Source organism: Neopelma chrysocephalum, unplaced genomic scaffold (assembly GCF_003984885.1).
Source record: "Neopelma chrysocephalum unplaced genomic scaffold, ASM398488v2 Primary Assembly neopelma1_25, whole genome shotgun sequence".
Lineage (NCBI taxonomy): Eukaryota > Metazoa > Chordata > Aves > Passeriformes > Pipridae > Neopelma > Neopelma chrysocephalum.
The window spans coordinates 39,126,915-39,271,093 of NW_020897694.1; the positions used below are offsets into that span (position 1 = coordinate 39,126,915).

Genomic DNA, 144,179 nt, shown 5'->3' on the forward strand with positions numbered 1-144,179 from the left:
AGCCTTGTTTCAGATGGTATGAAAACTATCAGATTTCTAAATAAAGTCACTGTACAAATTACCTACTTCAGATAGATTATGCTTACATGATGTACATCAGGCTTAGCATGAGATACCTATATAAAAATGTATTCCTATTGCAAGAAGTGAGCATACTCAGAACTACTTGAATTTTGCTATATTCCACTTAAAATAACACATTAACTTTTATATATGCTTTAGCATTTTATTTACTTTTTGTGCCTTATTCTGCTGGACCATACATAACAGTGTTCCATTAAACATATATAGTTTTATTTTTTATTTCATATTTTTATGCAGAAACTATATAGAAGGTATTTTCAAAAGATAACATACTTTGCCTTAATTATAAAGGATGTGAGAAGCATTTTATTTCAAATGTGAACATCTGAGTTTAAAATGTAGCTTCTAGACTTCATTAATTTTCAGAAAAATACTGAAAATGCATATTTCAATTAACTGGCAATATTACTTTTACACCTGTGAGTGTAAATATGCAAGGTTTGATCCTGCTAGGATCTACTTCTTTAGCCATCCTCATGGACTGAGCTTACAAATAATCAAAATTCCTTATAACATACATTTAATTGTTTTATACCGTTGACTTCTGTCCATGGAAATTTGTTTTATTTTTCCCTTCTTATAGAAAATACAGTTACTTAGGACTTCTTGATGGTACTACATTATGAAGTACACAAACTTTTTTTTTAAACTTTTTTTTATATTAATGATTTAAACAGATTTTATGTAATTACATAATAGGAAGTAAAATTTTCTTTCCTGTTTATGAAAAATAAACATCTGCTTTCCACTGTCATCAATAAAGGTCATGTTATTAAACCTTGTATCACCTCTCTGAAATCAGTGCTTGAGAAGGGTGCGAAAGCAGTAAGGCTCTCTTGGTTCCGTGTGCTTTTACCTGTGACTAAGTAAATACTTCCTTATTATCCTGTTTTAAAGGAGACATATCTTTCCTAAAGGCATATGTCTGTAGTTAGTTCTAAGGTTCATAAAAGAAACCACAGTTTGTTTCATAAAGAACAACTTGATTCTTCTAGATATTTTCTGAATAGGCACAGTCACTTGGTTTTCCTGAAGAAGGTATTTTGTCTGAGTTTAAAACATACACCTTCCTATTAACTTTTTCTCTTCTTTCACTGTAATGAACCTGTCACCCCAAACTTCTAGTTTAGTGCTAGGTAGGATATTTTTTGACTATTTTATCCTACATAATTATTGAATGCTATAACATTTATAAATGCAGTCCTGACTGTGTTGAAGACTACAAAAGCTTAAAATGTCCCCAGAAAGCGTTTACATAACTAGCATGGTAGCCCTGCTGGACTGTGCTATGGATTCAGCAGACCAAACTCAGCAGTGCTTCCCCTTGAAGTTGTAATTGACTTCTAGGTTTTTCACGTTACACTGGCTGCACATCTTTTCCTTCAGCCTATGTGTGCCCAGCCTTATTGCTCAGAGTCAGGAAGGGTCCCTAACCTTGAGGCTAAACGGCAAGACCTGGATCACATCCCTGTTGCTTGGGGTTACATCCATCTACAGCACAGTGGCCTTGGGTCTGCTCTCCACTCTGGCAGCCCTGGGCCTTGACACAGGGTGGGTTTTCCATTTCCAAGTTCCTGATGGCGAACGCTGTGCTACCGTTCACCAAGGCAGTGGTTTCTGTTTCAAGAACACAAGCAGGTGTTTCTCAGATCCCACGATGTAGTGCTGAGAGTATCTGGGGTACTCAAAAGTTGAAAGCCTGATGAAGCATGGAAGAATATTCGTTGGAAGGGACCACTAGAGATCAGCTAGCCCAGGCATCTGCTCAGAGTTGGATCAGTACAGAAGCCAAGCCTGTGAGTGTTGCCACAGAAGGAGATTTCTCAGGCCTTTGTGGATAGTATGTTTTAGTGCTTCATCACCCTCATAGCGAAAATGTTTTTGTTATTATTGGGGTCCTATCTCAAGTGGAGAATTCCCTAAATCCATACAGCTCTCCTGAGAGCTGTCTGTGGTGTGAACTGTCATTAGAATAATACCCCTGGACATTATCATGAAGAGGATTAATTAAAAGAAGTTGCAAAGCAGAGCCAGAGAGCAAGGTAGCAATTAGACAGCCTGAACAATTACACGTCTGGTGTTGAAACTCATTTCCTGTCCTGGCCCATCGGTATTATAAATATTTGGCATAGCTATGCATAATTTCCTGAAAGAGGCAAGGTCTATTACTGTTTTTTTTACCCATGCCCCTACAAAGTCTCTCAAAGACACTGTGAGCCTGGGATTTGGGAATGGTTGCCTCAGAAGCTTTCCCCCTTTCTGCTGCATCAATCAATCATGTGTGGGCAAGAGAGATTCCTTTAGAAGCCCCTGCTTAGGCTAACAGTAGGGAGCACTCCAGAAAGCCCAATGGATGTTGCTGTAGGGGGAAGAAGATGAGCCTAAGCCATTCTGCTTCTTGCAGTGGCAAGCCTTGTGCTCTGTTCCCATGGATAGGTAGTGACCTGAGCTGACAGTCTGGTTGCATGGATAGCACTAGACTAGATTCAATGCTGTCCTGCCCGATGTTGTGACCACCAGGGACAGCATGGGGGGTGCCACTTCCACAGGGATGGGCAAAACAGTGACCAGTGTTGAAGTACTGGACCTGTTCTGTATGAAGGCAATTGCCCATGCCTCCCCATCAGCTGAAGAGCAGTAATGTTCTCCAGTGAGACAACTGAGTAAACTAAGTGCACCAGCACGAAGACTTTTATTACTTAGCCTGGCAGGTGCAGATAATAAACTGGTTAGTAACCCCAGCTGTAGACACATCATTAAAAAGTACAGAGAAAAAAAAATCCTTTTTTAGGAATTAAATCCAATGGCTAAATCACCATTAATAGAAGAAATAATAAATAGAGACTCAATTTGTTCAGTCAAGGTGTTACATGGATGCTAGTGGTCTCCTTACGAGAACAAGTTGGCTATGTTTCCTTATTTTTCCTGCAAAGAGGGTAAGAGCTGTAGGGCCATCAGTATTTTTTAGATGTAGCAGGAATCATATGGCTGTCAATGGGTTGTCTGAGATTGAGAACTGGAGGAATTTTTAATGATACTTCTTCAGAAACAGAGCCCAGTGGTCTCATTTTGACCAAAGTGTCTGAATTGGCAGGAGATATGGCTAATTCCAGTGAGTAGAATCTGAGGCTGCCTGCTGGGAATTTCACCACGGGACCACTATCCCCAAGCCACCAAACTTGCAAATCTGTCCTGCCTTGAGGGTTGCTGATCTTGTCATCTTTTGGTCCATGGTCCCAGATGTACTTTAGAGCTTATTTGTTTAATTGTAGTATTCACAGTGCCTGGAAAATAAAAGTTTCTCACCACAGCTGCTACAATATTTGGAGACTCATTTTCTAGAGCATGGAGTCTCAGTGACAAGGCTCTCATGCTTATGGATTAAATTTATAGCTGCTGTGAATGACCCAATATAGAATTATAGAATGTTAAGGGTTGGAAGGGAACTTAAAGATCATCTAGTCCCAACCCCCATTGCCATGTGCGGGGAAACCTCCCATGAGACCAGGTTGCTCAAGGCCTTATCCAACCTGGTCTTGAACACCGCCAGGGTTGGGGCATCCACAACTTCCCTGGGCAACCTGTTCCAGTGTCTTACCACCCTCACAGTAAAGAATTTCTTCCTAATATCTGACCTAAAATTCCCTTCTTTCAGTTTGAACCTGATACTCCTTGTCCTATCACTACAGTACCTGACGAAGAGTCCCTCTCAGGCTTCCCTGCGGCCTCCCTTCAGACACTGGAAGGTTGCTATGAGGTCTCCAAACATCCTTCTCTTCTCCAGGCAGAACAGCCCCAACTTCCTCGCCCTGTCTTCGTAGGGGAGGTGCTCCAGTCCTCTTGTCAACTTCTTGGCCCTCCTCTGGACTTGCTCCAACAGTTCTGTGTCCTCCTTATGTCGGGGGCACCAGAACTGTTACATAGTTTTAGGTGAGAGTTTATTTTATATATATATATATATATATAGAGAGAGAGAGTATATTTCTGCTGTGCCTTTTGCAACCGGTCTTGTCTATCTCGTATTGGCCTTTTTAGCCACCAGCGCGCTTGTAGAAAATGTGGGTAGAGCCCTTCTCAAATCTTCGTTCGTGAAGCCTACCCGTGAATGAATGAATTATTCAGCTGATAAATATATTATCACCTAATACATTATGATATATTATTTGGATGAGAGTTACATAGTTTTAGGTGAGAGTTTATTATAGCTGTGGGTGAGAAAACGCTAAAGCTCGGGTTCACTCAGCTGATGATTCACTGTAGCAGATTGCTCGGCCCCGCCCCTCAGCAGCTGCGCGCTCCCTCCCCGCCCCCGTGCGCATGCGCCGCCCCGGCCGACTCCGCCCCCCCCCCGCGGCCGTTGATAGGGGCGGGGGCGGTCCCCACTCACCCGCCGGGGTTGCGCGCGCCGCACGGTGCGCGGGAACTTGCGTAACGAGCGGCGGCCGCGTCGCTGCTGCGCTTCCTCCGGCGCTTCCTGCCTTCCTCTCCCTGCGCTCCTGCTCCTGCCCCTCCGCGGGCGCCGGGCCGGGCCCACCGGCCGGCCGGAAACCCCGCTCCGCCGGGAGGCAGCCCGGGCGCGGCCTCCGCCGCCGCGGCGGCGCCATGATGAGGCGCACGAAGCCCGAGGTGGAGCGCTACGTCGCCTCCGTGCAGGCCGCGACTTCGTCCCCCAGAGAGGTGAGCGCGGCCTCGCCCTCCCTGCCCGCGCCGGTCCTGGGGGGCGCTGCGGCCGCTCCGTCGAGCCCATCTGGAGCCCGTCCCGCCCTCGCCTCGCGTGGGGCGGCAGCGGCGGCCCTGCCTCGCGTCCTGACGGGCGGCCACCCCCGCGCCGCCGGGAGGCCTCGCTGCCCGGCTGGGCCGGGGGGGCGGCTGGTCTCGCTGCCTCTGTCCTGCCGGGGTGCGGGGCGGCCGCGCTCTGGCGCCTCCCGCGCTGTACCCGGAGCCTCGGTGCTGGGGCTCGATCTGCTCGGCCCGTCCTCAGCCGTGGCGGTACGAGGAAAAAGGATTTCTCTCTGGAGGGATGTTTCTCTGGAGACACTCAGACCCCACCTAGACGCCTTCCCGTGTCACCTGCTCTAGATGACCTTGCTTTGGCAGCAGAGTTGGACTAGGTGATTTCCAGAGGTCCCTTCCAACCTGAAGTATTCTGAGATTCTGCGAGTTACGGTGTCTCTGGAAGTATCTGTGAGTCCTTATTTACTCAGGGTCCCTGTAAGTCGGAGAGCTAGGGGAAGCTGCTGAGAGCAAGGGTCGTGGGGTTTCCCTTGCTGGAGGTGCTTTCCCTAACTGGGAGCAGTGGTTTACCAGAGCTGTGCACCTGGTTTTTACACCTGGTAAGTCTTAAAGAGTCTACCAGCTCTCTGAGTACTGAGTTCTTAAGTTTTGTGAGAGTTTAGTTCCTGAGTTTCCGGAGTTTCTCTTTCTTGGAAGAAGAATTGAAACAAGGAACATGTAAGACACTTTCAGTTTCTTTTTACGTGCCACGTGATTAATATTCTTGCCTGTATAGCACTATTAAAAGAGGAAGAACTGGGGAAAAATAATCTTCCTATTGTATTTTAGTAACTAGACAGGAGGATGAGGAATTCTTCCAGACTTTTTACCATTTTTTCATTATATCTGGAAAATGGTATACAGGTCTGATGCAATTCATGGCAGTTATTCCTGAAAGATCCTGTTCTGCTGCTCTGAATTGATTTTATTGTGGAATTAGAATATTCAGCACTGTCGTATAGTGTGAATGCATCCATGTTCACCACTATGCAGAGGGGCCTTTAGCAGGGCCAGTGTACATCCTCATGATTTGTACTTCTTTTCCAACAGTAACAAAGTTGTTCTGTGGATCGTGTAATTGACTTAAGTGCTGTTTAGAGCAGACCATGTGAAGGATATCACTGTCAGAGTCATGGGTGCTTTTTAATGTTTTTGATATTCCTAATGAAGTCAGCAACAAAATAAATCCTCTTCTCCTCTTGTGCTTAAGACCTACTGGTGCATATTTAGTTTGTTGGGTTTTTTTTATAAGTAATGTTTACAACTAATTGTATAAGCACAGTCAGTGGTCGAAAATGTTACTGGTGTTCTTATTGTGTTGATTTTAGGAGGAGGGTGCTTATAAGACTGCAAAGCATTTATTTTGAGGTTTCTTTTCATCCATGTTTAAAAGGAGATGCCAAATGTGACTCCACTCTGACAAATTTCAGTGTTGTCTTTTTATAACAGACTTCAAAAATACAGGCTGAAAACTTGAAGTATCCTGGGAGGCCTGCTTTTATTTTTAACGACTTTTTAAAATTTTGCATGAATAGTGCTGGTGAGAGAGGGAGGGAGACTAGTAATTCAAATGTATTCAAAATGTACACACTTGTTTGGAATCATAGATGTAACTAGTTCCAGTATTTTTTGGTTTAAAAGCAAAATCTGCTTTTGAACTGATATTGGGAGTTGAAGCTGTAAATTTGTCTGTTTTAGCTCTACCTTGAGGTTTTTGCTTGTAACTTTATCAGTTCTTTAGCCCATTCCTTTCACTCCTTTCCTCCTATTTTTGCTTCTGACATCTTGCCCTCTGCCAGCTCTCTGTGTTTCTTTTTCTTTTGCCCTTGTTACTTCCTTGTTCTGCCTCCCAAAAATACCTTTGGAGGTGTTTCACCTTTTGCCTGTAGAATGTACATGTTCAAATTATTTTAGTCCAAAATAAACTACTGCATAAATACATTTCTTGCCCAAACTGAGAATGACTTCAAAATTCCTTTCTCCTTAAGTATATTTAAACAGCAGTGTCTGACGACAGTATATTACAGCAGGGCTAAATGACAGATATCTCTTGGTTTGTAGGATTTTTTTTCATTGCTACATTGCAATGAAATAAATGTAGCTGACCCTATTCTTCCACTCTCTTTAGTGCGTAATGTACAAAATACCACGTGTATAAAGGCTTGTTGCTTCTTCAGTTGTAATCTCTATTTTGCCTAGTAGCCTTTGCCAATTATAGCAAAACCTTTTACTCTTTTTATTCTTAAACCTCCATCTTTCAAAAACAAACCCATAAGTATGACGAGTGGATTTGAGCTGATAACTAGTTGTCAAATTCAGTCATCTGAGTATTAGGCGTTGCTGAAAAGAAAGGTCACACTATGGAATTACTTTTGAAGTACTATATGTCTAAAGTATGTTTGTCATGGTTTTTCTCCTTCAGAAATCGATGAAAGGATTCCTCTTTGCTAAGCTGTATTTTGAAATAAAAGAATATGAACTTGCTAAAAGGTAACATGCGTTGATGTATGTTTGTTTTTTTTGTTCTTTAAAACGTAAAAGAAAAGCTTCCTTAATATGAAGTAGACCAGAGAAACCAAGATCAATATCATGCTGCTTTAAGGTAGCAGTAAATGTGGATATTGAGTGCTATTTAAATATTTGTAAAACAATAACTTAGAAGAAGGTTAGTTATGTGGTACTGGAAAACCTACCAGGCTGAAGTGGCTTTTTTTTCCCCATCATTGTATTGAGTAGTTCTAACCATTTCTGCGAACTTCTGCTTTTGTTGGTTTTTTTTTGTTGTTGTTGTTTTTTGGTTTTGGTCTTTTTTTAATAAGAAAAAGAAATGGTGGTGAGTAAGTAGCATTAGTACATGTATAAGCTGTGTTGCTGCTAACTTAAAGGTCTGACCAAAGTATCTAGAACAAAACATGTCTATACTTCCTGTATGGTCTGGCCAAAGTATTAGAACAAAATATATCTGTACTTCCTGTGTGGCAGATTAAGTTGCCATTATAGCTCAAGGTGGGAGGGGAAGTATTAATGAAAAATACTGGTCAAGTAACTGACTTTTTTTTCCCCCTTCATAGATACATATCTACATACCTCAATGTACAAGAGAGAGATCCCAAAGCACACAGATTTCTTGGACAAATTTATGAAGCTGAGGATAACATAGAAAAAGCTTTTGGGTGTTACAAGGTATGTATTACACTGACCCCTAATATCCTGCTTTATTTCTTCTAAATGGACTTCTAAAATCCTTCTGTGCTGAACATTCTCAAACCTATAGAAGAAAGCTTACTCCTGGGAAAACTGTATTACCTTTGACAATGGAAGCATATGAAGCACTGCAGAGAAGGTTCTTGACTTGATATCACTTGCTTCAGTAGTATATTTTTAGGTTGCTTCTTTGTTTTTTGTTCTAGTCTTGATCTTTGTGCTGCCTGCTGTTAAATTTTCCCCTTGTCATATATTGCAAACTGTGATGACAGCTGGAGTCTAGTTGCTGCTGTAAGACTGTAGACTTAGTGTGTTTTTTGGTTGGTTGGTTTTGGAGGGGCAGAAGAGAAGGGCAAATCTGATTTTGATTAGGCAAGCAAATTCTCAGTCGAAATGCCTTTGTTCTGGTTTTGGAGAGAGAGATGGTGTGCTCAGAAGTCTGACCAATACAACTTTATGAAGTGGTATCACACTTCTTAAACTCTGTGTTTATTTTTTCTTTTTGAAGTTTCTACGCCTGGCTAGACTAGAGGTCCTTATAGTCCTAATGCCCATATATAGGAGTAGCTAGTGACAGATGCAATGGAGCTGGCTTTTGCATTATTTCTCTTAATGTTCTTCTGGATTCCAGCAGTTGCATCTGGGTGCTGTAAACTAGTGGTGGCATTTGGAAAGGCTTTTTTTATGTATTCTGTATTTATAGGTCTAATTCATTAGAATAGAATGTTTTTGGAGGTATAACTCTTACCTGTTCTGTATGGATCATAAGATCAAGTTGCCTTTTTTTTTTCCTCCTGTATGTGTATGGGGAAAACTAGCGATCCGTGGAGTTGAACCCCACACAGAAAGATCTTGTATTGAAGATTGCAGAGTTACTATGCAATAATGACATTACTGATGGAAGAGCAAAATACTGGGTTGATAGAGCTGCTAAGCTCTTCCCTGGGAGTCCTGCTATTTACAGGTTGAAGGTAAGTTCAAAATTACCTCTGACTTGAAGAAACGTTCTGCATTTGACCAGAGTGCTTTTTGCATGTCACCTCAAGCAAAACTCTTCCTGGCTAAATTGTTTTAGAATCTTTAATATTAAAATTATTAAATGTTACATTCCTTGTAGTCTGACATTTTTGTCTAGACATTTTGTCTTTCAAGAAAGCTGCAACTACAAGCTTTCATACCCTATTTAATGTTTCAAGGTTAATACTCTTCAAAAATGCTGAGAAATTTTGTTAGTTATCACAGTCAAGAAGTTAAGACTGGATAGGCACTACTTATTCTTTCTATTGTGTCACTTGCAGGAAGGTGCCAGGCCTGTGAACTTGAACTTTCTTGATTTACACTGCTTTTATGTTTTTAAATAAGTATTATGATCAGCTTTGTGGAATGTGAGAAATGCTGTAATTCTCAAATACCGTGTAAATGCTTTCAGCCATGCAATGTCTCTTTTGCACAAGTATATTAATTTTGTATAGCTAGTCAGCAGCCACATTGAAGTCTCAAGATGTTTGGTTTTTTAAGTGAGGTAGTCTATGGCAAGGTATGCTGTCATTGAACCAAGTGGTTTGAGAAGCATTTCTTGCTGTGGGTAAGAGGTAAATTCTTCTGAAGATTTTCTTCTGTGATAGATATCTACATTTTTAAATATATGAGTATTTAATCAAACTGTTATGTAAAACCTGAAAACTACTACGAGTAGTGTAGTTTAAGTAAGGTGGTCTTTTTAGTGAAGAAGACTGTTACTGTAGTTGCTCAAGAGACTCACGTGGTAAATTAAATATTAACACGTTGCCTTCATGTGTTAACAGGAGCAGTTACTGGATTGTAAAGGTGAAGATGGGTGGAACCAGCTTTTTGACTTGATTCAAGCAGAACTTTATGCAAGACCAGATGACGTCTACATAAACATCCGACTAGTTGCACTCTACCGTTCAAATAATAGATTAAAAGATGCTGTGCTCCATTGTCAGGAGGCAGAGAAGAAAATACCTTTGCAGTCAAGCCTGGAATGGTGTTCCTGTGTTGTAGAGACATTCGAGGTGTTTAATCATATTTTGATCCTGTGATAGTCTTCCATATCTTTTTATCTGATCTGTTTCTCTTAGTGTCATTACTCTGACAGCTATTTCTCAAGGGATTTAACTCCTTCAAATGCAAGTCTACTGAAACCAGTGGAATTACAAAATACTTCCCGTGGTGGTTTTTTTAAATTGGAATTTCCTCCCTAAAATTAAGCTTTATAGAGCTATTGAGTTTCTAACTACAAAAGCAGAGTTAGATACAGCAGTTCCATTAGGGATAAAATTGCTCAAGCAAATAGTTCCCTGGAACTTTGCTGCTGAAGAATATGTTAAGATCTCACCTGTGAAACTGGATTATGCAGTAAATGCTACTAGTGTGTTTTGGAGAAGTACTGCCCTTGCCTTCATGGAAGGATGACTGTTCCTTATCCTGTGATGAACTTTCTTCTTTAGGAATATCTGGAATCTTTACAAGACTTGGAATCTGATAAAAATAACTGGAGAACTATCAAGAAAGATCATCTGCTGGCCTATTCCAGCTTTGTCAAACTCACACTTTCTTCTAGAGATGTTCAGGAATGCAGAGAGGCACTTGAAAGGTACTGCTTAAACTTTCCTGTCATTAAAAAAAAAAAAACAACCTCTTGGAATTGTTTGGGGTTTTTTTGTTTCTGGGTTACAGAACATCTGCCAAGCTTCTATTTCACATATTTGTGGATGGGAGAGGTGATTCTCTGTACTGACCACTAAGAACGGTTCTTATATAGGGTGTGAACCCCAAGCTGTCTCTTGACTCAGATGCAAGCCTTGTTTGAATGGTCAGCACACAACCATGGAGAAGACTCATTGATATCCTGGGTCAATTAACTTTGTACCTTCTTTCCCTTCAATAAGAAAATATTGTTCTGTGCTTCAGCAATTGACTAATCCAGATTTTCTAGACAATTGGAATAAAACCACACACCTAAAAAACTCAGAACAATCCAAACAAATCCACAGTATAACCCTCAAAGTGGAAAACCGAACCCACCTCTTGTATATCAGCTTTGTCCTGGTTATTTTATTGTAAATTAACACAACACACTGGAATAATTAAGAACTTCGTGAAGGGAGGAAACCATCTGCAGTAAGAACACCCTCCTTCAGATAAAACTAGTGGTGTTACAGCTTACTTCAAGATTTACCATCTGTGGTGCACCTAGAATAGTAGAAAACAATGTAGTCAATATATTGTTTAAAGTCTGTGGTTTTTTTGCCATTATCTTCCCTTTCTTACTGTCTTTTACTGACTTATATTTGTTCCTAAGTTGTATAATGGCTATTATATTGCCTTTTGTAAAAATATTCTTCAGTCTGTTAATCTTGCATGAGTATTTGAAGCAATACAGACAATGGATGAGGAATATTTAATACCAAAGTATATTTTAATTTATTTTTCTCCTTTAACATTGACCTTCTGGGTTTTCTGCTGCTGATTTATTAGAGCTTTTTAAAGTGTTTACATGTGAAGCACTTCCAGGTCATGGCAATGCTAACAGCCAGTATAGTTTTGCCTGGTAATTGAAAGAGTTTATAATTGTTTTCTGGAAAGCCTCTCCTGAGTGGGGGTTGTATACTTGTCTACAGCTACTAGAATTTCTGCAGTGCCTTATGTTTTTGAAGAGCCTGTCCAGAGTATTTTGGACTTGTCTGATAAATGAAGGAAAAGAAAGAGCAGAGTGCCTCCTGCAAGTCTCTACATCTGCATTAGTGAACAAGTTTATCTACGTGGTTCAGGAGAATAGTTTTGAAAGTAGCTGTGAAAAAATCTGCTGAAAAAGATTATAAATGTGTAGATAATGTTTAGTGTGTTTACTTTCTAGTGACTTGGGTTTAAGCAATAGAAACATTACTGACCATTGACTCACAAAGTTAATCAATTCACAGTTAAATAACATGAACCAAAATCACCTGCTATAGCTTTTACCAGGACTCTGTTTCGAATGAGTCTTCTCTACGTTTTAGTTTTGACCGAGCACTTCAGTCAGTGAAACCATATGTGAACGGGGCTGATGAGTTGTCTCGTACCTATGTGGAAATGAAAGGACAGCTGTACATGCATGCTGGAACTTTGCTGCTGAAAATGGCCCAACACAATGAGGCACAGTGGAGAGCTGTGTGTGAACTAGCAGCATTGTGTTATCTCATAAGTTTCCAGGTAAGTGATTTTTCAGTTTATGCCTCTAGTTGATGAGGTTCCTGAAGTGTTCTTGCTGTGCACATGTTGAACTCCTGTATTCCTGAGATGAACTGAGTGCTTGTCTACCTAAAGGAGGACTCTGTCCTCACTCTTTCACATTTGTTTAAAAGTTTTCAAATGACATGAATAGGGTAAAAGTATACATTCAGCTGTTTCCCTTCTCAGAGTAACCTGATTCATAAAGGTTAGTGCAATTATTTTCTGCAGTATATTCCCTTTTCCGTAGTACAGCTGAATACACACGTTGAGTGTTATTGCTATAGGGAGGGAAGGAGAGGAATTCAGTAGTTCCCATATACCTTTTGTGTAGGCAGCAGAATTAAAAATATCAAGCTCCTTTTTATGCCATTGCTTGCATTCCAGGTATTAGTTGCTCTTATGTACACTTAATATTACTTTTAGTAGCTGTAATTGCACACCTCTGGGCTTCAGGTGGATTCTCTGCTCTCTTCACCCACCCCTGGCTATATGATGCAGTACCTTCAGAATGATTGATGTCTGTTTTCCTTTGGTGTCCTAATGCTAAAAAGACACTAGTTTATTAATTTCTAAGATTATATTTAGATGTTCTGCTCCTACTGTGAAAAAGCTGTAACAATTTTCTCCTTACTTCACCAGGTTCCTAAACCGAAGTCAAAACTAATAAAGGGGGATCAAACTGGACAAGATGTGCTAGAAATGTTGGCCTGTGATCGAAAAAGCCAGTCTGGTAATAAAAATAGCTGCATAGTTCCATTTTAATGTTAGAGTTACTGTAAAAGATAAGTGATTTGTTAAAGAACACATTGTAATCTTATAATGTTACCAATGCAATATGCAATAAAACTTTCTAGATTCTGAGTACATATGTAAATAAAAATACTAGTTTGGTTCTGACACCAAAAGTTGGTTTTTTTTTTCTCCTCTTAAGCATGCTGGTAGAGTGTGTTCTTTTTTGTTGTTTTTTTCCAAGAGTGGTGGGGAGTTTTTCCACCTTCTAGACTCTCCAGCACACTAAGGTAGAATTTAACTTTTATGGTCTCTTAATCTACTTGAAATATCTTTTGCCTATTGATACTATTTTACAAGTATTGTTAGCCCCAAGAGGAAAAGAAAATATTACTGTTTTTTTCCCCAATATTTTTATCTTGTTTTTCAGCTTTGTTCTTTTTGCTGCTAAGTACAGACAGTTTTTCAGTCTACAAAATTCTTACAGGACCTAAATGAAAACAAATGAACCCACTAAACATCAGGTTCAGTTATTTCAGAATGGATTTCATTAATGCAAGCTTCTGCTTCTATTATAGCTACTTATTTTAAGGTCAGTTGCAATGCCCCTAGAAGAGTAATGGTAAGATGGCTTTGTTTTCTGAAAGAGCTGGATTTGTAAATGCCTTGGCATTGTTGTCACTTAGAGCTTGGAAAGCCTATGTGCTGAAACACTGACCTAATTACAGGGAGAACATATCTTAGCAGTCTGTAGGTTTCATAAGGGGATATCCTGATTCTTGCCAAGCCTTCAGTAGCAAAGAACAGTCCAGTGTAGCAAATGCTACTTTCTTGATGTTCACTGCTTTGTTAATGTGAAGTGTATTTCTGTTTTCTAGGTCATATGCTGCTGAACTTAAGCCATGGCAAGCAAGACTTCTTTAAAGAGATTGTGGAATCATTTGCAAACAAGAGTGGTTCATTTACGTTGTTTGATAGCCTGTTTGAGAGTGGAGCTTCAAGGGAGAGATCTTTTATTGGCACAGATGATATTGGAAATGTCAGTACACAAGCACCAGTGCAAGTGGAACTCAATAAATATGATATTGGTAAGAGGTGTTACTTTCTGAAACTCAACACAACTTTGTGTGCTGGAAGTTCTTTTACAAATACTTCATATTGTAACAAAAGACAAATACCTGGAATAGCTGTCCAAAGTTGCTCTAATGTCCTAGGAAAAGCTTGTACTTTATTGCAAAGTAGAGAAGTGCTTCTTGAATAATTCCTTTAAGATTTCTGGAGAAGGAAATAGGTTGGCTAAAATTAGTTGCCTGTTGGACTGAATAAAGTGAGGATGGAAATGGAGGAAATCTGAGAGTCACTCCATCAGAAGCTCAAGGGATTGATATCTGTGAGCACTTAGATGAACATGATATGTTTGGCTAATCTGAAGGTTGTAATCCTTCATAAGTGAAAGCTGGAATCTTGATGTGCATTGATCTGTAACGTATCTTTGGCTGCTATGACAGAGAGAAATGTGAAACCCAGCTTTGATCAGATACAAGTCTTGATGACTTGTAGGAAGCTGACATTTGTGTCCAACCTTGGTTTTGCACAGGTGCTGTTCGAATGCACAGTGGCAGTCTCCAGCACCTCGTGTGGCTTGGCTTGCAGTGGAACTCCATGTCAGTCTTACCCCCGATGGGCAAGTGGTTAAAACAGATTTTCCACTTGCCTCAGGAAACATCAAGACTTGAGACAGATGCTCCTGAATCCATTTGCTTGTTAGACCTTGAAGTAAGTAAACTTTCCAAGTTTTTTAATGTACGATACAAATTAAGGGGTTTTTTTGTTTGTTTGTTCAATACTTTTTTTTTTTTTTTATAAAAACAGGTATTCCTACTTGGGGTGGTATTCACTAGCAACCTGCAATTGCAAGAGAAGTTTAATTCTCACTACAGTGCACATCAGCCTCAATTCTTACCATTGCCAGTGTGCAAACAACTCTATACTGAAGACCAAAGATCCTGGTGGGATGCTGTTCGTACCCTTCTTCAGAGAAAATCAATGTAAGGCTTTTTCAGTTTAGAGATATTTGATCTAGCTCCATAAAGGGAGCTCAAGCACCTCTGATTGGTCCCAATAGATTCTTGAAAAATTAAGTATTTTGGACATTGAAGCTTTGTTCTAGTAGGGACTTGATATGTTTGAAAGACTTGTAAAAATAGAATTTTAATTTCTAACAATGCATTTCTAAACGAGGCAGGTTAGAACTAAAACCGTGGGATGTATTCATCAAGTAAATGCTATGTGAACAGATGAGAAACATAAAATGCTAATGAAGAAATGTTTCTTCTGATATTCAGACCAGGAACAGCAGCAAAACTGAGGCTTACTGTACAGCATGGCTTAAGTACTCTGCGAACACTGGAGAAGCATGGCCTGCAACCTGCCTTAATCATACACTGGGCAAAAAGCTTGCAAAAAACAGTAAGCTGAGATTGTTTGGTTTTAAATATGTAGAAGTGTTTTTCTCTGTTTTCCAAACTATGAACAGACTCGGGTGACAAGGGATCAGATGAGTATGTAATATTGAGAACAGCTGTTTGTTTTATTAGGCAAATTTGTTGCTCTAGTCACTCTTCAATAGTCACTCTATAAAGTACTGGTTTGAACTGCAATGTTATTTTCTAAGTGTATGTTACTTTACATAGCTACTTTGTTTAGTGTCAGAGAAGGACTCTTGAAACTTTTAAAGAACATAGGAGAAGGATTTCTATGAATAGCATTTTGACTTGAACTTTTTGAAATAACATGTGCTTCTGTTCCATTTTTTTCACCAGGGAATTAACCGGAACTCCTTCTATGACCAGAAGGAATACATTGGACGAAGTGTCTATTACTGGAAGAAAGTTTTGCCTATGCTGGAAATTATCAAAAAGAAGAGGAGTATTTCTGAACCTACTGATCCTCTCTTCAAACACTTCCATAGTGTAGACATTCAGGTACAGATTGATTAAGCCAAGGCTGAAGTAAGAGAAGGTCTATGTCAGAAATGTACATAGTTGAGGGATTTTTGTCTACATTGTGCAACTCAGGTTATTACTAGGAAACTATTAATGATGAAATTTGGTAATATCAGCGTTTGATAAAGGGGGAAAATTCTCTCCTTACAACTTTAGTCTTACCTTTAAAATCATGTTTACGATTGGAAGGCACTGAACACCCTTAGTACAAACTTTCTTGAAAAAGAATTCTCCCTGTATTATAAGAAAAAATGTCATTCCATTGTTAGGTATGAGTTGTCCTTCACTTTATTTGTAGGTCTTTCAGGTTGCAGCATATGAAGAAGAGGCACATATAGCATTTGCTATGTTGGATGCAGTTGATGGCAAAACAGATGATGCTTTGTTAGCATTTGAAGCTATTGAGAATGTGGTTTCATACTGGAATCTTGCCATGGTAAGTTTGTAAGTTACATTACCCTGAAATGCTTTCCTTTATTCAGTTGCCTTCTGACTGATACTAATTAATCTGCATCCTGTTCTTTAGATTTTCCAAAGAAAGGCAGAAGAGATGGAAAATGATGCCATGCTGCCAGAAGAACACGAGGAGCACAAAACTTATCTTCTTAAAGCCAGGTATTATCTAATGAAGATCATTGCGGAAAGCTCCTCAGATATGTCAGTAACTGAGAAAGTAAGTAATTCTTGATTTAAGAACTTTTTTCAAGACATGCAGCAGCTTAGGTTACTGTTTCAAAATGAAACTGTTTGCATTTAGGTTAGATTTTTAGACCAGTCCTTGCATTAAAGCAGGTTAAACTCTGGGTAACTTATGTAACGTACCAGATCACGTATTATTCTGGTTACTCTGTGGATGAAAGCTTTAATGTAAACAAATAGCTTTTGCCATTGCCTTTTTATAGAAGCTGATAGTTTGAAAAAATATAATTGCTTGTGAATTGTTTTCTTATGTGAATCTTAGCAGATTTAGAGCTTTTCTGAAAAAGAAAGCAGTATTTGTATAATGAAAGCCTTGTGAATTGTTCAGCCAGAATTTTGAATGTAATCTGTCTTGCTCTGAGGGAGAATTGCAGTCATGACTCATGTTTCAAATAACTTTCTAGCTGCCAGTGTCTATTGAAACTGTGAGGGAAGTGCTAGATACAGTGATCCAGGAACTTGGTGAGAATGTTGAAGAGGGAAATCTTGCCTTCAGAAATGGTCTGTCACGAACTGTAGATTCAGCAATGAAACATTCCTCTCCGTTACCAACTAAGTTCTCTCTTTCTCCAACTAAGAGCTACAAGGTATGTTGGCCAGCTATTCTTTCAGGTAATTATTATGTTTGAAGAAAAACTCACGAGATTCAATAAAATTTTTTTTCCTAGTTTTCTCCTAAAACTCCTCCTCAGTGGGCAGAAGATCACAAATCTATACTTCAAATGATTTGTCAGCAAGTGGAAGCTTTGAAGGTAAAAATTTTGTCACCATATTCAGTGAAAAACAGTTGGCCTTTTAGTTACGGTAAGGATCTAGTGAAAATAGCATGGGCTAATTTACAGTTCCTAGAATTATTTTCTGTAAATATCTGCCTAAAATGAGTACAAGAGTACATCTATTGTTTAAAATTCCTCTTTGGGACTTAGGCAGGTTCACTGATGCAACCCATCTGGGACTGTATGCACGGAGTTCTGCTTTATCGGTTTGGTTCTCATCCATTTGGCCCTTTTTTTTTTTACTGGCTTGTTCTGGATTTGGAACACAGTGTTAGTACTTTGTAGTGCATGGGCAGATCCTGCATGATTCTGGCAGGTACTTCTTGGGGATTTCTTAAATTACTGCCACCACCGAGCTTGAAAATGTGTTTAAATAGCAAAAGGGTAGGGATCATGTTTTATTCTATAAATACCTGTGTGATACATACTTACACTCTTGCTTGGAACACTGTCTTGACAGAATGAAATGCAAGAAATGAAACTTAACAATTCCAATACAAATGCATCTTCTCGCTGGCCTCCTGAAAACTATGGAACAGATACAATGCCAGATGGTTATCAAAGAGCACAAAATCTTCATGAAGCACCATTAACAGGCAAGTTCCTGCAGAATTCATACCTAGATGCTTAGCTAAATTTTTGAAAATAATGCCAAAATATTTTGATTATTCACAATTAAAAACTGATTGCTATGGAGAGTCCGTTCAAAACAACAACAACAACAACAAAAAATGATCAAGTGTAAACTTTGTTTTCCTGGTGTTCCTTTTTAGTTGCTACCACTGGTCCATCTATGTTCTACAGCCAGTCTCCTGCCTATAACTCTCAGTATCTTCTCGGAACTGCTGCAACCAATGTAACGCCAACAAAGGTGAGAAAAATCTACTCACTTCAGCTGCTTCCAGTGATCTCTTGAAAAATTACTGCTTTTGATTCTATACGTAGTTGGATGTAATTCCAGTTCCTTATGCAGAATTTGGTGAACTTGGACGTCTAGTCCAAGACTAATTTGTCTTTCTGCCTAATTTTTGGGATATGGAGCCTGGGAGGAAAAGCCAGCAAAATATTTGCTATATGTCAGTACATTTCTCCTACAGAGTATGTATGAAAGCACTTAACTATCCCCCCCCTCCACGTAGTATGGCAAAAGAAAATGGGGGTTTCAAAGCTTTTTTTCCATAAAAAAGCAACCCACTCACATTGTGCCCCTTTTTCAATGCTTGTTTTCAAATGCCCTTCAAGGTTTAATCAGTTTAAACTAAGGTAAAATTAGTTTAGATTTAAACTTGTATGAAAGTATGCCCTCCTTTTAAGAGTACATGTTATGTGGGCTTCAGCACAAGTAGGATTTTGTCCTCTGTGTTATCATAGTAAGCAAAGCACTTGTTTTCTGCTTTTTCTTTAGCCTCCTGTTTATGGCATGAACCGACTTACACCTCAGCCACATATATATTCCTATCAACCACCAATGCATACACCACCTCTGCAAAACACTTCTGGTTGTATGTTTTCCCAAGAAATGTATGGCCCACCTCTACGTTTTGATTCTCCTGGTACTGCGCTCATTTCTCCTCGTGCGGGTGATGACTATTACAATTACAGTGTTCCACAGGCAAGCACAAATCCAACATTGCCTAAACCAGGTTATTTCACAAACCGTTCAGTCACGCCACCAACTTTAAAGCCTGCAGAATCAAAAGTGATGCCTAAATTTGGACAGCCAGGAACAACTGAAGGATCAAAAACACCTCTGCCAACACCAGCACAGCCAAGTCAGACACCAACTTTTAAATTTAAACCTAACTTCAAGTCTAACGATGGAGACTTCACCTTTTCTTCTCCCCCTCAAGTAGCACCACAGCCTCTTAATGCACCTTATAATAGCAGAGAAAGCCTCTTGGATCTTCTGACATCTGATAAAACTTTACAGGATGATAGATACGTTGAACAAAAGCCAGTTAATGATCACACAAATAGTTCAAGAAATATCTTCAATTTTAGCAATAAGCATATTCCAGGCATATCTCTTAGAGAGAACATGGGACAAAATGCACACAAAAACCTGGCTTTTGAGAAGAATGATACATTTAGTGTTCAAGAACCAAGCAAGCCTGTATTTATGACTTCAAATTCTGATTTGGCCAATAGAAGTCATGAAACAGAGGGAGGAAGCACCCATGGTGGAGATGAGGATGATGATGGTCCTCATTTTGATCCTGTGGTGCCGCTCCCTGATAAGATTGAAGTAAAGACAGGTGAGGAAGATGAAGAAGAATTCTTCTGCAACAGAGCCAAGCTCTTTCGTTTTGATGCAGAATCTAAAGAATGGAAGGAAAGGGGAATTGGAAATGTGAAAATACTGAAACATAAAGTATCTGGCAAATTTCGTCTCTTAATGAGACGGGACCAAGTGCTGAAAATCTGTGCAAATCACTACATAAATACTGATATGAAATTAACTCCAAATGCTACATCAGATAAGTCATTCGTATGGCACGCTTTGGATTATGCAGACGAGTTGCCAAAACCAGAACAGCTCGCAATTAGATTTAAAACGCCTGAGGAAGCAATGCTTTTCAAAAAAAAGTTTGAGGAGGCACAGAATATTTTAAAATCCTTGGGATCAAATGCTGATGCATCTGTGACTCAGAATAGTGGAACCGCAAAAGAAACAACAAATCAGGACATCAAGGAACCTAGCACAACCATTTCTGGAACCCTGAACTTCAGCTTTCAGTTCCCGAAAGATGGGGTGAGCAGTGAATCTGACAGCAAAAGCAGCCTTGCAGCTACATCAACTGCATCTGGCCCTAATATTTCATTTGGAAAGGATGCTCAGCAAGCCTGTTCTTCTGGTGGGTTTGGGCAGCATCTTGTGAAGAAGGATCAGTGGGAGTGTAAAGTATGTTTAGTTCCAAATGAAGCAACTGCAAAGAATTGTGTATCGTGTCAAAATCCAAATGAAGATATGTGGGAAACACGTGACACCCCATTAACTGGCTCTACCAGTGGTAACACAGTGCAGGACAAATTTGGATCTGCTTTTGCTAAAAAGGAAGGTCAATGGGACTGCAGTGTCTGTTCAGTAAGAAATGAACCCACTGCCTCCAAGTGTGTTGCCTGCCAGAATCCAAACAAAAGTAATACAGGAGTATCTGGTCAACAAACTTCTGCTAAATTTGGCCAAGCAATTGCTCCAAAAGCTATTCAAAATGACTTGAGTACTGCTTTTTCTAAAAAAGAAGGTCAGTGGGACTGCCCTGTATGCCTAGTCCGAAATGAAGCAAAAAATGTGAACTGCTGTTCTTGTCAGAGTCCTAACCCTCAAAATCATCCAAATATGCCTATACCTACTGTTCAGGCATCCCCTGCTCCTGGGTTTGGTTCCATTGCTGATACAAGTAAGCCACAGAAAAATGGGTTTGAAGGACTTTTTACTAAAAAAGAAGGGCAGTGGGATTGTAGTACTTGTCTTGTAAGGAATGAAGGTTCTTCACCAGCCTGTGTAGCCTGCCAGACACCAAATCCATCTGGTAAGCCTGCTGGTGATTCTATGTCAGCTCCTACTTTTGGCTTGAAAAGTAAATTGCCTGAACTTGATGGAGGACAGTTGGGAACAGGCTTTAAGTTTGGTCTTGAGCAAGGCAAGACGCCATCGTTTACATTTCAGATTTCTTCTGATACTGAATCTAAGTCTGCAAAGGAAGGATTTAACTTTTCAATGCAAGTGCCTGCAGGTGGATTTAAGTTCGGGATACAGGAATCTAGTAAAAATACCACTAAGAAAGATGAGCCATCCAAAGAGTGCACAACTGGCTTCTTAAAAAGCACTGATGAAAAAGACAAAAAGGAACTGCCTTCAGATAGTGGAATTGGATTCCAATTTCAAGAAACAGCAGACAAGGAGAAAGGTGACTTTGTTTTTGGGCAAAATAGCACTTCTACTTTTGCTGAGCTTGCAAAAAGTACTCCTAAGGAAGGCTTTCAATTTGGCAAAAAGGACCCTAACTTCAAAGGCTTTTCAGGTGCAGGTGAAAAGCTGTTTTCTACACAGAATTCTAAAATGGATCACAAAGCAAGCACATCTGCTGACCTTGGTGAGAAGGATGATGATGTGTATAAGACAGAGGACAGTGATGATATCCATTTTGAACCTATAGTTCAGATGCCTGAAAAAATAGAACCATTTACAGGAGAGGAAGATGAGAAAGTGTTATACTCCCAAAGAGTAAAGTTGTTTAGGTTTGATCCAGAAACAAGCCAGTGGAAAGAACGTGGAGTGGGCAACCTAAAGATTCTTAAAAATGAAGTTAACGGGAAAGTAAGAATATTGATGCGTCGTGAGCAGGTACTGAAGGTGTGTGCAAATCACTGGATAACAACAACAATGAACTTGAAACAGCTCTCTGGCTCAGACAAAGCATGGATGTGGATGGCCAATGACTTCTCTGATGGTGATGCAAAGTTGGAACATCTGGCAGCAAAATTCAAGACACCAGAGCAGGCTGAGGAGTTCAAACAGAAGTTTGAAGAGTGTCAGAGGCTACTGCTAGACATACCACTGCAGACACCCCATAAACTAGTTGATACAGGTAGGACAGCTCAGCTTATACAGAAAGCAGAAGAAATGAAGTGTGGCTTAAAAGATCTCAAAACTTTTTTGACAGATGACAAAACTAAACTGTCAGAAGAGGAAAATGTCAACTCTGTTAGTGCCAGCAGTACTTCTGATCTGGTTATAAAGCCACATGCTGAAAGTACTGGCCCTACTCTGGAATGGGATAACTATGACTTGCGTGGAGAAGCATTGGATGATAGTGTAAGTAGTTCTGTATATGCAACACCTCTTGCAAGTAGCCCTGTAAGGAAAAATCTGTTTAGATTTGGAGAGTCTACCACTGGTTTTAGTTTCAGCTTTAAATCTGCCTTGAGCCCATGCAAATCTCCTGCCAAACAGAATCAAAGTAGAACATCAGTAGGCACAGATGAAGATTCTGATGTTACTCAAGAAGAAGAGAGAGATGGACAGTACTTTGAACCTGTGGTGCCTCTGCCTGATCTTGTGGAAGTGACCAGTGGTGAGGAAAATGAGCAAGTTGTCTTCAGTCACAGAGCTAAGCTCTACAGATATGACAAAGATGCAAATCAGTGGAAAGAGAGAGGTATTGGGGATATCAAGATATTACAGAACTACGACAACAAACAAGTGCGTATAGTAATGAGAAGGGACCAGGTACTAAAACTCTGTGCCAATCATAGAATAACACCAGATATGAATTTACAGCAGATGAAAGGATCTGATAGAGCATGGGTGTGGACTGCATGTGACTTTGCAGACGGTGAAAGGAAAGTAGAACTTCTAGCTGTGCGATTCAAGCTGCAAGATGTTGCAGACTCATTTAAGCAAACTTTTGATGAAGCTAAGCTTGCCCAAGAGAGAGAGACACTGATAACACCTCTTTCTTCTCGTGCCAATACACCTAAGGAGTCTCCGTGTGGTAAAAACGCTGTAGCTGTGCTAGAAGAAACTACCAGGGAAAGAACTGACCTCAACCATGGTGACGGTACTTCTGATGTAACTGTAGAGGCTGCAGAGGTGTCAAACACTTCTGAAACACCAACAAAAACAGTCGTTTCTCCTCCAAAGTTTGTATTTGGATCTGAATCTGTCAAGAACATTTTCAGTAATGAAAAGTCAAAGACATTCACATTTGGAAATACTTCAGCCACTGGTTCGCTCTTTGGCTTCAGTTTTAATCCTCCAAAAAAAAGTGAAAGCCATATTTCAGCATCTCAGAACACAGCACAAAAAGAACCGGAAGTCTCTGAACCACCGAAAAACTCTAATGCTGCTCAGAAGCCTGTAGATAGCAAGGTAGATGACTTTCCTACTACAACACAAGATGGTGCCTCTAACTTCTCATTTAGAATTCTGGAAAAAGGTGAGTGTCAATTGAAGTAGTAATTTATTCAACTACACGATTTATTAAGCAGCCAGCTCTGTGCTATTCATTGCTCTTTATCTTTTTGAGAATATGTAGTTTCTTTCAGTTCTAATGCAAGTATCCATATGTTCTCCAGAGTTTCAACTAAATGAGAGACTTTTAAGTCATAAGTATTTTCATATAAAAATGAAAGTATGGGATGCAGGATGGAGTTTTGTTTACTGAGAACAGGGATTTCAGGTAGGGAGCTGTAACTCTGAAGTGCTGTATCTGAATCTTGGACTTAAACGCTCAAAGTATCTGTGGACTCACTTTGTGAGACTTGAATAGATGGTTGATTTGTAGGTACCTGAGCCTTTGCCCTGAGTCATAAAGTGTAAGAACAGCTAATGTATGCTTCAGTTAAAATTTTAATTATCCCCACGATGGAGCAGATGGCTATTCTAAAATACTCTGTACCTTTGTTTCAAGTCTTAAATATTGGTCTCAGCAATTTCAGTTGTGTAGCTTAAAACCAGATGTTAGTCTGCTTCCTTAACCTGAGAAGAGATCTTGTGATTGCATCCTCAGTTATACAGTTTGTCACAGTCTGAAAAAGATGTGCTTACAGAAGTTGTGGCTGTGACATGACCATTATCATGTGCTGAAGTGTCTTTGTGAGAAGGATGGGATGTCTCAGAATTATGAACACATACCGTCTGTTTATTAGCTACAGTGTAATAAAGTGGCATGGTGGAAGATGGTAGCTCTAAGTCTGTTCACATGAGTTGGATAAGATTGTGTAGAATTAACAGATGAAATTTCCTGCTGGGAAGTATGACTGTGGAATACTTACAGAATGTAGATAAGTCTGTTTTATCCTTTGAAAATTCCAGGTAAACGCTTATATACAAACAATTTATTTTTTTAGGATTTAATTTTAGCCTTTTTAAATCTAATCCAATGGCCTTTTGGACAAGCACATCCTCCTTGCAACCTGATAGTAAAGGTATTTACATACTGCACTGAATGTGTGATAAAAAACACTCTAGCAGGCATGGACAGTAACCCAGCTGTGTCACAGCAGTTGGCTCAGTAATCCTTATGATTAACATGCATGCTGAAGGAGAGTACTTAAAATTGTGTGTCTGGCTACTGTATTTGTCCTGTAAAAGAATGTCTTTAGCCCTTACTATGTTTACATGAGCCAGCACAATGGATGACCCTGTTCAAGCTTTTGGCTTCTGTTTGCCTTATTTTCTGAGGGTAGCTGCCTTGCACTTCTCCATCACACTTTTGCTAATCTGTTAAATTGCTCTTTTCTAGAGAAATGAAATTGTGTTATTGTCAGAGAATGTCTCATAGTGCTGAGGTCTTGTACTCCATGTCAGTGAAATATGCCTGAAGATCTTGAGATAGGTTTTCCAGTAAAACACTTGACTGTATTTAGCCTCTATGGAAATGTTCAGTTCAATTTCCTGATTATCAGTGTTAACTGCTGCAGTTAACACTAACAGCGTTAAGTGTCTTAAAAACAAGGAGTGCACAGAAATGAGAAAGCTAACTCCTTAGCTACTGCTTATGTGTTTATTAAATATATAATTTGAAGTCCACCTTAGCTGGTTAGAAAACTCTTACTGAGTAACTGATTTGTTTACATTCAGGACCTGTAAACAAAACCATTAAAGCTTATAGTTTGATTATAAGTCATTGTAAGACCTTGCTAGTGGTGCTTCTTGCAAGTGTGTAAGCATACTCAGCTTATGAAGTTCAACAGTATTTTAATTTTAAATAGCAAATTTTTAGTCTGCATAAGACACTCTTCTAATGGTAGTGTATTGCATTGTTTAAAAGTTTCAAAATGTCATTCCAAACACCATTTTCCCAAAGTCGTATTTCTGGAGAAACTGTTCTTACTTAAACACTGAAACTCCTGTTCTGTATACACTATCTAAAAATCACCTGTTCTATGTTTTTAGGCATCCCTGTGCTGTCTGTGCTGAATAGAATTAACAATTCAATTCTATTTTCATCATTTGATGTATGTAATGTGAAGTGATTAAGCATTCTATGCCAATGCATACATGCAAGAACTATTCCTACCTCAAATTGATCTTGGTTTTATATTGGAGGTGTATAGTGTGGGGGGGTGTGTTTAAAGAAACAAAAAAAGTATGTCTCTGGTGCTTCAGGCTGTTCTTTACTTTTACTCTTCTGGTAATTAGGTTATGATTATATATGTAGTGATTTATTTACAGTTGATAATTGTCTTCAGTATAAGTGCTTGGTAGTGTTGTTTTGATTTCTGACTTAGTAGTAAAGGATTTTGAGAAGTCCTTTCTAAATTAGGTTTTCAAGGCTACCCAATACAAATATAGTATGAGGCTTTCTCATGGTGCATGTCTTTTGGGGAGAGGCTTCTGAGTTGTGCTAGAGCAACACTCAAAAAAAATTTAACCTCAGAGTAGTTCTGCACCTCCATGCAAAAGTATTTGTTTTTCTCAGGTCAGCTCATGAGCTTTTTATAAGTGCTTGTCCTGGTTTCAGCTAGGATAGAATTAATTTCTTCTCAAGAGCTGGTGCAGTGCTGTGTTTTGGATTCACTATGAGAATAATGCTGATAACACTGTTTTGGCTGCTGCTATGTAGTGCTTACCCTAAGTCAAGGATTCTTTTTGTGTCATGCTGTGCCAGCGAGGAGGTGCACAAAAAAAGCTGGGAGGAGCATTGCTGACACAGGTGACTCAAACTGCCCAAAGGGATATTCCACACCATAGAACATCATGCCTAGTATATAAACTAGGGGAGTTACCTGCAATATCAGGGTGTGGGGATAGGCTCTGGCAGGAGTCAGCAGGTGGTGAGCAGAGGTATAGTGCATCACTTGTTTTTCCTTGGGTTTTATTTTGTCTTTTGTTATTATTATTTACTGTTATTGTATTTTACTTCTGTTTCAATTATTAAAGTGTTCTTAACCTGCAAGTTCTACTTTTGATTCTCCTCCCCATTCTACCACCGTGGGGAGTGTGGTGCTTAGTTGCCAGCTGGGGTTAAACCATAACAGTGCTTTACAAGTTTGAGTCATGTTAGTTGCATGTTACTGTAGCTGCTACATGCATTAGGGTTTAAACTCTAGTGCTTTTTTCTTATAGCCAGAAGATATTCACTGATAACTGCATGAGAAAAAATATCACTATTGTGACTAGCTAAAGATATTTAGGCCTACCTGGGCTTAATGTCAGTTAAAATAAAAGCCAGAATACGCAGTTGAAAATTTTTGTGCATGATATTGCCCTTAATTTTGTTTCTTTCACATGCTAATAATGTTTTGTGTGGATTTTTTTCCCCAAAGTAGAAAGTTCTATTATCCTAAAACCAGCAGTCTTTTCAGAATATGTTGTATGTATGCATGGCTCTTTGTTTTCACAGCTGCCTGTGAAGATGTATTTAAGCTGTTTGCAGCAGTAATCTTTGTTGAACTCTTTTGTCACTTTGAGTGGATGTTTGGAACACTAGAATCTTAGTCTAGTGTTTGATAGATCACTTTCATGGAGAACTTTACTTAACAATTAATCTGAAGTGACTTTTTAATGTATTTCTCTTATTCAGCTATTTGCACAAAGGCTACTGAAAGAGACTGCTTGATAACTCTTTGAGAATGCTGTTTGTCAAACGGGATGAGCAATGAGGGTGGTAAAACACTGGAACAGAATCATCTGTTGCTAGGGTCTTCTAGGTAGCTTTCTACTGCTCACGTTAAAGGAAACACACACTTCTACTGTCTACCTGGCTGACTTGGAAGAAGTTTTTTGTTGTCAAAAATAAATTTTTGAAAATTCTCTAATCCTAAGGAAAGCTGTTTTTTTGCTGTAGGACTAAATGCTCCACACTTAAACCTCTGGTGAAGTTGGTGCAAATTTACTCAGTCCAATTAAGACACTTGCTTAACTAATCTGAGAGAATAAAACACATGATAATATGCAGGATACCTGCATATCTTTATAACATGGTACTAGATGTGCTTCTAATTCTTAAATCAACTAGGGTGAGTTTTTTGTATAACATTCTGAGAAAATGTATGAAAATATCTATAGCCTGCTGTTGTGATATGAACATAAAAATTTGCTGTTCAAGAGTTTTATCATGTATCTGCTTTCTACAGGCTCAGAAAGGCCTGTAGATCTAAAAAAAAAAAAGTGAGTAAAAAGGATTACTTTACAAGGCTGTATCTCCTGGTAATGGGTTTGAGCTACAATCTGGTGTATTAAAATGCTTGAAATGATTAATTTGTAATCAAAGGGAGAGTCAGTTAGGGCAAAGACTGGGGGTGGAGGGAATACTTCGAAAAAAGACATAAGTATGAATCAGTACTTGGGATTTTGCTTTTACTTTACTATTTTTTATATTACTCCTTAATCGACTGGCAGATACTAGTGAGACAACTGCTTTTAAAAAGCAGATTTATTTGAGTGTGTCAGTTGCATCAGAGGATTAAGGGACATGTCTGTAAACATTACAAATCTCTTCTGTCCTTGTCTCCTCCTGCAATGATGATTGTTAAATTGTATGCTCAGGAAAATTAGTGTTCTTCAGGAACTGATTTCTAGCTTAAGATTTAGGTTTCCAATGATTACATTGTGCCACAAACTTATCAAAACAGTGAGCTTTTGAGATCACCCTTTTTTATTCTGCTGACTGGTTTAACTCAAATCTGGATAACATGAACAAATAGGCTGAGGTACTAAAGCAATCAGATTGTTCTTAGAAACAGATAATGTGTGGCTACTGATGTGCTTATGGGGTAATTCTTATAAACAAATTTTGTTTTTCACACCTTTATCCCCAAACCCACCATCTGGAAACAACGCTAGAACCTAAACAAACAGAAGCCCAACCAAACCATAGATAATGTTTAAATTGGTATATCCTCCCTCTTTGCTTCCATTCTCTCATAATAAACTCAAATATTTTTTTCCACAGCTGTCTGCTTGTCCTTATAGCCATATGTTTATCTGCAGTTTGCTCTAAGCTTTACTTTCAGCTTTAACCTTTGATCATGCACTGTTCTCAGTACCAGTGGGATGGGCACTTTATTGCAGAAGGAGAGAGGGTAAAAAGCTATAAAATAAAATTGATAGTGATATTTGTCCTTGCTAGAAAAGCTAGCTAAATAGGGTGAAAGCAATATTTTTTGTTGTTCAACAAGGTGAAACTAAACATTACTTTTTAACAATAAAAGTTTCAGCAACAGCTATTATGGTAAATTGAGATTAGCTAATAAAAAGCATAGATTTCCCACAGGTAACCTGAAATAAATTCTATTCAGTTGCTGTTTAATATTTTCTAGAACTTCACTTTTTCTTTTCTCAGGTCTGAAGTTTACATGTTTACCTCTATGTAACACCTCTGTCCCTTTTCTCCATTGCTGTATTTTATTTGATATGAGAACTTCATTAAATAATCTTTATAACAATATAAAGATGCAGAAATGTTTCTATTCCAATACTTGAATTCCAAAGGCAATAGAACAGGATATAGTTGGGCATGCATGTTAAGATTTCTTGAGTTTTAACAGGATGTTCTGTCATAGCATCCTGGAACTTTAATTTTGTTTCCTGTGGATCAACAGAAAATATGTAGGCACTTAGAATTAATTCAGTTCTGTAATAATGGGGGGGTTAATGTTATTTCCTGCTCTGAAATTATTCAGTTTTAATGGTTTGTTCAATTTCTGTAAAAGCTGCGAAGACAACAGTGTCAGAAGACAGTCTTTCATCTGATGATGTTATAATAGTTTATGAGTTAACACCTACCCCTGAACAGAGAGCTCTCGCTGACTTTCTCAAGCTCCCTTCAACATTCTTCTGTTACAAGAATAAGCCTGGATATGTGAGTGACGAGGATGATGGTAAGAAGTGCCAAAGTTTACTTTCGTATTACCTTTTTGTGAGGAAAGGGTATAATACACTGCACTATTGCAGCCCAACCTTGAGCTTTGCGTGCAGTTTTGGGTGCCGCAGTGTAAGAAAGACATCAAACTGTTGGAGGGGTGAGACCAAAATGGGGAAAGGCCTTTCACCCACACTCAGGAAAAGTGGCTGAGGTCACTTGGTTTGTTCATCTTGGAGAAGACAAGGCTTGAGGGGTGACCTCATCACAATCCACAACTTTGTCAGGGATGGCAGTAGAGGAGGAAGTGCTGATCTGTCTCTGGTGACCAGTGATGGGACACGAGGAAATGGAATAAAGCTGTCAGGGGAGTGCTGTCGGGCACTGGAACAGGCTCCTCAGGACAGATACAGGACCAAGCCTGTCATAGTTCAAGCAGCATCTGGACAATTTGCTTAGTCATATGACTAGGTTTTAGGCAGTCCTGCAAGGAGTGGAGAGCTGTAGCTGGTGATCCTTATGTGTCCCTTCCAACTTGAGATATTTTGTGAATGCTGTTGGAACCATTAGACACTCAAATACTTTTGTTTGGACCAATGGGAATTAATCCTGTCAACATCCTTATGGCCAAAGATGTACATTCAGGTCTTCAAGACAGAATAGTACAATGGAGGCCCAGGAGTGACTAAAGAGAATTTGTCTTGGTGTATTGTGGGTGTTGATGAGTGTCAACAAGGCAGTTGGTTAGGTAAGACTGAATAATCAGATACTTGGGACTTACTTCAGTAAGTATTTTGAGTCTTTATTAAAAACTAACAAGCTCAGGTTCCCTAAATGCTAGACTAATGGCTTTTCTTCTAAAGCATATTCCAAATACTAAAACTGAACTTCTTTTATGTCAAATCTTATCAAATGCAACTAAATTACTCTTGATTTATTCAGCAACAATTATGTTAAATGGAAGTTCTGAAGCATTGTATTCAACAGAAAATTGGAGAAGACAAGCCTACTTTCACAAATATCTGAGCTTGCAAGTTTTTATGTAAAAGATCTTCAGTCTTCTTTCCCAAATATGCATAGTGGTACTCTTAATAAAATCACTGTCAGAAATGTGTTTTCTGAAAACAAAACCTGTGCCATGTATCTGTAACAGTCTAGACTGAGAAGAAGTATTACAGCACACTCAAGCACATGCGTGGGAAACTAGAAGTGAAAGCTTACCTGTTGTTTTGTGGAACTCTTAAAACATAAGCAAAAATCACATGTGCTTGCTAGGCTTGTGAGTTGAAAGGGCTTAGGAGACTTCTCTGACCTAGAGGGTGCCTGAGAACTTATGCTTGTTTCCTGTGTTTCAGATGAAGACTATGAAACAGCTGTTAAGAAACTTAACGGAAGACTGTATCCCAGTGATCCAGGAGAGAAAAAGAAACAGCAAGATCCTGTAAAAGGTATGTCCTAAGAAATTTTAAGTGTTGTGCTTTATGTACTGAAACATAAACTGAATCTGAAGGACACGTGGGCAGAGATTAATTTTGTTTCCAGAGAAAGGAAACACTGATGCTGGGAGCAGAAAAGCTGCATATCAAAGTACAGCTTTTAAGCTCACTATGTGAAACAGTTAGTTAGCAGTAAACTGGTACCTGAATGAGAAATGTTCATTTCAGGTGATCTCTAAACAAGAACATCAAAGTCTTTTCCTACCTTGCGGTTCTTCTGAATATGAAAAATTCAGCTTGGCATGATACTGTTCAAGACAAAAATTCTCTACATCTTTGAATATTTGCTGCTTCTGCAGATAGTCAATTTAAGCTTATGAGTTAATGTTGCTCAAAAAAAATTAGACTTGATACTAAAAGTACAGGTGTAGAAGACTTGCTTATATTTATGTGAACTTTGACTGTGCCTCAGACTTCAGTGTTGCATAACTGAAAATCTGAGCAGATACTTCTAGAAGTGAAGTTTGGAGATTTTTTTTGAGGATATGTGCTACAAGGGTGTATATATTGAGCCATCTGAAATATGAGGAAATGTTGAAGGAAGCTGTTATTCATGGCAGCTGCAAGATTAAACTCTTCATCATTGCATGGAAATTCCCTGGTAGCAATAGAGAACTACTTATGTTTCCAGTTCTAGTCACCCCAAGTTAAGTTTGTTAGTCTTCACTTCCACTGTTTAAACAGTAATGCTGTTTGGAAAACTCTCAAGGTCTGTCTTCAAGTTACCCTGGCTATCATGAGGTTAATTTACAGTATAGGTGCCAGAAATTAAAATAAATAGCGGCTAAATACTGAAATATTTTCCACTAATTTTTCTCTTTGCAGTAGGCATTGCAGGAAAAAGTGAATTCAGCAGTGAAAGAAAATGTGCTGCTACTTGGGAAAAGAAACCAACTCCTGAGGAGAAAGCTGAAGCAGAAGCTCAGCAGGTTCCTTCTACATCTGTCTGTGGTGTCAGCAGTGATAACAGTCCAGAAGACTTAAAGTCAGAAGCTAAAATTCAAGAAACAAAAGTAAGAACTAAATCCTTACTAAATTTCTTGTTATTAAACTTGTACAATTACTTCATATATGCATGAGACATTACAGTTTTCCCCTTGTGAGAACTAAAATATCCAGTGGGGAAAAACTGTTTGAGTCTTTTGTGGCTGTGCCTGATGCCAACACTGAAACAGAAAGCTTAGAGCTTAAATCCTTTCAAAAGGGAAAGAATGTTCAGGTGTTCTCATAAACTGCTTTGGCTAGTAATATTGCTCCTACTGTATACAGAAGAACTAATTGATTTCAGGAAGTCACAGTATTCTTTTTAAAGTTTACTACTTCCCAGATACCTCGGTCTCCTGTCAAGTTAACCTCCTTGTATGTTAAGCGTAGTGACAAACTTCAGAAAGCTTACAACAACTTTTCTTGGTGTTCTTTTTTATTTTCTCAAACATCTGTGCTTAGTCTCTAGAGAGATGGTTTGTGCCCTAGGCTCTTCTAACTTACTTGCCTATTATGTTATTTTTTTATCAATTGCAGGAGAATGAGGTTGCAAGCTCAAGTGACTTGGTCTGTACCAGTAAGGAAGAAATGCCTCCTCCATCAACCAATGAGGTGACAGTATTTGTCCAGTCAACTACCAGCAGTGAAGAAACAGATTCCACCACAGAAACAGTGCAAGTATTGCAGACTTCATCCCAAGCTGATGACACACCTGTAGACCTGTCAACTAAAAAGAGTGATTCAGACTGTTCGGAGTTAACACAAGGTAAGGTCAGATGTATGTTCTGGGACTTTTTTGTAGTATGATTTTCTGTAGATAAATTAATCTAATTTAGTTGCTGTCTTGGGAACAAGTAGTACCAATGCTGAATTAGAGGCAAAAGTACCAATCTAGTAAAAACGTGTCTAGGGATAAAAATAATTTTATCAAATTTTTGTTGTGTTCAAATTCACTACTACAGAGCAGTGCTAGTGTCTGCTGTGTAATTTATGAGATGTACTTTCATTAGTTCAGTATTAGATACCACATGAATACTTATTAGAGCTCTGTGGATCTGCACAGAAGTACAATACTGAAAATCTGTCTTGAGCCCTTATTTTAAGCTATAATAAACTGTGATTACGACATACTTTACACAAATTGAAATTTATTGGATGATAAAAATACTGTAGACACTTCTCCAGTATATTCTTGTGTGACTACATAAATGCCTTTTCTTTAAGAAAGTAGAGAAGAACTTTTGACTTTCCCCTCTTATTTGATAGAAAACAGAGTCATCTCATTTGGTTTTGGCAATACTGCAGGCCTGTCATTTGCAGATCTGGCTTCCAAAAGCTCTGGAGATTTCGCTTTTGGCTCAAAAGGTGAGTTGAACTAGTCTCTGAGGCAGACCTCAGCTGGACCTCTGCTTCATAAAATAAAACTTTTATGTACCATATTTCTACTGATTTCTAGAAACAACAATTTTTTGCAAGTTTTTATCAGGAAGAAAAAAATGACACAGAGTTTAAAATGTAACTTTCTTAATTGTAGATAAAAACTTCAAATGGGCAAATACAGGAGCAGCTGTGTTTGGAGACACTGCCCGTAAAGCAGATGAAGATGAAGGTGGTAGTGATGATGAGGTGGTGCACAGTGATGATATCCACTTTGAGCCAATTGTGTCTTTACCAGAGGTAAGATGACTTCTGGAATATAAAACAACATTAAGATAAGCATGTCTGCTAACACAACAAGTTTTTTAAAAATGTTTTGCTTAACTTGCTTTCTGTGTGGTGTGCACCTTGTTCTGCATGTGTTACACTGGCTGTGTAGAAACACCTGCTGTTTTAAATCCTAGTACAGCGTAGCACTGGGGAACGGTCTGGTGCCTCAGTTAAAATCTTAAACATTGATTTCTCTATACCTCGACTGTGTCGATCAAGATGCAAATTTGTACACATAACTTAGAAAAACTAAAACATTATGTATAGCACAGCTGAAGAACAGGAAGGGGAACTGGATAATTGCAAGTGCCAATACAATTCAGCTGTGGCTTTGTATCAAGGCTTGTAGATTCAATTCTGTGAAAGCCAGAGCAACTTACAATTTTTACTCTAAGCTAGGCAAGATATTTCTTAGGATCCCTAAGCAAAAAGATACACAGTTAAGTTCACCTGAAGGCTAAGGGAAGTAACTTTGTTACTTGGAAAGTAAATTATTTTTCAAGAAGTAGAACCTTCAACTTTGAAGGTAAACTTACGACTTGTGGAGTGAGGCTTCACATAGTTATGTCTTGATTTGGTGTTTAGCCATAGTGTGCCTAATAACCATTTCTGACTCTTTTGATGCTAGTCATAATGTCTGGCCTTTCTATGAATAATATAATTCAACTATAGATTAGTAAAATTATTAAGTGAGGCAAATAGAGCATAAATAAACAGCATGCAGCATTCTTTAATTTGAACAGTTAATCTGATTTATTTTGTAACATGCTTTCAACCACCTTCTTCAAAATTCAGTATGCTTTTGCTCATCTGTGTGTCATAGTACGACTTCTGTAATGTTTTTCGTCACATATTTCTCCAGTTCTCTCAAGTGTTCCTTATCTTTGGAAGATGTGCTAACTAAAGGAGGTTAGAGGCCATAATAGGCATACATAAAGGGAGATATATGTCAGGCCTGTTTGTTGGACTTGGTGTTTATTCTGTTCAAATGCAAATATCAAGTTCTTAAACAATGTTTAAGAACTCCTGCAATTGTAATAGTAGCGTGTCTTCCTTTCTCAGTATGCACATCATGCAGCAAACCTGAAACTTTCCTGGGAAACTTGCCAAAACCATATGCAGCATGGTGAAGGAGTATTGCAGTGCTATAATTAATCTCAAACAGTGGAATTTGTTGGGCTTTTAAATTCTGAAAAGGCTAAATGTCACACTCACTTCAGTGTGATGAATGTTGTGTTGGAGAAGGGAACAAATTGAATAATTTTCCACTCTAATGTGTCAGAATCATCATAACTGTATGTAATAACTATTTAATATCTCTCTAGGAAATCACAGGTACTCATTCTACTGTGTTGGTTTTCTAGGTGGAGGTAAAATCTGGAGAAGAAGATGAAGAGATTCTCTTCAAAGAGAGGGCAAAACTCTACAGATGGGACAGGGATGCTACTCAGTGGAAGGAGCGTGGTGTTGGAGAGATCAAGATCCTCTTCCATACACAGAAGAAATACTATAGAGTCCTAATGAGAAGAGACCAAGTACTTAAGGTCTGTGCAAACCATGTCATCACCAAAGAAATGAACTTAGTGCCCTCTGATACATCAAACAATGCTTTAATTTGGACAGCCACAGATTATGCTGGTGAGTCTTTCAGGTGGTTTTCGGTTTTTTTTCCTAAGTGGTCTGTAGTTTCTGTGGCTTTGTTTTTTCCTGGAAATTATTATAAGATGAAACTAAAGAAACCTTCTTTCTGGATTTATTTTCAGATGGAGAAGTAAAAGTTGAGCAACTTGCAGTCCGATTTAAAAGCCAAGAAATGGCTAATTCTTTCAAGAGGAGGTTTGAAGAATGCCAGCTAAGCTTGTCAGAACTACAGAAGGGGCACCTATCTCTGGCAGCAGGACTGTCAAAGGACACCAACCCTGTTGTGTATTTTGAAGTTTCTGCTGATAATGAACCTTTAGGACACATAACCATGGAGCTATTTTCAAATATTGTCCCAAGAACTGCTGAAAATTTCAGAGCCCTGTGCACAGGAGAGAAAGGATTTGGATTCAAGAACTCCCACTTTCACAGAATAGTCACCGACTTCGTGTGTCAGGTAAGCATAACAGGAAGACTCTTCTTTGAGAGAATGAGAATGCATCTTGACTAAAGATGGCGCTTCAAAAAATCACTTTTACAGGACAGCACATACTTGTTGGCAGCATGGATCTACTGTGCAGGATACTCTTATCTGCCCTTTCCCTACAAGGAGATGAGAAATGGTACAAGCAGCACATGCTTCCCTAAGCCAGATGCTTACCTGTGTCTGCCAGCTCCTCATGATTCAGTGTTACCTAGCAGTGTCATATTAGTGTGGAAATAAAAAGTGGAGGTAAAGAAATCCTCTTAGAAAGGGCAAGGGGCCTGTTGCTGAACAGGAACACCAAGGAAAGTAGGTGTTCCCAAAAACTACCATTCATTTTTCTCTCTGTACAGAGAGGAGCTCCTGTATGCTCACCTGCTATGAACACTTACTTTCCAGGATTCTCTTACAGTTTAAGGTACACTTTGTATTTCAGGTAATGTGTACTTGAAAACTGATATTCCCAGTATTTAGATGTTCAGGTTTCCATCTAAAAGAAGTCTTCTAGATCTGATTGTCATGCAGTGGCCTGTTCCTTAAAATACTCAAATTTTGCACCAAGAGTATCAGCCTGCAGTGCATCTGAACCCCCATGTAGACAGTGTTGGTTTTAAACCTTGGTGTGCGTTCAGTAGCACTAGCAAGTTCTTCATAAATGCTGAAGGCTTAGGATATAGATCATAGTTCAGATAGACCTTTCCTTTCCTAGAATTCTCATCAAGAATTCATTGAGTTTTAGTGGCTTGTAATGTGCAGAATGAACCAACTTCCATATACACTATGCTAATGTTCTGGATGTCACTACATCACTGAAGCTGAGGTATGTAGACAGCCTTCTATAAACTCAAAATGAATGGCTTGTAACCAGAATAAAAATGTTACCCTGTCTCTTGATTAGGTATGACCTGTGCCTGAAGTATGCACTTTGGGTGCCAAGTTTTTGCTAAAGAGCCATTTCTGATAAGGAAAGCAGCATTAGGTCTTTTAGGGTTTAGGCTTGTTTCAAGGTATTCCACATCTGACTGGGAGCAGACTTTCTTTTAAAATGGTTATCTGCACCACATATGTGTGACAAAGTGAGCTTTTACCACATGAAATTAGTATATTCTAAGTTTGGTCTGTTTTGCCTAAACTTTCTTCAGGTACAGTGAGAAGTTTTTCAATTAGAACTAAGGCTTTCCTTCAAAGATAAGATAGCATACATTATCACTTCTGTGTGTGTAGTCAAATAATAGGGAGCCTGAAACTCACTGCCTTCCAGAAAAACAAAAAGGAAATAGAATTGTTGGTTTGTGTTTTGGGACTTGTCAGTTAATGCTATGCCCCCTTTTGTTTTGTTTGTTGTTTTTTTTTTTTAAGGGAGGAGATATAACTAACCATGATGGAACAGGTGGACAGTCAATTTATGGAACAGCATTTGAAGATGAGAATTTTGAAGTGAAACACACTGGTCCTGGATTGTTGTCAATGGCAAATAAGGGCAGGGATACAAATAATTCTCAGTTCTTCATAACACTTAAAAAAGCAGAACACTTGGACTTCAAGCATGTTGTATTTGGGTTTGTGAAAGATGGAATGGATGTCGTGAAAAAGATGGAATCCTTCGGTTCTCCTAAAGGGCTAGTAAATGCAAGAATTGTCATTACAGACTGTGGGCAAATATAGAATTATTTCTTTGAGTAAACAAATGTTTTAGCGGTATAAATCAGTATTTAGATGTTATTGACTAATTATTTCAACTTCTTAAAATGGACACTTCTGATGTATAAATGTAAAATTACAGGTTATAGTTGGATTTTTTTATGTGTTCTAATTGAGTTTTTTGCATGTTAAATAAAGTTCAGGCACTGGCATATTTCAGGTGTATTTGTGTTATCCTGACATATTTGTATTAAGTGTCAAATTTTAAAAATAAAATCCTAGTCTTGTTAAAATAAATGTCTTCACTTTGGTTTGTTAAAAAAAAAAAACTTGCATAATTTGGCTTCCTGCTCTCATGAAGGTCTTTTGAATGTGGAGATTGTAGATGCAAATTGCTGGACAGTGCACTGAAGTCCTTTGAAAGCTAATGGACATTCCAATGTGCAGAATGCAAGCTGAGGGAGGTAGATGCTTGTTCATGCTCTCTGGAGTCTCTCAATATCACCTCAGTAGGTGATAGATATCACCTCAGTAGATTTAAGAGAGCATAGTTATTAAATGTATTGATCAATGTTTTGCTAGAGAAGTACACCAACTCTTTTTTTTGTACTTGAATGTTTCTAAAAGACTTGGTTTAACAAAAAACATCTACTAAACATTGGGATTTTACCTGAAATGGTGTAGTATAACCCACTGCTACTGCTCTGATGCTGCTCTCCTGGCTCTGCTCAGTGTTTATTTGCTGTTTTAAACTTCTCAGACCTCACTGCAGGCTCTAAGTACCAGTATCTTGAAAAATTTTGCCTCTCAATAGTGAGTATGCATGGATAAATGCGGGGTTTATTTAAACTGATACTCTACAGTTCAGTGCTGGCATTATCAAGGTTTTTTTTTCCCAAGGTAACTAAGTTGTTATGATCTGTAAATTGGAAATACATGACTTGTATATTCAGCTTTAAGTTTATTTGGATTTGTATTTATTTATTTTTAAAGGATAGTAGTAGTACTACTTCTTGGATGACTCTATCACTGTCAACAACTACGTGAAGGGAGGTTGTAGCCAGGTGGGGGTTGGAGTCGGCCTCTTCTTTCAGGCAACAGGTGACAGTATGAGAGGACATCGTCTTAAGATGCACCAGGGGAGGCTTAGGTTGGACATTAATTCTACACAGAAAGGGTGATTAAACATTGGAATGGGCTGCCCAGGGAGGTGATGGAGTCATCCTTCCTTAAGCGTTTAAGGAAAGACTGGATGTGTCACTTAGTGCCATGGTCGAGTTGATGTGGTGGTGTTCGGTCAGATGTTCGACTCGACGATCAGAGGTCTTTTCCAGCCTCTAGTGACTGATTCCCTAAAGGTCCCACAAAACCAATAGACTGTAAGGAACCACCACTGGTGTGCCCGTCCCCCGCAGCCGCGTGAGGGACCGGACCTGCCCCGCCCCTCCCGCCCGCCCGGGGCCCGTTCTGCCCCTCGTCCCCAGCTCGGGCGGCGGGCGCGTCTGCGCGTGCGCGGGCGGCGGCGGTTCGTTCGAGCGCGGCGGTGCCGCCATGGCGGGAGGGGGAACCGTGCCCGGCCTCAGCCGCGGCCGCTCCGCCCGGCGCCTGCAGCCGCGGTACCCGCGGGGGCCCGCGGGGGTGAGACGGCGGGGCCGGGGGTGGGCGGCCTGGGGGGAGGGAGAGGAGGAAATCCGTTTCTCCTCGCCGCGTCCCCGAGGGGCTTGGAGGAGGGGACTGTAGCGGGGGTCTCTGTTCCCTCCCTAGGGTTCATTGTGAACACCGCGGTGTTGCATATCCCTGCACTGAGAGACAAAAGTGGGGTTTAAACAGACTTGGGGAGGTTATGTGTTCTTTCTAGTCCTACCCCCGTGCTCTAACTGCCTTACAGTGGAAGTGCGGAAGAGTCATCCTTACCTGATCTGGAAATTTCCCTGAAAATTGCAATTCCAAATTTTATGCATTACCAAGACGCTTATTTTTTGCCTAAAACCTTCTGGTGCCTTCCACTTGAGCGAGATCATATGTGAATGGTCTTAGAAGTAGTCTGCTAAGCATGTATGAAATATATGTAATAGGATAAGTAATTTCTCTCTTATCCTCTTTAGCCACAGCAATTGGCAGCCTTCCTTAGAATGCGTTAGGAGTGTTTGTGATCTTTTTTTTGTGAAGCCTAGTGATCAGCTCTGTTGTCAGAGAGCAGGAAAGTGTTCCATACCTAGTCAATCGGAGGAGAATCAAACCCGTAGCTCATAAGAGACTGCTGCGCTGACCAGGCAGCAAATTATGATGGGTATCGTTCCCTTGCCAAAGTACAGCAACGTTATTTTACACCAGAGAATGCGAGGTTCTTTGCACTGATACGAATGAGGGAACTGGACTGTGGTTCCTCTGTTTCCTTGTGCTCACATAAACATTTATGGCTTTGCACAGTGGATTGGGAAACTGATCTGCTTAAAAATCCGGCAGCAAAGACCCCTCCCCCCTGCTAGTGTTTCAAAAGCCTATGATAATTCCTAGAAGAAATACTTGCTAGCCAGGAACCTTTGTTTTGCCTGAATTCTGTTTGTCTTTCACTGAAACAAATTCAAACTCATGCTGCAAAGGAAGTCATATGTTGGGAAATATCCATGAGCAACCACAGATTGAGAGAGATTGGAAGCTGGGTTTGAGCTAGACACATAGTTGTGCTGGGATATCAGGTTGGTCCTGGGAATCGTCGAATGAATACAAAACCCAGCCTTTCTTTTCTGAGGAAGTGTGACTTGCCATTTTAGGATCAGGAACTGTCCCAAATGTGATGTGAAGATTTGAGTTCTTCCGCAGCTAAAATCAGGCTGTATGCCATTAGTTTCTGCAGAAGGATTTACAACATGACTAGCATTTGATGGTGCTCTAGATTCTGTGTTTTTCTTGGGGAATATTCTGCTTGAATTACAGAACTGTGCTTCAAGGGAAAATAATTTTGAAAACTTATGTTTAAAAGACTGTCACTGAGACTTTAAAGTGTAATGCTTGCAAGGAAGAAAATGTTGCATTTGTTTGTGTGTTATTTCATTAGAAAGTGGGCATTTAAGTACAAGAAATTACAGCAGTTGATCACTTGATTTAGAACACAGCAGAGAGATGCAGTGAAACAACTAAGATTATGAGAACTACCTTGAGTCTGATATTTTCAATATCTTCTAATGTACATTTAACTGATTTTGCTTGTAGCATAAAACTTCTGTCATTCACTTTCTTAGTAAGGAGTCTTTCTGCTGTGCCTTTTGCAACCGGTCATGCCTCTCTCGTATTGGCCTTTTTAGCCACCAACGCGCTTGCAAGAAACGTGGGTAGAGCCCTTCCCAAATCTTCCTTCGCGAAGCCTAGCCATGTAGTTACAAGATAGTAAGAAAAAGTAGAGCAGGAAACTTTGGCATAAAAAGCCTGGGTATGAAGGTAGATGGCACTGTTTCTGTGATTACCTAGTTCTACTTTCATGCCTTTATTTTATGTTACCAGCTTCATTGTGCTTCATATGCTCAAATTTTAGGCTCAAATATTCTAACATATAACACTATGAATATTTCATTATTAGACTGTAGGGAATATTTGTCTCTTTGCATTAGTATGAGGGCCACATTTATATATTGAAGTAAACCCCATTTTCTTTTCAAAGCTAATGGTTTGTAGTAAGAATTCTGTCACAAGGAGTTGTAACTGTTAAACAACTAAGTTGTAACATACATTTTCCCTGAAAATTCTTACTAGATTATAGTGGTTTTGTGTTTTCTTGTAGGATTGCCTCTTGGGAGCACTGCATGCCAAATGTAGAAGTGGAAGCTCCTTAATATACAAAGGTAATATCAAGCAATGGTACTTTGATCTTTTTCAGGGAAAATATATACTAGAGCTGTATGGTTCCTAAACTTATTAAAGTATTTCACATTTTAAATAGGTAGGTATTCTTGATCAGGGGGTTGTGATACTTGGGAGCCGGCCTGGGAATGTTAACATTGGAGTAAAGAACACAAAGGATACTTTAGAACAACCTGTTTGTGCTTAAGGCCTGCTTGACGTAGTTGGTAGTAGTCCACCTCATAATGCATATATTTAGCTTTAATTTAAAGATACATAAATGTTTAATATTTAGAATGTATTTGGGCTTCTTGAGCAACACATTGCTGGTGCATGTGGACAGCAGACTAAAACAATTTATTTTTCAGACTTTGGTTACAGAAAAACTAGTATATGCAGGCAAGCTCTAAAACTTCAGAAAGACAAATCTGGTGTGAATGCTAAATAATTCTTACTGTAGTTTAAGCTTTTATAATTCTTAATTTGTCAGGCTGCATCAGTAGTGGTTTTGGTTCTTAAACTTACATGATTACATGGCAAGCACTCCTAATAAGCTCTTGTTGATTTCTTAATGTCAACTTCTCAAATGCAAAATAAAATTATAAAAATTTTATGTATTGCAGGTGACATGGACAGCTCACTGGAAAACACAGCTATTTCTCTGTCAAGTTGTTCTTTAGAGTCAGAATTTACTGCAACTGGAAGAGAGAACAGCATCAGATCTAGTGATTTCCTAAAAAGTTTTAAAGACCGAGATTGGTAGTAGATATTTTCAGTTCCTCTCATCATCCAGATAAACCATGAGTAAACAATACATTTGGACTGTGCAAAAGTTGTTTTAAGGTTCTTGTATTTTTGCGTAAAGAATTGTTTGTGACCAACTTATGAGATAATGTGGATGTTGATTTTGATGAGCAGTACTGTCTCACTTTCTAGTCTGATTTGTGCGTGTTGAAATTGCTAATGGGATACAGGGATGATAAAAACGGAACCAAGTGATAAAAAATTAACTAGGAGGAAAGCAAATAGCCCAGACTGATAAGCAAATTTATGGTTTCTTTAGAGATAATTTGATTCCAGAAGCCAAAAAATTACTTCTCAGAGCTTTTTTACACCAAATATGAAAAATATAGTATAAAAAGGGGGCAAGTCTTTTTAATTTTCCAGAAATTTGGTTGTTTGTGATGAGGAAAGAATGTTGTTTTTACCTGTCGTACACATGTGCTTACGACATGAAAATCGTAGTTATTGCTACTACTTTTAAGTCAGCAACACTTCTAATTGCTGTGGTTAGAGTCTTGTGAGTAATGCCTTCCATCCAAGTGATTTAACTCTGCTATTTGTTATTAGTCAAATATCAAAGTCGTACACTGAGCAATGTTTGCCTTTTTATACAGCCTTCTCTCAGTGCTCAGTTATGTAGCACCTTAGAGAGGAACTGAGTAATTTAAAATTACTGCTTTTTTGTATTTTTAGTTTTGATGATGAGCAAGATTCTTTTTGTGATTCAAATGGTCTAGAAATAGAAGAAAAGTCCATTATTTGCTCTGAAACTGATGCAATTCAAAATACAGCTATATACATGGAAACAGGTAATAAATATTTCATTTTACATATTCTTGCAACTCTGTGTGAAGTATAACGTAATTTTAAAAACTTTCTAGTAAATGTATTTCTATTCAATTCAGAAATACAACAATCAACTAACATGTATTTCAGGTGGGGGGATTTAACCTTTCACGTAAATACGAGTAACTCCTTTAGACTTATTTTAGGAGGTCCAGATGCACTTGAAGCAATACTAACATAAATTTTTTAAAAAAGAGATCAACCTTTTATGAAACTGGTTGCCAACTGATGTTATAATATAAATGAAGAAACAAGTTGGGTTTTGGATTTTTGTTTGTGTGTTTGTTTTGCTTTATTTTGTTTTAAGTAGCTAACTACGTTAACAAATACTACAACTCTGTTAGTAAGATGTTTTTTGTCGGTCTAAGGATGGAAAAACTAGCAATGGGTAGTGTTGCCTTTTGTTCAGCTAACCCAGGAAATTCTAGCTACAATGTTGTAGCAGGGACCAAGTGGCATTCATTCACTGAAAATATTTGAAAATGCAAGTAGAGGAGTTTGTGAATCAGTGTAGCCCTCTCTTGTGGAGAGTTTTAGGTTTAGAAGAGCATTGATGTGTTCTTTTGAAAGCGTATGTGAAAGAGTGGAGACAGACAGACAACCAACTCCAAAGTGGCTAAAAGGAATCTCAGAAGCCAGGCAGAACAGATCATTGGAGCTGTCAATGGAGACACTTTAATAGGTAAAGCAAAAACCACGCAGTGCAATGAAGAACAAGGAATTCGTCCACCACTTCCCATGGGCAAGCAGGTGTTCAGCCACCTGCAGGAAAGCCAGGCTCCACCACATGTAATGGTGACTTGGGAAGACAAACACCGCCACACTGAATGTCCCTGCCTTCCTCCTTCTTTCCCTAGCTTTATGTGCTGAGCATGACACTGTATGGTGTTGGGGTCAGCTGTCCTTTCTTTGTCCCAACTCCTTGTGCACCCTTAGCCCCCTCGCTGGTGGGGTGTGATGGGGTGAGAGGCAGAAAAGGCCTTGATGCTGTGCAAGCCCTGCTCAGCAATAGCTAAAACATCCCTGAGTTATCAACACTGTTTCCAGCACAAATCCAAACCATAGCTCCACACTGACTGCTATGAAGAAAATTGCCTCTATCCCAGCCAAAAACCAGCAAAGTACCAAGTTAGTATTTCCGATACTGTTATCTAGGTAATCTTATCCTGATGTGGTACTTAAGTGCAGCTGACCTTGCAAGATGTCTCTCCCCAAAAAGATCCCAATGCTTCCCTTCAGTTATCTGTGAACTTTGTCCATTTGACTATTTGTGAAATCCAACCATTCCTCACTGTGCCCTCTGCATCTTTCATCAGCTCCTTACACTGTAATCTGTCACGTCGAACAGTTTCTCGTGTGGTGTCCAGTAGTTTCTTAAGTCTTCTGCTGTTAACTTAGGTGTCAGCCTAAGGTCTAGTGAGCAGGAAATCACTTGCCTGAAGCCCTTACAAAAATAATAGGAGATTTTGGTGACACAATGACTCGATCTGTGCATAGATTCTATACAGATATCTCTGGGATTTCTGCATTGCAGTGGAGGGCATAGTTTTACTTATAAAACTCCATTGATTCCTGATCAGTTCAGACAAATTGTGGAACACTGCTTTGAGCAATTCTCCATAATTCTTTAGATTACTTTCACATTTTGATACATCTTGCTTTATACTTGTTACTCTGAATTCCTAAAATACATTTTCGATGGTTTTATACAACAGTCATATAATTATTTAGCTAGGACTAAGTTTTTAATGTAAAATGTTTTTGTTCCTGTCCACAGGCCATACCTTACCATCTCATTTGGCTGCAAATACAGAAGAAAATAGTGACCAAAATATTGGCAGTAGCTTATTAAAGAAAATTGTGAGGGATACTGATGCTCAGGCATGCAATAGCCAAGGCTTAATACCACCTCACATCAGTCAAATTTATGATGAATTATTTGTCATACATCAGAAACTCCAGGTAGGAACTGGAATCGCCTTAAAATTTTTGTTGAATAATATTATGAAGATTCTTACTTTTGATAAAGAAATCAGAAATTATGTACATAGTAAAACTTGCCTATGTATTAAAGCTATTACTTAGTCCTATTACTTTATACTAATCACAATTAATTATATACTAAACCTCTGTCTTCCTATGCCTCTTTTCCTGAATTAATTCACTGATTTGGTAATGGTGCTTTGACTTGGATTGTGGGTAGGTCATGTAGGTGGGTACATTCAGCTTGAGGGAGTTTGAACACAGTGCTTCTACTGTCTTGTAGCACACTATGGACATGGAGGGAATCACCCACAACTGTTGCTTCTCTTGAGAGCATCTAAAACTGTTCTTCTGACTCTACGCATTCCAGAGCACTTGCCTTCATGGCCTCCTGCAAAACCCTTCAATTCATCCCACTAGTCCATCTCCAGCAGGCCTAGGCTACTGACAGAAGAACCTCCTATGTGGTTTTACTCTGTAAGAGTTCCTAAGCTTCTGGTAGATTCCCTGATGTGACTGTCTTTTGCACCATATGAGACAAAAATAATTTTGTATCTCTTTATGCCTCACCACTTTTTCAGGGATGCTTCCCACTACTTGAAGAAACAATAAATCTAGTGTTCAGCATAGACAGTCACATCAGACTCTCTTCTGTCTTACAGTTAATACTATTATCCAAACATTTTGGAAGCAAAAGCCAAAGTTTAATTGTCTAGATTTATACTTGAGCAACAATATAGAGCTGAATTTTGTATTTTGAGAGGCCGAGCCATCCTAGTGCACTTCAGTCATTTGGGTTAACGTGAGGAAACTGAACATAGATGGCCATCAGGATGCTTTGTATTAGTAAGCTCTTACGTAACACTATGATTTCACAAAAATCTAAGCATATCTCTGGGCCAAAAATTCAAATGCAGTATAATTTGTGACAAATTCTTGGGTTTTTAAAGTAGTTTCAACATTTTTTTTCTTGATACAGAGAGAAAGTTCAGCACAGCAGGAGTATGCTCTGCAACTCCAGAAACAAGAATGTTGTCTAACAGAACGAGAAGCATTGCTTTTCAAACATGAAGCAGCTTTGGCTAAAATAAGAGGTGTTGAAAAAGAAGTTTACACAAAATTTGGAGCTATAAAAGAGGTAAAAAAATATATTTGATGATAGATACTGCTCTACATACCATATAATTTGTTTGTAGTTGTTCTTAAGCCATCACATGTTTGCTGCTTATTTCTTAAAGTGCTTAAAGGAAAGATTTATATAGAAAGTACTGAACAATATTATTAGGATTTTTGGATGACTCCTGTTTCAAAATGGTGCATTTAGTTGTCTGAGGTATTAGTACATTTTACTGTTACAACTTAGAAAAAAGAGGTCACTTATTTCTAAAGTAGTGACAGCTATATGACCAGTATTAGAGAAAAAATTTTGGTCTATCTGTAATTGTATGTACATTAAATGAGTATTTTTGCATTAGCTGTAGTTGAAGTGGATTTCCTTGCGAAGGCTTTAAGACACATTGAGACCTTATGACATAACACCTATTGCAGAGGGCTCAAAAAGTTCAGAGGAAGATCAACCTAACTTTGGGGGTGTGGAAAGAAATGAAATGGTATGATTTTGCTGTAAGAAGAGGTACTTATTAATAACACTGTTCTTGAGAGTGTTTGCTATTGAATTTAAGTCTTGTGAAAAGTTTTAGTTATTATCCAGGAGGTCTCCAAGAGAAATCCTTAAACATGTACTTTGTGTCAAAACCAGAAGCTGAGAAATTAAATTTCTTTGAAGTGTGCAAGTAAACCTTTCCCACAAGCTGTTGAGGGAGGATAGACTGCATGTTAAAAAGGAGGAAAGGGTGCCAGAGGGTAGATCTGAAAAAAGTATACTGTTCACAAGACCTGAGTGTACAGTATTGCATTTGAATAGAAATATCAGCAACAGAAACAGAGGATGATAAGTGGGTGTGTGGGCTAAACACGCAGAATGAATTGAGGGTGAATGTGCCAGTCTTCAGCTACAAAAGAGGCTGAAAAACTAGATGTAACAAAAGCAGTTAAGCATATGAACAGGGAGATTGGCAAGACTGTGGTGTTCCTAGTATTGGATAACTTAAGAACAGGGGAGACAAGCATCTGGCAGGAGTGAAATGGTATAGCTGGTTAAAATACAGATGACACCACCTGATTTGATTATGGAAGTGGGTGGGTTAGGCATCCTGGCATCACCTGCAACCCTATGGCTTAACAACTGAATTGGTTATGAACTTCAAGTAAAGCTGTTAACTGTGTATGTAGAAAACAGAAGTGAAACATTCCGTAAGATTCCATAAGATAGGGTGCACTCAATTATGTGTTGGCAGCATCTGTATGTTTATTGGTATGGAAAGGGGATCTGTCATTTCATACAGATGAGAGGACAAAAGGAAACAACCTTAAATTGCACCAGGGAAGGTTTACATTGGATATTAGGAATAATTTCTTCACCTAGGGGATTTTCAAGCATTGGAACAGGCTGCCCAGAGAAGTGATGGAGTCACCATCTCTGGAGGTATGAAAAGACATGTAGATGTGGCACTTAGGGACATGGTTTAGTGGTGGACTTGGCAGTGTTAGGTTAATGGTTGGACTCACTCTTCCAACCTAAATGAATTCTATGATTCTGTGTCTTCTTAGGCAAATATGTGTAGGTGCTTTAGACAAGAATGTCTTGCCCAGAGCTGTTCTGACTGAAGAAGAGCAACATTTGAAGAAAAGAGGAACTGTAGATGGTTCTCTGTGCAGCTGGAATGGAAATTACTGAGTTTCCAAGCAGAAATGCAGAGGTGGATCTGTTCAGGACTTACATCCTTTAAATTTCTGCAGTCCTTTATTTTTGTCATTTGCACATGTAGGGAGAGAGGATATGACTGGAAATGGAAAAGTAGAGATCAAGTAGGTGAATGAAGAATAGTGAATTCATGGAAGGAGAGAAATGAAAGATAGTACATATATATAGCTGGAATATTTTCAGTAAAATAAAACCTTGCTGTTTTATCAAATCTGAGGTACTTAAAGAGATGCACTGGTGTCCAGAGAAGATTAAATCTAAAACAAGTTTCAGGGGAAAGAGAAAAATGGCAGTAGATATGGAGGTTGTAGTTAACAATTCATATGCTTATGTTGTAAACCCGAATGTTAGTCTGCAAGGCATACGATTAGTTTCTTGCTCTGCATGATTGAGAGTGAGCAAAGCCAAAAAAGTAGTTGAAACCTCAAAACACAATCACAATTTTTTGTAATTGAGTGAGCTGTAAATAAAAGCTTTTTCATTGATTTTAGTTCACAAACATTTCCCACATCTGAATTGTCTGAGAAATATACATATATATGTAGTCTGGTTTTGGTAGAATCTGGAAAGAATAGGAGCTATAGTCTGTGCATGTTGCTCTCTGTTTCTATGTAGATCCTTCATAACACTCAGTACAGTACTTGTTTTTCTCACTATTTGGCCATGCGAAATGACAAACTTGGTATTTGAAAGTCTGTCCTATTATTTTAACACTAAAATGGAGCTTAGTGTTTTTAGAATAGTCTCTTTTAAATCATGTTTTTTAAATTTGATACTTCTCTAGCGACATGAGGCAGAAGTTAAACAGCTGACAGAAGCCTTGAGAGAAATAACTAAAGAAAATAGGAGGCTGAAGTCATCATTTGACACCTTGAAGGAAATGAATGACTCTTTGAGGAAACAGGTAAAATTAATTATTTCCTGCTATAGAAAATTTTACAAGTTATAGTAAATAATTGTAAATCTTTGAGCAGCTTTAGTTTGCAAAATTGCTGATTTTTTTGTTTCTATAAGACAAGAATTGTACGAGTGACTGAAAGTACTTCCTGCATGTTTTTCTAGTACTTGAAATTTAGCCTTTCTGATCTTTTACAGTATAAAAATATTGGACTTATTCCTCTGACCCACTAGGAACAGCTAATTGTAAGAAAGGGCAAATCCATGTCTTCTGAAGCAGATTGAGGGTGGATGGAGAGAAAGTATTTTATGACTTAATAGAATCCACCCTGTGCTAATTGGCTGTGCTGATTCTATTAAAAAAAAAGAGAGTGTGTATTTCTAACTCCATGTTTGCTCAATATTTTTAGTTATTTTTGCAAATAAAGGCAGTATTTTCTCAGTTTTTATATTGAGATAGTGTTTCATAGTAATACACAGAGTAGGAATTTGTTTCACTTGACTGTCAAGTCTGACCTAAAATGCTGACATGCAAATTGCTATCTAAACTGTTTGATCATTGTTTATTCATTGAATTAATACCTGTTCTGATAGATTGAAGGACAGTAAAAATCTACAGCAGTGTCTTATTCTTTCCTTTAGAGAAGGTCAGACCTAACTCCTAGAACGTTGATGGTTCTGGTGCAACACATCTGTCTCGTTATTTCCTCTCACTGCTAAATCTTTGCATTTCTGTGCAAAGCGAGGGCTTCTGTGATAATTATGCTGTTCATTGTTGTATTCATAGGGCATGTTTCTTATATTTAAACGGTGTTTACACATTCCCTTGTCTTTTCTCACCGAGCAAACTGTTTTTGTAGTATGTTAGTAACTGGCTCATTCTGCAGAGAAAAAAAACTTTCACCATCCCCATTAACAAGACAATTGTACTGTTCTTGAAATGTGTGCTCCATTTTTATGTCACTTCTTCATGAAAAGATGTGAAGTACCTGTAAACCTAGGATGATATTGTAGTGCTTATTCTTCCCCTTCACACTGAAAGGTTGGGCTGCAGGTCAATAGAGAGCTACTGCTGCTGTCTTATCAGGTTGCCCAGAGAGGTGTTAGAATCTCAAACCTTGGAGCTGTTCAAAAGCTATCTGGACATAGTCCTGGCCAGCCAGTTCTTGGTGGCCCAGCTTGAGGTGTGGGATTGGACCAGATGTCCTCCAGAAGTGCTCTTGAACCTCAGTCAGTCTTTGATTCTGTGATTTGTTGAGGGAGGTGTATGATGATTTTGTTTCTATCACTTTACATGCTGAGAAGAAAAAAATTGAACTTAAATAATTTAGCTACTCAGCAGTATCTAATTATTTCATTGTGATAATTAAGTGAAGAATCCAGTTTTGAATTTACAGATACTTTAATATTTTCTGATTCTTTCAGTTAAGTGATGTAACTGAGCTGAACAAGAAGTTGGAAGGTCAAGCACGAAAAGTACAAGCACGTTTAGAAAACCTACAGGTAAAGTTTGTTCTTACATGTACCTGCTTCTTTTATAGGTGATCAGTGAAATGTAATTCATTGTTATATTTTGTTGTAGAGGAAGCATGAATTTTCAGTAGCACAGAAGTCTGACAATATACGTCAAGTGATGCAACAAAGCAAACCCGTGAAACAGGAAAAAGTGATGGTAACATCAAAAATCGCTAAGGTAAGAATTGAGCAAAAGTCTTGACTGTTTCCATTCAAAAGGCATTAGGCAGTGTAACATTCTCTGTGTATCTGCTGGAAATTAAAATTCCAATTTTGTTTTATGAGTAAATTAATTATAATAAGAGAAGAAACATATTGGGAGAAAACACAGTTAACAAAGAATGAAGTTTGTTGCTAAAAATGTGTCTTGGATTTCATATTGCGTATGTCAATAGTATATGTGTATATTTTTATTTATATGGCATGCTTTCCACTTCCTGTCGTGTCATCTTTCATCTGCCAATTAGAATTATAACCTGCTTCCACTTTAATGGATTTCTTTTGCTGTGTCAGAGAAAATCTCAAACTTCTTCTGCTTACTGCTGCCATACAGCACAGCACTGTCCTTATGAATAACACCAGGCAAAAAGTAGTCAGTCAGAAGTATCTGATGAAGAATCTTAATCTTCTAAAAAAAATGTTATTTTTTTGAGAAATAATCTTTAATGGGGGAAAGAGAATAAATGCAGTGTTCATACACAGTTCCAAAACAATCACCTTTGTTTCCTTAAAAAATCTTCTTTCATTACTTAGTGAAATGCTTTCTTTCTCCATGTAATTCCATTTAGTAGCAAGTGAACTGTGAAATGAAAAACAGATATTCACACCATCCTACTTAACTAATCTACATTGGAGGCCTTTAAAACTGTGCTGTATATATATAGCCAACAAATTCTCTTTACATAGGTTTTAACATACTTTGGTTGCAAGTGTAATACAAATAGTATCAGTAATTACAGTTCTGATAGAAGAGGAAAACAGTTATCTGAAGGTAGATAGAAGAAAACTTCTGAAGTCTTTAGAGGACTGTTTGTGCAGCCTGTCTTCAGGTATCTCTGGATGTCTTTCATAGAGTATTTCATTGCAGTGTAGTACAACCAGAATGACAATTCCAAAATGTCTTTGTTGTTTTTTTCAACAATGCTAGTTGCCCAGTTAAATTTTAACAACAGTAAATTGTGTGAAATAAAGCAAAGTAGGTCTAGTGCATTGACGTAAGAATTTCCCCATGCAAAGGACCTGCTTTCTCCTGTAGTTCATTTGTCTGGAATTATAAAATGGAGTGATTTTTTATGTGAATTTTTTTTCCAAGGTGTTTTACTACTGTTTGTCCAAATATAAAATAAATTATTTTTTTTACACCCAGAAACGATCACAAACAGTGCCTGTCCTGCACTGCGGAGCGGGGTGTGAGAGAGAGAGAAAAACATTGCAGGGTTCCTTCTGGGTCTCTGGAAGAAAGGCCTGACAACAAATGACTTAATTAAAAGGCTATTTTAATAAGACAGTGTAAGAGGAGGAATAAAGACAGCAAGTAAAATCTTATGTTCCTTCAGATGCTGGGAACCCTGTGTTTGAGCAGCATCAGGTGGAGCTTGGGTGGATTTTTCCCAGGGCATGCCGAACTGGTCCTGTCCATTGAAAGAAGCTCCTCCTCTTTGGCCATTCAAGATATTACATAATTTTCTTGCAAGAAAACAGCTGTATTCATAAAGGACGTTCACAGGAGAAGAACTTGTTGCCTTTTTAGACAAGGGCAAGGCCAGGCAGGAGGCATGTTCAGCAATTCCACTTGGGAGCTGCCTGATTTTATCCTGCAGCCAAGCACAGGATGAACTGTGCAGTTGATTGATCTGTGCAGCACAGCTCAGGCTGCACCTACTCAGGTTAACTGTGATGTTATCTCTGACTCCTTTATGTACAGTAGTCTCCCAGTCAGGATTGCCACATTCCAACCCTTGATCCACATACAGTTCACCTTTCCCAGTGATATTGTAAGTTACATATTAATAATATGCAGGCTTCTCAAACCCTAGGTACAAGGCCCAACAGAGCACACATGGCCTGTTCCAGATCACTATCTGCTTGAATATGTTTTCCATGGGCTCCGTATACAGTAACTTACCTCCCAGATTTTATCAGGCATAAAATTGTCATCCTTTGTATTATGCATAATATTTCATAACAAATGTATTCTCATGTGTTTCAGTCTGTTACTGTTTTGGCTTAGAAAAAAATTAACTTGGAAGCTGAAATATCTGATGTTATGGATGTATTACAGCTACCATTGAATTCACAAGTTTATGAGCTCTTAAGTTTTCTTATGGATTGGATCTCAGACCAGCATCTTAGCAAAATAAAAACACAAGAAGAAAGAGATGACAGTTATAAACTTACGGTTACCCAGAGCTCAGATAAACCCTCTACTCGGCAAAAGTGTATGAAGGTAAAGGGGTTTGGATTGCTTGTGTTAACATGTTTCAGATTTCTGGGGGGGGGGAGGTTTAAATGATTCTGAGAGTATAACAGGTCATCATGTAATTAGAACAAAATCACTGTTAATAAGTCAGTATTCATTCCAGCAGTGAGATACAATAGATACATTGTCATTTGTAAAGCATACAGATAATTTTTAATAAAAAGTGTGGTGTTCAGTCTCAAGATGAGAGTTTCAGCATTTTATCTCTAGTCACTTCTTTCAGTTGGTACTTTGTGTTTTATGCGTGATACTGTACATAATTCCTCTGTTTCAAGGAGGTTAACAGGTCAAATTTAAAATATTTTAATGCCTATTTAGATATTAATGTTTCAATTTATGACTGATAAAAGGTGATGCTGTGCTGTACTTTCAGCACTTTTATTGTTTTCTTTCTGGCGATACCAAGATTTGGAAATCAGTGAAATATTCATAAAATCCATTTCTGTTGTATTTCTTCATTACATAAAAGATTTATAGCCACTGGGGTTGGATTTCCTGAGATTGAACTCACATGTATCTCCACTTTTGCATGTAAACCTCTGTAAAATTTAAAATCTGTGTGTGCATATAATTCTGTTACCTCTACTGGATCTGCCCAGAGAATATTTGCATATGTAATCTGTTAGATTACAAGAGAAAACTCAAAAAAAAAAAGTTAGGAAGTCTATTTGTTTGGGTTTCACTTACAGTTAGCTTATAGAGTAGTTTTATATACTGCATGTAATTCTACTTTTGTGTATTTTTACAGCTTTTGCCTATAGCTACTGAGCAACTCCAGTGGATGCCATATGTGAATTCTAAACTGCACATGCCTGTAATTAAATTTATTTACTGGTCTATAAGACAGCTAGACACTGATATACAGGTAAAACAAGTAGTCCTCTTGCAGTATGTTTTTTTAATAACTAGATTCACAGAAGATATTAATGGATTTTGCATTTTAAATACATATGAAAAGTGGATGTTTTCAGGTCGTATATAGAAAAGAAACTGCTGTAAAGTCTAAATTCTTAGTGTTTAACATAGATAGATGCCAAATGAAAAAAAATCAAGTTAAATTTAAATTTGGCATTGTGTATCTAAATACTGTGTTCGTAAGTATGTGATCTCTGTTGTGATTTCTAAGCACATCAGAAATTACGTTTTTGCATATGTAGTTACAAAACTTGCACTAGAAAAGGCAGTACTTTCAGATGCACTTTATGCATGAGATTTGTTGAAATTGATGGAAGTGTGTGGCAAAGCAGTGAAGAAATTTTGCTTTTTTTCTGTTCTCTGCTTGGTGTCTAAACACAAGACGTTCCTTGCACTCTTTGACTAGAATGCTATAAGAAAATATGTAGCAGTATGATAAAGAAAAAGATAGTAGCCACACTGTAAAGACTCAGCATAGTGCTGTCAGTAGTGCTTTTGCTGAATCAAAAGATAGAAACTTTGTAAATATCCTGAGGTTAAATTCAATAGAATACTAAGCTGTTGTGTTTGGTGCTAATAAGTAACTATATTTTAAATGAGCATATTGTGAAGTTTGATTCTGAGGTAGTATTTCTTTATAGTTTATGACGAAAAGTCTAATAGATATTACCTGTACAGTGTTCTTAAAGTTCATATTTAGACCTTGATTCTGTGAATGGTTTTATAGGATGTAACTTCAGGCAGCCTTACAAAATAGAGTTGACTGAAACTGAACTTTTTCTGGAACCAGAGGCAACTTAAATAATGTCAGCATATCCAAGGCCCTCACTAATAAGTCTCTTGATGAACTATGTGTTGATACGGCACCGCGATAGTGTTGTTCAACTGCTTTTGGAACACAAAGCAGCGTTGTCTATACAAATTATATTCCAATATGTGGTCAAACAATTTGCTACTTAATATTTAATCACATGGGGAACATATATATCACTGTATAGTGCACAGGATTTCAATGTGTTTTTATGTTTACACTAATTATTATTATTATTATTATTATTTATTAACTCTATGCACTGTTTGAAACAGCATGCAACAATGAGATCAACAATGAGGAGACTGGGTGAAGATATTTTCAAAGGCATAGTGAGCAAGGGAAACCCACATGGTTCTTCTGAACAGTCTATAGAGAGTAAATCAAAATCAGCAGCTTTTTTTAAGAGTTCCTGTATGCCTTTGAGATTTCTGTCAACTTTAATTGTGCTTAAAACAGTGACACAAGGCAAGTTAAGATTTTTTTTATATTAATTTATTTATTTCAGTCATGTGCCTGGATAAAAAGCATTTCAATGATACTATAGAGTCTGTTATGCTTTATTAGTGAAAAGTGGTTTTACTTGAGTTTGACTACCTTGTGAAGCAAAATATGTATGAATCTTGCTATTATTCATTTCATGTTTGAGTTTATGTGTTCCTTTTAATATGATGACTTGTTAGATCAGTCAACATTTCTGAAGAAGGGGAAAAGAGAAATTGATAATTCTGTCAAACTGTTTTCCTTCCTTGTCCTTTTGACATAGAGAGTGGTGTTCACTTTTGTGAGAAGAAAAACCTTTGATCAGTCTGATTTATTGAGATATTTTAAAATTAACTTATAGATTAACTTTGGTTATTTAAATAAATTCTTCCCCATTTTTAATTTATATATATATATATATGGCTTCTTTGAACACTTCAATATAATCTGAATTATGCTTGAAGGTTCTTAATTCATGTATGTGCAGATGTGATGAGTAATCCAAAAGAATGTTTTATTTTGACTTCTATTATTAGGTTTCTCTTTGACTTAGTGTTTTAATTCGATAATGGCCTCAGTGATTGCTATGAACCTATGCAAAAGGAGTCCATCAGCATAAAATCAGCAGAGTTGATAGGTCCCCTCTGAATCCTAAATGCAATGTAATTGCTACTTATTATCAAGTTGAGTTTCTGACTTGATTTTTTTGTGTGTGTTTATTTCTTTGGGAAAAAAAAGATCACATATTCTCTTAAACAATATAGTCCATACAGCCTCCAATGCCTGTTAGGGGATTATTCTATCTGAAACAGCTACATCACTTTCAGCTCTTTCTTCTGCCTTTTGTTAACCAGAAAGGATCAGGAGGGTTGTGTAGGGGGGCATCACAGGGTGAGTGACTCTTACCTTTCAGTGTGAGATTTTTTCTGTTTCCTTTGTTCCCAGAACCCTTCCACCTTTTACACTGGCAGATATGTATAACAGTAAAGTAGAATTTTCTACTTAAAACCTATATAATTTGGTGTTGGCAAAGAAATAGAGGAAGCTGGGTCTTCCTTGCCTTATGGGAGAGGGAGAAGATAAAGGTTTCAAAGTAGACACTACAGGATTACACAAATCAGATTGTATCTGGACAGTGTGACAAAAAGTGTGGAAAATATAACTCAAAGACTAGAGTAACTGTTTTCCCAGCTGATTTGTTAACAGCTGCCTTTTAGTTATGAAGTCTTTTCTCCCTTCAAGGGAAATAGATAGCAAGAGGTGTTGCAGATCTTTTTATGGAAGTCAGGCAGAACAGTAATTATATACCATCAAGAGCAGGTGTAAGATGCGATTGCTGCTTACCTGCAACAACTTAGCAGTACTGTGGTGCTGCATAACTGGGATTTTTTGCAAGAATACATTTTACAAGGATAACATAAGAATGAATGTATTTATAACTCTTTTCCAACTCTTTGTGATATTAACCAATTATTTTTCCCTTTTCAAAGACATTTTAAAAGCACAGATCATTTTGATAGCAAGTAATTGTTCAGTGGGGCTACAATTGAACAACCTAACCTAATCTCAGAGATGGTTCTGCTTTAGGCAGGAAGGTTAGATTCCAACTAAATTGTTCCACGATTCTATGCTACCTTTGATTTTTGTGACCTTTTATTCTCTGAATGGTTTCTATTTTAAAATGTCATTACTGGTAACACATTTAGTCTGGTAATAACACAAAGAGATTGAGATAGGTGACAGAGATGTTAATTATCAAGGTACTCCTGAAAAACCATGCCAGAATGTCCAAATCAGACACCTGCTTTGTCATCTGATTTTTTTTTAGCCTCTTGCGTGAAATATATTGTGAATGTTAGGCCAGTTCCTTAGACAGCAGAGATCCACATCACAAAATTGCTGCAATCTTTGGCACCCTGATTGACACTAAATTGGGAGGCCAAGATTTTAAATGCATATATAATGAATAGTGTTCTTGTTCATGGAAGTCTTGCTTCTGGATTAGATAGTTAAGGAGGTTAGTTTGTCTTTATGCTTAACAACCTGTTCAGGATTTATGTTGAGAGTATTTACAGTAAATACAGGATTTAAACATGATGGAAGACCACCCTGACATCATTAATGAACTAACACAGTATTTCAGCTGTTGGAGGAAACTATTTCAGTCAAGACATTTTGGTGAAGCATGATAATTGTTCTTAAATTGCAACTCACATTTCTAGAAATGTTTGATAAAAGCAATGCAACAAGAATTGCAATACCAAAACTAGTCATTGCCGAGACTGATTTACCCTAAGCAGATGAACAATCTTGATTAGAATGAACCAGTTTAGCTTTTCATTGTTCCCTTTTACTGCTGGCTTCTATAACATGGAAAATATGATCTGATGTTAAACATATGTCAGATATCACTGTGTATGAATTTTGATCACTCTCACCACATGGCACTAGTGATCTAGTGATAAAGTAGCACATTTGAACACACATCTTCTTTCCCTTAAATGTCAGTATCCAGCAGATGGCACCATAGTTAAACTTTTGCAGCAGGATAAATTGTTCCTTCTACTTAATTTTCTGTGCTCCAGATGATCAATGGGATTCCAAGACACTGAGGGCAATTTGATATCAGGAAATTAAGAAATTAGATTGGTTCACTTAATCTGCATTCTTAGGATAATTTAATGCACTCCACAATGAATGAGAATATAAAATGTATGTGCTGAAACTACCGCTTTTTATAGAAGGAATGGGAGTAGTTGCTCTGGTGAAAGTAATTGCTCCTACTCAGACAAATCAGCCATTGACTCCTTTAATAGAGGTGTCCCAGATGTTGAAACCAACTATGCCAGCTTATATTTTCTTTCCTCTTAAGCAAAATATTTGCAGGACTTTACATTTGTAAGTATATATTTCTTAAACATAGTAGATAGTGTCTTTCTCTGCTGAGAATAAATTGTTAAGGAATAAAAACAGACAAGTAAATTTAATATTTTCACCATTTAACTTTTAAGTATGTATCTGCAACGGAAATTGTCGAACAGTTGTTCACATTGCTTAATGAAATTATGGTTATAGAAGTCTTATTGCCTGTATTCTGGTATCTTTCAGTGGATTACCTGGCTCAGGCATTTGATTCCCTTCGCATAGACTTGAAGACAGATGAAGGGAAGGCCTTATTTTTGGAATACCAATGTGTGCCTGTTGTATTAAGTCACTTAAAAGTATCCAGTAGAGGTCTGCTTTCCAGTGCTCTTGATGGATTACTTCAGATGACCATGGAATCTGGTAAATTGGGGTAATTAAAAAAAAGATAAAAATTTTAAAAATCAGGATGAGAACAGGTGAGGTAAGCATAAATACAATGTAAAACAGCACGATTCTTATGTATAAATGATCTAATGTAATATTAACGTTCATTTGTATCATGTACATTCATTAGAGACATAAAACATACATCTGAATTTTCTTTCTTTGTCATCTTGTGTTTTCTGCTCCCTCTCAGCACCTATGTTTTATATTTTGTCCTGGTTGCTTTCTTATTTATTGCTGTGAATTTTTTGTTGCTCTTTTTTGGTTTGGCATTTCAGTTTATTCCACTGTATTATTTTGCTGATATTTTTCTTTGAAGTCAGTCTGTGCCAGGGAAGCCAAGTCATGAAAAACTGCCAGAAGGTGGAAATAAAACATAGGTTGTATTTAAATTCTTTTCCTAGTTTGGATGAACAGATCATCCACAATCATTTTTCAGTTTCTAATAATTGAAAATGGCATTTCTAAAAGAGATGGTTATATTTTGCTGAATTTTACTGTGCCAAGATGGTTATGTTTTACTGAATTTTACTGTGCTTTGGTCCTAGAAAAGTGTTAATAATCCTATTTGTCACAGCATTTTCCAAGTGATCCAGGCTAAGGATCAGTTGATAACCAACTGGATAAACATGAAGGTAGAGAGGCATTCCAGTGCCATTGAATAAACTTTGTGTTTTTTTTTTTAAAGGTGAAAATCACTCACTGCTTTGTAGAACAGAATAGGGGAAGGGGCTGCTGCTATTTTTGAAATGTTTGTTATTTTGGAAGGGTTTTCTTACCATGCATTGTACTGATTAAAATACAAAGCATGTTTGACTTGGGATAGTATAGCATTGAGTAAACAGCAACTTTGTAGCAATGTAAGTGCAGAAATATTTAACTAAAGTTCTATTCTTCCTTGCAGACTCTTTTTCTGATCATGTAGTTAATGCAGTCTTACACTGAGGTATTCTTCCTAATAGTCATGACTGTGGCTGATAAAATGATTGGGAAAGAATTAATTGAATGCACAAAGGTCACAACCTAAGCAAAGTGGGTGGTGTCTGGTATTATTTTGGGTAATGTCCATAACAGTACATCTTCTGTTACCTCTCAGTAGTCAATCTGATATACTAGATGCCTGCAGTTTGAAGAATAATGAAGATATATTTTGAGAGACTCAAATTTGCTTTCTTGCTTCTCAGAGAAGTTGTATGTATGTGAAATCAGGGAAGTAAGAGTACTGTTTAATGGAATTGACATTTGATTGAGAACTATTTCTTGGCAACTGGATATAAAGCCTTATGCAGAACCTTTCTCTTTGGTAGAATAAATTGCCAATACACAAGTTATAGGCATGTTCTGCTTTTTTGCAATACATAGTTGGTGTTTTGCAAGAAGTTGTTAACCATCAGAAGTAGGATTGTTGATGGGAAACTGTTTTCATTGCTTTGTAAGTTTCCTATTAAAAAGTCATTAAAAGATAAACTATAGATGTCAGTGAATATTCAGAGGACTCTCTATGTTAAAGTAAAACAGGAATTTATGCTCACAGTATGCTTACAGTTTTAAAGCTGTATTCATGTGCAGCCATATATGTGAAGTCATAGGTAGCTGGCCATATACTCAAATACAGAATTGTATTACCCGAAAAGACAGTATCTGGCCAACAGGAGGCAAAGTCTAGACTTTTATTTTTTGCTGTAATATATGCCATCCTAACCATTCTTTCAATTTGCTATAACAAATTGTTTGTTAAAAAATACTACCTTTAGAGAGGAAGTGATTAGAAATTAAGTTGGGAAAAAAAAGTGGTTTTTTTTCTTCATAGTATTTTCTATAACTTAATTTTTTAAGTTTTAATTTTTTCATGAAGTATTTTTACAGATTTAAATTTTAGTTGTTCAATCTGAAAAATGTTAATCAGATGTGAAATAGCTACTATGTTTCAATAGTCCTCCCTGTAACTGCATGTACTTTTTTTATAGTAAGCAATGAATGCTAATGTTTCTGTGCAGTTCAGGCCTATCTGAGGTCCTTATGTAGGCTGTCTCCCGTGTAAGAAATTATCTTCCTCATGTTACAGAAATGAAGCCTAGGGTTCCCTCATATGTTAAGGAAAATTACTTAAACTGCATATGAAGAAGGTACCTACTAATCTAAGATGGATATTTCTGTTGATAGAAATTAGTCTGCAGTACTGAGTAAGCAGATTTAGTTTTGGAATGCACATTCTCAGATTTTGGATCAGTATCATTGCTTTTGGCTTCACAATATGTCTGGTACAATCGGTCCAGAATCCAGGTTTCCATTGCAAGTTCGAACATTGACAGTGCCGGTAAGGCATTCACTTACTAAAACCATGATGAGGTATTAGTATCATCTTTTCCTATCTATGCACAAAACCTTAATGGCAAGTTTAAATTAATGTTCTTACTGTTATGCATCTTACTGGCACACAGCCCTCCATGCACTCCATCTCCATCTCTCCTCAGGAGTTTCACATCAAGAATTTGGGAGAGTCCTAGCACCACCATTTCAATGGAAAATGGTGGAGGTCTGAAAGGTAACATTCCTCAGTACTTTTTTACTGTGTGTACGTATGATTTCACTATTATATGTTCAGCAGTCTTGGCCAGATCAGGATATGCATTCATACGCAATATCTTTTACTGTTCTGATTGTTGCCTTCTTCTCTTAGATCTTTTTTCACAAGGAAGAGAAGTATCAGCAGACAGAGATGGAGGAATAACTAATTCTAGAGTGATTTACTTGTCTGAGAAGACTTGCTAGATCACGAGGTGGTCCAGAGGATGGCGTGAGGCATTTCAAAACCTGAAAAAAATGCATGAAGTTGGGATTCTTCAGTTCCTTCTGGAAACTGTGGCCAGAAAGCCAAATAGTGTTGTGTTAATGTTCTGTACTCTTTTTTTCTTTTTTTTTGCCTGGTATGCTGGGAATAACATTTAGCAAGGAGTATTTTGGTAATAGAACTGCAGCATAATTTTTTTGGCATTTTAGAGATGCCATGATTCATTCTAGGGCTTTCTTTGCACTAGTCAGCATCCCATAGCTACTGTTTAGGAAAAATGAAAGCAACAAGGATCACTCAAAATAGTCTAGTTTAAAAGAAAAAAAAAGGCAGTAAACCAGAGTTTGACAAGATCTACTTCTCTGCCATTCTCTGCCATGTTTGTTAACACCATTTGCTTCTGTAAAGGTAAGACTAACTTTAATAAAACAGAGTGTCTATTTGTAAAAAGTCTTTCGCAGTGCAGTGGGAAGAAGTACAATCTATATGGTGAGAGGCAGCTGATAGTCAAGATCTCTGTGTATCATGCTAACTGGTATGCAGTGTGCCTGCACATGTTTTTATGTGTTTGGGCACATCCATACCCTAAAGACTGTGGCTGATAAAGATAACTGTCAGGAGTTCAAGCCACAAAAATACTCCATTTAAAGATCAATACCCCTTCACTTCAAAGGCTAATGAAACTTTGCTCATTGAGAATTTGGAACTCCTCTGGTTTCAGTGAGCTTCTGTGTTCCAGTCTGAAGGAAGAAGCAGATGTTGTTTTTTGCACTGCACAACTCAGTTGTGTGAAGTACAAAGGAGAGCACATAGGTTACTACACTAAATGAGCCCTATACAACTTCTAATGACAGTCTTTTTTTTGGAAACCTCACTTGGAATCCCCATGTCTAATGAGAGCAAAAAAGTATGAGCAACAAATGTCACAGATAGTTTCACTGAGTTTTTACTCTTGCATTACCTTTTGCATCATGCCTTCCCCGAAAAAAAGGCACCATTTTTGAACATAGAAAACAAAAGATTGGCTCCTTTGAGTGGAATGTATGCATGGATCACATACACTTTGCAAATGGTAGGTAGCTGTGTGTGTCTATATATGTATGTATATGTGCATATTTATATTCACATATGTGGCACCAGCAGAGTCATCCTTGAGTACTCAGACATTAGGGAGGACGTTACTGCTGAGCAACATCTGAAGGTTCACTCAGATGACAGGAAAGAGGAAAATGTAACTGTAGTAATCAGGGATTAGGCATTTCATTTCTACTCCAAAGACAAAAGGGGAGTATCAACTTATTTTGACCCCCTTTGTGTCAAGAGGCCTATCCATTTGCATTCTTAATGGTAAAATCATTTGACATCATTTCCTCGTTAGAGCCACAAGATGAACTATGAGCTGTCAAGGTGGTCTTTTTGGTTCATCTCTTACTTCAGATTCCAGGTTGGAACTTTTTCGGTCACTACTAGGATCAGGGTTTACTCTTTAATCATTTTGATTCTCAGTTAGAGAGATCTTGCCATATTCCACAGAAATAATGTCAGTCTAGTAAATCTCATAAAGCAAGTTTGAAGCTCATTTAAAACTGTAAATAAAAATGCACCTGAGGTCCACAGCTTCATGAAAAATTTATCTGAGTTGACATCTTTTCTGTACAAGAGTAGATAACACCAGTGTACCTGTCCAGCTGAGCCATAGGAGCACAGTGGTCTTAACACCACAGGAATTCTGTGAAGAAATAGTTAAGACTTCCAGTACCCTTGGGAAGCTAATTTGTATGTGTTTCTTGAAACTTACTTGCATCACCGTAGCATACAAAGATCCAGAGACCACAAGTATACAATACTGTCACATTATTTCTTGAATGGATTCACTTTATGTGTATTTATCAAACTGGAATCTCAAATTGTATAGGTGTCACCAGACTACATTATGGTTTAGGTATCAAAACTTGAATAGTGTTGGTTGACCAAGCTGTTGTATCATTCCCCTCAGCAGGACAGGGGAGAGAAATTAAGATGGAAAAAAAAATCATGGGTCAAGATAAAGGCAGTTTAATAAAGCACAAGCAAAGTCCATACATGGAAGCAAAGGAAATCAAAAGATTTTATTCTCTGCTTCCCATCAGCAGGTGGTGTCCAGCCACTTCCTGGGAAGTGAGACTTCAGCATGCATAGAGGTTGGTCTAGAAGGCAATGTCATAAATAACGAATACCTCCTTCCCTTCCAGTTCACCCTTCCCTCTTCTCCTTACTCTTAGCTTTTATTGTTGAGCAGATATCGTATGGTATGGGAGTCAGTTTGGGTCAGCTATCCTGGCTGTGTCCCCTCCCCTCCCAAGATCTTGCCCAACCCCAGCCTGCTGGAGAGACAGTGCTGATGCTGTGCCAGCATTGCTTAGCAGTAGCCAAGCACTGGTGTGTTACCAGCGCCCTTCTAGCCACCAATACAAAGCACAGCTCTTTGAGGGCTGCTGTGGGGAAAATTAACTCTGTCTCAGCCAGACCCAATAACACCCAATCAGTAATGGTTTTGAAACTTTATCAGTGTCAGAGATACAGAATATATACATATATATATGTGTGCCAATCTTGTTTGCCTCACCTCTTTTACAAAAATGTTAAAGCCTAAGGCAGAGGTAAAATATTATACTGATCACTTTTCTTTTAATATACTAAAACATTTAAAGCTGGAACAAAGGCTGACTTTTGAATGTCAGGGGTGAAAAAAGTTGAGGTTAGTTTTGGCCAGCTCTTCAGGGCATAAGAGTGAGAGTCTGCTAAACATATTATGCAGTAATTTCAGACAGTTTACTTTGTGTCAAGAGAGCTTCAGTTTCAGTTTACTTTCATGCTCTAATAGTGTTGGGATTTTTTCATATTCCAGTACTTCTGTGGATTCTGTTCACTACTTTTACTGTTAGTGGACTTGAGGACAGAAACTTTGCTACTGAGTCCGTACATAACCATTTGCATTCTGTTAGCAAATTGCTTCATTTAGCCTATGCTAGAAACTTAATAAGTAGCTGAAATGAAGTTGTGGGTAATTGTTAGGATAAACAATATAATGTTAAATAATTTATGTTGTATTTCATGTTCTTTGTGTGATGGAGAAATTATTTTTCTTCAGATGAGCTCAGTGGCCTAAGTTGAAGTCTGATTGGTTTAGTCAGCCATCTTCAGTGGAATAAGTTGCTTCTGAATTTCACAGTTGTGAGAGTTAACAGCTTGTTGTGAACCTGACAGTAGAAAATCAACTCCACAAAGTTATTTTATCCCTTTTCTTACTACATTCTGTTAATATTTTTGTCTAAAAATGTCCATAATGGTGCATAAATTGGTACATTTCAACCTGTTCAGTCTTCTGCTTTAAGTGTACTTTCTAATAGCAGATGCATGAGAACACAGAACCAAAGCAGCACTGTAGCTACCATGTTTGGCTTTTAGTCCCATCTCTAAGCTCTGAACCCTTCTGAAGAATTAAGAATTAAGAACAAAATCTTCTCTGTTAGCATTGTAATAGAAAGTAGATTTAGTGTCTTGATAAATTCTGAATGTGCTTGATGATAGATTTCTACAAATGCAGTGCTCTGACTGCCTTTGGAACAAAATGTATTAACTGTTTCATGCTGATGTTTCAGTTTAGTGAAGTGGCATATAATGTATTTATTGCTTAACATAGCTCTTACCATTTCTCATTTAAATTACTATTAAAATTAATGTTTAATAATTGAAGTAATAGTTACTTTTAATCATTAAAATTGTTATACTATGAACCAGTGACTTCCAGGGCACCTTCATACCCCAAAGTTGCCTCCCTAAGACTACAAATGTCTTAGCAGATCTTGTTTCTAGGACCATGGGTGCAACACACTGTTCCAGAGAGTTCCTGTGTGTCAGACATGAAACACTTTCTGGAAACCATCTAGTAATAAGTAACATGACCTCATCAAGAAAATTTGTTCTATGGGTGTTGAAGAACATCACATCATTAGTATTAAATCACCCTGTAGTTGAATACTTGTCATATACAATCTTGTCAAATATTGTTCTTCCTGTCTTCTCCCTTCTCAAGCAGCTTAGTGTGGTTTTTTTACTTGTGAATCAGTTAAAAGGGTTTCAAAGGATGTAGTGAGTTTGTTAATTGTAGTCTGATTCATGCCTGATTTAAATCTGCTGTTAGCAGAGAGCTGCCTGCCTCAGTTTCACCCTTTGCACTTTTATACAAAGGTATTATATGTCTTAAATTTTTCCTGCAGTGATAACTGACTTCTGTCATGTAGATTAATAAGTTCCCCTTTCCCAACCTTAAGTTCATTCAATGAAATCAAAACTTACCTGCTCATTGGACATTAAAAAACACTAGCCTTTGCTTTAAATAAAACTTATATTTTCTTTCTCTTCAAGCCTATTTCTGTTTTGCAGAGAGTATATTTTGCATTAGCGTGTACTTATTCACAAATTGAGATAAGTGCATATTCAAAAAAAGTCATCTCAAAATTATTCTTTCATTTGTTTACTGTAAGTTAAGGCACATTGTGGTTGGGCTTAACTGTGATTTCTTAACCATATTAACATCACTGAAGATTTTTAGTGACTTCAAAAGTAGGCTGTATTTACACGTGCACCGAGCCTTACTTCTAATTTTATTTTTTTTTTAAGAAAATAGTATGGTTATGGATAACCAAGTCTGTGTCCAGATGTATTCATCTCATAGGGAAGTTAATCAAGCCAGTGAAGATAAAAAGATTGTAGTAAGAAGCTGTGCTTATTTACATGTAAACTGAATCTTTTTACATGGACTACCTACACTCTCTCTTTTCCTTTGTATTGGAATGCGTCCATAACTGATGCTAGGTATTCTACAATGTGCACTGTTCTACAGATACTTCTAAAATGTCAGTGGTCAGAATCTGTCAAGGAAACTCAAACCTGCCCCTTTATGGTTTCTCTTGAGTCTTAGCATTTTGAGACTTTACAGACTACAAGCAGTAGTGAAGCATAGAGTAAAAAATGCCTGTATGCTTAAACAGATTGAATTTAATTTTTCCATAATAATATCTTTATTGGTAACTGGTAACTTTGCAGGATTGTAACTTTTGAAGTGAGCTTATTCTGCAGCACTGAAAGGGTAAAATTGTGAAGTTTGTGAATATCAAACTAAGGTAGGATTCCCCCTCACCTTTGTGAAAGGCAGATGTGACAATTCTCCTGAGGAATTGTGTTTGAAGCTATAGCGAAAGAAATTATTTACAGCTTATGTGGGATGAGCATTGAAATACAAACCATTTAAAAGGAAATCCTTCCTCTGTTATCCTGTAATTTTTATTCATTTTTCTAAAAACAGTGAATAATTATGTTGAATTAATAGATGTTTTAGTTTAGTACTTTAACCACAGATAAGTATCTCTAACTCTGTTAAATGCAGCCTAGATAATGTTACAACCAACCTGTATATGTTGAAAACAAGCAAGTACACCAAAATTCTGTACATATTTTTGTTAATTAATTGCAAGCTTAGTTTAAATATTTTGATTTTGATTAAATTAATTTAGTATGAAGTATCAGTAGCCTTCTGTCTAATAACAAATAATACCTGTTATTATTTTGTCCTTGTTTTAGTAACAGTCGTGTAATGCTTAGCCATTCTGAATTTTAGACCTCTGTGTCATTCACTCCAAAGTAAGAAAGAGAAGCGGCCATTAAATATAAAGTTATGTAGAGCCAAGTAGCCACTTCAGAAGTAAATCTTCACTGTTCATTTAGGGCACTGCTGTAGTTCATAAGCAGCTTGCAATTTTGAAGGGAGATGTGAATGCTAAGTTTTTTAAAGTATTTCATGTTAAAAAGAGTTGTTTATATCAGTATGTGGATATACACATCCCTTTTCAAGTCAATTTAAGTTGTGAAATCTTTAGAACACTAAAGTTTATTCAAGTAGGATCTTGTTTGCTCTTATTTACTAAACTTGCATTTCATTAATAAACAGTTTACAGTTTTATTGCTTTTCATAAAATGGTTTAATTTAAAACTAAATATGATTTAATTAGGAAAAAATATTTTTGTACACATTATATTTTGTATTTGACCAGCAAATATGTGTACTGTACTTTTTAGCCAACTGTTTTTAGAGCAATGTCATAATTCAAATTTCATAAAGAAGGGCTTTTTTGTGAAGTCAATAGTAAAAAATTGTGCAGTTTGTGTAACATCTACACATTCTCAGGGTTCAGATTTTATTTACCTGCTCACTTGCAATCTGATGTTAACAGAATTACAGGTCATGCCAGGTTGTGTTTGTTTATGTAAAGGCTTCCTTATTTGCATTTGAGATTGAAATACTGTGCTTAGTTCTGAGCTAGTTTTTACAGGAGCTGAGATATGGGAGTAGGGGAAACAAGGCAGTCAAGCTCTGACAGAAAAAGTGTTGGAATAAAACTCCTTTAGATGTTCTCTGTAAGAGAGTTACAATTCCTTTTGTGATTCTAGTAGTTCATTAGGCCTTTTCTGATTTATTGAACAAAGTAACCCATAATGGTTTATAGCTTCGATTTAAAATGCTGTCTAGATTATTTGTAAAATGGGTTTTTTCTCTCTCAGGCCTCATTAGAATCAGTCTTTAATGGTTAGACCATGTTGATTGCTCATACACACACTGAATTCAATCAGCACACCAAAAGTTTTCATCCTCTGATGTTTCTAATCAATGATTTTCCAAAAAAAATGTTTGTTTTTTCTTAATGTATCATCTTTATGCTTCTGCTCTTCTAGCAAGTAAGATAATTCTGTTTTCCATGTATTTTATACCTGTTGCATTGTAAGTTGGCAGTTCCAGCATAGGATTTCATTAGACTATTCCTATCTTCACGCCATAGTCATTAATACACCAAATAAGCACAATTGCAAAAATCAGTATTTAAAACTGAAGTTCATTTTTAGCCAATTCCTTACACTATATGACCTAGAATGACCTTCCAGTCATTCTTCTAACCCCCATCTTCTCCAGTATAATATTACATGTGTTGCTTTATCAAATGATATTGAACTCTAGATGAGTTATAATTGCTGTAGCATTTATTTACTAGAAAAGTATGTGACTATTCTGCGTCAACATACCTATAGTTCCTATACACATACTTACAGATAAACCTATAGTACATTTTATTTCCTTTTTTATTTGTCTGCTTTAGCTCCTGAAAATATCTTTATTACTGAAGGGCACGTATGTTCAGTTTGCCATTTTTTTAGTCCAAATCCAACATATATATTGCATTGACTGTTCTCTCTTCACAAAGTGCTGCTTTCTGACTTGCTTTTTACCAGGCACCAAACAGTGCTCACATCCACTCCACGTGTGGCCAGTTTCTTCAGGAGAATGCCGTAGGAAACAGTGTCAAAGGCTTTACTAAAGTTCAGGTAACAACATCCACAGTCTTTCCCTCATCCACCAAGTGGGGCACTTTGTCATAGATGGAGATCAGGTTGGTCAAGCTGGACCTGCCTTTCTAAAATCCATGCTGGCTGGACCTGCCGTGTGATGGCACTTAAGATGATCTGCTCCATGACCTTCCCTGGTACCACGGTCAGGCTGATCAGCCTGGATCCTCCTTCTGGCCCTTCCTGTAGATGGATGTCACATTTCCCAACCTCTAGTCAATTGGGACCTCCCTACTTAGCCAGGACTGCTGGTAAATGATGGAAAGTGGCTTGGTGAGCACTTACCCCAGCTCCCTCAGTACCCTTGAGTGGATCTCCTCTGACCCCGTAAACTTGTGTGTGTCTAAGTGGAAGAGAACTGGTCTTGCTATGAGACAGTGAAGGCATTAGGGCAGCTCAGCTTTTTCCTCATCCCTTGTCACCGTGTTTTCCTCCCACATCCAGTAAAGGATGGAAAAATTCCTTAGCCCTCCTTTTGTTATTAATGTATCCATAGAAACATTTTTATTGTCTATTACAACAATAGCCAGACTAAGTTCTATTTGGGCTTTGGCCCTTCTAATTTTCCCCCTGCATAACTTCACGACATTGTAGTCCTCCTGAGGTGTCTGCCCCTTCTTCCAAAGGCCATAAACTCTTATTTTTTTTTCCTGAGTTCCAGCCAAACCTCTTTGTTCAGCCAGGCTGGTCTGCTTCCCCACCAACTTGTCTTTTGGCACGTTGGGACAGCCTGTCATGTGCCTTTAAAATTTCCTTCTTGAAGAATGTCCAGCCTTCCTGGCTGGATTCCTTTGCCCCTCAGTACTGCCTCCCAAGGGACTCTCTCCACCAGTCTCCTAAAAGACGAAAGTCTGCCCCTCTGGAAGTCCCAGTTAGTAGTTCTGCTGGCCCCCTTCCTTACTTGTCCAAGAAACAAAAACTCTTATCATTTTGTCATCTCTGTGCCCAAGATGGCCTCCAACCACCACGTCACCCACAAGTCCTTCTCTTCTCACGAACAGCAGGTCCAATGGGACATCTTCCCTGGTTGTCTCCTTCATCAAGCTGCATCAGGAAGCTACGATCTTCTGCAATCCAGGAACCTTCTGGACTGTTTCCCATCTGCTGTATTGTATTTCCAGCAGACATCTGGTAAATTGAAGTCTCCCATGAGAACAATTAGCAATTATGAGATGTCTCGCAGATTCTTATAGACTGGTTCATCTGCTTTTTCATCCTGGTTGGGTGGTCTGTAACAGACTCCAAACAGAATATCTGCCTTGGCCTTTCCTCTGATTCTTAACCACAGACACTCCACCCACTCCACCCTGTCATCACCATCATCATCTAGACAGTCAAAACACTCCCTAACATATGGGGATACCCCACCACCTCTCCTTCCCTGCCTGTCCCTTCTGAACAGTTTACATCCATCCAGCACTCCAGTTGTGAGAGTCATCCACTATGTCTCTGTGATGGCTACTATGTCATGGTTTTCCTGCTGTGCAATGGCTTCCAGCTCCTCCTGTATGTTGACCACGCTGCATGCATTGGTGTAGGTGTACTTCAGATATACTATTGATCTTGTCACCCTTTTTTGATGAGAAGCCCTAATTTTGAAGACCTCCAGACCAGAGGACCTCACACAGTTCCTCAAACATTGGTGTGCTGCCCCAAGTCATATGTCTAGTGGGCCTGGTTAGTGAGATGACCCCACTACCTCTTTTTTGTTCTATTTTTACTTAAATGCCTGGGAAAACTTTTTTTTCTTAAGAAACATAACTTTTTCTGACTTAACTTGACTTTTCATAATATTCTTTTTATAGTTTTTGACCTCCAAGACATAGCTTTCTTTTCTGACCGTTTTTATTTTCCTTGTAGGCTTCTTTTCATTCCAAGCATGTCTTGTGGCATAAATATTCCTGCTAATTTTTTAACCTTTTCTATTACAATTTTTTTTCTGGATGTAACCTCCAGTTGCCATTTGAGAATGATATTGTTCTCTTATACATCCTGTCTCATGTCTGTGTGAATGTCTTCACACCCTAGAAAACTGAGGAGCAATTCAGATCATGCTGAGATCAACACATACTGGATGACCAACTGAAGTTGTCACTTGGGCTCTGTTAATTCAGTGTCACCTGTGTGAGCACCTACACTGTGCTTTAACCACTGACACTTAACAGTCCTGGCTACTGATTACAGGAGAAAATGATAAATTCAGCAAATGGTTCAAATCTTACAGGTGACTGTGCTATAGACAGTTGGATATAAGCAAGTGATATTGCTGTTTCCTTTGAAGTGTTCTACTGTGGTGCATAGTTAACTTTTGTGTTAGTTAACTTTTCCACACTAGTAGACAGTGCTCCATCATTCACTTGCATTGCTGTTATGTGGTCCCCTTTCTCCCAGCAGATCCTCACACAATTAGAAGTGTTACAAAACTGTAATCATTAATTTCTTAAAACATGAACTTAGAGTTGTCATTTTAATTTTCTGAAGTGTCATAGCTTTATGTATGAAACAATTTTCTGGATAACTATAGCTGGTGAGATTTTATGCTGTGAGTGACTGATTACTTTGAGGGTAAATTTCAGATTAATTCTGTCAACAGTGATAAATTGCTCATTGTTCATTGCAGTCTACCAGTCAAGCTAAGTTAATGCAACTACAACATCTTGCAATTTTTTTAAGGATACCAGTGGAGGCTTTTGTAGGTATTTTAAATTGTGACAAAGTCCTGCCAGGATGAATTCCAATTTAGTTTTTTAAAATAGTGAAGTAAAAGCAAAATCAATGCAAATCTAAGCCACCAAAATATTTTAAAAGGTGAAGCTTATATTCTTTTAGTTAATCAGCTAGAGTTGCATTTAAATTATATGTTTTGTTCATTTTCTGATTACTGAGAATATATTCTACAAAAACTTACCTGAAGTGAGTATACAAGCAGTGTACAGAAAGTACATTTAAACATCTGCTTTTATCAGTTTGCTTTCATTTGATTGAACTTTATGAACTTCTAGAAATTATTTCCACTTTGGCCCTTCTGTTTTATGGGAAAAATCCTCTATCTTAAAAGTAATGCTGTCTTTTACATTAATTTGTAAACTTCACAGTCAAAACCATTCTTAGAGGATGTATATGTATGTGTGTTTGTATATATATATATATTTTTTTTTTAATGTAATATGCTTAAGGAACCAGTAAGAGCAAGGCAGCAAAGAAATGTCCAGGTCAGCAGAATATTCTGCAGGTATTTGTTTACCCTGCAGAAAAGGAATTGAAAGCATTTTATGGCTATTTAAGGATATATATAGGAATAAATTGTAGGATTGCCTTATTCATCGAAGCAGTCTTTGTTACCTTCAGATCTCATGAATCAGAGTTCAGCTGAGTCAGAAGTCATGTTAAATGAGAGTTTTATAAAACCATTTGTTGTTTTAACAGGCAATAGAAAGAAGATAAACCCTTCTCAATTTACTTCTTGAATGTCAATGTTCTCACACGTTTACTTATACTTTTCTTACTTTCTGATAAGCATCTTTGCTAAGTAAGAGTTACTTAGTTTCAAGTTTTTGTTGTTAAAACAGCCTTCAGCAGTGGTGCAGCGCAAGTTGATAGGACCATTTCTGTTTCTTGGGAATAGGCAGTCATTTGTGGGAACTTTAGCAAATTTTAGAAGAATTTCTATAAAACTGTAGTTCTATAGAATTTCTATAGAATTTCTATAAAGTTACGGACTACATAATTTGTAGTCCTAGATTTTTCTTGCTTTAGAGAAGGTTATCTCTTTTTGCTATCTGTATAGAAATTTTACTTCAAACAATCTTAAGTGATAGAAATATTTTGTCAGGAAGTACTTTTGAGGTGGTAGATTGTGTTCATTGTAGTTTACTTACTTGCTGTTTCTGTTCATAGTTTTGTCACCTCTTCTCATGGATTTTAACAAGTTAGACTCCCTAGGGATTTACACCATCATACTAGAAGTGAATCCTGGGTTAAATTATTTTTCCAGGTTTAAGACACTGCTGTATGTACTTAATAACCTCAAAGTTCTGTCACAGAGAGCAGTAGCTCAGTAAAGAGCACTGAATCTTGAGTGTATGTCAGTCATGTGTCACTGAATGTAGCACATATGGTGAACTCATCTAAGGATTTTCTGTTTGCTGTAATTGACAGATAGCCCTGAGGTTTTTTATATGACAGTTTCTGAAAAATAATACCTTCTGTAGCGAAAGTACAGAAATAGTAAAAGAAATATTAAAAGTGGTATACCTTGAAGACCATAAGGTAAAATAAAACAAGAAATAGAATCTTTACTTATCTTTTTTTTAGTATATTTTTTACTGATTAGTGCTTATTTTTATTCTTTACTTTCGAGTTTTATGTTTATTGCTATTACAATTTTGAGACTGCAAAATGTAACTGGAAAAAGTACTAAAAGTGAGAGAACAGTATACATAAAACCATAGGTGGATTGAACATGGTAGAAAGATTGCAAGAAACATGAGAGTAGATGTAAACATAAAACCAGATTAATTTATAATGATTCATTACATCAGTAATGTATATCTCTTTGAATAATTAAGGTTTTTTGTTGCTTTGGGTAGAGAACAGAGGAAACTTCAGCTATGGAAACCACAAAACATCTGCCTGCCTTTTCCAAACTTCATAATACATCAGTTGTCATCTTGCTTTTTATTGCTGCAAGGTTGTCCTCTTGCTTCCAAACTCTGTTAATATCCTGCATCTGTATGGTTTCCATCCATGCATCCTATTATTTTGTGTATTCTACCTGTTGAATCCAGCATTTTAAATCAGTTTGCCAAAAGCACCTCTGTTGAAAAGAGGGGAAAGATTACACATGGCCATAGTTTTTCTGATCTATGCTAAAGGCATTTGATGTTTCTCAGTCTCTTGATCTGAGGGTGTAAAGCAGCAAAGGCCCACATGTTTCATGAGTTCACTGTATCAAGGACGTGGCACTTGGTCATTTGTTGGAATAAGAATTACTGGATCCTTATTTACTATTCAGTATAAATGCCCAGCTATGAGAAAATTAGTTGTTTGGGCTCTCAGGCTGACTTTAAATGCCAAGTTGACTTCTTTTTTAAGCCCTATTCCAAGTAGTTTTCTGTAGCATTTCTTCTGATGTTGTATCAGTAAAACTTCTGAAATAAATTAAAAACTTGAATTCACTCCAAGGTTACTTGTTATATTTAATAAGTTGTATATCCTTGGACAAGGAGAAGGAAAATTTTGACCAAAACATACATCCAGGCCTCTTTGTACTGATAAAAGCAACTTTTAAATTACAGTATTCAGCGTATGTGCAGAGAATTTTTTTAATGTCTTGTTTATTGATTTATGCTATAATTTGCATATTGCAGTTTCTTTTTAAGTGGAACACACTAAATATTTTAACATTATGTGAACATTAAAGTATTTTCCTCATATGTGTATTCTACTAATGCAAATACCCTATGCTATATGAAAGACTATTAATTTTAAGGAAAAACAAATTGTTACGTATTTTCTCTATGTTTTTGCTATAAATTAGCCTGTAATATCAGAGCCAAGAATGAGATAACGAGGGAACAGATTTAATCTTATCCTGAAGTGATTAGATATTGGGAAACATGGTACAGGAAAATGTTATACAGTGTGACATAAAATCTCATCCACTATTTTAAGGGAGTTTTGTTGGTATTTAATTGTTCTCCAGCACTTACTTTTGCCTCTTAATTATTACGTTGCCTGTCTTGAAACAGAGTACGGGAACAATATTTCAATAATGAAAGACTGTCAGGTCTCACACAATCTCTTACATGTACTATCCCTGTCCATGTGATTTGCAGCAGCTTAAAATATTCTTTCTGAGTGTCCTGGCTCCGGTCAGGACAAGGTCAGTTTTTGCAGTAGCCAGGAGGGGTCATGGCCAGGACCCGGAGGTTATTCTGTACCACCTCACCTCATAGCCGGGGGGTGGGGAAAGGAGAAGGGGTTCCTTCTGACTGAGTAAGCGCAGTGGGAGGAGCGGTGGGTAACGCTGGCTCGGAGCGGTTCGGGTGGCGTGGCTGTGATTGGGTTGAGTTGAGCTCCACAGTGAGTATTGTTTGCATGTGAATCATTCTCTCTCTTCTGTACACTTTTGTTATTAATATTGTTGCTGTTAACTGTTTGTTTTCTTATCTCATTGCTGTTTCCGTTAAATTGTTCTTATCTCAACGGGAGCATGGTTTGGAGAGTCTCAGTGGAAACACCAAGCTGGGGAGCACCATTCCTAAACCATGACACTGAGTCTTTTTGCATGGCTTAATGTTCCACTTATGTCATCAAAAGGAAAGAATCGTGCTAAATGAGCATTGAATAAACATGTCCAATATAAGAATTTTTATTTGAGTTTTAAATTGTTCTGTTTCCTGTCTTCCTTTGTTCTCAAGGGAATAGATGTTGTTTTAATACAAGGATCAGTAGTGTCAGAACTCTTAGGAACTTGCATTTTTTCAGTTTCTAGTTTTACCTGACTTTTGTATCACATGCGCAGCATAAACTGAATTATTTTATTGTTATAGTAATTGCACAACATGAAGCATTTAAAACCTTCTAAAGGTTTTCAATAGCTGTTGTACTTTTCCCTGCACTGAACTCTGTGATACAGTTTTTAAATTATTTCTTTTTACAGGTTCCTTACAGCCTTTCCTGGAAGCGTGCAGTAATGAATCCTTCTTCCGGACTTGTTCTGTATTGCTTCGAAGTTCTAAGCTGGATGTTCCAGTTTTGGAAAAGCTCTGTGTTATACTGCAAAAACTCTCCAGAATAAAGTAATTCTTTATTACCATTATTCTGTTAGTTATAATTAGATCAGTAAACTTGGGGACTTGGAATCTCTGACCTTCAGTTTTACTCGGATACTTGAAAATTTAGTCTCATCTGTGATTTGCATTCTAGTGTCATCAGTTTTCATTTCCTTCAAAAACAAAATTTGAAATTTTGAGCCATTTAAGCCCTTTTGGAAATGTTAATCTTTTAAAAATATGTTCCCATTGCTTACTAATTATTGGTTTATTGTAACAGAGGTCATCAAATCAGTGGTGATGTGCTGCTGATCTCCATTGGTGCGTTGCTTAATGGGGTTGTTTCATTTATGAAAGTCGGTATCTAAACTGAATAACTTTTACAGTAGACTTAAAGCTGTTGACAAAACTGAGGTTTTCATTTTTATAAGGAATAAAATTGAACTCTAGGAAAAAAAGTTTTCCTATAAAATAATCTAATATAAACCATAACTGACATTAGAAATTTTTGCCAAGATTTTGCTTACAATACATTGATAACCTTCTGATTAGAAATACTATATGCAACATAGAAGAATTATATTAAACTCCCAATATAGTGCACATTTTTCTTCATTAAAAATTAATTTTGTATAGCATCTTTAATGTTTAGATGAAACCTCTCAATTTTCAATTGACGTAATTTTATTTCAAATCTTTTGCAGAAGCAATAAGAAGATGTTTGAATTGTTTGCTCTTCACCAAATGATTCAAGAGTTGCATAGGACTACAAATCCAGATCACACCTTCCTCTATATAAACCTCAATTCAATTCTGCTGAATTTGGGATTGTTGAGGGGTAACTCTCTTGCCTCTAGTCTAGGCACAAGTCACTAGCACTATCTTTGAATCTAATTATTGTTCTGTTAAATTTATACAACTGCCTATGTTACTTGAAATATGACATTTTTTTAACTGATTTTTATAAATAAATTAAGCAGAACCTCAGGATTGTATAATTGACTGTGTATTGTGTGGATTCTCATTGATAAAAAAGATTCTCATTCATAAAAAGGAAGATGAAAAATTGTGTTATATGCTAAGTGGCTTTCTTCAATACTTTTTAACAAAGTGAAACAATGCTGCTGTTCTGAATAACTCATGCAATCTAAGGAATTGGATCCTTTGAGTAAGCAGATCAGAAATACCAACCTTTCCTTACAGGTATGAGTCTTAGTTACCTTTGACTCTTCAGAAAATTGTATAAATTTTAGGGTTGATAGATAACAGACCTTTTGAGATAATTACAGTTTTATTGATTAAAACCAGATTTTGATTTAACATAACTAGATGTACTGAATGAGAAATTTTGTTGGTTTCATTTCAGAATATCTTAGTGTTTGTATGATCATTTCCTGTATTTAAGTAACATTTAGTATTTTATCCTGCTTTGTACAAATTTCTAGTGCAACTTTGGATTGTAATGTCTCTGCAAATGTAAGTAAAAGCATTTCTTAAAATGCCTGGCAATAGTAATCCCTAATATAAAATTATTGTATTTTATTGTTTCTGCTATGTTTTGTATTAATTTGCAATACAATCCTTGTAGTACCCACATTTCTTTTCTGAGTATGCATGTATTTTTTGTCTGCCACAGACCAGTGTTCAGAAGTTCTTATACTTTTTAAAAATACTTCTAAAAATTCAAATTAGTCTTCCATTTCTGATTTGTACTGTAATTACTGAAACTCTTTATTTGTAAAATTCAAAATGCAGTTAAAGCTTAAAGATCTGCTGTATTTCAGTCTTTGATTAACACTGATGTCAGTATAAAACTTCAGAGGTTTATTTCTCATTTTTGTACTTTTTTCATATTTTTTTGCCAGAAGTCTTTGAACTGCTTTTGAAGTTTAATTCTAACTGCAAATATTTTTCTAGCAATTTGACTTAATACTTCTGACAAGCTTTTCTGTGAAAAGAGTCTACACCAGATTTGGCACAAGTATGTCCAGAAGAGAGAGCAAGCAGCGTGTACTCTTTGGGCAGGAAACCAATTCTAGGTAATTTTTAAATAACACTAATCATAGCTAAAAACATTTGCTGACAATCAGGTATGTTTTGAACTAAGTATTTCTTCATCAGTAGTTTCGGTCTTCTGTCAAATTAACCAGCAGTGCAAAAGCTTGCACTGTGGCTGGAGTACCTTTGGCTGGAGACAAAATCCTCTTATTTAGGAAGAGTGTTCCCAGTGCTCATGTAATTCTCCATCTAGTACCATTTAAAAATACTACAAAATTAGTAACCAATAAAACCAGTAGAAAGTTGTTAGCTTTCTTACACCCACAAGAATGTTGATTGTGCTCTTAATTTTCAGCCTTCATTGCCATTGTTTGTTGATCTACTAGTCTTCCTTGTGATCCCAGTTTAACACGGGGTGGTTGTCTAATGATGGCAAAGGCAGTGCAGTACAAAGAGATACAGAATATGGTGTAGCTTTTAGTATTGGCCCCTTGTGATTTATGTGTGGGTTTATATTACAGTCTGGAAAGTTAAATCACAGTTGATTTCAAATTTGTATGATCTGAATGTTAGGTTTCTGGTTAAAATGCAAAAAAAGAAAAAAGTTTTTTTTAATCTGTTAAATATTAATGCAATTAAATTGATGAGCCAAGGATGAGACTGATGTTAGATGGGGCATTCAGCAACCTGGTCGAGTGGGAGCTGTCCTTGCCCACAGCAGGTGGATTGGAACTAGATGATCTTTAACGTCCCTTCCAATCCAAACTGTTCTGTGACTGTGATTCTATAGTAAAGTTTCAAAATGTGCATGTGATTTTTGACTCCGTAATAATTCTTAGGTAAACAACTAATATCACAAATACACTCTGGTAGGCTTATATGGAGGCTGGACTTCTGATGGTAGAAGTGAATTTTTGTGAAGCCAGTTGTTAACAATTTATAGTAGTTAGTACATTGTCATAAACTTTGCAGTGAAGATCTTTAAAGAATATAAACCATGCCATGATTTTTTTCTCAAATTTATTACTAATCAATCCTCTTAATGCAGAAATGTTTATGAAGCCTCTTAATATCTAGAAAGCTAAAACAATGATGAATTTGGAATTGGTTTTATTTGCCATCAGATTTCCAGTTTGCGTTGCATTGCATCTTCAAACGTGCATGGCTTTATGGGACATGCAGCCTATAAATACAAGTGAAAAATTTGTCTTGCAACTTCAAGGAAAGTAAAATGTCAGTCTACCAAAAATGGAACTAAATTGATCAAAAATAATAAATAGAAATAGAGATTTCAGATTTATTCTGTTTCAATTTGTAACTGATTATATAGAGTAATGAAGCTAACTAATAAAGCTGTACTAAAAGCACAGATAACCTAGCTGGCCTTTGTCATTAACAAGCAGAGGTAGGTACTAGGATATTATACCTAACCCACCGGTATTTCTGTATTTCTGCTTCTATTTGGTGTGTCAAATTTTATAAACACCTGCTTGTTGAACTGCCTTGAACATCAGTCTTGTGAGCCAGCCCACCCCAGGTGCCCACACCAGTCCTTGTCGTGGCCTTGCTCAAGCATCCCCATCCTGTTGGCCCCTGACTGACCTTGTCAGTCTCTACAGGGAATGGGAACAGAGGAAGTCAGTTGCATTCTCTGCTGTCTTTTGTGGATTTGGTTTGGTTTGGGTTTTGGAAAAGATAGATTTCTCTCAAATTGGCCACATTTTGGGCCTGTCTTTGTATTGTCTTGCCTTTGCAGATGGAATCTAGAATTTTCTGGGGTTTTTTTCTGCTTTTGTAGCATTTAGATACTATAATATGAGTATGAATTTCTTCTTTATCTTTCTCCCAGAAAACTATCTACAGCAAGGGACACTCAAAAAAAAGTTAACTGTAGCTGCAGCTATTTCCCATGACTCCTGATTCCCTACGGAAACCTGATTTATGTGATCACTGTTTATCGGGTTTTCTGCAAAGAGATATGCTATTTTAATATGCAGGACGCCTCTGGCAAGATGTGAATTATTATTCACTGAGAGAATATTAATTTTCAGCCATTTTTTGAGAGAGAATTTGAGGGGAAGTGAGAGACTTGATGAGTACTTGCACTTAAAAGAAAGGCAGGAACTCTCACACTTTCTGGGAGCTGATCAGTCGGAACACATACCTTCAAAATAGCTACCATCTGCCATATCTTGCTTTTGTGTAGGTCTCCAGAAGTGATCAACTTCCATCACTGGCATGAAACAAAGAAAATTTCTTGTAGTCACAACCTGTTACTTTAAGGAAAGATAAAGAATTAGCACACAATATTGTCTTGCTCATTTTTTGAACAACTGTGAGAGTCCTCATTGAGAAAGTCAACAAGAATATTGCATCTCTTCATGTTAGGATAGTTTTCGTACCAGAAAAGGCTACCAAACATGATGAAAAATAGCTTCTTTTTTTTTTACAAACCCATCTATTGTAGAATTGTAATCATCCTTGGTCTTTATCAAAGGTTTCCTATCGATAAATAAGCAAGACAGTGTTTCAGACCTGATCTACAAAGCCTAGATGTGGCAAATATGTAAGAAAGATTATTCCCTGGGCAGGGGAGAGTTGTATTTGCAGAAGCTTGGCAGAGCTAAATAAAATAGGCTAACACTACCCAGCCTGCACAGTTGTGCTCTGTTTCTTCATATTTGTGACTTTCACTATCTGTAAAAGGTCTGTCTCTTGAAGTGTGATTTCACAGTTATCTTCCAGTTCTCCTGAACATGACTGACTTGCATCTCTTCCTAATGTTATATAGCTGAACTTAATATATTATAGGGAAAGATTTCTTGTAGCAGATAAATTTACCTGGAAGGTGAAAGTATAGTGAAGGCAACATATTTTTAGAGAACTTCTATTCATGATCACCATCGATGTCAAAAATGAATGATTTAAATTACCAGACCAGGTTTAAAAGGAGCTGTAAGTTAAGCTCATGATTCAGGGCTGTTACACTGGATCCTTTAATTATATACTGAATTTTTCACCTATAACTTATATGGCTGTAGAGATTGATGGCCTGATAGAAAACATTTATCTTCAGGATGGCGTATTTAAATGTAGTCCAGAAAGTTGGAAAGTTTGATCTATGAAACAATTTGGTAATATTCCACTTGCCAAATGGTTAGAGGAACCGTGGTGGTAAAGCAGTGATCCCTTGTGCTCCTCTTAGTGATGTAATGCTCACATGTTTTTAAAACTCACAAAAATTATGGTAAAAATAATAGTGCTGTGCAGTGTTGTGATCCTACATTACACATCTCTCTGAGGAATGCTGTTATGGGCAAAGGCACCTTTGTCTCTCTGACTCTTGTAGTCTGCTGTGTCATAACCATCACTATCCATCATCAGAAATAGATGAAACCCTTGAATGCCATCTTCTCATCATAGCTAAGAACATCCATGTTTGTTAGACTTGTGTTTTTCACACAAGTTTGTAAGCAAGTGTCTTGTATGACTACTTGATCACTACTAGAAGAGATAACTTTGAACAAAACCACGTACTGTTTACTTGCTTGTAGCTATGTTTTTTGAGTGGTCCTGAGTTGAAATTTAACAAGATATAATGTGCAAGGCATTCTGATCTCCAAAGTCAGACTGAGAGAATTAACTGAGAAAAAGAGATCTGAGAATCCATATATATTTTTTTTTTCCAAAAACAATTCTATCTGTGCCCATTAATCAAGGGTATTTAGACTGGACCCAAGGAATATTTCACTGAATATACCACATGTCTCTGATCACTTCTCTGATAGATGGGCACAAGCTAGGGCTGCAAACTCAGTGGCCAGGATACTGCTAACAATAGTTGAAAAGTCAGCATACGATAACATTCCTAATAATAAGTTTACTTTAAGATCATCTTCAGCTCCATAAAATGGCAGACTCGGTGCAGTTAATTATGAACAAAATAAATAAAAATAATCTATCCAGCCTCAGGGAAAAAATGTATCCTATGGTAGAGTTGCGAACAGGGGCATAATATCCCACCCACACATCAGCTTTTTGGAAAAGTAAAAGACCTTTGAAGAAGGTTGGAGATAACTAGTGTTGCCAGACTGGTTTTGTGCTTCAGAAGAAGGAATTAGTGAATTAGGAATCTAATTCCTTCAGAAGAAGGAATTAGAAGAAATAGTGTGTGGATTCAAGAGAGATTTATATAAGAAATGCAATTAAACATGCTTTTTCTGTTCATGATCCTCCCCACAATGTAGCAGTTTGAATGTCCTCTTGATTTGTCCTCTTCCATGTTGAAGTGTGAGAAAGTGTGAGGAATGATTTTTTTTCACAGCAGCCTTGCACACCGAGGCTGAATTTCAGAAACAGATACTGAACTCTGCTTCCTTCTGGATTCAGTTCTCTTTCTACTAATCAGTCTTTAGTGTTACCTCCTCCTGATTTTTTGTTTACTTCTACGTGTCAGATTAAATTGGAAAATAATTCTTGAATTGTCTTGTGATACTAACTTGAATCCTTTTACAAGCTTGTTTTTAAAGCAGCCTCAACTATTAAAAAACAAAACAAAACAAAAAAACCTTTTTTTTTTTAAAGGAGATGGACAACTGAAATGCCTGTGTGTGATCTGTATAACAGCTAATCACTGATGTCTTCTACAGCAGTGCATGCAAAAGCTTCTTGCCATTCTTCAATAAGTATTCAAACAGTCTAGTTTCACAGAGCAGTGGCAAAAAGGAATCAACATTTTTCTGTCCTTGAAGAGTGGTTGATAGTGATAAATTAATGCCTGAGGTAAGAGGTGCTATGCATTATAAATCATATTACAATAAATAATCAAAAGAGCTTATTTGGATGGGAGGGATAGAATACATATGCAATATTATGTGTTTAAAACTAGATATAGCCTGAGACAGTGCATTCTTGCGCTGTTTATGTTAATATATTTAATGGAATGTGCAGCAGGAAGCCTACCCAATACATAAGGGCATGGTCTCCATTTGCTTTTCATTATCACAAAGGAATATAGAAGTTGCTTGCAGAAGAATGACTTCTGCATACAGGAGTCATCGTTTTACCTCTGGGTCATGATTTTCACCTACATCAGGAATGATTTTTCTGTTAAACACATCCTTTTTATAACAAAGCAGGACTTCTAAACTGCATGAGGCTTTGAGTTTGACCGGGAGAATTGGAACTGGCGTGTCTTTTCAGCTCATCCTCCAAACCATGCTGCTGGACACATTATCTTTTGTTCATGAGTAATGGATTAATGATCCCAAATTATAGAATATGGAGGCAGTCAACTGGTGTTGCTTTATTCTGCAAAGCAGAGACCTATCCTTTTCAGCCCACCTTACCTCTATTCTTTTGATTAATGTCATCAGACCAGGACCATCCGATATCAAACACTATGTAGAGGGCAGTTTCTGACTGCAGCCAGAAATTCAGCAAGTTTCTCTACGGAAAAACTGGGACAATATTGGTCAGGCTAGAGAGCCAAGATTAGGTGGGAAAGGTCTTACAAGGTAGTAAGTACCTTCAGTCTGGGGGAAATCCAACTTGGTGCTCTCTGTTTTTTCCAGAAGCTAGCAATTCTTCCAGGGGTCTCACCTGTGCAGCCTAAGACTGCATGAACCCAATTATCCTGTCATGCAGCAAAAGCTTCCAGTTAAGATTTCTGGTAGCGTGGTAATTTAGAAATGGAGAATGAAGACATGTTAACAAGAGAGTATTGTTACTGTGAGATTATTCTTCAGTCTCACAGTCTGTACCAGTTCTCAGTAATAGAAAAAAACTTACAGTTTCTCTGAGGAATAGCAAGGTGTTTGGTATTTTCACAGTACCAATGAGGTGAAATACTGAACCCAAACTCGCTTGACAAAATGGTTGCTGCTGCAAAAGTTTCCTAAGTGTGATATAGAGAAGCAGTATCCTACAAGAATGCAAAGATTCCTCCATGTATGTTACAAAGACACTCCCATACCACAGGAATGTGCCTGCTAGCCCTTGGCTAAATCATTTACTTACAGATTTATAAGGCAAAGAAATGGCTAATACAATTGTGTTTGACCTCTTTATTTTATTAGCATATTTTATGTTCATACTTTACAATAAAATAAGTTATATATACAGCATTAAACAAGTTATTAGAAAGTAAGCTTTGGCAAGATCTACAGGATTTTTTTTCATTCCTGTACATCTTTTGTGTAACAATAAAAATACTGTATACTAAATAAAATAATGTTAAATAGTCTGCATTCACATTGGCACGATTGATTTCAAAACCAGATCTTTTCATGGCCCAATAAACATAGAAAAGAGGATTGTTGTATCTTCTTTATCTTGTGTCTTCTAAATGATGTGTAGTATTAAATGACACACTTAAGAGGCAGTCCACTGAATAACACTGTAGTTACACACTGGCACAAGAAAAATAGAATCTTCATGTTTTTTTATTTTCTTTCCCCCTTTTTTTTATGCTAGGAGCAGTAGTAAAAAACTGCAGATTGAAGATTGCTGAGTTGTCAGCAAATCTAGAAATCTTATTGAAGCCTGTTGAAGTCTGTATGAATTTGTCATTAATTTCAAGACACCAAGAATTTCACTCCTAAATTCAATATCAGTCAACTAGTTAAATGTTCAAATAAATGCAGCTTGCTGCTTTGCTAAGAGTAAAAATTCTCATCGAATTTGGCATATGCAAATTAATGAAGAGTGTTTTGTGATGCAAAAGAAAGAGGGGAAGAAGAATAATGACAGGGATAGGTTTTATGTTGCTGTATGTACTTCCTCTGCTATACAAATCAAGTGCTGAAAAGATGCTAAATATAGATGTTACAAAGTGATACTAAATATTCTGCACAATTATAATACTATAATAGGTAAGATCTAGTTACTAAGCCATGGAACACTGCTTGTTAAATTCAGGGTAATGGTTAATATTTTTAATAGCATTTTGTTCACTCATGCACTTTGGAACTTAAGAAGTGTTGCTTTGGAATTGACACGTCTCTTAATTTAGTGATTGCACTCAGTGAAATCTGCCATCACTATTTTAGCTATAAATTAGGCAAATAGGCTTGGTAACAGATATTGACTTGTGGTCTGGATGAGTTTTAGAGAATTTTTAGCCATGAAAACCGGAGATTTAGTTGAAAAAAGTTAGCTGAACTTTTGTTATACACAAACTCACAATAATGCTTTACCTTCCACATGAATTTGTTTTCACAGGTAGATTCTGTGCTTATGGTCTAGGCTTACAAGAGTATAGCATTTAAAAAACATTTTTCCTCTGCACTTCAAGTGTCTAAAGAAATCTGCTCTTTATGCTCATACTGTCACATGTGCACTGTTGTCTGAATTTCCTCTTCTTGGAATATAATTTGATATGTAGATGTCACTACCCGAAAAGTACATTTTTTATGGTAGTGGACAAGGTGCATTTTTTTTCTCGTTTGTTTGGGGGTTTGGTTTTATTTTTGTAATAGCAAAGAAGAAAAGAACTTGTTCTCAACTCGCAAGGAGTGACTGACAAATTTTGCTGTCAACTTGCCTAATCAGCTTGTCCTCAGCAAGTCAGCAGTTTGAATTTATAATTTCTGAAATGTCAGTATGGACCAAGAGTGCATTAACGTGCATTATGTACATTGTTTTGAAGCACTTCAATCTGTAAGTTATGGTGACTCTTTTTTCATGTAGTATAATTAGTAAATCTGAGGATGTACTTCTAGATTCAACAAACCCATAGTAAGTGTAGAAAATGAAAGTGGTTGGAGCGGATAGAAATGTACGTGCCTCACGTGTACTAATTGACACTGTAGCTGTGGTACTGCTTCTGACTGTAACTATTAAACCATTGAATGAAGTCCTAAGAGACAGGAATATTTTCAGAGAGCTATTCAATGCCTTTCTTGAAGGCCAGGCAGGAAGGGTATCAGCAGGGTTATTTGCCCTTATACTCATAATACAGACCGCAGAATGGATGTTTGTGTGTCCACTTGTTATCAGTAACTGGTTAATATAATAATTTTGTTTATTGACATGTTTCATACCAAGCTTCTTGGGAGATTTCTGCTCTTATTTTTATAAATGTGCAACTTCGCTTTTTTTAGAAGTCAAAGAGAAGAGCTTCCCATTGGCTATCAGGAGCAATTATGTAGAAGAAACATCAATGGTCTTTTGTCCATAGTCTTTGTGTGCTTGCTGAAATCGTGCTTCTTTAGGGTGATGTAGAAGTGCAGGTCCCAGGCAGGCATGTCAGGATGTCCCTGCTGGTTCAGGAGCTGGCATTGCTTGTGCCCACTCCAGAATATCTGCACACAAGGATTCAACAGCATCCAGCCGTTCAATTTGTACCAGTTTGGTTAGCAGTTCTGGGATACTGTAACCTGCCGTGCTGATGCGGTCAAACAGCTGCATGCCATCTGTCATACCACCTATCTCATCTCTCTTCAGTCCAAAGCTCTCAGCAAGGTGGCGCCACGTTTTCACTATGGCTTTTTCTGTGTTGTAGGTCGAGCTGAGCATTCGGCTGGTCTTCTCCAGGCAATCAAATGGCAGCTCTGTAGGGCTCAGACCTATAAAGGGAGGTGTATACTGTCAAGTGGGTCTGGGCACGAGTGTTGGCATTTAAGCACTAGAGATTATACTGTTAGCAATGAATACAGCTAAAATCTTTAAGTGATAGTCCATGACAGGTATGTCTAGCTCCAAAGGTATTACTGTATATTATCAAATTAATTCTTCCTGGTGACAGTAGGGTACAATAATTAGGGTAAACAGTTTGCCTGGGAAAGAAGTATTAGATGGCTTGTGTGATGTAGCAGTGAATCTATCTTGTATGGGAAGCTGTGGTTTGAATGTGTTTCAAAATGGCTTTTTGTGGTCCCTGTGCTTTCTTCTTCCCAAAATCCCCCATGGCCAGTTCTTATCTCTGTCCCAGGAATGTGCTGAGGAGATATCAAGAAGTCTTCTCATTGGACCTTTAACCCCTTCCTGCGATTGGGTGTCCTGTAAGCCCCCTGACCCCGTAATTGGTCACTCTCTGAATCCTCCAAAACCCTATAAATGTAACCACCTCATCAATAAACGCTCTCGCCTCCTCTCCACGTCTGGGTGCTGTCTCTCCGGAGCCATGGGACCACATGGGTGGGGGGAGGGGTGAGCACCTAACCCCTCCATGCGTCCAGGACCCTGAAGAAACCCCTGGAGCTGGAGTAACCCCTTCCCTATCCACCTCAAGCCTTCGGAAATGGAACCCCACAATGGGAGGAATGCACCCAGAGTGTGAATTCCCATGATTCTGCCTCTTCCTTCAACAATTTACTAGCTGTTAGAAACAGTATATTGTAACTGTATCCCTAGTGAGCAGCCCCATTAATACACCTCTGCACATCAGGCACAGTGTTTGAGCTTGAGAGACAGCTTTGACCCTTCTCCAGGACTGTCACCAGCAGCTGCTGAAACATGTCTGTAATTGAAAGTTGCCCCTGTGGGAAAGCCAGAAGTGAAGTGAAGCAATGATACCAGATGCAAGCATGAAAGTCCCTGCAAGTGCTGCACTGTCATTACTGTCATTGAATCCCTAGAGAGGATTTAGCATTCATCGTGTGGGGAAAAAGCTATTTTTTTCATGGACATATATTCTGTGTATTCATGGTCAGAGAACAGAGGAGAGAATCAGCTACAGCATTTTTCCCAAACCAGCTTTTCACTTCTGTAGTTTTCCTGCTTCTTACTCAACAGCAGTAATTTGGTGGGAGACAGAGCTCACTGAACCACAGAATGCTCATACATGTGCACGAGAAGCGTGTGTGTGGTGGGAATAAATGCAGTCATGTCTCCTGTTCTGCAGGGAATTTAATTCATGTTGCTTTTGCTAGAACAGTTCAGATAGTCAAGTGCTAAACATGGTTAAAACACTTAAAACTTGGAAACTCCACTTTTTGTTGTGAGAGGTGGGACACCATTTAAAGAAGCAGAGTGTCTTACCCTCAGTTCTGACCCTCCCCAAATCACACTTCCATATTTGAAACTATTTTCTATCTGTTATCCAAAGAACTAACTAAATAAATCAAACGTGTTTCCTCTAGATGGGGAATGCAAAAGTGCTTCTTCACAACTTGCTCTGCGTGTGTGTACCAACACAGCCCGACACAACTCTTCCTGCTCTCCATAGGAAGGAACCCTGTGCCCATGACTGGACACAAGTTGTGACATCCTCCAGCGCAAGACCAGGGCCTAGTCAGCTCTGGGGTCAGGGCACCCTGGCAAGCACAAATCTGTCTACAGAGTGTCTTTTCTGGATTGGGACCATTTCTGTAGAAAGGCAGAGGCCTTTCTTATAGCAAACACTTGTGATCTAATTTCATGATGTTAATATAGATGCAAGTTATGCGCACTCACCTTCTGCAACGTCGCATACGTTAGCATACACATCAAGTATCTTTTTCCTTCGACTTTGAATCTAAATGAGAAAAGTTTGATTTCATTAATTTTTCAGTCATAAGAGTAAACAACTAGCAGACAGAAGTGGAAAATCTATGGGACATGTTCATTTCATGGTGCTAGGGGTTATCCTCAAGGGTCCCTTTTGAAGACTCAAAGAAAATGACACAACCATTATTCCATGAAGCATAAATGTACTTCTGATTTCACTTGCTACTGCTAGAGATCTTTCCAACTTCTAGTCTTTTTTGAGAGCAATTGCCTTTCTGTTTCAAGTGTTTGTCTATTTGATTTTGCTTTCAGACCAAAGCAAACTCCTGAGAATGAGGACAAATCCAGTATCATGCATGCAGACAATTAATGTAGGGATGTCCAGGTAAACCAGGTCAGGACTGGCTGCAGAGAATTAAATTCAGACTGAAATTGCCTTCTTCCAGTGATCTAAGAGGACTGTAGAGGAGGAGATCTTCCTTTCTGTCATTTGACGTAGAACTACTTAGTTAATTACTAATTAACTGTATTTTCTTTGATGATACATTGTCTTCATAAATCTGAAACATTTTACAGATAGATTAAAAAAAAAATAAATCAGTGAATCTTTGAAAAGGAAAAATCTGAGGTCCAGGGTGCTCTAGTAATTTTTGACAAGAAAGAATCTCAGAATGAAAACCTGAAATTTTTTTAAGTCAAAAATGGACATTTTTATATAGTTTCATTTAGCAAAAGTATCCTCAAGGTTTGACTTTGGATTCAATATGAGTGAAAACAAATGTCAAAATGTCATGAGTTCGCAGGTACTGGAATTTTCTTCCCTGTGCCAGCTCTCATTAGGACTGAGATTTCTGAAAAGCTGTCTTTTTGACAAGACTCTGGCATTATCTCCACAAATTTGTCACTTTTCACTGCAAACCAGGCCAGGAAAAAAAAATCTCCGCTTTCAGTACTTAGCTTTGTGGAAAGATTTCCCTCATTTTATTTGGGCTCTAAAGGGCAAGGCACATCAATGACTTGGATTAACAGACTTGCAGCTGGAGACCACAAAGTGGCTGCTCCACCCAAACCCTGTCATGTATTGCAGGGCAATGCAATCCAGACACCGATTGTTGTTCACATATTCTTAGTTTAATTTACATGTGCTTAATAGGTCATGTTGCTATTGTAGGCTTGCATTAGCTGTTTTAGAATCTTGTAAACAGGAAATTTTCTTTTAATAGGATTTATTAAAACTCCTCCTAGGAAAACTATTGAATCCTTTTTTTCATTCTCCCCTCACTTTTAGGGTAAAGAGGGAGGTTAACTAATTCCATGCCCATGAAGAATTGTGCAGGATGCTCTTTTTACCAGAGCCAGAAGATAGAGGATTTGTAAACCTTATGCTGAAAGTAAACAGGTGACATCTAGCCTGATGATCCTCTGTGTGGTAGCTATTTGCAAATGGATTTTGTTTTAACTAGGAAGAAGCAGACTTGGTTAATAGCAAGACTAACTTTTTTTATCCATGTCCAATGGCTACTGAATACTCTTTCCTGTGCTAGTCATGTTGCTTAATCTCCAGCCTGAAGCAAATTACTGCTTTTCTAACTTCTGGCAAGTGGCTTAATTGTGACATCTTAGGTATGGAGTGGAGGATCTTGATGCAATCTGCACTTTCATTGAACAGTCTGTCTTCAGCCTTGTCAGCAGTCTTCAGTCTGTGAGAAGTATGTTTCTTCCAGAGGGTTTGGAAGAAATAGTTCATGCTTCAGGTGTGCTTATGAGATATCTACCTAAATGACTCTGGAGAATGTGTCTATTATATATAGTCTTTAGAAGGTAAGATGCTTCTTATTAAATGTTCTGATTTCATGCCTACCCAAGGTGTGTTGTCCTATTTCAGGCCAGTGCTTGTGGCAGTATCATAAAGTTGGATATTTTTAGAGACCTCAGAAACCTGAATTTTAAAATGTGAGCATTGGAGTAGGAAGTTATTTTCAGACGATCATAACAGTTTACAACTACAAAACCATTTCGCTTGTGTTGAGACTTTGTGTCTGGACTAAGCTGAAAAGCGAGCTGCTTTAGAAATTTTGAGCTGAACCATCCCAACAATTTAAAACATGCAAACATGAAAAGAAGCATTTTCAAACTTCTTTAATTCTAAATTATATTGGATGTTTGATATTAATTATGTGATTTTGTACTAGGTATTGCCATTTTTTGAAGTACTAAAAAGATATCTGAGCACACACTTTTCTTTTTAAGGACAGTTTCATGTTAACACAAACAGAAAAGTTGTGTGGGTGACGTGTGGCCTTAACTATGCCTTAAAATACTCCAAGTAAGATAAAAAGCCCTGAGCAGTACATACTAAGCAGGAAAAAGCAAAGACCTTCCACAGCAAAACAAACAATGGTTTACAGTGTCCTTCAGAGCAATGACCTTCAAAACATTCATGTGTTTTTCAAAATTATGCATGAAAACCAAGCACAACACCGGATATTATTGAGAAGTCTGTGCTATGAAAATACCGATGCAGCTGGGTCAAGGTAGTCAGATGCTACACTGTCAGCTGAATCCAGCCATGCTGCTACATTATTTTATTGTCTGGGATCTTTCACAGTAAATGTAGCATTTCGGATAGTTTTATTAGGATTAGCCATAACAGGGGGTTGCTGGTTTTGTTGTTTCTTTCTTTAGACTATAACATTTAATACACAGAGAAGTGAAGTTATTACTCTGGTTGGAAATTTGGTTTTCATCCCTGAACAATATATATGTACATATATGTCACTATGCAAGGTGATTCTATAAACAATTTGTCTGGAGAAGCTCTTGTAAATCAGTCTGGTCTACACTACAATGCATTTGGGGAGGGTGATAGTTTGTATATTTTTTCCCTTCAAAAAAATACAGAAAAATGCTCTCAATTTTTAAATCTCAAAATAGCCTTACCCCAGTTGATTTATTGCTTGTAGAAGATTTATCTCTGGCCAAATGCACTAAAGATAATAAGCATCTCTCTGGGGTCCCTTGCTTGTCAACTGCAGCTTCTTCATCGCTATCCATACTACGGCTTAAAAGTCGTTCATTCTCAGAAGATGCATCGTTTTCACTGTAAAATGAAGGATATGGTTATCTTAGTGAAGCCTATCATCGATTGACTCTGGCCATCTCCTTTTTGCTGTCTGAGAGTTAATTGAATAAAAGGGTCTTCCATTTTTTAAAATGCCTTTCCTCTGAAATCCTGTTAAAGTAATGGCATTCACCAACCCAGGGTGTATGTACAATGCCCACCAAGTAACACGGTCACACATACCTTGCAATAATCCTTTTATAGAGGGATTTTCCAACTGAGGACAATGTTTAGCCCACCATAATCGTGTTACCTGGGCAGGTTTGGCTGCCAGGCAGAGACAAGATGAGGAAAACTACCACACTGTGCCATCCAGAAGATACCACGGAAAAGGCCTGTTACAGCTGTTTTTACTTTTCCTGCCTAGAAGGGAAGGGGAACCTTACTAAGGCCATGTGAGTGAGAGCTGCACTCAAATCCCAGAAATGAACCTCTCAAAAGGTGAGATGGAGACCCAAGAGCTAATGAGTTGGTCACAGAGGGAGTGAGGAGGGCGCAGGTTTCTCTTTGGTGATGTCTGCCATTGTCCAAGAAACTGGAGAAGGAAAAGCCTGCTAAGGCACCTAGTCTTTTCCCTGCTGCAGCAACCTACCCATCAGGTTTGTTCTTTATGTGTTCCACTGTACCAGGATGGATGGTGACCATGTCCCTCCCCCAGTTCAATTAAACTGGCAGTATGTTTATCTTTTACCCACCTTTTGACAGCCTTAGCTGGAGTTGCTGTAAGTTTTTCAAACTCTTCTTTCTCAGAGAATATCACAACGTTATCTGTAGATCAATAATTAGAGAAATTTAAATAGGCAAGGAGTTTCCAAACCAGTGCTTTGTGTCAGGAGCTGGTTCTGCTGGCAACCTTACCGCAAACATAAATCTCTCTGCTACTTTTTAAGTGCTATCAGAGGATTAAATGACATTCTGGTAGTACAAAAAAACTATTATAGACAATTCTTTAGTAAACTGATGTGGGCTTTATACAATTCAAAGGAGAAATTGTAATTAAGAGAAGTGTATTAAGAGTATTTAAGCCCAATGTTGTCTTGGATAGAAAAAGCAAAACTGAAAAAATGTATACCTTGCACTTCTTTCTTCTCTTCTTGTGTGTTAGCCTGAGCTTCAACATTTTTTACTGAGTGGCTTTTGCAACAGGCTAGAATATAAAAATAAAACACTAATTATTCTCAGAAGCTATCCAAAACCAGCATTTGCAGCTGAAACTTCACCTGCTGAACAATTACCTTGAGCAGAAGGTTTTGTTTTCACAATGTAAAACATGATGATGAGGACAATGGCAATAGCCATTATGAAGATGGTAGACATGGCAATTATAAGAGCTGTAGCCAGATGTCCTTGTCCTGAAAGATCTGCTGGAATAAATGAGAAGAATATTTTTTTAAAGGAGCATCTCTTAGGATCAGAGAGTAGTTAATCGTTTGCAGTCTGCTCTTACAGACATTTTGCATACTCGTTTAGTTGATCTGAGTCTTGGTTACTTATTAAGAATTGAAAAACTTAGTGTTGCATCTCAAAAGCAAATTAACAGTTTTTCAATACTTTTATATTTATGCACTAGCCAGTTAGCAATATTCATTAAAATATTTGATGGCATGATTCATCAGATACAACGTGTATGAAATTGTATTATCTCCTAATAACATAAAAGCTATACGTAAGCATAGCTTTTCTAACAGCATCTTTTCTAACAGTGTATTCTGGGAATCAGGATTGAAAAGACAAAAAAATAAGGTAAATATGCAAAGGGAATAAGAGCTAAAACAACTGTTGATAAGTGTGGCTGCCTCAAAAGCTCTGCAGTTAAAAGGAGAACACAATGCACATGTACAGGAACTGATGTTTTTCTAACAGATACTTTAAACACAGCACAACTAGAAGGTGAATTTAAAATAAGCTATGTGAAAAGGTATTCAGAAATGGCACTTGGATGTGAAAGACTGGAATCGAAAAGCCACAAAAGGATGCAGAAAATTACAGATATGCTAAAATGCATGAAAACTTCAATTTTCTGAAAACATGATTCTCACAACCATGTTTTCAGATAATACCAACAAGATCAGCATTGTCAGTGCCTCGTTAACTGCATCTTTCTTGTGTCTTTTCAGGTTCACATATTTTAAAAACCTAACAATCATGGTGGAGAACTGTTTATGTTAGCTCAATAAGAGACTGACCATATTTGTGCATTGAATTCTTGTCACCCTTCTAAGCTAAGCTTTTGATAAGGCAGAGTGCTATTTCTGTACAGCTACAAATAATGAGCTAAATTCACTGCTGGCATTACTGAGTACAGTTCAAATCCATTTAATGTTTAGCTAACTAAAGCAGCAGTTTTGATTAACCAAGAAATAAAAGTGAATTCTGAATTATTTCTAACAGCAGTTTTAGAAGTCCAGAAATAGTGGCAATGAAAACCACAATAGATATTTTCAGTTTGGATGCACTTCGTTGATGCCCTTTTCAAAACAAACAGATCCTGAATTAACTTTGTGAGTGCATTCCTACCTTTGTGAGCATGCTGGTAAGGCGAGAAAGTGCTTGTGCCAGAGGTACTTGGAAAAATGGCTGAAATGCCAGAGTTAGCCCCTGCACCTGCAATATAAACAGAAATGCCATAAACTTCCGTGGTTACTTTGTCCAGTCAAAAGAATATGTTGGCTCAAGTAAAAAGAGCTTTTCATTCGCTCGGTTGCATTCCCCATTTATTAGCAAAGAACCCATGAACTGGTCGTTTTTTGAAATGTCACTAATGTTAATATGCATTACTGGCATGCTGAAAGTTGCCAACTGACATTTTTGACTACATTTGACTACATTTTTGCATAATGTCTAGAGGGAGTGGAAGAAATCAAAGATCCTGAACAGCTATGAACTAAGAAGACACCCAAGCATCTTCAGACACAGGCAGGGCCAACCATTATAAACAGATTCCCATGTTACAGATCTGTCCTGGGTAGCAGAAAGCTTTCCAGATCCAGCTGATGATTCAAACTGTTTACAACCCCTTCCTCCATTATTTGCAACTGCAGACTCTGAGACTCAGCTCAGAGTCAGCTCATGTAGATTCCTCAGGCTAGCGCTTCTCACAAGCATCCTTCATGAGCAGCATCATTGTGAAGCTGTGATAGTATGCAAACCCTTGTGACCCCACAGGAAAACCAAGCAAAGGTGACAATTAGCAGTGTTGAATGCTTTTCTGTTCCATGGAGATGTACTGTCACAAAAGGAAGTATTAAAATTTCCTGTAATGTAACCAGGCAGTATGTTTCTTCTGATTGCCACTGTCAGTCCAAATATGTATTCTGAGGAGAGGGAAAATCCACTAAAACAGTAAAGTGAAGAACTTTTAAGAATACTTTATACTGGCAGAGGGGTAAGATTGTCCAATTGGGGTTTTCATGTCTAAATTCTACAACTAAGGTTAAAAGTTAATTTTTCAGTTGGTGTCATAAGCCAAGTTTTCAAAGCATTAAACCAAGTCATAAATTAACATATTTTGACAATATCAGACAATACTGCATATTATTTGGAATAAGCCTTTCACATAGAATGGTGGTGGCATAGTATTCCAAATCAGAACAGAAATATTAGGGTTGGGGATAAACATTCTCAAATAAACTTTAATGCCACTGGTAAGCAGGTAATGCAAACAGATGCTGTCAACAGACACTGAAAAACATTTTCTGTCTTAGAAGGGGTATAAAATTCCTCCTGCTTTATATTAGCTGTCTATGGAAAAAAGTCCAGTGATAATTATATTCAGCAGACTTAAAGGCAAAAAACTGTCCCAGTCATCTGGTAAGGTGTGCACAGCACATGGCTTCACAAGCTAATTTGGCAACTAGAGTAGATGAGAGCTCCCTGTGCCAGTCTTTTGACCAAGTAAATATTTGAAGAAACCAAATCCACCAGGTAAACTTGACAGGAAATTAAGTGCTCTGGAATGGTCTGAGAAATGTTCCATGGTTAAGAACAAAGCAATATACGCATTCTTCAAATTAAGAGAAATGGCTTTTTAAAAAAAAAAAAAAGTATTACCTAACATAAAACATGGCTGCATGTAGTGAATGAGAAATGTACACTTAAAGTGGCCACAAGTATGAGTTGCAGATGTCTTCAAAAGAAATTTTCTCTAACAATGATAAAATTTCTTTCAAACTTCATTTGTTGGAAGGAAATGGATTAATTTATTATAACTGGGATGTTTTCAAACTGAATAAGTGTTTTCATAAAGTTTTAAATATACTACTTTATTAATTCAGATGCTTTTCATATTATGCAAATGACAGCCAGATTACATAAGTCTTCCCTCTGGTCCTTTCTCTGTGACAGACTTCCTTCTAAGAAGAATTAGTTAGGAGCTCCAGAAACTGCAATGCAGCGGTAGACCATCTAGGGATCAGTAAAGGAAGATGTCATCTGCAGGTAGTGGATATTGAGGACAGGTAATTTGTAAAATTTTCAGCAATTCTTCACAAAACTGAAGTGAATCATCCTTGGTTGTGACCTCTGTGTTTACTCATCATGGCTGGACAACAGAGGAAATTTAGTAAATAGCTGGTGCCGTAGCCTGATACTTTCCTTCATGTCCACAGCTACAAGGCCTACGCCTGTTCTTGCAGCCCCCCTGGCAAATCCAATTACAGCCAATTGTGATTCTGCGCGGTCCTTGCAAGCTGCAACAAGTCAACAATAGCTCCTCTTACACTGCCTCTCGGTGAACACAGGCAAGCCGTGCTGCTTTGTCTGCCTGCAGTTTAGCCAACAAACTCCAGCTCATCTCCCCCATGAGGGAATTTTGTCAAACTCGCCTCTCTTTCCTTCACTTGAAGTATGTAGTCAATGAAGTATTTCTGCCTAATCAATCTTTTAGTCGCTTGGTATTGTTAACCTTGTGCTTTCCATCCATCTGTGAAAGGAAGTACAGCCTTTCAAGATGGGAAGTCACACAGTAGCACACAGAACAGGAATGGTAAGGAGGAAGGTCATCCATTCTTCATTCAGCATCATCGTCACACTTCACTCAGCTCTACCCCACATCAGGGCACGGCATGTTGTCCATACCAGGCATACACATGCACACATACACACAAGCCTCGCCTGTGCACAAGAGTGAGCACCTTCAGCTCCTGAGCCTACGTGCAGAATTGTCTTTGCATGGGAACAGAGCCACCTCGTTTGTTCTGTAGTGCCTATCCTGGCAAAATCAAGGCTGGTGCTAGAATGTGATGGCCTTTTACATATGCCTAGGTGGGAGTTAGTCATTATGCATATTTTAGGCCTATTGTCAAATTTTGGCATATCCATTATGAGCCAAGATTTTTCTTTAGATGTGGCTTAGAAGAAAGTGCCAATTTGTGCACCTGCATTGCAAGAGGAACCAAAAATGCCAGCTTTTGTGGAATTTCAGTTTATATCACTTTTGTGTAAGCAAAAAGAAACAGAACTCATAGCAGCTGCTTTTTCCCAGTCCAGCACCACACCATGACTGCAATGTCAGTTGTTTCTGTGCACATCCAGTTTTGCATCCCAATCACATTATTAATTCTGGTTCCAATATAGATGAAACATAATCTATAAAGACTTAGATATAGCTCAGACAGAGACATCCTAAAGTGCTACAGCACAACATATGGAAACAACTCTATTTAGAAAAAAAAAATACCAATGGCTGTAATATAGCTGTGCAAAAGAGTGGTTTATATTCCTGGACACCTATAAGTAATACTGTAGGAATGTGATGAAGACATTAGGAAAGAAGTTTATCATTGATGGTTGGTCAACTTTTGCATTATAAATGTTTTTATTCAAAAAATTATGGTTTAGTTGTAACTTTCTTGGAGTCTAAATACAGTTTCAATAAAAAAACCCTCCATACTTATTGTTTAAAAGAACAATTGAATCTGTATTCACATTTGAATTTGGGGGTTTAACTCAAAAGATATCTTTAATTTAAATTGCTATGCAGGGGTCTTTTGTCCTTATAGGTAACAAATGCTGGGCAATAAAATACTTTTTTGTCATCATTTCAATAAACCTTTCTGCTTTATGTAACATACTGTTAGAGTTGTTCTTGTACCTTGAGACAGACTTACAATGAGAAGTGACAAACAAAACTACCAGATTTGTGAGAGGAAGAGGAGGGCACAGGGAAAGGAGGTCTTACCAACATGTACCCTTGCAAGTGTTTGTGAGTGAATAAAATCTGGTGCAGTAGGAGACCATATGTGCTCCTGACATAAGTTGCTGTAGGTGTCAGCTTACTGGTCCATGCAAAGGACTGCTGCTCACAGTTAGCAATAGCTTTTTTTTTTAGTTTATTTAATACCTAATAACATATTATAAAGATCCCCAAAGTGTGTACAAAACGAACTATCAGACTGATCTTCAAATAAACATTTAAAAAATCTGTATCAATGTATGTATCTATTTCTTGCCATTGAGTGCAGCTTGCTTTCTCCTCATGCATCCCTCTTCTCACAGCCATGGTGCAGTTATGAATGGCACAGCCGACCTGTGAGTGCCATCATTGAGACTGTTTTATGGACATGAAGTCAGATAAAGCACACATGCAAATAAATAATTAGCAGCCTTAAATACGAGATGAAAAATAAATTATTTATTGAAATTCAATAATGATGGAAAGTTTCTGTTTTACAAAGTAGTTGAAAACTGGATTTTAACTAAATCTAGTCGTAAGTAAAGACCTAGATATGTAGAAAGCAGAGGTCAGAATTTTCAAATTAATGTAAATCTGTATTCAGGTACTTACATGAAAGGTTTGTTTTCAAACTTAAGGAAACATCACTTCAGATGGAATGCCTGTGCACTTGGAACATCATGGAAGCTAAAGCAGCTGTCAAAGCCAAGCTGCTTTCTAAGGTGCTTACATATGACTTCAGTAACCAAATATAAACCAATTCTGAAAATATTGCAAATCACCAATAACAGAGCGTATCCTGGGCAATGACTGCTCTTTATTTTCCTGTCTTTACAGGGTACATACAGAATACTATAAAGTAAGTGACTCTAATATTTTCTGGAGCCACAGGTAGATTCTTCATTTAGTATAGGTAGTTATTACACCAGGAAGAGCATGAAGTAAATTAATTCCTGAGATTTAAACTTCTAAAAATGGTGATAAGAAAGTTCCCCCAGACTTTTATTTTCAATATGGTCAATCTCACTGTAAGCAACCAGAACACATAAAAGGAAATATTTTATGCTGTTGTGCTCTCTGTAATGACTTTCACTGTTTTATTTCTCTCTCCTTTTATTTTGCCAGGGCAGGGAAGCAGTGACAATTATAGGCCATGTGGTCTTAGTCTGATGATCTGAATTCACCAGGAGCTGTAATAATTGCACAGCACTGGAAGGTCATAGGCACACCACTACATGAACTAAGCCTGTGTTCAGCGATTCCATATTATCACCTATTTCTCTGTGCAACATGAAGGGGATAACTGCTCTTTAAACCTTTCTATCATGACTTCACAGCAACAGAAGGAAGAGAACAGACCCACCAAGCTTCCATTTCTCCATTGTCCTGGTGGCCAGCCCATCTGTATGGGTGGTAGAAAGCTGCAGTTCTGCAGGTTTAGCAGCTCCTGAGCCCAGTCAGAGCAATGCTGCAGAGACCTGCAATGTCTTCCATGAGCAGGTGATGCTCACCGTGGGAGCTGCAGCTCCAGCACCAGTGAAAACATCAAAGTCATTGGAGTAACCACCAGGACCAGATGCTCTCCTGAGTGATACCCTGGCCCAGCTTTCCCAGCAGCTGAAGACAGCAAATTTTGTATTTTCTTCTCTGATCCCTCCCCTTGAAGCTGAGGCTGGCTGATTTTGTCATAAGGTAAGGTTCCTTCCCTCATATGGACAAACCACAAACCGTAAGGGGAGGAGAATCAGGCCATACCATTAGTGAATAATAAAGCACAGCCTTTAACATTTCTTTCACATTACACATGTGAAGAGGAAAGGGGTGTTCAGAGACCAAACAAGTCAAAAAAAAAAAAGAGAGAAAGACAAGTTTTTTAGCTCCAGTTAACAAGCCTATTCATTTGTATGTGTAATTTGATGCAGAAGAAAAAAAGTCCTGATGTTGATCATATTACAAAAAACAAAACTGGCAAGGAAAGGAAAATAGTGATATTACAAAGAATGGAGAGTTAAAATAAAAATCTCTAACAGAATTATTTTCACTAATACAAGTGGTTTTGGCATTAGGCTTGTTTGTTTTAAGCACTTTGATTAAGGAGGCTGAGTTCTCAGTCTTCACTACACAGGTATGGATGTGCTCCCCTGATTACAGCTCGTCACATGAAACCATCAATTGTTTAGTTCTTTTTGAAGTTCTAATGATTCAACAATAAAAATTATCTTTTTTGTTTCTAGATGTCATTTGCTGTCTGATAATTAAAAATAACTTGACCACATATGTTTTCCTTTATTGTTTTTCTTTTTTTCTCTTTTTCCTTTTTTTTTTTAATTTTCCCAAGTCATCACTGGTAGGTGTGAGACTTAAAAACTTACACAGGTTCGTAATTGTATCTGTTTTCATATATGAAACCAGCAAAAAAGGTGAAATAAAACAACATACACACTTATGAATGTATACAGTAAATTAAAAAAAAACCCCTTAATCAATTGCTGAAGTTCCTTAGATCTGTAAATGCAAAAGGATTGGCATATTTGATGTAATAGTGTAAATCCAACTTCAAAAAAAAGGTTCTTAAAGTTTTTGTAACAGGGTTTGATTTTGTTTTCCTTTAGCATTTTTGAACTGAAGTGGCAGATATTAAAGTTCAAAGAGAAAGAGGGAGAATTTCAGCTGCTGAAAGATAAAATCTCTTCCAGCAGTAACTACCTCTCTGCCAGAGAAACTTCACGTATGGCTAAACCTTCTGCCTTTTACATATGCTTTTACACTGGATTAAAAAAAAAAATCAAACCAAAAACACCCTACATAGTCAGCAGCCTGAAGTGACTCCAGTTCCAGAGGTGCTGACAGAAAATTCAGCACCATTAACTGTGGGAAGCCACATCTTAGAGTGGTTTGGTGCTCATTACCTTCATTCTTTGATTTGCATGGGAAAGCTGCCTCCCCTGCCTCTTGCAGGGCTGTTATTTATCACAGAGGTATCATATCCCAATTTAGTGTCAGCAAGGGGGACTGATGGCTCATGATCTGCTTCATGCACAGCTGAAGGTCTCACACCTTTGACATTTTGGCATTGTGCTCCTCTGTGCTTAGCATGGAGGTTCCTACACAGGAGACTAGAGGGAACTGCATGCTGAGAGGCCAGAAATCTTACACAGGTGTTTCACAGTGCACAGGATAGGAAAAACTGTAGTCTTTATGGTGATGTTTACCCTTTTCCCAGTAAGAAAAAGTTTTCCTGCTCCACAACACACATCCTTATGCTTATATATGCACAGCTCCTGTATGTGCCCAGTGCCCACTGCCCACAAGCTGCTGTTAAAGCCTGTTATTCCTCCCAGGCTGCAGAACTGTTGCTCCCATCCTTCAGTCCAGTGCCTCAATTAAACCTCTCACCTCTGAGAAGTATCTCCCTTTCTTTCGCCTCTTTTCCATGCTATTTTGTGCTATTTATGTCTCAAAAAAAAAAAAAAAAAGGTGACACAGGCCCATCAAGGAATTTCTTTCTCATTCCCAGTGATTTTTTCACTAATATTTCCAGATGCTGGGGCATGGACTGTTCACCTTGTTTCCTCTGCCATTTCAAGTTTTACTGACTGTATATGAGATGAAAGTTGCACAGCACACTCTTGGAGTTAAAAGACATTTTTTTACCCCTTGATCAAACCCAAACACTTTTTTTGCCAGATAAAATGTATCACCAGGCAAATTCTCTGAGCAAGGTTCCATGCAAGGCTACGCACCCTCCAGAGCTGGCCCTCTCTAACACACAGACCAGGCATTTCCCCAGCAAGGAATGTTTTCAGCTAAGGAGAGCACCACTGTTCTCCAACACTAACAAAGGCCTGAAACAGGATTTATCTGCCCTCATTTTTCTGTCTAGAAGTGCAAAGCCAGAGCTTGTCACCCTGAACTTCCTATTTTTAAGTAATTTGCCATTCTCATTTCCTTGTGACCCACTGGGTCACCTTTCTCCAGTGTTGTGCTGTATGCAGTGGTGTTTGAAGAATAAGATCTCTAGGGGAGAGGCAACCCTTTAGTTTGGGTTTAAGCTCCCAAATGCTGTTCAATGCTATTCTGAACTCTCAAGAAAGGAACAGAAGATTCCTGGGGCCATTTCGAATTTTCATTCTGGGTCCTCCATCATGACAGCCAGTCAACAAGCAGAGGTCGTTCTGCACAAAGGAACTATTCCTACCAAAAAGCTGGTATTATCCTTCATATGACAGAAACCATGTGCTTGTGTTAAGGTTATGTGCTCAGAGCCCACGTAACATGAGTTTGGAATTTGCAAAACTCAGAAAATTCCATAGTTGTGCATTACTGACATGTCACCTCTTCTTTGCTATGACTGCTATAATCTGATGATAGTGAAATGTGTGAAAAAGACCATCTACTAATACCAGATTTTACACTGCTTGCCACAGCAACAAGTGAGCTGTTCAAGAGGTTCCTGCAGCAAGGCTGATTTTCCATCTGGAGTACAAATTAATGGCTATGAATTTGGAAGCTGCCATTCCAAACGGGGTCCAGAGGTTTAGACATCATAAGCCAAATTACCTGAGTTTAGTGATTTGAGGGATTTGGATTTTAAGACACTTTCCTGCTTTTTTAACACTTGTAATCAAATGGTTGGTTTCATGGAGTTGATTAAAATGGAAATCTTTAATCTTTCTATTCCTAATGTTTTCTTCTACCTCAATACTCAGTCAATTTGTCAGTTTATGCACCTGCCTAAATTCCTCCCAAAGATAATATATGTTTATTCAATGTTTGTCAACCTAAAAATTGCATGTGGTTAATCAGTTGTGCCATTCATCTTTCTGTACAGAAGCACATCACATACGGTATCTGTCAGATATCCTATAAAAGACAAAAAAATTTTTTTTTTAATTGAGTAATAGCCATAAAATCTTCAGGTACTTCCTTGCCAAATCATTGAGTTACAACATGTCTAATACTGGTAAAACCCCATTTCAGAATGTGTTTGAGAGAGACCATCAGAGCTGAGGAAGAGAGTAATTTCCAGCTATGTGCTAGCAGCAGGCAGGGTTCTGTTCCCACCAATGGGGCAGCCAAGTGCATCTGCATCCTCTTACTGTATACCCTCAACTCCCACCAAGACTCCCTGTGCTGGGTTTGGCTGGGATACAGATAATTTTCTTAATAGTAGCTAGTATGGGGCTGTGGTTTGGATTTGTGACCAAAAAGGTGTTGATAATTCAGGGATGCTTTCATCATGGCTGAGCAGTGCTTACACAGCACCTTTTCTGTGCTTACCCCATCCCACCATTGAGGGGGCTGGGTGTACACAAGGAGCCAGGACAGTTGATCCCAACTGACCTGAGGGACATCCCACACCATATGTGTCATGCTCAGCATATAAAGCTGGGGGAAGAAGGGGGAAGGGTGGCACGTTCAAAAAGTGATGGTGTTTGTGTTCCCAACTCACCATTATGTGTGATGTAGCCCAGCTTTCCTGGGGATGGCTGGATACCTGCCTGCCTGTGGGAAGTGGGGGATGAATTCCTTGTACTGCACTGCTGATGTGCGTGGCTTTTGCTTTACCTATTAGACTGTTTTTGTCTCAACCCATGAGTTTTCTCACTTTTACCCTTCCGATTCTCAACCTGCCCTCACCCACTCCCGCTGTCTCAGGACAGGTTGGGTTCCTGCAGCCAAGTGGGGTGAGCAGCTGTACAACAGACCCACCAGTTTGCATGCAGAGAGCTCAGGGAGATACCTCCTTCTGGACTGCTACCGCTCACCAGGAGCTCTGTGAGGTGGTGATTATGCCCTGGCTCCTCTGAGCTCTTGCACTTTAGGAGAGGTGGTAGCTGTTCATGACTTATCGTCCTTTGAAGTGACCAGCAGATCACTAACAATACACAGTTCAGCAGCATCTGAACGAAATAATTGTTATTTATGTACACAAAAATAACAGCTCAGGGACTTTCATGTCAACTCCTCCTTTCAAATCAGGCAGGCAAAATATTACAATTACTTTTCATGACAAGGACTTCTAAAATAACAGAACATGGACAGGATTTTGGGTTTAGATGCATTAGGTTTCTCGAGGGAACTGCTCAGCTTTGTCCAGTTTTTTGTTTGTTTGGGTTTTTGGTTTGGTCTTTTTTAAAGCTTTTTCTCCTGATCTCCTCCAGATTCTCTGAGGGGTTGTGGGAGTAATTTGGTCATTCAGAGAGAACCTTTTTTTTTTTTCTCTCACTTTCTTTGCCCCCTAAAGGAAAAAGCGGTTTTCGGGGGGGTTGCCTCTGCATTACAGTGCTGGTGCGGGGCTGTCCCTCCTCCTTATGGCATAAGGATGGATAAGCCATTACACATGCACATGGCATGCAAAGGAACAGTACCTCTAGGGTGTCACACACACATACATACATGATTTTTTTCAGTTAGCAAACTACAGGTTCTTTGTCAATGAAATCATGAAATCTACAGAATTAACTCTTATCGGTGCTGACCACCACACAGCAATATCAACCCTTGAATCACTTTGAAGCCAAAGGATATGAAAAGGTGAGATGCACTTTTTCATGATCTACAAATTGTCTCATGTTTTCTTCTCAGGTGAACTGAAACTCAATAAAAAAATACACAGATATGGGATTTCCTGTACCCACTGGTTAAGTAAGCCTAGTAAGTCCTGCATGGGATGTCTTAACAGATGAAAACTGGAGCACAAATGAACAACAGCAGGTCTTAAATCAAAGGTTCTGATCTCTCCTCAGATGATCAGCATTCCCTCCCTTTGTTGGCAAGGCTAGTTGGAAGAAGAAATTGCTTTACTGGAGCTGGGCTTATTGTTTGAACATAATAATCATCACCGAAAGACTTCACATTGAGCTTGCAGATGATTGTAAGTCAAAACCAGATGATTTAAAGTCAAAACCAGATGAAATGCACAGAAACGGCAGAACACTTACATTCCTTGGTGTTAGGAGGTGCCAACAAGCACGAGTAGCAAACCATCCCGTAGATGTTGCGAGGTCTGTTTTCCAGCATGTAGTAACTGCAATGAAGGGCAAGATGAGGCAAAACAGTGTAAATTAATATGCTACAACTGAGCATGGTTCAGCAGCAACCAATTATATGGAGATAAAATCAATAAAAAAAAAATTTTATAAGCAATGTGATACGAAGATTCTTTTTTTTTTTTAATTGTCCGAATAGAGACAATTCTTCCTTTCCTCCTAAAAGGTAATTAATCAAACATTGAGACATGACAAGAAGTGGTAACACTGCCCAAAACAACATTATTCTCCCTGCTGAATTCAAGCTGCAATTTACAGCATGCCCTGAAAAGAGATTTTTCAAAATATGGGAATGTTATTTTTGAAGCAGTAATCTTTCAAGCAAGACCACCAGTTGGATATGGTTGGCTGATTTTATTCACAAACACCATATGAATAATCTCTGTAATGTTAGAACCAAACCTGAGCCAAATCATAATAAAAAATACGGGAAAACACCACCCTTACAAGGCAAAGCAGATTAGCTTTTGTAGGTTTGGTTTGGGGTTTTTTACCTCCTTGTTGTATTGTTTAAAAGTTAGTCCTTGATAGTGGAATTACAGTGTGAAGGAATTTGAACTTCATGATTTGAACTTCTGGGCTGATAATAAAGTTAGTGTTGGAATAAGGTAATTGGTTATGCAAGAGTTGGATCCACATGCACCTTAATGAGTAAATTACATCAAAATCATACATATATTGATGTAACATGACACAGTTGATATTATGGATATGTCTTTACAAATCACTTGTAAATCACTACAGATCTTAATGAAGAGATGAATAAATTCATAATCCATTCTGCATTGACAGGTACTCAACATTACAAACGCTTTATACAATGGCGAATCTGTTTTCTGCTCTTATGTACCTGTCTATGCATGTGCAGTATAGTTTTGGTTTGGTTTTTTTCTGGAAATGTATGTATTGTTAGGAAATCACTATTGAAACTGTTCATCAAAATCAGTTGGTGTACTAATTAATGATCCAGCCTACAAATAAGGGATATAGCACCAGGAAATGGAGGACACAGAGATGCAAGGGGAAGAGAGGGACTCAGAGGAGGAACCTCAGAGAGTAGGTGAAATGAATGTGGTTCATTTCTTATTGGTTTTAAAAGATGCACCCTCACTCCTCCCTTCAAATGTCTCTTGTGCCCCATCTGCCACTCTACCCTTCTCTCAGGAGAAAAACTTCATCTTTCCTCTCTTATGGGGGCCTATGTAATATTAGGTTGTAAAGCAGCTAATAAATAAGCAGGAAAAGATTGCCAAACCACAAAACAAAGTGGAAGGCCAAAGATACATATAAATATATGAAGAAAAATACAGGACAGTTAGGATCCACAGTCTAATAGCTGTGGTGGTTTAGGAAAGACAAACAATCCTTCTGACAGTTAATTAAATCAAGCTGGTGGAATAATTCTTGGTTTTCGACACAATGCAGAATGGTGGAGCACATACAAAGAAAACCGAAGAGGATGATCATGGCAGGCAACTGTTGACCCATTTGAGCAGGAAACTCTGCAGCTGCAAACATTAGTGATTCACCCCCATGAAGTACTGGCAACAGACTTGTGTTTCTGGTTACTTTCCAATGCACCAAATATTAAAGGCAAGGTTGGAAATATCTGATCCCTTTATGTCAATAACTGTGGAGAAGAAGTGGCCCACTAATGAAACCATGAATTTTCTTCCGTTATGAGACTCATTCTTTCTTTCCTTGGCACCTGCCAGGCTTAGGTTTGAAAGTGTTACAGACAAAATCTGAGAGTAAAAGCTAGACTGAAATATGGACTTGTTTTCCTGCTTAACACCTTGGTGGTTTATCTTGGGCTAACCTTGGTGGTGCCATGTCACACTCAGGGACTCAGACCCAGGTTTAGGTCTGCTGTCCTGCAGGGACCAGGGCACCTGGGACTGGGGCAGGAGGTGGAGGGGGCAGGATAGTGCCATTCTCTGCAGGGGACAGTCTGCAGAAAGACAGCAAGAAGTTGGTGGGCACATGGGTGGAGGCACCTGCTGCCTTATTCAGAATGGGGTGTGTGGGGGGGTGGGGGTCTTTATTTTATTAAAAATTCACTGGCTAAACCTTTTCATCCAGAAAACAAATGAGAGTTCGCTGCTTCTCTTAAAATGTCTCAGAGAAGAGAACTGAATGTGGATTTGCTGGAACTACGGAACACATGAAAAAAGGGAAGCCTCAGTAGTAGAGGCATCTCCAACTACATTTAAAAAGAAAATTATCCCGTTGCAATTCTACATTGTGAGGAGACTGGAGACTTAAAACAAGATGAAAATAGGTGCTGGGGCAGCATAAGGGATATGTGTCTTATATACTTGGCCTGTTCTTACTCCACCATGGGTTTCCACTAATGGCCACTACTGAGAGAAGACATATGACCAGGCTAAAAGGACCCTTGCTCTGACCTGCTGTGGCTGCTTGTAGTTAGCTGTGATCTCAATTACACTCCAGGAACACCTAATGGATCACCCCATTGAGGGAAATAGTCTGACTCACACCTAATTTCCACATTCTTGACCTGTCCTATTTGGCATGATGGAAGAGCTTCTGGGCAGGAGCAGAGAACAAAGTCTGCAGTGTCCCAGGAGGTTCAGTCTAGGTACCTCTAGAGTTCACTGGCAACTGGACTTTGGTTTTGAGGATCACAGCTTCAGAGCTAAGCCTTTAAATTCTTTCCTGGCCACAGTCTTGCATCCTTCTTGTATGTGTGACAGTGCTATTTTTATTTTATTTGGAGGGAAGACAGAGAGGCAGTGGATGACCCCTTCTCTTGTACCAAACGTCTCTTTCTTCCCCAAAATTGATAATAAGAGTAAAAAAAATAGAAGGAAAATATATAATTATCCAGCACTTATTTTAAGATGAAGTATAAAGGACAACACTTGTAGCCACTGGAAAAGGCTGCGAGTTCAGTGGTATTTTGTCTGAAAACTTGCACTCAGAATGTGCCATATGTTCATCTTTTCCTCGCACTGCTTTACTGAGATGGTGAAAAATAGCAAAGGGATGAGATGTCCCTAAATGGAGATGTGGGTTGTTACTTTGGGAAGATCAGCAGCATGTTATGGAAGCAGTCCTCTGAAAATGGAAACCTTATTTTTTCCCCTTATATTGACTGAGGGGCTCTTTTAGGTTTACTGCCCAGGCAAGGGAGCACTCTGACAGCTGCCACTCACCCTGGTGCCTGGCTGTCCCTGTGACACCGGGGGCAATAACGAGATCAGCCTGAGCTACTCACCAGCTCTCTGCTCTGACATAGGGGGTCTGAATTTTCCCCACCCTAGGAAAAAGAGCAAACTCTGAGGACTCTAAGTAGCATGAGGAGTCAGGGCAGCTTCAGAGCTGGTTTTAGCCCATGTTTGGTTTATCCTGAGAGTTCCATCTATTCAAGCTTGGACTAAGAGGGTGTTTCTTCTTAACTGTTGGTTTTGCCAAACAATCCCAGGACCTGAGAGTTGCACAGGAGCGGCACACAGCCAAATTCCGGCAGGCCAGTTTCTGCTACAGGCTACACCTGTGCAAACACGATGTTTTGAGATTTCTCCCCAAGCACCAGCTGTGCAAGCTGATTATTTTCAGCCAGCACCCTACTCCCACCTGGGTGACCTCATCAGTCCTGACAAAAATTGCAAAATAGCAACTGTGGCCACTATTTAAGTTTCTTGCTCTTTATGATGTATGAAGGGAAGTTAAGAGGGAGCTCTTTTCAAATCACATCATCAGTCTGTTTGGTTGGCAGCTAGACAAGTCCTTCATTTTATTTGTAAACTGTGAAAATTTCACACAGACTCACTGATATAATAAACCTGGAAGCCTGCAGGGCCTCTTTAACAGGGTTCTCTGTGCTATAAGGAGTGTAGGTTTTACAGTATCTGCAAACTGCACAAAAGCCAAAAGTCAATAGGAATTACTCTCTAAACCAAAGTGGCACAGGGGCAGAAACTGAAAAGGTATGTAAGGTGATGTTGTGTTTTAGAGTATTTACTCACCCTACAAAAAAATGTTGAGAGTGCATATGTATGCTTTGGTTTGCAGACTTTCAAATGTAATACAGACAAGAATTTACTGCTAACATATCCAATGCAGCAATATCTTTCTCACCATTACTATCAGAATTATACTGAGCATAAGAAACCATTACAAAGATGGACTTAGAAAACATGATCTATTTTAAGCCCCGTCAGCCAGCCCTGAAACTTGTTTTGACCCTGAACAACAGCACACACACACACACACCACATTAGCAGCTCCTTAGACCCTTTTCTGTTGGCTAGAAAGGACCCTAAGAGACTAAAATGCCTTGGTAAATCTCACCTAACAGATATGTTAGCTAATGCTGTCAACTACTGACAAATGTACCAGCTGCTCACATCTGGAGAAGAGATATATTATGCTCCCAAACATGCCATAGTGCCTGCATAGACCCTACAGGGTATCCAAGGCATTTTCATGCAGTTCATTTGTAGGATGCAGAATGTAGGACTTAGCAGATGGTCCTCTGAAGCTACAGATGGAGTTTGAGCTGGATTTCTTAGAGCATTTAAAATGGCACTGCACACATATGCTTGTTCCCTTTCCACTTCTAGTAAGAGAAAAAAGTTTTCTAGTTGGTCCAAACAAGTACTTCTTCAGTGAGGTTTCAGTAAGATTAACGACATCTTCTTTAGGGTCCCTTCCAACTCTAACCATTCTATGATTCTATGATTTATTAAAGTCATCAATGCTTTTGAAACATTTAAATGTATTGGTTTAGCAGAGACAAAAAAGCATAATTCACCATAATTTCCCCTACAGTCAGCTAGGACATGAAGAAAGGCTGTCAGAGACTTTAACATTAAGGAAGTATTTTCCAGTGCCTTGGGTAGAGCAAAGGTCTGTGGATAAGTCCTTACCCTGGGAGACAAGGACCACACTCTGCATCATTCTCCTGATCACCAGGTGTCATGACTGTGGCTCGAAAAAAACCCTCACAGTCTTTGTGCCGTCTGCATATCTGGTAACCTCCTCTGGAAAACTTCTCTGAAGGGCAGGGGATGCAGCCATAGTCCTCATCTTTGGTGCCATATCCACATGTCTGCAACAACACAAAGTCACTGAAAAGCAGTCTTGTGCTGCACACCAACTTCTAGCAAAAGAGAATGTTCATAGCCTGGTCCATTGGCTTTGCAGCACAAAGGGAGAAAAGTCTGCTGTTTGGCCCATTAGTGTCTGTCCTAAAAAGGCCATGCAGGGATATAAGGATGCAGCATGCTGTGTGCTGGAGAGGGAGAACTGGAGCATCATACTCCTTGTAAGTGGCCCCCCATAGCTACTTCTATCATAGTCCAGCAAATCGTGGAAGTGACTTTCAGCTGCTACTTAGATAGAAAGAAAACTGAAAATGGAAGAGTAGAGGAGACTACTATAGGAAAAACACAGCTGCAGCAGGGCTATCAGCAGCTTTCATGCTAGGAGAGCCCAGACGGAACATCACAAAAGGCAATGTTTGGATGGGATTCTGTAACCTCTGAACTCATACGTCTCAGCTGAACATTATGTTTAGATTAAATAAAACTAAACCCAACTGGTTATTATTCAAACGTCCTTGTTCAGGACTACCAACTGTGTGAAATGTTTGCAATAGGATGTTTATCCCATTAAAACCAAACAGGATTTCAGTAATTTATTTTTTTTAATAAGCAACAATTATCTGTTGTAAATCAAGTGGTTACTTAGGAATCATAATTTAAAATGTTGCAGAAACATCCAAGTTCCTCTAGTGCCAAAATATCTTAGTGGGAGAGCAAAACTAAATTGTTGGTGTGGGGGGCCAGCAAGCACGCCAGACTAACCAATTTATCACACCATGTCAGAACAGCAGCATCAGATTTTAAACAACTGTTGAGAAGAGAACAGACTGGCAGAGACTCTGTGTGGAACATTTACCTTTCAACTTTTACAGTATCACTTTTAACAGGCTGCTCCTGGGATGTGGATTAGTGGCATGCATGCATGATGCCTTTCTCCCACGGCACACTTGCAAGTGTGAGTGCTCCTGCTTAAGCACCCCTGTCCTTCCCCATTTTCTTTCCTATCCATATATTACCACCAGGTAGCAAAGCATTTGGTTTTCACATTTGGTGCTCAATATGTCCCCCACCAGCAAAGGAAGCTGAAATTACCATGTAAGGTTCTTCACCCGGCTCGCACTTGGGGCAGTCATGGCACATGCCAGTGGTCTGGTTGTAGTATTCATTCTCACCGCAGTTGGAGTATTCAGCACTGGCAGAGTACACCAGGGAGACCTGTCACCAGAGAGCATCCCAGAGCACTGTCACTTCCATGGCTTTCCTTATCCATGCCTCACCCCCTCCCCTTGCCCAGCTGCCCAGCAGACAGCAGGGCCAGCATTGCAGTGTGAAACACCCCTAAAAGCTCAGAAGTTGTAACACTATGTGGAATGGAAGAAGATGCATTTTTCAGCAACCTGGTCCTTCTAAGAGTTTCTCAGAGCACTGATGTTCATGCTTGTTGGCACAGCCACTCATTAAAATACTGAAAGCTGTGGTTCCTGACCTATTAACTCTCATGCTCTCCTGCACAAGAAAATGCCTGAGTTCGCACCCTCACACCTCCCCTTCATAAAAGTGACTGCAATGGACAACTATATCAACCCAAGATAATGCACTGCCTTGGGCCTCAATCATGATAGGGCTGTGCTTCATGTGACACACAGGCTAATCAGTGCTTCCATCGCCTTCTGTCTCTGCTCCATCCTGGGTCCTCCTCTTTCCCCCTCCTCTCTAGCAGCCACAGTTCAAGCAGCATATGCCCAGGTGTTTTATTAAATGAAAACTGATCACTGCCTCAGGCTTCAGTCCCTAGGTCATCTGTGGTTCTGCCATGACGATTCACAGATGGTTGTGAAGAGCCCAAGCAGAACCCTGTTATATTTGTACACCAGAGAGACACGTACATACATAAATACCTACCACCAGGAAAGGGAACACGTGAGTCCATTTACGTTCACTCAGGTGAGCCATGCTCTCTTGATGTTTTACCTGAAAAGATAGAATTGGTGATTGTTTATGAACACAAGTAAATATTTGTGTGTGTTGCCAAAATAAGAACAGAAGGGCTCAAAAGCAGAACAAAGGTTACATGGGAGTGATGCCCAGAGATCTAAACAGAGGGGGAGATGTGCACGTGCGCACGCACACGCATGCTACACACCCTTACTGCACATCTCTTTCCTCTCTTTGAGAAGATCAGTGGCATGAGGGATTTGCCATATTGACAAAAATCTGTGAAAGATGAGGAGCCAAGTCTGAATTCTGACAGTTCTTGGATTACTGAGAAATCCTCCCAGAGGAACTGAGAACTACATCTTGGCCGCTAAATGAAAGAGGGCTGGGGATCAGTAGCCTGGCTTGTGTCCACACCACTTAGTGCTTGACCACACTAGATCAGGTTTGCCTAGGAAAGATCCGGATGGAGGAGCCAAAGCAGAGCCAGGGAGTGAACCAATGGCAAGCAGTGTGGGCAGTCAGCACACTAGGGCTGCACTTTCCTTGGCAGCTCCTGTGGATCCACTGAGAAAGCCCAGAACTGCCTTCTGTGGGAAGCATCAGCTGCTTTTTGTTCTTGATAAGCAAACTGCAGATTTAAGAAGTTAAACACAATGAAGGAGCCAAACTTTATATTTTAATTGCCATTAAAATGGTTGGAGAAAAGAAAGGCTGCAATCAATGTTACAAACACACATGTTAATTTATTTAGTTTCTTAAAATGAGTAATTTTGAATAAAAGCTAATATTACATATTCATGTACTGGATACCTTTATAAGGTGAAAAAAGAGACTGGAAAAGGAGGCACAGATTGTTTTGTTAGCCTGATACAACGTATATAATGATAATGTTACAGCACATAATATGCCCTCGGGATTTTAGAGCTTCAAATTGCAAATGTTCGAGATACAGTTGCAACACTTTGGTCCTAGCAGATGTAAACCACTCTTTCAATTTTCCAGGTCTCAGACACTGAGAGACTTTCAGTCTCCCACAAGAGTACAATTACTGCTTTGTGCCACATTTGAGTATACAACCTACATGAGAGCAGTGCTTCAGTATTTGTGATAGCTGCTAACATTTACATTTTTAAACACTAAGTAGATTAAGCAAAGATTATATCGCTCCAGCATCAAGCTATGAACTTGCTTTATACGTTCCTTCCAGCAATTGGGCTAGCTGAGACAGGTAACTGGGTGGGTGGGTGGACAACGTGAATTATGAGTATATTCATTTCTGCAGGAAATTGCACTTTGAAACCTAGAAACAAAAGAGAATCAGAGATAAATTGTCCTAAATCTGGAGGTAAGAGATGGAAAATAGTCATGCAATTGTACAAAGTGTCAAACATGTAAGTTGGATGAAGACTTTGTCTATGGCAGTGCAGTTGCTTGGAAAGGTTCCAAGGATATGGTCTTAATGTATATGTCTGTTAAACTGTACCCTAATTATAAAAGAGTTTGTTAGAACTTAGATATTAATATTATTAAGGTTGTGTCCCCACTGGTACTGAAAAATTATCATATTTATTATAAATCTGGTCTGAGGCTGCTCAGAACCAAAAATTTCAACACTAAATCTTGAATCTGTAACTTTACAGTAAGAATATGTTTTACAGCAAAAACATGCTCCAGTTGTTTTCAAGCCACCCAGATGTTTGCTGTTTGAAATACTTGAGTGCAATCATAGCCAGATTTGAAAAATGGAACTGAAGAAGTGTAGCCCACTAACATATAACACAGTATTCTCCATTTGGCATTTATTTACATAAAACGTTGAAAATGTCAAGTTATACATAGATAAATAAAATATTTTTCTGTCTCTTAATATAAATATGCATGTGGGGTATGTTTTGCATGTAAACATTTTTTTTTTTGCATTCCATCATTATATGCAGCAATATGTCAAGCATATGGGAAATACTCTTTTAACTGGAAAAGCCATTTCAAAGTGCTAAACATGGCCAAACTAGAACTACAGGGGAGACTTTTTCCCAAAATTGGAATACCAAAAAAGTTAAATTTAAGTACTCATTCTCCTATTCAAGTACACTGCCATAAATTGGCTGTGCTATTTTCTGCTGGTTTCTTTTTGGTTTTGTTTGTTTGTTTGTTCTTGTTTGTTTGTTTGGGAGGGTATAGTTTTGGGGTTTTTTTTTTCCTCCTTTTGAGTTAAAGCTCAAAAAACTTGCTTTCATTTTATAACACAGGAGGTGGGGGAAGGTAGATGGGCCATAGGTAGTTACTCAGCTTGGTGATACCTGAAGGTATCTGCCAAGAAATGCCAGGCTGCTCGTGGGCTTGTTTTCAGTTTTCAGACATGTTAAGTTATATCTGCACCATGCTATTTGTCACTCATTAATCCCATCAACACAACAATGGATCTTCTAGTGCCAAGATCCCTTTTTTGTCTAGCTGACAACTATGAAGACATGGACAACCAGACAGCTTCTGACAAAAAGCAGGAAGAAGAGTGACCAGTTATTATAACCCCTAACCATTAAAAGAAATTAGTTCTTAATGAATTATTCCACTTTGACTGAAGCAAATGACTGTGGGATGGCTCTCCTGTGGGATGGTATGAAGCAGGGAGAGGGAAGGAGCTGGACATGTATTTTTTGCTGGGACTATGCTATCACTTCTAAGGAATTTGGGATCTCTGGTAGCTTGTCTGCTGAGCCCTCTACAGATCCTGATTTGTGTTTTTGTTTGGGACGTGTGGGTGTCTCCTGAGAGGAGGTGTAAAACAGACCGGTGTCTTTGTGGATCAGGTGTGCAACACACAGCAAGCCTCGTCATGACTAGCGGGGGTTGCTAATTACAGCTATATTTGTCTTTTGGGCATATTCGTTAATAGCTGGCAAGAATATACACATATGCTGACAGGAAAGGGAAGACTATTCTCCCAGTGGCAACCACAGAAAGAAATGTTAGAGACTCCTTGTCTCAGCTACTCTCCCACAGAATGCAAGGTGGAAATTTGGGGAACAGGAAAAGAGATGACTGGGAACCTATTGCTCAAATATTTCTCCTCTCAGACAAAAAGTCATTGCATACAGTCCTTGTGGTTTCTTACCAAGAACTGGCAGATACAAATAAATAAATAAATAAATAAATCAACAGGAAGAAAATGCTTAGTTCATGCTGTCTAAAGGAGGAAAAGCAACATTCATTGCAGTTAACCTTTAAATCTCACAATTTAATTAATTTATAAGGTAGCACTGCCATGATATTTACAGGATCCATGAGTATAGTTGGAGTAAATATATGAAATGTGCAAACAATGAGGTTACTACCGCTGGTGGTCTAAGCTAAAGCTCACAGCTTTTGATGGATGACCTTAGACATTTTTTTAATTCCCTGGCTTCAGTAAGTAATACAGTGCAAAAATAATTTGCTGTCATAGACTTTTTTGTTCTTTAAAATACAGTTGAAGAGAGAAGGAAAACAAACACATGGATTGAAGAATAGAAGTATGTTTCTTAATGTTGTTAGAGAGGTGGGCCCCAGGCGCTTGGGCCCGGCCCCAGGCGTGGAAAGGAGCGAGAGAGTGGGAGCTTCGCCAGTGCGGACTGTGCCATCGTGGGAGATGACGGGGAGCCCAGAACACACAGAAGAGAAGGACAACTCTAAACCCAGGCAGATGGAGCTCGATCAGCCCTGTAAGGCCATCCATCTAAGAGAAGGTCACTCTAATTAAACCTACGTCCTGAGGACCTCGCTGCCACCATCCAAGCTCACTCAGCCCTGGCAGATGAACCTTAGGATTAAAGGGTGGGTTCAGTTCCGCGCATACTGCATCTCACCTAAAAAATCCATTACGCAGGCTCGAAGGCCTTACCCACATTTGTGAAGCCCTGTATCGACATCTTCTACAAATGCAGTCACACAAAGATCAAAAGACAAAGACATATACACCTGCCTCCAAAGGTGTAACCAAACTGACTCTAGCATGCTGGAACATCAGAACCATGCTTGATTCTGCGGATAGTGGACGTCCTGAGCATCAGTCTGCCCTGATTGCCCATGAACTGTCACGTCTCAACGTCGACATTGCTGCTCTCAGCAAAGTTCGCCTTCACGAGGAAGGCAGCCTCAGAGAACATGGTGCTGGTTACACACTCTTTTGGTCAGGTAAGCCCAGAACTGAAAAGCATATATCAGGAGTCGGCTTCATGAATAAAAACCCCAAATCTTTGTTCGCGAAGCCTAGCCATGAATAGAGAGGTGGGGGCTTTTTGGTGTCTCTATTTCTTTAGTTTCATCACTGACATAGATATACTTCAAGGACACAAAACTTAATCTTGTGAGAGGGAAAGGCACAAACACCATCTTAAACAACTTTGCCAATTCTGATATTTCTGTATGCATTTCTTTTCTGGGGTTTCCTAAGCAGTTTGGTTATCAGGCCTGTGGATATGAATGTAATACCGAAGTAGCTGGGAAATCTGAATTGATCATAAATCCACATCCAAGATCTCTATAAAAACAGCAGAATGTGAGACAAATGCTTTCACACAAATAAAGGTAGACAGCTTGTATGTACTTCACAAGGACCACCAGCAAACCCAGCACTTGTCCTGAGTTTCCAGGTTTTATGGGAGGAACCTCCCAAACCACCTTTTCCAAAGATTACCACAGTTTTTTGCATGAGCTCAGTAGATAATCTCTGTATGCTCCCAATGCTGCTAAATCCTTCTTAATTGAGATAAGCATATAATCCTCACTGCGGGGCCTCACAGGCTTCAGAGTTCAGCAGCAGAGCTCAGTCTAGCTCCAGACTTGTGAAAAAAGAGACAGTTTGAGTTTTGCTTTCAGGAGGGGAAAAGGTTCTCTGAGCCCATCACTGAATGACAATGAAACACAGAAATAATGGAAAAAACCCATTTCATAACCCTGATTATAGTTTGTATTGTTGTTAAAAAGTACATTATTACACTTGTAGGACAACACCAACTACGCTGTTTCCCACTGTTTCTTTATCACTTTGACCTTGCAAATACCTTAAGAATTACCTTACAGAGATGTCAAAAGTGCTAAAATGATACAACTCCATTTTTCCATTTCACCTGAAACATCAAAAGAAAGTGAAAACAGCTCAAGCTACACATAATACTTTCATTGCCCCTGTGATCTGGCAACTCTCTCAGAAAAATAATTGATTGATTGTGCACAGAAACAAGACTTTTTCCAGTGGGAACTGCATTAACAAGAGGAGACATTAAAGATTTTTTAATTTATTAATGGGGGCAAGATATGCTGAGGACCTGAGGACAGTCAAGCTTCTTATAGACCCACTTATTTGGAAACTACGTCTGGAAGTCTGTATTTGAACCGGCTTTCTCACCTTACAGAAAGACAGGTGTTGACTCTCATGTAGGTGGGTCATCAGCTTTCTGAAAAGGTCTTCAGGGAAAAAAAAAGACTACCATGCAGGAACAAAGCAAAAGCAGCAAAGAAGGGAAGGCTGTTTTCAACACACTTTGCATGGCTGGCATACATTTCTATGGAAAGGGGTCACTATCAAGGCACAGGGCCCAAATTATTCTTTCTGGTTTGCTTGCTTACATTTACGTATTCAGAGGGCTCAGGCTTTCCTTTTAAGAAACATTGGCAATGGTGGGGGTGGTAGCAGCATGCTGGAGACATGTTAGGGCTGTGCCCCATTCTCCCCCCGGCAGAGCTCCTTCTCCACTGCCCAGGTGAGCTTGCCCTGCTGCCAGCTCACAGCTGCCAGAGGGCATCTGAGTTTTCCATGGAAACAGTGGGAAATGGATCTTACATTGCCATGAAAAATTGCAAATGAACACGTTAGACTCCCCAGCCTAATAATTCTAGGGAAAGAATTAATGAGCAGCAATACAGTCATCCACTGTATACCAGATTGTCCCAGTACCTATCAGCTCAGTGCTTTCTCCATCACCACTTCCTAACAAGTTTCCCCATCTACCCCTGCCTGAGGGAAATTTGTATTTGGCATTTTGCTTCCAGAGGCAAGGAAAAATTTCTGATATGAAAACAACTCAATTTAGATTCAGAAGCTCTCCTGAGACAGGTATTGCTTTCCATTCAGAGCAGAAAATTAAAAGCTTATTAGGAAAATACAAACCACTAAAGCAATGATGGTGCTTTTCTAACATGTTTTCCTTTTTACCATGCTTTATGCATTTTAGATGACAGATAACATAGCAAGAACAGCCTGAGTCTTGTCTTCCATTATTAAGACCAATATGGATTTGAACTCACACTTTGCTTCTGTTTCTCAGGGTCTGTTCCTGGGAGCTGCTGAGTACCTTCAAAGCTCACAATATTTGGGAAGCAGAGGAATTTTAGCATGGTGCAGAGACTGTCATCCTTTAAAAACATAATGGTTGATGGATAGGAAGGAGGTGGAGTAATTTAGAAATGCTTTACAGGAAGGAACTGAGGTGAAATCCTGCAGTGACCATTGAAAGAATTTATTGAAATTGTAAATAGAATAGAAATCCCATGGTGACCATTCAACAAATAATGTCTGCTCTTAGCTCTGCAGCACATTTGCATTTCTTAGCTAAAAGCCAGAATATTGTTAGAGGTCAACACACAATTCTGTTTTTTCCACGGTTTACATGAAAACATCTGAATTACTGCATCTTACAGGCACAGTGAACAGCAGCTGGGTTGCAGTGGGAGGGAATTGCAGCACAGCATGCTGGTACCTCTGAAGGTACCCCTGAGCAGGTTCCTGCATAGGGCAGGATGTCATCCGGAGGATCCTGGCCACAAACTCTCTTTACTTTTACAAGTGCAAAACAACATTGCAGCAGTTTCACTGTTTGGTAAATGTAATGGAGCCAGTATTAGGTGGTGGCCATGTAAGCTTTGGTACTTGATGTTAGAGTCCCAGAAAAGCCTCTTGTTTGTCAACAGGCCTCTGTCTTACAGACAAAGGGATACATACGCTGCCAACAAACATTAGGTTTTTTATTATTCTACTTTTTACATAACTGTGTTTGAAGGAAATTTATTATTTTTGTAAACTAAAGGCTGGCTGCATTTAAATTCAAAACTACATCCCAAGCTGCCCAGGACACCATTGTTGGGAAGAGCAGGGAGAGGGAGCACAGGGAGGAGAAGCTCTCCACTGGGAACAGGAGCCACACAGCGAGCAGGCGCCGTGCCGGGGATGCCCAAGGGGGGAGGTGGCTGTGGGGCATGGCACAGGGAGCCTGCAGCATCAGATGAGGCCTATGGGCCCCTGTGCCTCAAGCGGGATGTCCACTGAGCCCCATCCACCTACCCATCTCGTGGGCATGGGTACCCCTGGGGTACCAGCAAGGGGATGGGATGTAATGGACAAAAAATAGCTTCCAGTGCCAATGCCAGGCAGAGGAACATGCTTGAGCAACCAAATCTCCCATATCTGTGGGTAGTTGCAAGCTATGACCTGCTAAGGCTGCTATACATGCCAACCACCACACACACAGGTGAGAGAAGGAAGACCCACCACCTTGGCTGAGAACAACTGAAGTTACAGCCCATCATATGGCCATGTCTATAGGAATTGCATGTTTAGAGGCATGTGCGTGTACACAAACACATCTATTTATACCCACGTGCCCTCGGAGAGGCTGTCTGTCCCTCCCATCTCTGTTCAGCCTGGATGACCAATCTCAGATAATGTCCTAGTGGAGTGGAATGTCTATGCTTAACATGCTGTGTAGGGTTGCAATTACAAAGCACGTTGCCTCTGCTCCTAGAGAAGGAGGAAGAAATGGCTTTCTCTGTTGGAATATTTTCTCTTTTGACTCAATAATAATAAAATCTTTTCATAATTTCTCTGAGGCCCTCATTTCTTTTTTAATGAAGGTGTTTACATTCCTAATTAAGGAGTACATTAAGCCTAGTGGTACCTTATCTGATAAACTCATTAGTACGCTATGTCAAGCTGAGCCTTTCAAGGTAGCAAGATAGTTTTAAAAACTGGTTATCCTCTGGGCTGGAAATATGCAAGCCAAGAGCTCACAATTAACTTCGGTTAATTACAAAATACCAGAAACGTAATCGTATTTAAAAATACAACACAGGTGTTAATGACTTTTTTTTTCTGTTTTCTCCCCGTCCTCCTTTTTTCCCCTCTGTAGGAGCTTATGGCCTGTCACTTTGCTCCCAGGTAACACCCCCCCATGCTCCACTTTTTTGTCTCATGTGGAGGGATTTATTAGCATAGCAAGATTGATTCAAGTGTTCTTGGTTTTACCCTGCAGTTAGCATGGATTTTACTGCTTCTTTCTGGGCCTGAAGGAATTAGGCTTGAGATGTTTATTTTTTTTTAGGTCTATCAGCTGGTCTAATAAAAGACATCACTTGACTCTCCGTGCCGGTTCTCCCACCACCACCCTCATGTACATCATGAAAACTTTGAGACACCACCACCTGCAAAGCCATGCAAGGTATAAGCTTGTATGAGTAACCATTTGACCTCCTTTCTACAAAGTTACAGCCTTGTGACTGCACCCTGGCCATTTCAGCAAGGCTATTGCGTTCCAAAATGTCATGATCGGCCAGCTCTGATTGCAACTTGCAGCCCAACACAAATAAGATTAGTTTTGAGAGACCAGGCAGGAGCCTTCAATAATTGCTCTTTTGATGTGACCTGTTGGACCTATCTCATGTTACTTATGCATATGAGTGTCAAAGGTTTTATTGAAGCTCAAGCAGCCCATGGCACCTGCTTTATTTAGGAATTAAAACTTCCTATCATGGAGACAGTACCATGAGCCTGGTACTACCTATCAGGTCATGTTGTACATCTAATTTGTTCAGCGTCTCTGTTTCTTCTATAATTTTACAGAAGGGGAATAAGCTTTATGGGAGAGGGAATAGGCTACTAGCACCCATCTTGAGAGAAGGGGCCAGGGGTGTCCAGGGGCTGCTCGCTGCAGGTAGCAAACTTCCTGTCAGGTCAGTTGCCCCAGGGCAGGCATGGGGCTGCCTTCCATGGGTCCCACTGCTGCCTCAGCCTGGATACCTGTGGCCTGGGAACTGGGGCAACTGGAAACCATTGCACATAGTGCTAGCCACCCCACAATGCCTGAAGGCCAGGTTTTGGCATCAGCTGACCTGACAGCAGCACCCCAGAAAGCACAGGTCAAGGGGGCAGTTCAGGCTGGCACACTAACAACCTGGAAGGCAAGCCTATGGGGTGTTCAGCAAATATATACGCAGACAGGAAGCTATACTCCTGGTTGTGCTGCGGCAGATGATGTTTTTCCCATGTGCACTGCAAGCTTGTTTATAACCATCTCCTTCAGTCACCTGGAAAGGGATGCTGCCTGCTTCTGGCTTGAGTAGCCTAGCCTACATGTTCTCTTAAAATATACAGTATTTCACATCAGCTTTATATTTCGTCCTCTCTCCCCTCCATTAATTGGTAATCTAGCTGATTCAGATGCCTTTTATGGTGCTACAACCCAACTAAGCTGCTGAGCAGAAGAGATATTTTTATCACCCATATGCACATCTACTGCCTCATCCCATTCCAGTACAAGAAAACATGGAGATGTGGTTTCAGAAGCAGTACCTTTTCCTGACATGGAGATTATGTGATGAGAATGTGGCTGAGTATTGTGGGAAAAATGAAGAGGATAACACCAGAGAATAATGGATGCAATTGCGAATACCATGGTCTTATGGTCTTGATTTCTACCATCTAGAAGTTTAAATTTGTAGCCATCTGAATCTTCTTTTTGATAGAAGAGTCTTTGGACACGCCAAGAGCCTGACTGTAACTGTGAACCTAACCTCAGGTTTTATATTATTCTTTGTTGCTGTAGGGAAAACTAAATGATGATAGGAAAGGAAACCTCTGTCAAGCAATGACAGTCCTAAGAAGTCTGGAAGACAAGGAGCCAGTTATCTCCAGAAACATTCAATATGATCAAATGAACACAATCTTTTCTGTTACAAACCAGAAAGTGACACATTTTCCTACTGGACGATGAGGGATGTTGTAGTGAGCAAATGCAGCTCCTTCCAGCTGCTTTAATGGTTATGTCTATCACCTTGTCAGCCTCAAGACATTTTACACTTAGCTATCCTTTAAAAATGAGAACTTCCTATTGCTCCTCTTAGAATCTCTGAAATGTGAAGCATCACGCATAAGCAAGTGAAGACCTTCTGCTCCCTCTGACTGCAGTACTTGCTGAGAAAAGAGATATTCTGGGGCGGCACTATCTTGCACTGAAAAATTAAAATCTGATGTGAATCATTCTCCCCATTAAATATATTTGAATAGATTTAACACTGCCCCACCAATGGTTAATTTAATGTTTTGATTTAACATGTGTCCCATGAGTGGGTTTTTTTCGCACTTTAGAAGCGAAGTTTAGCAAAAGCTCGATCTCCTGAACCAGAGCCCGACTCCACTGGGGGGCAGTGCATTAGCACATATATTACTGCACTTACCTTCTGAGAAAGCAAGTTTTCCCAGAGAAATTTTTAGCTACCGTGAGAAGTTCTGCTTAATGGAACAAATATGCACTCATATCTCTTCTATATGTGCTGTTAGATTACTGACTTGCTAGCTAAACAACCAATGCTAACCTGAAGGTGAAACCAAGTCTGAGTACAGAGGTAGTTTAAAGACAAACTATTTATTGGCACCAGGATCAACAGATTCTAAATTAGCTACAAAGCTGCAGGGAACAACGACATGTGAAATCAGTTTTGTTGGTTTTGTTGGTTTTTTTTTTGTTGTTCTTTTTGTTTTTTTCTTTTAATTTCTTTTTTTTTCTTTTTAATTTCTTCCCCCCCCCCCTTTTTTTCTCACTCTTAGTCCCTCAGGAGATTTGGGATGGTTTGATGTTCATCTGGAGGCTTGTCAAAATTCTATAGAAACTTAATAGCCTGCCAACATGGGTGGTTGCTGCTTGGAGGCATTTCGACATGGCAAAGGTCCTGTCTGCACGCTGCAAACCTGTATCCGTCAAAGGCTGCTTGGAATGGCATGAAAACAGGAGCTGTGTGGTGTCAGAACACCGTGTGCAAGATTGCAGGGGTAATGTATGCACATCCCAGCTCTCCCGGGGCGGCCAAGCTGTGGGAGGACTCCATCTGGCTCCTTAATTATTCTGATCACTGCCTAAGAGTTAAACGCCACAAGGCGCTGCCACACCTATATACCAGGGTTTGGGTGGGATGGGGCTGCCTGCTCTCTGGTTAGAAGAGAAATGAAGACCGGAGGGCAGCTGGGGAGGAGTGATCAAGCTGGGCAGAAGCAGTAACCAGGGAAAAAGTCTTGGCATGAAGAGCTAGTGTCCAGACCAGGAGGCTGGGCTGGAGAAAGGGCACTGAGGGTGGGGACAGGAATGGAGAATATGACATAGCTGGAAGGCAACAGAGCCAAGGACAGGCTGTGGTTGCCCTTTGGCAGGGTCCTGCCTGCTAGCAGCTCCACAGCCAATTGAGTCACCTGGTGGAGTCTGGGTTACATGACTCTAGAAAATGAAATGGGTCCTCCAGGGCTAGAGGTAATCACAGTGCATAGTGCCTCCAGGTTGGAAGCAATTGCAATATGATGGAATGGCACAGGAAGCAGAACTGGAGCCATCCTGTGCCAAGCAGTGGGATGGGGAAGATGATGATGCTTAAACCATTTTTGTGATGAGGCTCAAGCTCCTATTTGCGGGCATGAGAGAATACTGCTTGAAGGAAAGCAGGGATGTCTACCCCATGGCAGCACAGAGAGACCTGCTTGCACTTCCCCCAGAGCTCTGCTGCGTTTTGCCAAGCGCCTGGGGATGGTGACAAGAATTAGAGCGAAGAATTAGTTGGTAGGACAAAACTTAGCTATACACGACCCTGAAGGGAGACATATAGATATTCTGACCTGAACCCAGGAGCTGGAAAACTGAAGGATACGTGGACAGCTACTGTAGGTGAAACACAGGAATTACATGGTAGGAGAGAAGGCACTTGGGCAAGTCATGCTTTTCTGAGTGAAGGCCTCGCCCTGAGCAGTGCACGTGGAGGAACCGGTTAGCTCAGAGGAGCCTGCGCTGGCAGGCAGATTGGGACTGCCCAGGACATGTCCCTGGGAGAGATGTGCTTTCTGCAGCTCAATCACCCTGCTAGACTAAACCCTCTCTCACCGGGGCTCTTATAATGATTTTGCTGTTGCATAGCTGTACCCCCTGAGAGGAGATGGGTGCTTCTCTGTGTCTTATTTCAGACTGGAGAGAAATGTAAACTGTATAATCACCTCTCATTACAAGAAAGACGTTGAGGTGCTGGAGCATGTCCAAAGAAGGGCAATAAAGCTAGTGAAGGATTTGGAGCATAAGTTTTACAAGGATTGGCTGAGGGAGCAGGGGTCATTTAACCTGAAGAAAACAAAATAAAGGACCTCGTCATTCTCCACAACTACCTGAAATGAGGTTGTAGACAGGTGGGAGTCTGTCTGTTCTCTCCAGTGAAAAGCAATAGAAGAGGAAATGGCCTCAGGTTGCATCAGGGAAGGTTCAGATTGTATATCCTGAAAAACTTATTCACTGAAAGGGTGGTCAAGCATTGGAACAGACTACCCAGGGAAGTTACTGGCTCTGGAAGACTTCAAAAAATATGTGGATGTGGCACCTGGCGACATGGTTTAGTGGTGGACTAAACCCATGGCAGCGCTGGGTTAATGGTTGGACTTGATGACCTTAGAGGTATTTTCCAACCCTAAAGATTCTATGATACTTGCACCAGGACTATACCTGTGTCTGATGACTTGCACTAGTCCCAGTCACTGCTCTTGTTCCCCTGTGGGTACACTCAAACAGGTTTTGCAGAAGAGGTGGGCAGAAGTGTTAGAGCTATTTAGGATCCCTCTAGGCTAGGAAGAGGCAGAACTTGCTGTAAGTTTGTGCTTACTCATCAGTCCTTGGATTTTAGAGCTTGTGGAGGAGGAGATTCTCACTGGGCTTTGTGTTTTGTTTTTCTTTGCTTTCCTTTGCTTTGCTTTGCCTTGCTTTTCTTTGGTTTTTTGTTTTTTTTTTTTCAGGGCTGGACATGCCATGGATGGCTTTGTCTGAGGGCCTTGTGGCCAAGAATGCAGATTTACCTCACTACAGTTTGGTGGATCACATCTAGACTTTATAAGGAAGAGAAAAAGTGTCTGAGAATGCACTCAGAGAAATGTCCTTACTAGGTTCCATGCAGCTGATAGCTGATAAGTATGGCCATGGGAGGATGAGGGGTGAACTTGGCTACATCAGGCTCTGGATAGGAGAGATGGGCTGTTGGGAAGCAGTGTAGTAGGTCTCTGACAGAGGGGAAACACTACATGCCTGGTTGGAGGTATGTCACTCCACTCAGGTTGTGGATAGCAGAGATGTGCAAGACAGAAAGCAGAGCAGGCTAAAACTAGCTAAGATAATTCTAAGAAGATTAAAAAAAATTTTGGTAATTAATGGTTAATTCATATTTATCAGGGTTATAAGAAAGAAGAATAGCTTACAGATGTAAATTCAAGTACTTTTTTTACTGTCTTGGCACTTAAGAACTCACTGTAATTGCAGCAATGAGAGGCTGAAGGCTCTCCTTGGATTAAACTCACCTACAATTCAGATGATACTGCAAACAGTTCTTCAGTTCACATGGATCTTTACTGGAAAACTTGGATCATAGATGCTTACTGGTTTGAATATTGCATCTCCATCTCATGACCTTCATGCAGTTTATTACTAAACATGGAAGAAATTAATTCTCCTTATATTTCATTTCTATCACATCTGACAGCTTTCTAGTTTGTATCTATGTGCATGGTATTTGTGGCCAAGTATTTTAACATAAAAATGCCTTTTGAAAGGCCAGCATGGATGTTTTTCCTATACTTCATCTATCTATTTTTTGAGAGATTTTAAGGATGAAGTAACTTTAACAGAATAAAGCTTATACTAAAACAAATCTCAGAGCTACATTAAATTAGCCTAATTAAAACAAGATTGTTGCAGCTGCTTCTTCTCAGATGTACTTTCTTTAAAAGTCTATGTACCTCCAAGACACACCAAAACCACTAGAATATAAAGCCATCAGACTTTACAGAGAATTATATAGATCTTTGTTAATTCAATCTATCAGTACAGTAAAATGCATCTTGTCAAGAAGAAAAAAAGAAAAAAAAGATGATTCTGTACAATCTGTGATAAGAGCTTATTATATAATTAACAGTTATGAAATAATTCAATCATCAAAAAACTAGGACCAGATGGAAATTCAAGAAGTTATCTTAAGTCTAGCCTTCTGATTCACACTAAGAGAATCATTCTCCGTCACACCAAAAAATTTTTATCTAACTGGGTATTGGGAACCTGCAGTGACAGAGATGACACAGTTTTCCCTTTTCTATTTAATCCAGTGCTTTGCCGCACTGGATTCTTCACATCTGATCTATAACTCTCTTCATTCCCTTGGACCTGCTACTGTTTGTCTTACCCACCACGAACATGAAGAACAGATTATTTCCTTCTGCTCTGCAATGGTGTCCTAGGTATTTGTGTCTGACCTCATCTTTCAACTTGGTCATGTTTTATGCGTAACAGTCCTGATTCATCCAGTCTTGCACCATTAAGCCACAATTTCTAGAGCAATGGATGTTTGTGCTTCTACCTGGATTTTCTCCACCTTGACCTCATCTTTTTTGAGGTGAATGTCTAAAGCTGAACAGAGTAATTATATGAAATCCTGGGCCACCCTTCAAAGCATTGCATTGAAGAGTTTATAAGCTCTTTTTTTGCCCATCCCCAGATGAGGCTGTGAGACAATAAAGGTCCTGCAGTCAGCTAGGGATCTACTAGAGACTATAAAATCTCATCTATTAAGCTACTACATGTTTGAAGCTGGTAGGTTTTCTGACTTGCTCTTCTACTTCCTTCCCCATAATCTGTGTTGGCATTACTACCAAGATGAGAAAAAATATCTTGCATTTGTAAGACATATATCAGTTTTGTAGTGTTGCTATTTATGCAGCAGCAAATACATTCCAGTTGTGCCTAACAACTGCCCTGGGTTTTTCATTTTTCTGGAGTAAACTCGACCAAATTTGCTGTTCTGTTAGTGATGCCATAGCAACACATTTCCATTCTTCATGCTCCTTGCTTTGCCAGGCTGGTGAAGGGGTTGTTGAGACTGCCATGGTAAGAATGTTTTCATCTGGAGAACAAAAGCAATCTGCACCCTCAGAAAACTGTCATCATATCTCCTGCAGACTGCTGAGCCATGCCAGCTCAAATATCTTCACTGTGATGCTGGATGAATGCAGTGACTTCAGCATCATGAGCTGCTATTTTGAGTTGAATGCTCAAGTTGCTGAAAAAGATTTTTCTGGCAGAACATCTTTGCAATATTTCCACTACAAAAATCTGCTTTCATCCTCAAATTCTAATGTCTCTTTTTTGAGGACTGAATGTATTACGGGTAAAAACACTTGTGTGGTCAGGAGAGAATCCAGTTGTGAGGGCTGGCAAGAACAGTTCTGCTTTAAACAGAACAAAGAAATTGCTCCCCTTTGTCCATTAACTTCTCTGAGTATCTCCTGTGTCAGTTAGTGGCTAACTTGGAGCTCAAACTACTTGAGGATGCCTTAATAGATAATATCTTTTTAACAAAACAACACAAAACTATAGACCTCAGTAAATACGCATTGCAGATATTTAATTGCTCTTTGATCAGCCATGTTAAAATTAGGTAAACTAATTGCATTTAACTGATGTCCTGAGCATAAAAACAAAGCAGAGTGATATGTAATATGTAGAGCCTAGGAGGTGCTATAGTGAAACTTATGTCTTGTCTTTTTGGAGTACATCTGCAATGGATTAGTGTTGACTGTATTTTTTTCTCAGTGTGGAAGACTGAAAGATGGGTTTCACTTGGAGACACTGAGTTTCTCGGAAGCTTTGTTTAGTACAAAGCAGTGACTGCTTCTGCACAGCCGGCACCTCTGAACTTTGAAGATCAACAACTTAGAAGAAATATGGGAAGTTTCAATTTCATACAAACCCTAAGATTTTCCCATTATTAACACTGTTACTCCTAGTAAACAGAAAGGGTGTTCAGAGAGTGAAATTTCCACGTTGCTACAGGTGGTAAAGTTTTAAAGAACCCCATCTTACAGGTTGCAGTAAAATCAGGCCCCAAGGACAAAAGAGACGGATGATGAAAATATATGTTTTTAGCTTTCTACCTTTTTTTTTTAGTCTCCTCAAAAGACAGTGCATTAAAAATACACCAGAGTGCCTTGCAGGTGTATTATTGCTTGCTTGACTTCACAAGCACTTGCTTGAATCAAGTATCTGCTTTGAAAAGGGTCTAACAAACAGGTCAAAGCTCTACTTACACTGTCACATGAGCAAGCCAGTGCTAACAGAACATTTTTGGAGAAGTACAGAAAGGGGGAAGACTGTGTGTTTGATCTGCCAGCTATTCTAATTCTAGCTGTTGTGATGGGACCACACTGTTTTGAGTTTATCCTGAATAGAAAGCTTGCGTGTACATTAAAGCCAGCTCTAGTCTGTTGAATTTATCTGAAATAGAGGAAGCCTTCTCTTTGTCTGGATCAGCTCACACAAAAGTAGCTCATAATGGAATACCTCCTTCAGTACTTTCTGTAGCACCTTGCAGTACTGCTTAGAGTTAGTTGACTTAGCAACCTCCCCTCCGGAACAAGACAGATTGTGAGATCTACCTCCCAAATCATTTTGATATATTTTGATTAGTTATGTTTTCTGATAAAAAGATGTATGTGTTGCTTCTGCAGGGCAAGTTGGAAAAAACATTATGCACAGCAAAGCGATGCTTCCACATCTGATCTGTGATCTATGATGGGACAGGCATTTATAGCACTGGGGAGGGGAGAAGGGGGGCAGAGATAGGGCACATGTGGGCAAGATAAACATCTTGCTGGGTGCTCTTGGGCTCCATGTGGGCTCGAGAGGAGCTGGTGTTGCCGCCTGCACAGAGCTCAGTGTCCAGGCACCAGGAGGAGACAGGAGGCAAGGCAGGACATGCAGTGAGCCCACTGTCTTAGAGCTGAGAGTGGCAAATCAAATTGCTGTTTGAAGAGCCAGAAGCAGAAATACATTGTTTACTCCTTAAAGCCTAAAACGTTATATAATTCGGAAACGGAATAGATGACACTTTGTAGAATGACGAAGTTTGGGGGTTTGTTCCTTTTCTTTTATAAACCACTTTGCTCACTGGTAGCTGACAGGACAGCCAGACACTAACCTTTTCTAGCCATTTCTTTTGTCTTTTGTAGAGCTGTGAAAGATGGTGGTAATCTCACCCTAAATTTATCTTAGTCTAAATCAACATATTTCTAGGATGCAGATCTCAGCTCCTTTTTTGTGGTAAGATCTATCAACCTCCCTGAAATCATGGCTACTGCTGCTGCTGGATTACCATGTCTCCTCACTTTCTTCTACCTTCACTACACTGTCGATTGCAAGTCACACTAACAAATTTGCTGTACCTAGGGGTATTGTTTTCAGCCCTATAGGCTAATAGTGATAGTTGCAGAGTTCTTGCAAACAGGTCCATGATTTCTTGGGTCCAAAAGCATATATAATAAAGTATTTTATGGTGCTAGTGAATCTACCTAGCCCAAATTTGTGGGAGGTTATATTTCTAAGCTAAAAATTTAAACATGGTGGTGATTCCTTATTGGTCATAAATAAAATTTAAAGTATACTACCCATCCTCCAGGTTAAAATGTCTGCAGGTATCAATATGGAAATAATCCAGACACAGACAGTCCTGGATCACACAGGTGACTGTGGTGTTCAGTGGATGTAAATAACAAGGGACTATCCTTCTTGGAAACTGTTTGGTAAATTTAGGTTGAAGCTTGAAGCAAGCAAAACATAAATTTTGGGCCTTTCCTGTCAAACACGATGTCTCGTTCCACTGGTTTGGAGAAGAACAGTTGTTTCCCTTAGAATGGTATGAATGCCTTGGGGAAAATTAAATTGGTGAGAGATTCAGTATGCAAAATATATAGTGTAGAACACTGAAGAAATCTCAGTCTGAGCATGAAGAATCTCCCTTGTCATGAGTTGGTGGGATTTTTATCCCTCATTTACACAAAACTGAATTTTGAGGATTGATCAGTGTGCCTCCTAGGTGAGCTGTCTACTGACTGTGTGATGCTGTGCCGAACGGCTGATCCCTAAACTCCAGGTGCAGATATGTTGAGGAAATCAAGTGCATAAGGATGTGTGCCTCTGTAAAGCAAGATGTTGTTAATTAGTCCATTGCTGGAAAATATAATTCGAAGAATTTTTGGAAGAGGAAATGCCAAGTTTCTAGTTAAACTTGTTGAGTATCTCTGGCAAATTTGAATAAGAAACTTTCTCTGGAGAGACTATAAAAATAACTGTTCAAACCAAGTAAACAATGTATTCAATGTGACAACTTTTGTCATTGTGTCAACTCTGATTTTCACATATTATGATGAATGCATGAGCAAAAAGCTAAAATAACATTTAAGTCTTGTAAACGTGCGGGGACACTGAGAGAGGACTGAACAGGAAGAATGAACTAAACTCATGAAGTTGAAGCACATTAAACCTCTAGGGCTTCTTCTGAAGGTGGCTGTTAGAGCATTCTCAATCTGTTTACTTAACTAACTTAATATCCAGCATGAAAAAACCTGGAGCAATCTGAGAGTTACATCACCATGCACCTAAGAAAGCAGTGTGAGGGCCACATATTTAATGGTTCTCTCATGCTTCACATAGTTGCCACTGACACCCCGTGCTTAAGGTCTGAATGTTGGCAGAACTTCTACCTGCAACTTTTGAGACGTATCCGTATGAAACTCACTGACTCTGCTGCAGCTGAAAAGGAGGAGTCTCCTCTCATAGGGAAGACATCATCTTTCCATAGATATATGAAAAACTGCTCTATAGCATCAGAAAAGGCTAATGCTGTCTTTCCAAACCAAAGAAGGCATGGGCAGACCTCAGATGCATATCCTTAGGTAGCTCAAACACAGTGTGCCAATCCATTGTGCAGCGCTGCTGCTGTTTCTGTTCTTGGCCTCACATCACAGAAGCTTATCCTAGGAGAAGGGAGGCTATCCTGGAAGTACACTGCAGTAATGGAGGCTAAAGCAAGAACTGCACAGGTAAGTAGACTAGCAGAATTTGTTGTGTTGCATAGTAGGACTATGCTTTAAAGGGAGGGGCTGAAACACAGAACAATAATTGCCATGATAGACTGACTGCTGTAGATCAGTTTGGAAGCAGCAAATATTGGAAACATTTGCTCTATGTAAACATGTTTATTTCTGTAAAGCCTTGGACCTGTCTTAGGAGGGTGAGCTCATGTGCAGCTGAGTAGACTTTAGTTATCTTGCCACGGATCAGTCTGACGAGCTGCCATAGATGCTTCAGATAGCTTAGAAAACCTGTAACCATTACTATACCCTGCCTGTGTGCCTCTGTGGTCCACTGGAGCCCTTATAGTTGGATACAAGTCAAAGCAGCCCCCAGGCTACTTTAATGTATTTTGGGGCTAAGCCAGGAGAGGCAAAGCCCAAAGCATGCATCAGGCTCTGTGCTGAGACCATTGTTGCCACACGGATATATTTCTTCTGCTGTGCTAACTCCATGGTGGGCAAGCAGTAGCTTCTGGTCACACATTGTATGGTGCTTGTCTGCCCTGAGAAAAACAAACACAGTCAGCCCAGCCTTGTTTTCTTGGTAGGGTTTTTTTCACTTGTCCTTTAGAGAGTTTTCTGTTGTATTAGAGATCTAAAACCTATCCTCTCCAGCAGTGTTTACTGGGATGCACAGAGGGACATGGTTGTGTCTCTGTGAACAGTTCCACACACCGGCTTCCATCTGGTGGGGTACAGAGGTCACTGAAGTGCCTAACTCCAGACCTGTGAGGGATAGAGACACGGTCCCTGGACTAGGAGGGGCTTAGACACTTGAGAAGACACGGGTTGTCTGAACAACCCTGGTTCAAAGGTACAACCTGGCATTTGAGGATGAACATGACTGCTTCTTCCCTGGGGTGAAGCATCAGGCACAGTTGTGCAGGTTAAATCCCACTGAAGTCTAGGGTAAAGTTCTCAGTGATCCTGGCGGCATCTGGATTTGAGCCATGACACACAAAGAGCACATTCTATACGGCAGTTGACAGAATTAATAAAAGATGATCATGTAGACAGAACCGGTGTATGTTCACTGCACTCAAAGGAACTAGTTGTATAATTTCCCTATCAAAACAATACCACTATAAGCACCAGAGACCTACCCTAACATAAACCCACACTTAGCAGCCTGATCAGAAACTTTAAAAGTCTTGTGAAAATAGTCAAATTTGAGCTCAGAGCCTGAAATGCAACATTCTATATATTCCAAGTAATGGAATAATCACTAGTACATTAACGATTAATCAATAATCACAATTAGTGAAAATATGAGAAGTGCTGTAGCCTTTGCTGCACCAATGGGTTTATTTGAAGTCTGTTGCTTGCATCGAAATGACATGTTACAGAAAGATGAAGGGAGCCTGTCACAGCCCATTTGAAAAGTCACTTTTTCTAAACAAGGCTGTCTGCTTTCATCCCTCTTTGCATTATCAGCTGAACTGCTGGCACCAGAATTCAAGGAATTTCAGAGGGAAGGAGGAGAGCACAGTATTTCCTTGTCACTGTGATAGATTTGACAGACCATTTGGGCAATACATCTAGCATCCTGTCACACAAACTGAAATCTTTGGAAAGCCAATAGGCTTTAAGAACAATACTCAGTTTACTCTATGACTAGGATATTCAGTGATGACTAGTGCCTCTTTTGCACATGAATCACGCACTTTCATCCTTTAAATGTGTTCAGAGAACTGGAGGTTGGGATAATTCTGCTACAGACTACCTAGTTTGGTAATTAAAGTGCTCACATCCACTCTCGTTTGTTCCCATATACCTGCATCTCAGGGAACAGGTTTTCTCTGCTAAAGATGGAGCTACTCCCCAGGCTCTTGTACATCTCAGAGTCAACTAATCATGTTTGCAGAGGCAATCATGTTTGTGTGGCGTGTGGTCAGTGGGCATGGCTTTAGGTGAGATCCTGGGCTTCACCAAAGGGGCAGGTTTGGCACTGGTGACTGGAAATGAGACAAAGAGAAACACCAGCTGCCATGCCAAGTGACCATGTGCCATGCCATGTGGGCACCCTTCCTCCAGGGGACTGGCACCCAGCCAGCAGCCTAGCATGGTCTTTGAAGTATCAAGCTGCTGACAGTGCTATCTAAGATCAGAAAACAGGCATCCTATTTAAACTGTGGTTAGGGAAGCATCCTTGATGTCTAGGAAAGGGAATGTCATCAAGCTTGAGTCTGGGGAGTGCAGGCCTGCAAAGAACCACCTCCCTCCCTGCAGAGTGGCCATGCAACCAAAGCCCCACTGCTCTTTCTAGATAAAATGCCTGAGCCTCCTTTACATTGCAAAGTTCAGAGCTCATTTTTGTAAAACCTAAAACATTACTACTCCAGTCACATGCTCCAAACCCACACACTCCAAATGGAAATGGAAAGTATTGCTGAGCACACACAGTGCTGCGTTTTCTACCATGTCATGAAGCCGGAGGCATGCTCCCATGAACAAGCCTTTTCTTATGTACAATTTGTATATCCTTTCATAAAATCCTTCTATGTGTTTTGGAATTGAGGTTATTATATGAACAAGACTGAAAAATATGGTCCTATCTATTATCTTCCCTCTGTTTTAATGACTTCTCACCATCCTCACTGCATGCTGTTTCTCAGTAGCACAGCATGAAGCGTTGGGCATGTATAAACCTTGGGCTTCTGCACTTCAATGACATCCCAAGTGAACTCAAAGGACCCTTTAAATAGTACTCTGGCTTGGAATTTATCACATGCAGACATGCATGGTCCTCAGTTCTAAAAGTTTAATTCTTCCTCGCTTCCACTGCCTCTTCCTAAGGCACAGCTTGCAAACTACTCCTAACCCTCTCATACTCTGCCCATTTTTTTTTCAAGTTGGATTTTATTTTCAAGTGTGCATTCCCCAGCAAAGACCACTTGCATGCCAGCTCCAAGCTTTCAAACTGCATCCATTTTTCTGTGTCTTTGCCCAAGGAAGTGACACTTTAGAGAGGGCAATATGGTTTCTCACCTGCTTGAAAATCTGAGCGCTCATTTTTCCCAATCTTTTCCTCATACAGTTTATATTTTGGGGAGAGATCCAATATGGACAACTTGTGGGAACCTTTTTCTTGGTGTTAATTAGGATGCATGCAAAGAGTTGTATTGCCATATCTCACCTTAGAATAGCCAGGTGTAACTAACCATATTTTTAGGCTCCCAACAAGAATAAAGTAGACCCCTGACTTGCTTCAGAAACTTGTTGTCCTCTACGTAGAGGGTACAACGTTAATTTCTCTTGGCTGTTTTGGAGTAGTACTGCATAGCAAAGGGCTTCTTTCTTTTTTTGTTATATAGGATCAGGTTTCCTGATGATTTCAAAGAAAGTATCCAAACTTGCAGGATCAAGCTTGCCACGCTGTACCTGCTTGGGCCCTTTATCCTGTGCTGTGCGAAGATTCAAACCAGAGACTTTCACAGATATCACTGGAAATACAAGGAGGAAGCAAAACATGAAACTGTGTCCAAGTGAGTCTTTTATAAGAGGATTAATTTAAAACCATATACTTTGTTCGTTTAAATTTTTTCTTTTTTTTTTTCAAGGAAGCATAAACCACCACTGTAATTGTACTTTGGCCTGTGGGAATAATATCCCAGAAATAACATCCCTACTTAAAGTCTAGTAGCTTAAGATCTCTGTGGGGCTGCTTCTTTCGCTGCAAGACCTATAATTAGCCATCCATTATGGTGTTGAGCAGTGATCCTGACGAAGCCCATATTTTCCCCCAAGCGCCCTACCCAGACACGCCAGAGAGCAGGGAGGCAATACTCTGCAGTTCACTTTCCTGCTTGACCCAGGCAGTTCGGGGGGTGGGAGACCCTCCTGGGGCTCCTCTTCAGCAGGGACACCCTGTGGGTACCTCACCACTCTCAGGTGCCCGGTACTGTGTCTCACACTGTGAACACTGGGACTGCTACGCTCTGGGTCCTAAAGCTAGGGTGATGTGATTTGGGCTGCTTTTTCCCTCTTCTTTTTGCTTTGGTGTGAGCAAAGAAAGCAGCTTTCCAGTTAGGAAGGATGGGAAGCTACTAAGCCAATCACTCCCTTCCTCTGGGAGGGGAAAATCTCCTCAGCCTTTGGACCAAACACGCCTGCTTTGGGAATGGCTTGTTGGTGCTGCTACAGGTCTTGGCAGTCTGTGCCTCCAGGCAGCTAATGTTTTCCTGGCACAATTGGAGGGCATATTTCCAAGGAACTTCACTGGTCACATTGAGGACTGAGTTCAGATGGTATGAAATGGTGCATACAAAGAAGATCTGGCTGGTGGTGTTTCCCCGTGGTTTTAGAAAAGGTTTTAGCTCCCTTTAAAATAAATAAGCAATTTTATCAGATAAAATACCATAAACATATGAACTGTTTCACTTAGCAAATCCTACATTTGAATTGGTTTGTATTTTCCAAAGCCTTTTCCCAGTTTTATTGTCTAAAACTCTTTTCTGAATTAGAACTGAATTTATTAATGGTTTAATTTGCTTAGAAAGTGTTAGCAGGGTTTGCGTGTGTGTATGTGAACAAATTACTGGCTGAAAAGGCTGCTCCTCTCTGTGTGTAACCTTTATTAACATTAATGCGAACTCCTCTGTGAAACTGGCCTGGAGAACTCTGTGGTGGTGGACACAGAAGACCAGTCCTCATCTTGACACAAGGCACTGAGACAGACAGTCCTCAGATGTGCCAGACTTCATCCCTCATACAGCTTCCCCTGTACTACTAGCTGGCCTAAACTTATATTTAGAAAAAACATTAAATCCCTGAGTGTGAAAGCTCCGCTCTGGCTTCTGATGGCAATCGCCAAGAAGACAGGCTCTCCGAGGGTCAGCAGCAATATTGTTTCAAGACAGCTCTTGTGCTATACCTTCTAGCACTGAGTGCAAGGCAAAGTAAACAAGGTTTTTAAAAATATTTCATTACTACAGATCAGTGCCATCACACACTCAAATTTCCTGTTCCCAGGTTCAATGTAATGGGGACAAGGACAGTTTCAATAAAGTGCCAGAAGTCTGGGGCAAGAAGGAATGCTGGAGGGGTAGTTCTCTTCTAGACTTTTAAATGTGATTATTCCTCACAAGCAATATCGTATGTTGATCCTGACCAGCCTACTACCACTACAAGAAACAAACCCACATCCTTCCTCAGATGCAGATATACTTTAACTTCACTTTGTCATGTGTCTTTAATAAAGAAATGGATCCAGAGGGAAGTGAGTCTTGACTAAAAGAAGAGGTTGAGCTTCTCTGAAATTGCCAATGATCTTCCTTTCTATGATAACACTAAGTTGAAGGTTTGAACAAAGTATTAGAACAAATCTCTAGACACTGCAATAGGTCAGGCTTGAAAAAAGCAATTTATGTTACCAGATAGGTGCAATTTCTTTATCTAGCAGTTGTATCTGTTAAAGTATGCATGATATTACTTGATCAGTAATGTCAGGGCCTGATCTTTTTCCTTTGGAAAGAGGGCAATTTACACAAGGCACAGGAAATTTATAATAATTTAAAAAAATTAGAGTGAGCTCACTTTTTGGACATCCAATGTTATTGGAGCTAAAACTTAAAAAAAAATCCTGCTTTAATCTTATCCCTTAGCCAATTTTTTATATTTTGTTCTCTGATTTTCATAAAAGTTTGTTAAGAGTTAATAATCTGTTCATATTTGTGATATTAAAGTATCTCTATAATTTTTAAACCTTACTAGGGTGTCGTAAAGGGGACCATATTTACATTCAAGGTAGGAATCCACCATATGCAGTGACAAGCATAAAAACTGTGTTTATTTGGATAGCTGGGAACCCCCATGAGAGCAAGGAAGAAGAAATGTATTATGTCCTTGGGGAAAAAGAAGCTGTCTGATGACACAGGAGAGGATCTGAAGCTGCTAACTAAGCAATTCTTCTCGTTGCTGGACTCAGAAAGTGCTCAACACAGCTGCCCATGTACAGGTGTCTGGTAGCATCTCAGATGTCCTATGGCACCCTGCCTTACCCCAGTGTGCCACTCCAAAAGGCAGTAAGTTCCCTCAAAGTCCTGTGTCGGACCTGCCAGCCTCACATGGACATCTTACGTAGCAAAGTTTAAAAGGCAGTAGCCACAGACAGGCAGGCAAATGAATACAGCTCTTCAGAAGCATCTTTTACTCCTTTAAAATCACAGGCAGAAAAAAAGCAACACCAAAACATCTCATCTTTGAGACCACATAAAAGCAAGATGCAGTGTGATTTTCTGATTTCAGGTTATGATGGTAGTCAGGGAAAGAAAACATATATAAACTTCCCATGGCTGGTGCCCATGCAGTTACTTATTTCTGAATGAACTGAGGGCGAAAATACTATTTTTTTTACTTACTTCATGATCTAGCAGGTCACCAGAAAAAAGAACCACATCATGTGAAAAAGTGTCATACAGAGTCAAACTAGCTGTGTTTTTATCTATAAACTGAACATATAAGTATAGGTGTTATATAGTATGACAAATAAAAGTCATCAAATACACTGCACCCCCAACCTTAAAGCAGGCCTGAATTTTGAGGGCAGGATCAAAAATCTAGGGCCTCACACAGTAGATCTGCTGGATAAATGGGGACAGGCTGGAGAGGTAAAGAAAAACCCAAAACCACTTCATTTCCCTGAGCAAACAGAGCCTGTTAAGTGTGAGCACAGTGACTGCAGCTTCTTTAGAGCTCTCCAGCTCCTCCTGAGAACATCCTTATCAAAATGTTTTCATGATGATGGCTGTGATTAATGTACAAGTTGCACTGAACAGAAAGAAGCTAAGGCACAGAACTGTCATTGCACAGACAACCTTGGTTGTGTACTAACCAAGGCTCTATTGGAGGCTCTCTGAAATCTTCTGGGCACTCCATGTTCTATCACTTCATTTTGAACAAAAAATTACAGTTTGTTCATGCTGTTTCTCACTCCCTTCTTAATAGTTAGAAATTAATACCCCTGACACGCTCTTAAACCACACTGTTTGGCAACTCTTTTACAGTGTAGGTAAACATGTGAGTTTAGTGTTAAATATGTGGGTGCTGTACAGTACACAAATAAAGACTGTCTCTTTCTCAGAGATCTTACAGTCTGAAAGATAAGAAGATGAAAGAGTGCTTGGAAAGATGAGTAACGGGGGGGGACTGTGGGAGGGGTTCACCTCAGCTAAAACATAAAAATCTGGAACTCATTCAAAGAACATAAAGATTTTGGTACTGGAAATGTGCATTTTTAAATGTATAACAGTTTTGCAATTAAGAATAAAAGCTTAAGCCATTGACATTTTCTTGTGCCTGGTTTTGCTGGGACTGAGGTAGCATGTTGCTGCTAATTCTCCTGACACCCCCAAGCCACCCTGCTTCAGTTGGTCTCTGCACAAAGTGCAATGCTCTCGCTCAAACCAGTGGTCCTGCTCTGAGGGTACACTCACACAGCAGCATACTGGGCTTTGACCTTGCAAGGGGATAGAGGAAGAACTTTGGAGACCAGATGTCTCTTTTATATGATGGATGAGTTTTTATTTAAATACAAGAAATTATCAGTCTTTTTTTGCTTGCATATACTCAGGAAGGTTATGAGTCACAAAGTAAACTGAAATAAATGTGATGTAATCAGCATGTGCAACTTTCCATGTTTCAGTTTTGCAAACATTTCTTCAAACTGAACCTATCTATCTATCTATCTTCAGACATCAAGCATGGGTTAAACTCAAGTGCCCTCAGTCACAAGGGCACCAGGCCACTGTCTCCTTGGGAAGGAGTAGCTGGGGCACAGGCTGCTGAGGCACAGCAGCAGGCTGCTCAGCACTGCCCTGCAACCCTTGCTCATATTTGCCTCCAAGTGTCTAGAAGCACAGTTTTTTGTTACTGGAGATGAAGGGACTCAGCATCAGGTAGGACAAAATTTCTATTGGTACATCTCTGATGTGGTGGACATTCTTGGGTTGTAATTTCTTCATATGTCACAACCCATGTGACACTTGTATCCCACAAATAAAGGACAAAGATTAATTCTTCTTTCATTCATAGCATGGTTCAGTACACATCAGATGGTGCCTCTATTGGTTTTGGGATCACACCAGGATAGCTTGTTCCTCAAACAATGTTTGAGATCAGATTTATTGAAGATCACACAGATGACAGACATGATTTTCCTTTAGCAATGACAGAAGAGCTCTGATACTGATCGAAATGCTGTAGGTGCAGCTTTTTTTTTTTTTTTTAGAGCTAGTGAAGTGCCAGCACAATACCACATACGTATGAAAAAAGTGATCCCCAGTGTAATGAAACTGTGTGCCCATTGTAAAGGCAAAGTGTCCAGGGAAGTGGTGGTCACAGCACCAAGCCTGTTGAGTTCAGGAAGCATTTGGACATGGTGTGATTATTGGATTGTCCAGTGCAGGGCCAGGAGCTAGACTTGATGGTTCTCATGGGTCCCTTCTAACTCAGCATATGCTGTGATTCTATGTTCTGAATCACACATTTGGAGTCATCTGAATTTTGACAAGCCAGTGAAAACCAGATTTTCTTTTTGCTAGAGTAGCTGAAAGTTCGGTGGAGTGGGAGGCAGCTAGTGCCAAGGTAAAACTATGCATGTTTCTTGTCATACGTCTTCAAGTGATACATTCCAGTGTTGTTCTTTATTTAATCATCCAGAGATAAATAAGCTACTTCTTATTACAAACTAATTATGTTTTAAGCAGCACAGCTAAAAGATAATCTGCACTACAGAATTCCTAGTGGCAAAACATCCAGGATATTTTTACATGTAAAATCACGAAACTGCTGAGATGCTTTTGAAGTTTTAACACACACATGCATTTGCTTGAAAACTAGTATGCAAGCAATAAACCCTCTTGTTTGGGTCTGATCCTTCAATGTGCAACACAGGTAGCCTGTGTTAACTTTGTGGGCTCAGTCCGTGAGTCCGACATAGTTGATAACATTTTTGAATTATATGTTTATAAATCAATGCAATTAGGAAAAAAAGAGATTTGTGGTTTTAGTATCAATTAGTCTCCTCCCCAGAAATTATGTTCCCAGCTAGAGCACTAAAGAGAGGTCCACAGGAAAGAGGCTTAAAAAAGACACTTTGAAGGGAAAATACCCCAACACAATGCCTTTTTCTTTTGCTTCTCTAATTGCTGCAGATGTCGTGCAGTTGCACCTATGAAAAGTTAAATATTATGTCTCTGTAACATTTTTGATCTTCATTAATTATAGCTCAGAAAACCTTACAAAAAGCAACCTGCTTCTTTAATACAAATAAGATTAATTGCATGGTTTTTCAGAAAATGAACCACCAGTAGTTAAACAAAAAATATTTGTCTTTAAGCAGCCCTTGAATGATTTTTTTTAAACTGTTACAGGAAGTGAAGAGGCTGCCAAATTACCATGCCCGTGAGCCCCACTCTCATTATCAGCCTAAACGAACTCACACACCCCGCCACTTTCATCCTCTTCCAGGTCCAAGAAAAAGAAAAAGGAGGCATAAAAAAATAAAACCAACCTTCCACACAAAGAGGTGTCTCTGAAGTCTGGAATGCACCCTGGCTGTTTGAAGACAAGATTTATACCTGACACTCTCCTTTAAGTTCATTGTTGAGACTCGCCTGTGTTCAAATCAACCACAGACTGGCTGCTGCAGGTACTTCATCTTACAACAACCACATCATCTAAGATAAATACACTAGGAATTGCTATCACTTTGAGGTGAAAAAAGAAAGGGGGGAAAAAAAGAAAAATCAAACCCCTGATGCAGGTAGTGGGTGGAGGAAAAGACAGACGGGCATGAACGAGTGCGTGAGGGTGCGCCCAGGGAAGGAGCCAGCGACAGCCAGCAGCCTGCGGCATGGGGTGCAAGGATGAAATGTGTTTGGCTGCCAGTGTGGGCACCTGTGTTTTAGCCCAGCCTTTCCTCACCTTTGGAGCCAAGCTGTGGGACCAGGCGCTGGGCGGAATGCTTAAGCCACTGTCGCTGCAAGGGAAGCAGTAACCTGCTGGCTGCCTTTAAAGGATGGAAAGGAGGTTTTTGACTTGGTGGGAGACGATGAGGAAGACTATGGCATCAGTTCATATCATGCCCATGTTTTCTGAGGAAAGCCTGGTTTCCTTATTTTAGGCATATCCATCCTCTATCTAAAGCCAACTTCATTTAGTATCTTAAATTCCTCTGGAAGAAAACCCTGGATAGTGAGGACTTAATTTTACACTAAACCCATATGATGGGAGGTAAAGCCATAGAGCACTGAGATATATGAAGCAAACGATAGGAGAGAAACAAGAGTGTGCTCAGGACAGTGTCAGGACATAGAGAATCACAGATGAACATCCCAGAGCTCAGGCTGCTGAAACTCTAGCATTAGCAGGAGTTGAGTTAATTACTGAAGGCTTTGAAGTGACGTGGGCAAAAAATGTCTGTCATAAAGAGAAAATAACACCTGGCAATTTGCAGAGACACTTACTGTCCATATCATAGTATTGCTCAAAGCCCCAGTAAAAGTTGGGGCGTAAGGATGCAATTTGTGGTGCAGAACCAGTTAAGGGGCGTTTCCCAGGGTGAAAAATTACCATGGCACTTACATTAATCCGTGGCACTCAAAAACAGTTCTGAGGAGATATTCTGAAATTACACTGATAGAGGAAAGAAGGCAGAAAAAAAAAGATAACATAGGTGGTTAATGTAAAACTTAGAAGTTAAAAAAACATGCCCTTCTGAAGCATTTCATAATGCTCATCTTGGATCCTGAGACGAAAAAGCAATACGGGATTAGCAACAAAACTAAGATCCTTAAGGAATATTCTAGCATCCCAGATTTGCCCTGCTTTTGGGGAGAACCCATCAACATATTCTGGATTTAACCCAACAGAAAGCTCTAGAGTTGGTTCTCTGATTCTCCTTTTTCAAGCAGTTCAGAGCCCGGCCTTTACAGGACTTCTTCCAAAATTTCTAGGCTAACAGGGATGTTTCAGATGTTGAGATCTGGGAAAAAGGAGTTGGTTTAATCCATTTCAGTTAGAGAGTACTTTCTATATTTAGGATTTTAAATTATGTTTTATTAAGAATGCAAATTATAAGCACTTCTAGGACTCCAGGTACTTGCATGTCCTAGCTAGCAAACAGACCTCATGCCATTACAAATCTGAATAAATCAGGTTAAGTTTGCAGCAGATTTAAAATAGGGCAAAAGGGAAGGCGGGAAGAGACCCCGAACAACACATCCAACACCTACCCTCTTGGGAGGGAGGAGAAACATCTATGCTAGCACTGAACTGACACAACTGCATGTGAAGCTACAGCATCAATCAGCTTGGCCACAGGTATCCTGTTCTATTTTTTTGCATTTGAAAGATTTACATTTATCCTTTTTTTTTTTTCTTTTTCCTGTGAGCTGTTTTTTTGGTTTGTTTTATTTTCTTTTTCCTTGGGGGATGATGTCTTCTATCTGGTGCCAGCAGAAGGTTCTCAGAGAAATCAGTTTCATGAACCCGTGTCCAGTGTACTGAAAAATCGAGCATGGCTCCACCTCAGCAATCACAAGAGTATGTTGCGGACACAGCCTGGAGCCTCCATAATTTCCGACACCAAGCATCTGAGGAAATAGCATTCAGTATTTCATTCTGACATTTCAGCTCTTGACAGCACTACAGATTGCTGCTTGAACCTAAAGTCAAATGCAATAAACTGTGCACAGCTTTCCAAAAAAAAAAAACCAAAGTGTAAGCAAGGCCAGTTCATCTTGCCCTATCTCACAGGGAGCCACAAGAGTGAGAAACAAATACAGGGCTCTAAGCAGCTGCTCCATTGCTGCCTGCCTGTTAGAAATAACTTGGAATTTTCAAGAAGCACTATCAGGGCCTTCTGGCTTAAGCATACAATCGTAGAACTATTTAGCTAGGAAAAGAGCTTTTAGATCATCAAGGTCAGCTATTAACCCAGCACTGTTAAGTTCACAACTATGTAGAATCATTGGATTCTTCCTTTCCCAAATGGATCTTCAGCATCTACCAAAAAAAGGCTGCAATAGACAGTAAGGAAAGACCACCAAAAGATAAAAATATGGGTATGGATAACAAGCTTATATATTAATGGAGATTGTTCACATAATTATTTGTGATTAACTACTTGGCCAGAGTATAAATGTTTTCTGTAGGTGCATGCACTGTGCATCTTTTGCTGCTGTTGAATAGATCTTACTGCAGTAACATGCTGAGAAGGCTGCAGGGAGCTTGATAATCACTGAGACTTTTAAAATTACTTCCGAGCTAATGAAAAATGTGAATACTTATTTACATGTTATATGTACACATGTATGCAGGGCTACATGGTAAATCCATAGACACGTTTTAAGTTCGAGTTAAGTTTAAGCTTTCTGCACCCTATGAAATTTTTTTGTACTTTCTCCCTCTTCTGTGTTTCTGACCAAACAAATCATTTTACTGTTCTGAAAATGGAACTTCAAAACCATAAAGTTTGGCACTCATTAGAGTGAGAGCACCAGCAATTAATTAGACAGCAAATGCCCTGGATTCCCCAGCAATTCCTTCTCTAGCACCCAGAGAGATACCACCTTTCTCTTTGTTCTCCAAACATTTGCTATTTTTGTCCCTATTCAGTCTTGTGCCTCCTACTAACTCAGTTTCTTCCTCAACACAGACGCTTTGTGGTGCTGATGACTCCTCTTTAACTCTCTATGACTCCTCTTGCTGCCATTCCTCACTCCTCTGCAGCTCAAGCAGGCGCCTGTTCTTCAGAGCCATTTAACTCACGCACAAAAAGAAGGTGGCAAAGACATGTTGGGCACATACTGCCTTTGCATCAGAATAATCCCACCTGGACAGAAATCCTAGGCAACTCACTGCCACCGGCTTGGGGCCCATTGCCACTGTGGCAATGTGACATCGTGCATTATCAGCCTCTGCCTGCAAACTGCTGGTTAATGTCAAATCATCTTGCAAATTGATACGCAGCAACAGTCATCTTTATGACTTGAGAGGGCTGTGAGAAGAGCCCTTTCCTGCCTTCTGGCACACCTGTTTCTCTCCCAGAGTTGAGGACACCTGCTGGTCCAGACAGTCCCTTGGAGTCCCCCAGACCCTGGTCTGGGGTAGGTCTCAGAAGATGGCTTAGTCTGACTAAATGTGATGCCTTATGTAAGCAGTGGAAAAATCACATTGTACCTGTAGCAATGTATTCTACAGTAAACCCCTGTTACAGAAAATTATTTATTTCCATGACCATTTGCTTGAAATAAATAAAGGGTTATAAAAACAGCATTTCTGGAAGATACAACTACCAAGAGTACCACAACAACTCAGGAACTACATTTATTTTACTGCATGTATAATGTGTCACCTTGCAGAGACCTGAGGGCATTTTATAACGATGTGCTTTAGAACAATGAAAGCTAATTCTTCTCCAAAAAAGGCAAACAGGAAACATGTTTAAAGGACAAAGCTTTCAGTAGATAGCAAGTGCTTGGGCTCAGGTTGCTTTCAGAGCTGGTTTTTGGCTGCCTTGGCTCTGCCTCCGAAGACTCTCCAAAAACTCGTGTACACGCCTAAGTGACATATGTGTACACTGCATCTCAGCCACTTCAACAGCAAGTGACAGCTAATTAAAACCATGCATTAGAGAGCTCATCCTTTCATGATAAATGATGGTATTGACAGATGAGTTATTTTTATATCAAGCTTGATTATGTCAAATCTCAACCCACAAGTGTGCAGCAGAAAGGGTAGTATTTTTGTTTGTTACTAATAAGCTGTGTTTGCTATTTTTCTTCTGCACTATTCACATGTAAAGAAAAGTGACCCAAACTCACATACATTATAGGCCAATTAAAACCCTTTCACTTTTGTTGTCATGTCATGACATACTGGGCATACAAATTTGTAACAAAAAAAAATGCCATAAGACTGTCCCGTCTCTTAGGACCTCATCGTGATGTAAGTTGAAAGCCTTGAGGAAACAATGAATAAGTTTACCTGTTTGCATGGAGTCAGTTCTGTATGTTTTTCTTGCTCGGACTGTTACACATATAAAGCCCCTCACGTGAATCCCTGAGGTCCTGTTTCTCTCTCATAGACAGATTCTTCTTGTAGGAAGAAGTCAAAGCTGTATACAGAGCTGCAAAACGGTTCTCCCTAATTAATGTAGCCAATAAAACAAACTTCTCCAAAAGGGAATAACTTCAGTCTTCAAAACAAAAAGATCAGA

At 39.0% G+C, this 144,179-nt stretch overlaps 3 protein-coding genes across 9 annotated transcripts in view; 2 read left to right on the forward strand and 1 right to left on the reverse strand.

Moving 5' to 3' along the window:
• The first annotated feature begins 4,623 nt into the window (after nucleotides 1-4,623).
• Nucleotides 4,624-37,569, forward strand: LOC113963654 (E3 SUMO-protein ligase RanBP2-like). Of its 5 annotated transcripts, none has more exons than XM_027675005.1 (30): nucleotides 4,628-4,761; nucleotides 7,280-7,347; nucleotides 7,929-8,040; nucleotides 8,880-9,032; nucleotides 9,867-10,097; nucleotides 10,533-10,678; nucleotides 12,084-12,276; nucleotides 12,937-13,027; nucleotides 13,905-14,114; nucleotides 14,624-14,802; nucleotides 14,899-15,074; nucleotides 15,372-15,495; nucleotides 15,849-16,010; nucleotides 16,330-16,467; nucleotides 16,558-16,704; nucleotides 17,135-17,317; nucleotides 17,399-17,482; nucleotides 17,967-18,102; nucleotides 18,280-18,377; nucleotides 18,912-23,448; nucleotides 24,362-24,439; nucleotides 29,171-29,338; nucleotides 30,675-30,767; nucleotides 31,641-31,828; nucleotides 32,337-32,565; nucleotides 33,066-33,164; nucleotides 33,334-33,476; nucleotides 34,871-35,144; nucleotides 35,270-35,604; nucleotides 36,991-37,569. In XM_027675005.1, exons 1-30 carry the CDS (start codon nucleotides 4,687-4,689, stop codon nucleotides 37,294-37,296), a joined length of 9,156 nt encoding a protein of 3,051 aa, XP_027530806.1. In that variant the 5' UTR covers nucleotides 4,628-4,686; the 3' UTR covers nucleotides 37,297-37,569. The 5 variants fall into 5 exon arrangements, with proteins under 5 accessions (XP_027530811.1, XP_027530806.1, XP_027530807.1 ...); XM_027675006.1 differs by having other exon boundaries at nucleotides 31,644-31,828; XM_027675008.1 differs by lacking the exon at nucleotides 4,628-4,761 and adding an exon at nucleotides 5,321-5,417.
• Nucleotides 37,570-38,825: 1,256 nt separating this feature from the next.
• Nucleotides 38,826-76,223, forward strand: CCDC138 (coiled-coil domain containing 138). 3 transcript variants are annotated; one of them, XM_027675012.1, is made up of 15 exons: nucleotides 38,826-38,888; nucleotides 41,051-41,111; nucleotides 41,733-41,871; nucleotides 42,586-42,701; nucleotides 44,516-44,700; nucleotides 45,701-45,859; nucleotides 48,330-48,449; nucleotides 49,868-49,945; nucleotides 50,025-50,135; nucleotides 52,239-52,403; nucleotides 53,185-53,301; nucleotides 54,438-54,630; nucleotides 57,754-57,930; nucleotides 74,847-74,985; nucleotides 75,663-76,223. In XM_027675012.1, exons 3-15 carry the CDS (start codon nucleotides 41,738-41,740, stop codon nucleotides 75,832-75,834), a joined length of 1,866 nt encoding a protein of 621 aa, XP_027530813.1. In that variant the 5' UTR covers nucleotides 38,826-38,888; nucleotides 41,051-41,111; nucleotides 41,733-41,737; the 3' UTR covers nucleotides 75,835-76,223. The 3 variants fall into 3 exon arrangements, with proteins under 3 accessions (XP_027530813.1, XP_027530812.1, XP_027530814.1); XM_027675011.1 differs by having other exon boundaries at nucleotides 38,854-38,910; XM_027675013.1 differs by lacking the exons at nucleotides 38,826-38,888; nucleotides 41,051-41,111 and having other exon boundaries at nucleotides 41,821-41,871; nucleotides 42,630-42,701.
• Nucleotides 76,224-84,281: 8,058 nt separating this feature from the next.
• EDAR (ectodysplasin A receptor) overlaps nucleotides 84,282-144,179 on the reverse strand; it is a 72,579-nt gene continuing 12,681 nt past the window's right edge. The window contains exons 2-12 of the mRNA XM_027675231.1: nucleotides 110,704-110,772; nucleotides 109,894-110,016; nucleotides 108,625-108,806; nucleotides 103,622-103,707; nucleotides 93,023-93,109; nucleotides 91,741-91,866; nucleotides 91,578-91,652; nucleotides 91,201-91,273; nucleotides 90,325-90,484; nucleotides 87,352-87,412; nucleotides 84,282-85,523 (exon numbers count right to left, since the gene is read on the reverse strand). Coding sequence (XP_027531032.1) covers nucleotides 85,204-85,523; nucleotides 87,352-87,412; nucleotides 90,325-90,484; nucleotides 91,201-91,273; nucleotides 91,578-91,652; nucleotides 91,741-91,866; nucleotides 93,023-93,109; nucleotides 103,622-103,707; nucleotides 108,625-108,806; nucleotides 109,894-110,016; nucleotides 110,704-110,754 — 1,344 coding nt within the window. The 5' untranslated portion in view covers nucleotides 110,755-110,772 and the 3' untranslated portion in view covers nucleotides 84,282-85,203. The remainder of the gene's footprint in view (nucleotides 85,524-87,351; nucleotides 87,413-90,324; nucleotides 90,485-91,200; nucleotides 91,274-91,577; nucleotides 91,653-91,740; nucleotides 91,867-93,022; nucleotides 93,110-103,621; nucleotides 103,708-108,624; nucleotides 108,807-109,893; nucleotides 110,017-110,703; nucleotides 110,773-144,179) is intronic.

What these genes read in the sequence shown, in the direction of transcription:
- CCDC138 (XM_027675012.1), top strand. Translation starts at nt 41,738, where the DNA reads ATGGACAGCTCACTGGAAAACACAGCTATTTCTCTGTCAAGTTGTTCT. An exon ending in TCATACATCAGAAACTCCAG is followed by an intron (nt 44,701 to 45,700) that starts GTAGGAACTGGA and finishes TTCTTGATACAG; the next exon opens with AGAGAAAGTTCAGCACAGCA. An exon ending in CACGTTTAGAAAACCTACAG is followed by an intron (nt 49,946 to 50,024) that starts GTAAAGTTTGTT and finishes ATTTTGTTGTAG; the next exon opens with AGGAAGCATGAATTTTCAGT.
- LOC113963654 (XM_027675005.1), top strand. Translation starts at nt 4,687, where the DNA reads ATGATGAGGCGCACGAAGCCCGAGGTGGAGCGCTACGTCGCCTCCGTG. An exon ending in GAATATGAACTTGCTAAAAG is followed by an intron (nt 7,348 to 7,928) that starts GTAACATGCGTT and finishes CCCCCTTCATAG; the next exon opens with ATACATATCTACATACCTCA. An exon ending in CTTCTTCAGAGAAAATCAAT is followed by an intron (nt 15,075 to 15,371) that starts GTAAGGCTTTTT and finishes TCTGATATTCAG; the next exon opens with ACCAGGAACAGCAGCAAAAC.